The sequence below is a fragment of the Grampus griseus genome (genome assembly GCF_964374135.1).
Source record: "Grampus griseus genome assembly, chromosome: X".
Classification (NCBI taxonomy): Eukaryota; Metazoa; Chordata; class Mammalia; order Artiodactyla; family Delphinidae; genus Grampus; species Grampus griseus.
Window position 1 is genome coordinate 99,212,679 of NC_138999.1, and position 144,179 is coordinate 99,356,857.

Consider the following 144,179-nt stretch of genomic DNA (forward strand, 5'->3'; position numbering starts at 1 on the left):
AGCAAATATTTAGCTTCCATGAAGCATCAAAGCATTATAATTAATTTAATGGCTTTTAATAGGAATAACTGAAAACAGAAATTAGCTCTGAGCATGGCACTTTCATTTTAAAATTTTAAGTAATTGAAAAAAAACCTACTAATGGTTATATATTTTTTGGATTTCGATAATACTTTATCCTTTCATACACAGTTTTGTAATTTATATATCAATTTCCCTTTTAGAAACAGAATTTTTTAAACATCTTTATTGGAGTATAATTGCTTTACAATGTTATGTTAGTTTCTGCTGTATAACAAAGTGAATCAGCTATATGTATACATATATCCTCATATCCCCTCCCTCTTGAGCCTCCCTCCCACCCTCCCTATCCCACCCCTCTAGGTGGTCACAAAGCACCGTACTTCTAATTATTTATAAAGCTCTATGAGGAACTTCCCTGGTGGCACAGTGGTTAAGAATCTGCCTGCCAATACAGGGGACACGGGTCTGATTCCTGGTCCGGAAAGTCCGGAAGATCCCACATGCCACGGAGCAACTAAGCCCGCGAGCCACAACTACTGAGCCCGCGTGCCACAACTACGGAAACCCGCACGCCTAGAGCCTGTGGTCCGCAACAAGAGAAGCCACCGCAATGAGAAGCCCACACACTGCAACAAAGAGTAGCCCCCTTCGCCACAACTAGAGGAAGCCCGCACACAGCAACAAAGACCCAATGCAGACATAAATAAATAAATAAATATATTAAAAAAAAACCCAAAACTCTATGAGACATTTGGAAAAAATTATACTACTACCGATAAGCATTCAATTAGTCCACTTTTCTGGCCTGAACTTTGGAGGCTGAGCTGTTCCAAACCTTCAGAGGATTTTCTTTCCTCCACAAAAAAAAAAAAAAAAAAAATACTAATGGAAGTATTGGTTCATTTTTGAGAAATTTATATTTACTTCAAAACGGAAAGTAAGATTGAGAAAAGACCTTAATGTTCTGAATCATTTCTGGTAAAAAGAATGATATCTATTACTATTTTAAATATTTCAAGTTAAATTTTAAAGACGAAAGACTCCCGAACGACTGCTTCTAGTCTGGCACATCCATCCGTTCTGTGCATCTGGGGAGCTCTAACGCATAATCATATGTCACTGGGAGGTAGGAGAGGCTGGTATTCATATCTGGGTTTAAAGGAAGTACTGCCAACCCTTTGCAATCTGTTAACCTATGCCTCTCTCCTTGGTGGGTTTTCTGCTCTTGAAATTTACACTGATCCAGAATGATTAAGTCATGTACTTGACTGAGAAGTACCTGCTTCAGACAAGGTAACAAAGAAACTGGAAAGGATAAATAAGCCTAGAATCTGTTTCTCAGATTTGAAGAGAAAGGGCTTGCCCTCCTTTAACAGAAGAGAAGGACTTTTGTATACTCAACAATAAGGAAAGGGGGAAATGAGAATTAAAGAGGCAAACTAGGTGAAGTCTTTCCATTGTGGCGCAGAATGACCTGTCAAGTGACCTCTTTGCAGACATTGAATTGTTCCTCCTGTTGTGAATAATTTACTCCAGCGTCCCCAGGAATAATGTACTGACTTTCATGCCTCTTAGAATCAGACTAATTAATTAGAGAGCCGACTTAAAAAAGTAGTCGGAACAAGGGATCTTTGCATCGTGTGACCTGTAGGGGGCACTGTCTCAAAACCAGCAAATCATCTCTATGCTGAGCTGCTATTCAGGTTTTCCTTGTCTTCACTTGCCTCCCCTTGCCTCCTTGTCAAGCCCTCATCTTGGACTGGGTCCTTAAAACTTGGATTTTGCATTTCTTTTGGTTGACAGGGTTCCTGATCTTGGTCAGTCCCGGCCCTACTTTTGCTCTGTAAGTGCAAGGTTTTGGAGACCCACTTACACCCTACCTGCTATTTGGGTACCCTCAGGTAGTACCTTATTGTTGACTTCCCTTCTCCAGGAAACTGACAGCTGGAAGGGACTCTATCCTGCTACATGGCCTGAGTTAAGGCAGGGTCACTGGAATACATCATTATCTAGCATATTTGCAAATCCACACTTAAAATTGAATTACATAGAAAGAAGATTATAATCCTGAAAATGCCATCTGGTAAGGTAACTATAAAAGGACTTTGAAAGAACCAAAAGATTACGGCAAGTCATTTTGCTCCTGTGGGCCTCTGTTTTACTAATCAGTAAAGTGAGGGAGATGGTCTATAATGTTCCTTCTAACACAAAAATTCTATGATTTTCATTCTCAAATTATTTTATTTTTTTGAATTTTATTTATTTTTTTATACAGCAAGTTCTTATTAGTTATCCATTTTATACATATTAGTGTATATATGTCAATCCCAATCTCTATTTTAGTTTTTAAATGTGATGCTTCAGGAGACCCTATATTAAACAAATTAAAGAAAATGTCGGCCATATGCTATGGGTGTTTTGTTATCAACACATTTATGTTGAAATATATTTCATTTGTTTAAAACTACCTCCCTCCGACACACGATTTATGTGACTCGTAATTCAGGGTTCATCAGGTAGGACAAGTTGGGCTATAATAGTATATTTTCTGGAAAATTTGATAAATTAGGCCTCTGTCTATATCCTGCCTAGAGGATAAACTGAATATCTGTTGTTTTCTGTTTGTAACAAATAACTGGTTTGACTAAGCTATCCTATATTTTAATATCCTGTAGAATATAGCCTGAAAATAAACTCTCTTTATTTCCAGTCTTCAGAGTCCTAAAATATCTATGTTATTAATCCTGGACATCACCTAAAATATTGCTTAAGAGGAAGACAGAATTATATTTTTCCTGCTGCCATTGGCATGAATTTCTATTTCACGGATCCACTGACTTACTCTTCAAAGGTGACAGTGTCATTTGGTGGAAAGAAAGCACGATGTGTAGAATTATAAAAATAAATACATGCTACTATACACCATCAACATTAGATTAGGCATAAGTGTAATAAACATGCCTGCTTATCAATGAGATTTACCACTAGTGGGCTAACCAATTTTCCATGGAATTGAGAAGAAAGGTAAAATCATCAGCTGCATTCCCATGCTTTATTTATTTATTTATTTATTTATTTATTTGCGGTACGTGGGTCTCTCACTGTTGTGGCCTCTCCCGTTGCGGAGCACAGGCTCCGGACGCCCAGGCTCAGCGGCCATGGCTCACGGGCCTAGCCACTCCGCGGCATGTGGGATCTTCCCAGACCAGGCCAAGAACCCGCATCCCCTGCATCGGCAGGCGGACGCTCAACCACTGCACCACCAGGGAAGCCCCCATGCTTTATTTTTTGGGATAAAGTACAGTGAACGTTTCCTGTAATATCCTATGGTTCTATTCACAGGCTGTAGAGTCAGATATGAGATGGAATATCTCCTCCCCACTCCTGTACCTTCCAGCTTCTACATTACAATCCAAATGATCTTGGGCAAAAGTTACTAATTAATTCTATAAGCCTTATTTTCTCATTTGAATATGGGGATAATAACACTTCCATTCATGGAATAGTTATTAGCCTTAAATGAGATAATATACATAAAGTTCCTAGTACAAGTCCTGCCACATAGCAGGAGCTCAATAAGAGGTAGCTGTAGTTGTCATTCCCCCCACCCCCGTGGAATTCCGCAATTGTGATTACATTCAAATTTGAATAGTGATAAAGAAATGAGAGTAGAATACAGCTATCCATCAGTTGCTTGGTATTAAAGATTGTAAAGACCTAAGATTGTAATGTGCAAAGGAGCTAATTTCTATCTTAATCTGTTTCATATCTTCAGTCATGAACCAATTCTAACGTAAATATACCCCTTTAAGAACACAACTCCACCCGGATACCAAGTCAAAATTGGGGCAAGCACAGGAACCCAGATGGAGTCAGCAAACTAAGCTGCTCCAGGCCCAACCTGTTGCTGCTTGTTTTTGTAAATAAAGCTTTATTGGCACATCACCAAGGCCATTTGTTTACTTATTGTCTGTGGCTGCTTCTGTACTCTTGACAGCCAAGTTGAGTAGTTGTACCAGAGACTATATGGCCTGTGTGCCAAAGATATTTACTATCTGGCCCTTTGTAGACAATGTTTTTGACTCCTGACTTAGAATATTCCTACGAGTCTGATCTCATTTCACATGGTGTACTTTCCTGAAGACTCCCAAATATTTTTAAAAAATTCAAAGTTTACTTAAGCTTAGTTACTTCTAGGCCTACTCCATTCCATCCACTAGATGAGATGTATCTTACTATAATGGTGCCAGTGTGTGAAAGGGAATCCTCTCTGAATGGACAGGTTTACACTCTATTTACACACTTGTTCAGGTGACCCTATGACATTGACGAAGAAACAAACCAGTGGATGCATTCTTGGTTCTGAATTATCAAAGAGATGTTTGTTGGTTCAAAATGAAACTTCTTGTCCTCAGCCCTTCTGTGACATTTTATAAGGAAACTCTTGGTTATTTAGACCAAATGTCCAATTATCTTTCTGACTGCAATTAGTTATGAAAACATTGGCATGATATAATCCCTAAACCAGTATAGTCACATGATTACTTAAACCTTTCTAAAAGTATCAGAGAAGAAATATATCTTTTTTTTTTTTTTTTTTTTTTTTGCTATCCAGCTTCTGTTTCTGGCTTATTTGATTTGTTGAAATCAAATGTTTTTGCAGTGTTGAAATCTCTTTTGTGGTAAATTGAAGCACTTTGTCCTTCTTGCAATGACAGTGGCAAACAAGGGATCATGCTGAACAAGAGGTAGATGACTTTATCTCCCAAGGCCCTTTTGATTTCTGAGTTTAGTTTGTCTCTTGCAATACCGATCCTTTCTATACTTGTTTCCTGCCGTCACATGCCATATCTTCACTAGTGTGGTTTTCCTGTGCTTAAGCAGCCTAATTGTGTCAGTCTCTTTTTTAATACCAGCTTTATTGAGATATAATTCACAACACCATACAATTCACCTGCTTAAATGGTACAATTCAATGGTTTTTAGTGTATTTACAGAGTTGTGCAACCATCAGTTTATTTTAGAACATTTTCATGGCCCCAAAAGGGAACCCCATCAGCAGTAACTCCCCATTTTCCTTCACATCCACCCCTCCCCACCCCAGCTCCCAGCAACAATGAATCTACTTTCTGTCTCTATGGATATTCCCTTTTTGTACATTTCAGATAAATAGAATCATACAATATGTGGTCTTTTGTAACTGGCTCCTTTCACTTAGCATAATATTTTCAAAGTTCATCTATGTTATAACTCTGTCAATCTCTTTTTAAAGTCACATTTTGTTTGTTTAGTAGACACAGACTCATATATTTATGGTATTTAACCAATGACCTATGTGGTGAAAGCTCCTTTTTCAGTCTCTTGATCCATCCATCTGCCTTCAAATACTAATATCATTTAAAAATCATATTATATTCTCTCTCTCTCTCTCTCTCTCTCTCTCACACACACACACACACACACACACATGCTCTTATGCACACAGACACTTTTAAATTCACTAATATCTGGCCTAAAATATTTGAGAATCAAACAATCAAGAATAATAGGCTAACTATTATTCAACATAGTTTTGGAAGTTTTAGCCACAGCAATCAGAGAAGAAAAAGAAATAAAAGGAATCCAAATCAGAAAAGAAGAAGTAAAACTGTCACCGTTTGCAGATGACATGATACTATACATAGAGAATTCTAAAGATGCTACCAGAAAACTTCTAGAGCTAATCAATGAATTTGGTAGAGTAACAGGACACAAAATTAATGCACAGAAATCTCTTGCATTCCTATACACTAATGATAAAAAATCTGAAAGAGAAATTAAGGAAACACTCCCATTTACCATTGCAATTAAAGAATAAAATACCTAGGAATAAACCTACCTAAGGAGACAAAAGACCTGTATGCAGAAAACTATAAGACACTGATGAAAGAAATTAAAGATACAAACAGATGGAGAGATATACCATGTTCTTGGATGGGAAGAATCAACATTGTGAAAATGACTAGCTGTACTACCCAAAGCAATCTATAGATTCAATGCAATCCCTATCAAACTACCACTGGCATTTTTCACAGAACTAGAACAAAAAATTGCACAGTTTGTATGGAAACATAAAAGACCCCAAATAGCCAAAACAATCTTGAGAAAGAAAAACGGAGCTGGAGTAATCAGGCTCCTGGACTTCAGACTATACTACAAAGCTACAGTAATCAAAACAATATGGTACTGGCACAAAAACAGAAATATAGATCAATGGAACAGGGTAGAAAGCCCAGAGATAAACCCACACACATATGGTCACCTTATCTTTGATAAAGGAGGCAAGAATATACAATGGAGAAAAGACAGCCTCTTCAATAAGTGGTGTTGGGAAAACTGGACAGCTACATGTAAAAGAATGAAATTAGAACACTCCCTAACACCATACACAAAAATAAACTCAAAATAGATTAAAGACCTAAATGTAAGGCCAGACACTATAAAACTCTTAGAGGAAAACCTAGGCAGAGCACTCTATGACATAAATCACAGCAAGATCCTTTTTGACCCACCTCCTAGAGAAATGGAAATAAAAATAAACAAATGGGACTTAATGAAACTTAAAAGCTTTTGCATAGCAAAGGAAACCATAAAAAAGATGAAAGGACAACCCTCAGAATGGGAGAAAATATTTGCAAATGAAGCAACTGGCAAAGGATTAATCTCCAAAATATACAAGCAGCTCATGCAGCTCAATATCAAAAAAACAAACAACCCAATCCAAAAATGAGCAGAGGACCTAAATAGACATTTCTCCAAAGAAGATATACAGATTGCCAACAAACACATGAAAGAATGCTCAACATCACTAATCATTAGAGAAATGCAAATCAAAACTACAGTGAGGTATCACCTCACACCAGTCAGAATGGCCATCATCAAAAAATCTAGATACAATAAATGCTGGAGAGGGTGTGGAGAAAAGGGAACCCTCTTGCACTGTTGATGGGAATGTAAATTGATACAGCCACTATGGAAAACAATATGGAGGTGCCTCAAAAAGCTAAAAATAGAACTAACATACAATCCAGCAATTCCACTTCTGGGTATTTATCCAAAGAAAACAAAAATACTAATTTGAAAAGACATATGCATTCCTATGTTTACTGCAGCATTATTTACAATAGCCAAGATATGGAAGCAACCCAAGTACCCATTAATAGAGGGATGGATAAAGAAGATGTGATGTACGTACATACAGTGGAATATTACTCAGCCATAAAGAAGAGTGAAATCTTGCCATCTGTGGCAACATGGATGGACCTGGAGGGTATTATGCTAAGAGAAATAAGCCAGATAGAGAAAAACAAATACCGTATGACTTCACTTATATGTGGAATCTAAAAAGCAGAACAAACGAACAAACAAAACAAAACAGAAACAGACTCAGAGATACAGAGAACAAACTGGTAGTTGCCAGAATGGAGGAGGCATGGGGGAATGAGTGAAATAGGTGAAGGGGAATAAAAGGTACAAACTTCCAGCTATAAAATAAATGTCACAGGAATGTAATGTACACGTACAGAATATAGTCAATAATATTATAACAACTTGTATAGTGGTTGATGGTAAGTGGACTTATTGTGATGATTATCTCATATAAAAGTATCAAATCAACATGTACACGTGAAACTAATATAATATTGTATGTTAATTATAACTCAGTTTTTAAAAGATGAATTAGGCCCTACGATCTGCCTTTGAGCTTCTGAAAGGAACCCTGAAGACCAGATGTGCAAGCCTCTTTTTTTTTTTAATATTTATTTATTTATTTTAGCTGCGCTGGGTCTTAGTTGAGGCACGCGGGATCTTTTAGTTCTGGCATACAGGATCTTTTAGTTGCTGCATGCAGCCTTCTTAGTTGCAGCATGTAAACTCCTAGCTGTGGCATACATGCAGGATCCAGTTCCCCTACCAGGGATCAAACCGGGTCCCCTGCGTTGGGAGCGCAGAGTCCTACCCACTGGACCACCAGGGAAGTCCCTGCAAGCCTCTTTATATAGATAGGAAAACTACCAACTTTGGGTTACTTTGTGAATGATCCTATATGGCTTAAATTGATGGTGTGATAGATCAGAAAGAAATGCAGTTTGAATAGAGCTTTGAGTCTGAGGCTCCTTTCTTAGAGCAAAATGTTAGCCTCTGAAAAGGACTTTTAGATTTTGCGTAACACGAAAGTAGCTTAGTTACATCAAGATGGCTATCATAGCAGTATTCATTAAAATGGAGTTCTACTTTGTTGAGCTTGTTAAACAGGAATCTCAACCAGCATCCAAATAGGGCAAGTTTTATCTGTTGGAAACTACCGAGGCACTGAGACACAGTGCCATTACCTGGGCACCCTGTGGCTTTGAAACTGTGACCACTGTACTTCCATTAAAGTGACATTTCTTGACCACAAACTCTTACTGAATTCTGACATCAGTGTTAGTAAATAAAGTAAAGCTTCTATGTAAGCTTTTTTGAAAAGAAAAAAACAGGAAAGTGTAAATAGCATATGCATAGGATTCTTACTATTTTGACTTATTCTAAATTCTAACACTTGAAAAATAAACTAAAATAGAATACTAAGTTAAGTAATTGAGACAAATATATCCATACTCAAAAATTTAGCTTGCACAGTCCCTTCATACAGACATTCTAAGTCTGTAAATTTAAGTTTTAAAGCAGGTGGAAGCTCTTCAGTGGCGACTTAACAGACGCCATAAAATGTAGAAAACTGAAGTACTGTATTAGTGTATCTAGAAATTTTGTGTAAAGAATTCCAGAAACCATACCAAACCTTGGGCCAATTACTGAAAGCCAGAAATCTCACTGTGGATCCTCTCGTAAATGTGTGTGGCGGTACACTTCACAGTCCACACAACACGAACATGTTGAAATCAGTATTTTTGTGCTGACCCAAACCTGACCCAATACAAAATCTCTCATACCAGAAATTTAATATTTCCGATAGCCAGATTGCTCTCATTTCTTTTTCACCTTTCTGTGCCTTTCATATGTTCTTCCAGTTGGTTAATCATTAATTAATATTTAATGAGCCTTTTTCCCAGTGCCAATTCCTTCTCTGCTAGTGTAGCCTTTAGGCAGTATATGAACTCCCCTCTTCTGCCCATTCAAGAAGCGCCAGCACTCACTATAGGTTAATTTCTCTAAGGAAATTCATAATAGCAGATGAAGTGAGGGTTCCTTGACAAGATCATTCGATTTTCAGGCCACTCTTTTTTTTTGGCCGCGCCCTGAGGCATGCGGGATCTTAGTTCCCTGACCAGGAATGGAACACATACCTCCTGCATTGGAAGTCTTAACCACTGGACTGCCAGGGAAGTCCCAGGCCACTCTTAATTTAGCAATTTTCGTAGTGAATATAAAATGAGAAGTAAGTGAACCAATTTTTAATTCTTAAAAAACTTTCCAAGCACACATTTCCTGAACAAAATGGTTGTGACTGAAACAGGAAAGGGCTTAGCCTTTCTCTCCTACAGCTGTGCCACAAGCTCTTGACCTGACCCTGGAGAATCCGTCAAACTCTGGTCCTTGGAGCTGATTTTGGACCTGGAGTGAGCCAAAGGATTGGAATGCACAATAAGGAGGGGAAACCTCCACGTGTATTAATGAAAGAGGTCAATTATGACACAGAGGCCAAGAAGAAGAAAGGGTCCTCTGGGAACCAGGAGCATGTCTCCAAGTTTTCTCTGGTGAAAGGAGACTGATGAAAATCGACATCCATTTCCAGTCAAACGAGTGGGAACCACGTTATTTCCACCTTCCCTTCCCACCTCCACCTCTCATTCCTTTCCGCATGGACAAACAGACCAGACAGGTGATTTGGGTCAACAATTTACTTGGGCACGAAGCCAAAAACATGAGAGCCTCGTCCTGTCCATATATCTGCTCCCTAGACCTCGCTGGAAAGGGAAGATTGCTGAGGTTTTCCCTCTGCGTTGTTCCGCACGCAGGCTGATTGGAGCAGAAGAAACTAAGTACTAGTATTACTAGTCCCTTCCCATGCCGAGATTCTCTTTACGATTCTGTGTTGAAACTGTACTCTCCAGAGACTTAAATAGGGGCTTGGTGACGTTCAAACTCTCGCTCCAACATTCTCATCTCTTCGTTTATTCCATACGATTTTTTGGAACGTGGTCCCCGAGCCAGGCTCTGAGGACTTCTAATCTCTTCATAGCCAGGGAGGGGAAGTAACAAGAGCGGAGGACCAATCTCCGCTCCCAGCCGCAGAGTTAGTCCCCATCCCTCCAGGGCGCCCATCCCGGTGCCTATTCTCCCAACTCCCCACCCAGTTGATGTGACAGGCTCGTGGCCCAATCCCCTTCCTGGTTCCCAGCTGACTGCTAGCACCACCGGAGCCAATGGCGGCGGCCGAGGGGCGGAGGGGGCTGGCAGGAGGGGAGGGAGCGCTGGCTTTAGAACCACAGCCGCAAAAATTCCGAGCGGCAGAAGTTGTCTGAGTGCGTCGGTTGGAGGCTGTCTGGCCAGATCCGGTACTCTGCGACTTTATGTAAGTGCTCTGCAGGCGCGGGAGGGCACTAGGGGAGCGGGATCCCTGGGCGTGGGCATAAGTGGGTCCAGGAGAGAGCATCTCCGGGAACCTCGGCAGGAACGTGCCTGGCACGGGAGGCGGGGGACTGAGAGGGAGGCTGCAGAAATTTCTGTCCTAGACCTTGGACGCCAAAGCGGTCGTTCGCATCAAGAACGGGTGGGAGTGACCGAGTGTTCCCCACGACCACCGCCCGCCGCAAACACGTTTTCTGCTTTTCACTGGAGAGATGGTGCTTTCTCACTAGTTGCTCTTAACTTGTTGCCAAACTTGGGCTGGAGTCCTTGACGCCAGCCCTTGCCCTTCTCCCCTTCCGTGGCGGCGGCCCCGAAGTGGAAACCAAGCGCCTAACTTCCCTCTGTCGTCCTTCTTCAGCTACTGCCACCCTCCTCCCCCGCTCCTCCGCCGGCTCCGGACTCAGGAAATCCCGGAGCCGGTCGCCGGCGACGCCTCCAGCCCCCGCTCGCCCTCCTCGGGTGACCTCACGGGCTCACCCCGGCCCCCGGGCTCCACGGGGTGCGGTGGCCCAGGGAAGGAACGAGGCTCCGGTTGCCTGCCTGCCGCCTGCTTCCCTTACCATTAGCGAGCGAATCGCTATCGCACCGCGTCTCCCTATGAGTAAGCACTTTTTTCCTTTCTGTAGCAGGACATCTCCGGGCCATTAGGGCAGTACCTTTCCGTTCTCCTCTCCTCAGATCCCGAGCCGCCCGTCTGCTCCCTTCTCAGCTCCTTTGGCTCTGCAGCCTCGAGCGCGTGGTCGGGGCAGCGGCCGCCCGGCACCTCCCGGGGCTCCTCTGGAGGCAGAGCCGAAGGGGCGGGGGGCGAGGGCAACATCCCCTCCTCCCACAGAGCTGCACTTGCCGGTGTTTACATTTCCCGACTCGCAGTACTTAGCGGTCTAATGAGAGGCCGGGGGACGCCGACCACCCCCGCCCGGGCTTCTCGCCAGTCCCAGAGTTGCCGCCGCCGCTGCTGCTACTTGCTCTAATGTGCTGGCGGCTCCGACGGCCAGGCTCCAGGGCAGAAGATCCCAACCTGGGAGGTGGAGTGGGCTTAATGCTTTCTGACGTTTCCTGTACGCGACGCAAATTCTTGCTCCACACCCTATCTGCACAACATGCCGGGTGGTACTCAAGGTTGAGTTTAGAACTAACTGGGTTGGAGAGCCTCGCCGTTTAGGATCAGATAGACGGGATGCTCGGGGTGCCCGACCTGTTACCAGGGATGGGGGGTGGGGAAGAGAGCCTGGCTGACTGCACAGTAGGTAGAAAACCTAGGTGAAATTAAAAACTACTGAGACGTAAGCGCACACTCCACTTTACAGGATGTCACAGTGTATTTGGGAGCTGAAACTTGATCCTGAAGATCCAATTTACAGTGAATTCCAACATAGTGGCCGAAGCCCCACATATGTCAATTGGCATCACGTGCCCCAAGTCTCTGATGCCCCTAGGGTAATGGTCACATGACTTCTTTTGACTTTAAAACTGGAATGTAATGGCTGAAGTTCATTTTCCCAAAACTACCGTGACAAAAAAGGGGAGGGGGCGGTGTGAACTAGCCTCTACTCAAGGGAGTTCTACTTGGATTTGGATGAGGGGAACAGAAAGGGAAATTGGATGCTCAGATTTTATCCAAAATAAAAAACGGAAGCTGTTTTTAAAATAAGTGCTTGAAATATGTTTGTGCTGGGATATATATCTCCCCTGTGGCCCTTCAATCTAGTTATGGCTTTTCTAAATTTTAAAAATATCTTACTGATTATTTTCTAGAAAAATCGTCCATTTATTCATGCCCTATTTCATTCCTAAATGATAGATTTGAAGCCATATCCCATAAGATAGTGTTTTTTAAAAAATTAGGCTTTGTCCATGTCCCTGGGTCTGGCCTATATTCCAGTTGAACTGTTCTCTATATTAGGCATCTGCTTGAAGGTGGTGGATAATCTCTTGGCTAAAATTAACCATCAGTTATTGTGGTTTGGAATTAATTGGATCAGAAATCAGGCAGGGAAACAGTGGACACTAAATTTAAGAAATCGAGCTAGTTGGGTTTTTACCTGTCAGTACTTTAGTAGAATAATGAGAGGCCACAGAAACAACTCCCATAATGACCAATACCCACCCAAGTAGCCCAAGTTAAGGTTGCTGTTGGAAAAACATGGCAGTTTTTGCTATTCAGATTATATATTGCAGAGTGTAGAAATGGGCAGAGGAATCTCTGAGGTTGAGAGTTTAAAAGCTTTACTTATTTACAAAAATGGATCCAGTTGATACGTATTCAGTCTGAAAACAACTAGGGCAGCTAAAAATGAAACTGGGAATATATAAGAGATTTTGGCTTTGTATGCTTCAGCCAAAAATCCTTGTCTCCTTACTGCAGCAACCTCTGAATGACTTGAGCACTACATTTTCATGCTGTGCATGGGTTTCTGAGCCTAAAAACTAGAACAACTTTAAAGCACATAGTTCTGACCACAAGGCTAGCCTTGCGGCACAGATTAGCTGGAAGTGGACTCAAACTGCACCTGAGTTAATTGGAGTTAACTACACTGGGAGATAGACCCCCCTAGTGGAAGAGAGGTGATAATATAATTTTAGATGGAACTCCTAACAAATATTTAACCTTAAAAAAAGAAGAGCACAACTATCCAACTAGGTTAAAGTGGTAGGGAGATAAGTTCTTTTTAAAATAGTATTAACTCATGTCAAAACAGGATCCTCTCTAGGCTCTCCAACCAGTCTTTCATTGTCTCGGTGTGTCCACTCATTTACAACTACTGACTTCATTTTTTAGTCATATGGTCTAATGAACCCAGGCTTTCATTAAAATTAGAGGATTATGAGTCTAATTCTTAGTTTCTACAATTAGATCTAGAAAGTTATCAGACTCTTTACCTGGGGTGGGAGAGCCAAATAAATTATGCTCTGCCTTGATTTAACACAGACAATCAACACTGAGGTCCAAGGTCTCTAGTCTAGTCTGATGCCATCATTTAGAATCAATTGCTAAAAATGTCTAGGCTCAATGCATTTTGGGTAGAAGGATTAATTATAACTAGTGAGTAATATTTGGGTTGAGATTAAGTCTCTTCTACCAATGGTTACAAGCACATTAGACTTGACTGTGACTGTTTATACTGGCAGAATGTCAATATCCAGGGCACTATTAGGAACCCCATGAAATTTTGCTCCTAGGCAAACAGCGTGACTGTTACAGAAAAGAAGGGGGTAGTAACTTGGTAGTGGTGCCTGAGCACTAAGGAGATTCTGTATGGTGAAACTGATGACAAAAGGAAGAAAATTCACTTGCCATTTTTCCATATTCTGTTTTAAGCATTTCTACTTGCCTTTCCAAGAAATTTACTGACATAATATTCTTAGCACATAAGATAAATTCATGAATTTGCTATTGCTATAATCTAGGTGGAATGAATATGCCAAACTGTTTGTTTTTGCTGTTTAGTACAGATTCCAAAAGTAGCTGGTATAAAATTGAAAATGAACATCTATCAATACATGAAAACTTGGGTAACTGTTTTTGGAATCATTTTGTACTTGCTCATGCTCTTTTGGTGAAAAGTAATCCAGAGGGGGAAAGTTTAATCTGTGAAAATAATAAAACTCAGTTTAGAAGAAAACAGCTAGATCATGTTTTGAGTCTGTAATTATTCTAGAGAGTGACACACCATATGATGTATGTTCATTGTGTTGGAGGTTTCAAAAGTTTTTTGGATACATTATTCTGTTGGAAGGTCTTTTAGATACCAGTGGTCACGACTAGCTGTTTTTAGTGATGAGAGCTTTGGTTAAAATTATGGCCTAGAAATATAAAAAACTGTCTGATCATGAAATGTCAGTCTCAGGAGAAGATCTGATAATACTTGGGCCAATGGTAGTTATGGAGGTGAGACAGTTTCCAAAAATTCAATATGCTTAATAACATTGAATTTGCTCTATTCTTAGCACTTGAAAGATAAATATTGGTGAGTATAAACTGTTTTAGGGATGAAAAAGCATTGCTGTTAAATGAAAATTACAATGCTAAGGGGGACGTATGTTGGACTTGCTTCAGAAGAACTAGATTCTAGACATGGCTCTGCCACTGACTCATAGTTTGACCTTGAGAAAGTCACTTAAGATTGTTATATTGATAATTAACATTGAGTACATACGTGTGCCAGACACCATGCATTTTCTCAATTATAAAATGAGGGCATGGCTCAAGGATTTTGGTTTGCTGGGATTTTTTTTTCTTTTATAAGATATATCTTTTATATAGATATAGTCTGGCTTATTTCAGTTATATTTATCAGTTGATTTTTTTCCCAATTTTAATGCAATTATATTGAACCAAGCTAAATACCTTGTAGGCAAATTGGTGACTCTCCGGTCACCAGTGGCTTATTCCGTGACTAATGTTATTTCTTTAAAATATAGAGGTACCATTTATATCATTCCTTATCAAGGATTTTTGGCACATTAAACTTACTGATTTTATATTATGACAAAGCTTAATTTCTCTTAACGGTCTAGAAATTTGTTTGATGATAAGGAGGTAGTGTTGTTTATTGGAAAAGGCATTGAGTGTGGACTCCAGGATCTTTTAGGCTACTACAGTTTGCACAGACAGGCCATCTTCAGTAAATCATGGAAGTTCTCTGTTTTCATATCTGGATTTTACTTTATTTGTAAGCCATCTGTTTTCAATCTGTGTATTTCACAGGCATGCTGAAAGGATAAATGAGCTATGTAAGTCTTGGTTCTTCAGCAGACAGGTGCTATATAAATTCAAAGTACTGTAGTAGTATATCATAGAAACACTAAAGCTTTAATAAGAGTTTACAGAAATGGTAGAATTCTCATCACTTAAGCCTTGCCACATTTTTACTTGTCTGTAAATGTTCTCCAGCCATCCACTTTTACAAGCTAAGAAGAAATAAAGCCAGACATAATGTAATGAAAAATAAGAGAAATGGTTGATAACAAGAGAATAAAAACCTATATGTGTAATACTTTCTTATAATTTTTTTCCCTCAAATATTGTGCCAAATAGCCTGTAAAAGCCATTAATGTGGTGGTGTTTTTTTTTTTTAACCTTTCCCAAGTAACTACTGAGCAGTATTTTGGCGTTCATTGGTAATGGTTACAAAATACTTTGGCTTATCATACTTCATTCTTAGTTTTGTGATTGCCCGTAATAGGAGGTTTTGTGTAAAATTACGCATGAAAAATCAAATGTTTCTCCTTATAACTGCACTCTAAATTGCACATGCAGGTATGGAAAAGTGCATAATGGAGGAGATAAACTTATGTTTAAGTGGTGTGCCATCATTAACACAGAAAAGGTGAGAAGTTAATGCAGGTCTTCATTTGAAAAACAAACATGTTGGGCTAGATGGGGTCTTTGTTGCTGTGCGTGGACTTTCTCCAGTTGCTGCGAGCAGGGGTTACTCTTTGTTGCAGTGCAGGCTTCAGTAGTTGTGGCACGCAGGCTCAGTAGTGGTGGCTCACAGGCTGTAGAGTGCAGGCTCAGTAGTTGTGGCACACGGGCTCAGTTGCTCCGTGGCATGTGGGATCTTCCCGGACCAGGGCTCAAACCTGTGTCCCCTGCATTGGCAGGCGGATTCTTAACCACTGCGCCACCAGGGAAGCCCCTTAGGGGTTATTTTCAACCCCCACCCTCAAAACTATTAACTTGGAATTAATTTTCACTGTGTATTGTCATCTTGCCGATTACATGATAGTTCTTTAACTCTGTCATTCTTTGTGTTATTATGCATTTTTATTTTGTTAAAATTATGTTTGCTAACATTTGTTAAAATAGCACTTGTGAAGTGATAGCACTTCATGAAAATGGAATAAGCAGAAAGCCTTGAGTTAAAGGACTTTTGAAATAACCTGATATCCTATGACTAGTTCTGAAGAGAAGTTTCTCTTTGTTAAAAGAAATCATTTTCTTTTATAAAATCTGACCTCTTATTTCTACCATCTCTGTTTTAAAAGATTAAATAGGAAATCTTTTTTTTGTAATCTTGTAACCCATATATTGAAAATACAACTCTGATTCTCTTAAGCTGTTTTAAATTTATATGCATACAGAATACTTGTTTACATAAAAAGTATATATATAAAATTTTTACTTTCTATAAAATAGAATTTGAGAGGGCAGCATAATAGCTTTGAATATTCATATTATTGCATTCTACATTATATGCTCTAATTACATAGTGTTGCTCTCAGATTGACATTCTGCTATTGACACTGAATAATACATTGTCCTTTATAGACGAATGTAATTTTTAAGCTTTTTTTCCTGTATTTCTTTACTTGCCTGCATATTCCCATTTTTGCCATTTCTTATTGTTGTTTTTGACATCTTGGTGCTTGTATATCAGGTGGGGGAGAATTACCATTTAAGATTGTTTTCTCAGAGGTGAAAATGATGAGACATGATTCCTAGGGTATATCCTATTGCTATTATAGTCAATAGGTATATTTAGTTAATCTGCTGGAAAAGTGTCTTAAGTAGTGTGTACTTAGGATATTTTTTAATCAGTTTACTTTGGATTAAAAAAATACAAGACCACTTTAAAAATATGAGAAGACTCCAGCCATCGCCGCCGCCGCCGCCGGGGGGAGGAGAGCCATGATTCAAAGGAACCAGAACAGTTGAGAAAACTGTTTCTTGGTGGTCTGAGTTTTGAACCTACAGATGATAGCTTAAGAGAACATTTTGAGAAATGGGGCACACTTACAGTTTGTGTGGTGATGAGAGACCCCCAAATAAAACGTTCCAGGGGCTTTGGTTTTGTGACTTACTCTTGTGTTGAAGAGGTGGATGCAGCAATGTGTGCTCGACCACACAAGGTTGATGGGAGTGTAGTGGAACCAAAGAGAGCTGTTTCTAGAGAGGATTCTGTAAAGCCTGGTGCCCATCTAACAGTGAAGAAAATTTTTGTTGGTGGTATTAAAGAAGATACAGAAGAATATAATTTGAGAGACTACTTTGAAAAGTATGGCAAGATTGAAACCATAGAGGTTATGGAAGACAGGCAGAGTGGAAAAAAGAGAGGATTTGCTTTTGTAACTTTTGATGATCATGATACGTTGATAAAATTGTTGTTCAAAAATACCACACTCTTAATGGGCATAAGTGTAAAGTGAAAAAGGCCCTTTCTAAACAAGAAATGCAATCTGCTGGATCACAAAGAGGTCGTGGAGGTGTATCTGGCAACTTTATGGGTCGTGGAGGAAACTTTGGAGGTGGTGGAGGTAACTTGGGCCGTGGTGGAAACTTTGGTGGAAGAGGAGGCTATGGTGGGGGAGGTGGTGGCAGCAGAGGTAGTTATGGAGGAGGTGATGGTGGATATAATGGATTTGGAGGCAACGGTGGTAACTATGGCGGTGGTCCTGGTTACAGTAGTAGAGGAGGCTATGGTGGTGGTGGACCAGGATATGGAAACCAAGGTGGTGGATATGGTGGCGGTGGTGGAGGATATGATGGTTACAATGAAGGAGGAAATTTTGGAGGTAACTATGGTGGTGGTGGGAGCTATAATGATTTTGGAAATTATAGTGGACAACAGCAATCAAATTATGGACCCATGAAGGGGGGCAGTTTTGGTGGAAGAAGCTCGGGAAGTCCCTATGGTGGTGGTTATGGATCTGGTGGTGGAAGTGGTGGATATGGTAGCAGAAGGTTCTAAAAACTCAGAAGAAAAGGGCTACAGTTCTTAGCAGGGGAGAGAGTGAGGAGTTGTCAGGAAAGCTGCAGGTTACTTTGAGACAGTCGTCCCAAATGCATTAGAGGAACCGTAAAAATCTGCCACAGAAGGAACGATGATCCATAGTCAGAAAAGTTACTGCAGCTTAAATAGGAAACCCTTCTTGTTCAGGACTGTCATAGCCACAGTTTGCAAAAAGTGCAGCTATTGATTAATGCAATGTAGTGTCAATTACATGTACATTCCTGAGGTCTTTTATCTGTTGTAGCTTTGTCTTTTTCTTTTTATTACATCAGGTATATTGCCCTGTAAATTGTGGTAGTGGTACCAGGAATAAAAAATTAAGGAACTTTAAACTTTTCAAAAAAAATATATGAGAAGAAAACAAAAGGGTTTATAAAGAAGAAAAATAAAAATTACTCATAATTGTACCACCTGTTCATATTTTTCATCTGTTTCCTGTGTAGAACATTAGATATTTTAAAAATTGGGATCATACTGTATATACTGTCTGTATCCAATTCTTTTAACTTGTATTATAAATATGTTTTCATGTAATCAGATATTTTTGAAAATATTTAAAATTACTGCATGATATTCTATATAATGGATATTTCATAATTTATTTCGCTAATTCCAGGTTGTTGGAAGTTTTTGTTCTTTCCATATCTTATAGATAATGCTTCAGCGAACACCCTGGGGCAAAAACCATTTCATGACTGATTATTTCTTTGAGATAAATATCTCTTTGAGATAAAGAGAAATTGCAAAGATTTTTGTTTTAAAGATGAATTCCTTTGACAATCTCTGAAATTTAAACATTGGTGTAAGCAAAAAGAGCCTTGATTTCAAACAGCGGCTCTCAAAAAAAAAAAGCCATTCTTTATATAGTGTTTCGTATGGAGCTGGTTTAGGTAAAGTATATGTCTTGGAAATATTTTGGTTTCCTCTGATCTAGTTAGCAGGTGCAAAGGAGGATGAAGTAGAATCCTGTGGGGTGTACAATCATAGGAAGTTCTATTTTTTGAACCAGAACTGTTAATTGGGGAAGGGAGACAGGTTTGTATTTAATTAGCCTTTAGATTTCAGATTGCTGTAAAACTCAGTTCAAGTACAGAAAGCTTACTTGTGACCATAAACTTTCAGTATCATGAAGAGACTTTTAATCCTGAAGTTGGTTAAATGGCTGTATATATATAAAGATATATATTTATATATTCTTTTTCAGCTTCTTTGCCATTATAGGTTATTACAAGATATTGAGTGTAGTTCCCTGTGCTATACAGTAGGTCCTTGTTGGTTATCTATTTTATATATAGAGTGTATATATGTTAATCCCAAGCTTCTAATTTAACCCCCCCTTCCCCTTTGGTAACCATAAGTTTGTTTTCTATATCTGTGGAGTTACCATATTAGCCAGCAATCCCACTCCTGGGCATATAGCCGGAAAAGACGAAAACCCTAATTTGAAAAGATACATGTACCCCAATGTTCATAGCAGCTCTATATACAATAGCCAAGGCATGGAAGCTACCTAAATGTCCATCGACAGATGAATGGATAAAGAAGATGTGGTACATATACACAAGGGAATATTACTCAGCCATAAAAAGGAATGAAATAATGCCATTTGCAGCAATATGGATGGACCTAGAGGTTATCATACTGAGTGAAGTAAGTCAGACAAAGACAAATATCATATATCACTTATATGTGCAATCTAAAAAAATGATACGAATGAATTTATTTACAAAACAGAAGTAGACTCACAGACATAGAAATGGCTGTGTTTGTTGATAGGCTTCTTTATCTCAGGCTGTCAGCCTCTTGAAGTACAGCCACTCCTCAGAGATACTTCAGTTGGTTCCAGACTATCGCAATAGAGTCACATCAATTTTTTTGGCTTCCCAGTGCATATAAAAGTTATGTTTACACTATACTGTAGTCTATTAAGTGTGTGATAGCATTACAGCTAAAAAAATGTACATAATTTTAAATACTTTATTGTTTAAAAAATGCCAATTTTCATCTGAGGCTTCAGTGTGTCCTAGTAACGTCGAAGATCACTGATCACCAATCATTATAACAAATATAATGATAATGAAAAAGTTTCAAATGTGGTGAGAATTACCAGAATGTGACACAGACACAAAGTGAGAAAATGCTATTGGAGAATGGTGCCAATAGACTCACTTGATGCAGCGTTAGCACGAACCTTCAATTTGTAGAAAGTGCAATATCTGGAAAGTGCAATAAAATGATGTGTACCTATACGTTGACAATGCTCAATAAACTCAAAGTTTTATGTTTCATTCGGGTTGCTTAAATAACTAAACGGAGATCCAATAGTGGTAAAACTGGCGCCACCAGTTAATTTGTGCCTAGTTTCAGTATATGGTGAATCCCCAAATTACAACACTTGACTTAACAAATATTTTGTGTATTTAAATGGCTCATTGTACACTGCATATCTCTCCCTAAACTTATCCCATGCTGCTTCACAGACCCTTCCTGGATGTCTGTCTCCTTACCCCAGTTCACTGGTGGCACTAAGGACCATGTTGGTCCAGGCATCCCATGATGACCCGGAAGTGATGTGGAAAGTTTTGTCTGACTGGACAACTCGTTCTTACCACCTCCTTTTTTTGTTCTCAGAGGGATCATGTACATGCTATATTTCATAGTCAGAATGGATTTTAGCATAAAATATGGGTTCCCATGGTTTTGCTATTTTATATCTCTGTGACATTGGGGAAGTTCCTTAATTCCTCTAAACCTCAATTTCACTATCTATAAAATGGGGATAATATCACTTGTTTTCAGTCTTGTCTTTAAAATTAAAGGAGAACATTTATAAAGAAACTGGCATATATTAGGTGCTCAATCAGTGTTCCCATTTACAGGTCAATTAATGTTGCCTTAGGTGATCTTTATCAGGTCTCTGTAGCTACCTCTTCATTTTCCTCTAATTTAAACGTTTTTTTCCTTAAGTATCACCATTGAAGATAAATAAGATAGTTTATTTTTTCTGTTTTATTTAATGGTATTGTGAAAATATGACTTTCCAATGCTTTTCATTACAAATGTGGAGAATTTTAACAATGTTCCAGGTTGAAGAAGCCTCTTGGCTTATCTAAGAAACCCCTTTACCATTAATTTATCCTTTTATGAGGGTATGCCATCCAGTCTAAATTCACCCTCAAAGGAAAATTGGAAACGTGACTCCTTTAATACATTACGGACACCATTATAAAGTCACTGCCACTAACAAATTTAGCTTAGAGCAGGGTGAAAGGTAATAGGTAATGTTGATGCCTGTTTTGGGGGGGAGGGGAAAAAAGCTTCAAGTTCTTCAGTGTTTCTACAATAGTAGAAATAGTATAAACATGAATGTTTAGAAGTTTACCTTTGAAAAAATAGGAGAAAAGAGAAAATAAGTTAGTGAAAACTTAAAATGCTGGGGAAGGCAGAGTTATAAATTAAATCAGTATCTTTCCAAGATGACATGTAGCCTTTAGACATGGGTGAATCCAAAACATTAATTTAAAATTTACGATGCCCATTATTTCCTCTAGTGGAAGTTTTCAAAAGCAAAAATCAGGAAATGATGAAGGACATTGACACATTCAACAAATATTTTGAGCAGTTTGTGGGTCTCCAGTTTAAAGCTGCAGTTGAATCAGTTTTGCAAGTGGTTATGAATAATTAAAATTTTATATTTTGTCTTATGATAATTAAAAAACAAATATAGCCAAATTACCATGCAGTATAGATAACCAAAAAGTAATACTGATAGATTTACATGTTTAAAGGTATAAGCCAACCCATACATTTGGTATCTTATCCTAAATCAAAGTTTTCCAGCATTAGTTGGGCCCCCAGCCCCGCGAAAAATAAAAGCAAACTAGAATATATTGATAGGTGCAAGCAGAAGGTGGCAAACTTCCCTAACCAGAGAAGGTTTGTGTAAAGATGAAGGGAGGATTGATTGCTGTGTCAAGTACCTTGAAATGTGTAAAGATTATATAAAAGGCAGCCTATAAGGCATTTATAAAGAGATGTAACCCTCAGGAAAACTTTAAAATGTGCCCAGAGTTCTCAAGTATATATTGAGATAGTACAAACTATAGATGGAGTAATAGCCAAAGATAGTAACATAGACAATGCCTTAATTAGTCTATTTGTGGAATGGCTTCATCATTCAACTAAAGTAAGTTTAGTGAAGACTGTTAGGTGCTAGGGCTACAAAGATGGTAAGATACTCCTGCAGTCTGGAAGAAAAAAACGTAATATTGGATTTCATGAAACCTAAAAATATTCTTACATGTAGAAAAGGAACTTAAATATGGCCCTTTTTCTCAACATAAAATAATTTCTAAATTTAAACCTTGTGTGAACAAAGACATTCATGTATAACCCAATATAATCAAATCTAAACTAAGAACAAATCAAATTTAAACATTGTTATTTCTTTGCAATAATTATTGCATCCTAAAAAAAGTGCCGACCATGAGTTAATTTTACTTAAATAGAACATTGCTCAGCCTATAAATGAAGGTCAGCAGACACCAGTGTCTTGGAATAAAATAGCCCTTTGGCAAGAAAATGAGCCACACCCCATTTAGTTTTTACAAAAATAAAATTCTTTCCAGCTTTACTAAATTGTAGATGTTGTGCACAGCGTGTACTTCTGCAGTAGTTGGTTCTGCAGCTGTGGAAATACCCATGCATGTAGAAGCCCTAAAAAACATTGATTCGCCATTACTTGCACATGCAGCTCTCATACTTTCTGTAGTACAGCATTCTGTTAAGTTTTATCTGACTCAAGGATAATAGCGAGTAACTACAGGTATAGCTGACACCTTAATTTTCTGCCTTGAACTTCTTGATGGTCCCAGACTTTAAAATGAGCTGGAAAACCCAGGATTCCAAATCTGGTCATCATTTCATTTGGTGGGAGGGGATCAAATGAATGCAGTATATCTGGATGTACTGTCTGCTGTACATGGTTTTCTTCAAAGACGGTACTAAATTCCTGCCATGTACCATGGAAAACACTGTTCTTCTAGGGAGAAAAGAAAATAAACCCATTCTCCTGGTTCTTTCACAGTACACCTGGCACACAGCAGGTCTCCATAAATATAATACATTTGAAAGAGCGTATAAATGGCCATGGATGGCCCTTGCTGATAAAGATTAAATTGTGAAAACCTAATCAGCAAGTGGGTAACTTATGAATCATATTGAATAAAATACATATTGATGTGAACCTGTCAGAAAACTAAGCAAATGGCTTGCTTGGTTTTCTTCCTCCTTTACTTGTCTTAAGTGAATGGTCAGGAGTGAATGTTACACATGGATGGCACTTTCATTGTGAGAACTGCTTAACTTTAGAATCAACGAGGATATTGGGACATATTAATATTTTTTCACTTTTTAAAGCAGTGTTATTGAGAGAGAATTCACATTGTGTACCAACCATGTAAATTGTACAGTTCAACGGATTTTAGTATATTCACAGATACGCACAACCATCAGCAAGTTTTGAATATTTTCATCGTCTTGGAAGGATGAAGGAGGCTTAAAACTCCAGAGTTTTAAGCTATGCCTCTCCCCAGCCCACCACCTCCCCATCCCTAAGCAATCACTAATCTACTTTCTGTCTCTATAGATTTCCCAGTTCTGGACTTTTATGTATAAATGGAACATACGGTCTTTTGTAACTGACTTCTTTCACTTAAGCATATTGTTTTCAAGGTTCATTCACATTATAGCATGTATCAGTACTTCATTCCTGTTTATGGCTGAATAATAGTCCATTGTATGGATATGCCACATTTTGTTTATCCATTCATCCATTGATAGACATTTGGGTTGTTTCCACATTTTGGCTGTTATGAATAATGGGATATGTTAATATTAAATGTCTAACCATGGGTCAGCTAATGAGTTAGAAATGGTACTGACAAGATAACATTTCATTTATCACTGGTCTGCTGTTAATGTAGATACTTGCTTTGACTCTGAACAATATTGATTTCTACATCTAAGTGTAGCTGATTTTTTCCTGATTCTTTCTTTTTTAATTAATTTATTTTTTAAAATTTCACTTATTATTATTATTATTAATTTTTGGCTGTGTTGGGTCTCTGTTGCTGTGCGTGGGCTTTCTCTAGTTGCGGCGAGCAGGGGCTACTCATTATTACGGTGCACAGGCTTCTCATTGCGGTGGCTTCTCTTGTTGTGGGCCACAGGCTCTGGGCATGCGGGCTTCAGTAGTTGCAGCACGCGGGCTCAGTAGTTGCAGCTTGCGGGCTCTAGAGTGCAGGCTCAGTAGTTGTGGCTCACGGGCTTAGTTGCTCCGTGGCATGTGGGATCTTCCCGGACCAGGGCTCGAACCTGTGTCCCCTGCATTGGCAGGCGGATTCTTAACAACTGCACCACCAGGGAAGCCCCGTTTCCTGTTTCTTGATGCTCAGTAGCTTATTATCATCAACTTGTTCCCAACACTACCTTATTCCTTAGTAATATTTCTGCTTGAATAATGGAAAGCCTGTAAAAGTTCTATAATCACCTTTTTAAAAACTTGTATAACAGATTTATACAAAATTCCTTGTTTATACACATTTATTGAATACCTAGTATAAGGAACAAAAGTAAGCAGTATTAAGTATTGCAGAAGTAAATGACAAATGCTTTGAAACACAATGGTTTTCAGTCAACCTAAAGCATTATTGAGCACATCTAATATTTAATTTTTAAATTTACGCTTCAAGGGCCTTCCCTGGTGGCGCAGTGGTTGAGAGTCCGCCTGCCGATGCAGGGGACGTGGGTTCATGCCCTGGTCTGGGAAGATCCCACATGCCATGGAGCGGCTGGGCCCGTGAGCCATGGCCACTGAGCCTGCGCGTCCGGAGCCTGTGCTCCGCAACGGGAGAGGCCACAACAGTGGGAGGCCCACGTACCGCAAAAACAAACAAACAAACAAAAATTTACGCTTCAAATATGAAATACATACACAGAAAAAAATTCAAAAGCTATAAAGGGACATAAAGAAAATAAACCTCCTGCCCCTGACTCCGATCCCCCATTTCCCTTCCCAGGATGTGACCATTAGTACTGGTTGCTTGTCTATCCATCCAGAAATAATATTGAGTACATTTGACACTTGACATTTTCAGAAGAGCTTTGTGTTTTACATTTAGAAAGTTCAGCAGTAAGTTTGAGGGAGTCTTTACCTTTTGACTCTTCAGGAATGAACATGAGAAGGAGGGATTATCCGAGGATGGTAACAAGAATCAGTTACAGAGCAGAGTTTTTCTTTCAAGAACCCTTCAGGTCAATATAGCTAATGACACCTAGAACCGATCTCTGCCATTGTCTTCTGTATTCAACCCACAGAGAAGTTTCTGGACCTAGTTGCCTTATTCTGGGCAGGCCAACTAGGAAAGGCTAGGCCTCCCTGAGAGAGGAGGGCTGCAGTTCAGTCAAGAAAAGATACAATTTCCCGGAGACCCATTTAGAACTTCCTATTTAATTACTTAATTCATTTAACAGGCCTTTATTAATCATCAACAGTGTGCTAGACACTGTTATCACTAAGATAAATAACATAATGTGCCATCGTTTGAAGACCTCAGAGTCTAATCCAGCCACTGATTTTTGCAGATGAGGCGACAGAGGTCTAATGCAGTGTTGGACAGTGGGGGCATGGGGTCTCCTGATACCTAATCCATCACTATTCTTGCCATAAATTTAAATACCACATCCAGAGTCCAGCGTGGTTCACTAGGAATGCCTCTTCCACCCTGAATCAGTTTATACAATCTGGAGTTTTCTTTCAGATGTTAACAAAATGGCAAATGCCATGTCTTTAAAGTTGACATAAACTCTCTGAAACTCACTTCACCTATAACTTAAGCAACATTATTTAACTCGACCAACTCTTCCATAGCTAATGAAAATTCATTAGTAATAGCTTTGAAGTGGTAAATTATTTTCTAGGTTGTATCTTCAACCAAAGTACTCTTATGCTTACAAAGCTGCAGTCCTAATCATTGATCTTAAAGAGTTTCCTACATTGTATTGCATCCAAAGGATTTTTTTTTTTTCAGTACGCGGGCCTCTCACTGTTGTGGCCTCTCCCATTGCGGAGCACAGGCTCCGGACGCGCAGGCTCAGCGGCCATGGCTCACGGGCCCAGCCGCTCCGCGGCATGTGGGATCTTCCCGGACAAGGGCACGAACCCGCGTCCCCTGCATGGCAGGCGGACACCCAACCACTGCGCCACCAGGGAAGCCCCCATCCAAAGGATTTTGAAAACTCTAATGCCAATATATTGGATATACATTGTAGGATTTATCACTCTTTTTTTTTTTTTTTTTTTTGCCATACCGCGTGGCTTGCAGGATCTTAGTTCCCCGACCAGGGATTGAACCCGTGCCCCCTGCAATGGAAGTGCAGAGTCCTAACCACTGGACCTCCAGAGAATTCCTGGATTTATCACTCTTGGTTTCTTCCAAACTGGATTTTCTCTCTCAGAGAGCATTTCCCCTTTTGTACACTCCTCACCAAGAAAAAAAATTCCATTTTATTCATTGATTCATTCACTTATTCAGATATTTACTGAGTGCCTCTATAGGTCAAGTTATTTTCTAGGCACTGGGGATTATACCTGTGACTGAAACAAATGAAAATTACCATCCTTATGAAGCTTACATCCTACTAGGGGAAGATACAAAATGAACAACGATATAGTATATTCGATGGTAATGTATTATGGAGAAAATTAAAGTTGAGGGTATAGGGTGTGGGAAGAGTGCATTGCCATTTCAAATCATGTGGTCACAGGAGGCCTCACTGAAAGGAAGATATTTGATGCAAGACATGAAGGAGATCAAGGAGTGACTATCTGGGGAGAAGTGTCACTTAAGTAAATATTTCTAATAACAGATACCAAAATTGTCATGCATTGGTGGGTTCTTGCCCTGAAATTCTCCTTTATATCAGCTTGTTATTTTGGTATTGAACAGAAAAAATATCGTTTACCCAGATCAAATACTCTAGTGGAGTCATGAATTGACCATATATGCTAAGACTATAGTGTCAGTAGTTATGTCTATAGTATTTTGGAAAAATTCGTGGCAATAATGTTTAAAATAGGATATGAAATTATTGCATATAAGTTTTCTTCCCTTTTCCTATCCACTATATACTATATACTGTGTATATAGTATATATATATATATATATATATAATATATACTATATTCTGTGTTTAATTCTGAGTTGGATTTTTTAATTGAACTTTTTACTTTGCAGAAATTGTAGACATGTACTTGTAAGAAATAACAAAGAGATCCTGTGTGCCCTTTACTCAGTTTCCCCCAGTAGTAACCTCTTCAAGACCATAGTACAATATACCCAAGCCAAGATGTTGACATTAATACAGTCAAGATGCCGAACAGTTCCGTCACCACTAGAATCCCTTTTGTTACCCTTTTGTAACAGCATGCACTTCCTTCCACCCTCCCCTGCACCTGCCCCATCTCTACCCCTGAAAACCACTAGTCTGTTTCCCATTTCTATAATTTTGTCATTTCAAAAATATTATGTAAATGAAATCAGAGTATGCAATCTTTTGGCTTTTTTCATTCAGCATAATTCTCTAGCGATTCATCCAAGTTGTGTATATCAATACCTTCCTCCTTTTTGTTGCTGAGTAGTATTCCATGGTGTAAATGTACCATAGTGTTTTTAACCATTCACACATTGAAGGACATCTGGGCCATTTCTAGTATTGGCTGCTACAAATATTTGTGTACAGGCTTTTCTGTGATTGTAAATTTTCATTTCTCTGGGATTAATTCCCAAAGAATGCAATCTCTGGGTCATATGAGAGCTGCATGTTTAATTTTATAAGAAACTATCAAAATGTTTTTCTGTAGTGACTTGTACCATTTAATCTCCTACCAGCAATGTATGAGTGACTCAGTTTTTCTACATCCTTGCTAGCACTTAGTATTGTCACATTTTTATTTTAGCTATTCTGATAGGTGTGTAGTGATATCCCATTTTTGTTTCATTTTGCATTTCCCAGTGGTTAATGATGCTGAGCATCTTTTTATGTGTTTGTTTCCCATCTGTATATCCTCTTTGGTGAAATATCTGTTCGTGTCTTTTGCCTATTTTCCAATTGGATTGTTTTTTAATGTTGAGTTTTGAGAAGTCTTTATATATTCTAGATAACAATCCTTTGTCAGATATGTGGTATACAGCTATTTTCTCCTAGTCTGTAGCTTGTCTTTCCATCCTCCAAGCAAGGTCTTTCACAGAACAAAAGTATTATTTTGACAAGGCCAAGTTGATCAATGTTTCCTTTTATGGATTGTCTTTTTGATGTTATGTCCAAGCCCTCTTCACCAAACATGGTTCCTGATGAATTTTTCAAAAAATTTTTTCTAAAGTTTTATGGTGTTATGTTTCACATTTAAGTCTGTGGCCCATTTTGAGTTAATTTTGGTGTAAATCTTTACACAATATTACACAAAATGAGGTCTAGGTCAGAGTTCTTATTTTTTTCCCCTATGGTTGTCCAGTTGCTGTAGCACCATTCCTCCACTGATGAGCTTTTGCACCCTTGTCAAAAATCAGTTGAGCTTATTCGTGTGGGTCTATTTCAGAGTTCTCTGGCCTGTTCCATTGTTCTGCATGTGTTGCTCTGTAACCACACTATCTTGATTGCTGTAGCTACAAGGAATGACTTAACACCAGGCAGAGTGAGTCCACCCAGTCTATTTTTCAATAAAGTTTACCTGTTCTAAGACCTGTTTATTTTCCACATAAATTTTTAGAATAAGCTGGTCTATGACCACAAAAAACTGTGCTGTCAATAGGAGTTACATTAATAAATTAGAATTTTGAGATTGCATATGTAATGTTAATTAAGTTAAAAATGGTAATTCCATTAAGGAAGACAATTTAATTTCTTCTATAGTCTCATGCTAGGTCTTATTTTCTAAAGTGGTGCCTACTTTTATGATTTTTAAATCACTGAACAAATATTAATTGGTCATTTCTCTTCAGATATAACTTGGATATCTTTTTTTTTAATTGCCAATATTGAAACTTTTTCAAAGGAATGACACATTCTTGATTTAGGTATATAACTTTCAAGTTCTAAATCACTGATATGTTTTTGAATTTTAAAATTATTTGAAGAGTTCTTTCCAGAATTTTTAAAGACTCCTGCCCCCACCTTAGATTTCTCTTTGCAAGACTCCTAAACCTACTGCCTTAAGTATGGTTTACCTCTTCTTTTGTTTCAAACAAATGCATTAACCACATAGCAAAACAGAATATGCCACTAAATCATTGGGATTTAGGGTATTGGAGTTTAGGATGTGTTTGTTAGTCATGAATAGTAAATCAAAACATTTTAAATGAAAACTTTTGTGCATACTCATGCTTTGATCTTTGATTCTGAAAAATAAAATCTTAAAAATTACAAAAAGAGGGCTTCCCTGGTGGCGCAGTGGTTGAGAGTCCGCCTGCAGATGCAGGGGACACGGGTTCGTGCCCCGGTCCAGGAAGATCCCACATGCCGCGGAGCGGCTGGGCCCGTGAGCCATGGTCACTGAGCCTGCGCGTCCGGAGCCTGTGCTCCACAAGGGGAGAGGCCACAACAGTGAGAGGCCCGCGTACCGCAAAAAAAAAAAGGGCACTTGGAAACTTACTATTAGGGATTAAAAAAAGAGGACTGTTAAACTGATTAGGGCTGAAGAAGAAAGGAACAGAAAATGTCACCTTGTTTGGGTGCGGGAAAAGTGAATGAGATCATGCTTTCATTTCTGTCTTGCTTTCTCAAGATAAAGCTTTTCCACCCTTCTTTCTGCTTCATGATTCAGGGTGGAAGCACCAAAAAAACTTGGCTCTCTTTCCCATCCTGTTTTAAATTGGCTTTTATTGTTTTAATAAATATGTCACTGGCAGCCTATAACATTATGAATATGGCATTAAGTGGTTATACTCAGAAAGCAGGAATTTGAAAATCACAGTCCAGATATACTACCTTAAACACAATTAACAGAATTACTTCTCAATAAGGAAAACTTACCTAAGTTATAGCATGTGGCTCATATAGTTTTAGTATAATTATTACAGTGAAATTTACTACCACTAAGCATTGTGTACAGAGTTCTGAAAGGACAAAAATGCGATCCAAGAATAGTAAGCCAAGATGTCATTCAAAAATAAAGGTACTAGGCAGTTCCCATGAATATAAAAGAACTCGTAGAAAAGAGAAATACTCGAAAGTGAAATTCAGCCAATTAAAAAATAGGGCAAAATTAAGATTTTAAGAATAGAGGAGTTTTGGTAAAAGGATGTATGATGATCATTTAAATACAGAATTAATACTGAAAAAAAATTTACTACCACTAATATCAGTGATTTGTTTCTTCCCCATCTACTCCTAACTTTGTTTAGGTTAATAGTCACAGCTACAGCAAAACCTATCCTGTGATGGAAAAAAAGTGTAATTTAAGGAAGAATGCAGTATAATGGTACTCATCAAACAGATATTCCAACTTCTTTCTTCACATATCGCTTATCTGCATTTTTGTATTTGGTCTAATGAGAGACCTTTAAAAGCTCATTCTCTAAAGCAGCGAATTCTCAGAGCCAGCGAGCCTACCATAGTCTACCCCATCAAAAGAACCCTGCTAATGGCTTAGCCAATTTCTGAGGTAAGAGTACCAGGGAGAGGGATAAACTGGGAGAAGGAAGAAGTTGCTCTTGCATGGATGACTTTTTGCTAACAATATGATTTTTAGCAAGCAAAGGCCACAAAAGTTGTTTGATTTGTGGCAGAATTAATTATGAGACTTTTTAGCTGTACCAGGTTAACAGATTGCCAAATAAAATACTGAGCAAGCAAAACTGGTCAGTTATAATTCAGTGTCTAGAAATCTGAGCCAGCATTAGTGTTATGTTTATGGATTCAACTCCATCCTCAAAGAAATGCAGTCGGGGTATCAGCAAAAATAAAATAAGAGTTATGGGGTATCTCCCAGACATTTGAATAGAAAGGGCACATAACACTGTGTGAGACCACAGTATTTTTGCAGCCAATCTTAAGGATAAATCTACATTGTATTCAGGATGCTGTGTTGGGCCAAAACTTAACAATGACCATTATGTGTAGAAAATAGCAACCATTGTTGTTGCCTTAAACTCTCTCTGGAGATTAAAAAACATTTTTAATTAACCTAATAAAACCCCAATGGCAACATAACCAAAGAAATTAACATAACAAGAGAAGAATGTGTAGAAGCAGAAAACCTAGTGCAATTGTTGAGTTACCCTGGCAAAGGAACCCTGAACTATGTGAAGCTAGTGACTGTTTACTGTTTTGTCTAAAAAAGCAACTCCAAAAGTATACACATACACACAAACACACACACATTTGGATTTTTCAGCTAGATCTTTAAGCGGGCTGTTTCATGACAAGCTCCCAAAGAAATGGAATTAATTTGTGGTGTGTTTTTGTTTTGTTTAATTTATTTATTTATTTTTGGCTGCGTTGGGTCTTCGTTGCTGCACATGGGCTTTCTCTAGTTGCGGCGAGCGGGGGCTACTCTTTGTCGTGGTGCACGGGCTTCTCATTGTGGTGGCTTCTCTTGTTGGGGAGCATGGGCTGTAGGCGCGTGGGCTTCAGTAGTTGTGGCTGGCGGGCTCAGTAGTTGTGGCTCGCGGGCTCTAGAGCGAGGGCTCAGTAGTTGTGGCGCACGGGCTTAGTTGCTCTGTGGCAGGTAGGATCTTCCCGGACGAGGGCTCGAACCCGTGTCCCCTGCATTGGCAGGCAGATTCTTAACCCCTCGCCACCAGGGAAGTCCCTGTGGTGTGTTTTTAAAGTGTTTATATATATATGTGCTTGCAAGAATTACACGGAGGAATTAGACCGACAGAGTACTTGGTGATTCTTGATGTGAATATTGGCAACCTTAAAGATGTTTTATTAGGCAACAAGGCAACAGTTTTCCTCTGTCTTCACAATAATAGCAGAAGTCAGAAAATATTCCACATGCAAATATATCTGAACCTCTTCATGAATGCATTTAACACTTTGAAGTGATGGCAACATCTGGTAACAAGTAGAAACCAGCGTCTTATAAACTGTGGTTTCATGTTACCACTTCATCTGAATTAGTCATTTAAAGGAGTTTTATAAGTCTTCCTAAAAACTGACAAGGTTAATCTTGGACTAGGGCAGACAGGCAGGAAATGCTGAAGCGGCTGTTTCTTTTGAAGGTTTTGTGATTCCTTGTGAGGTCAAAAAGTAGTCGTTTTAAAGTTAAGAAAGCTAAAGCATTGAGATCTTGACAGCTTAAGTGCGATTTTTCTTTTTTGTGTGTGTGGCAATTTTGAAGGAAAACTTGATAAAATTCAGAGTTCTTTATGCCTTCCATTCCACTTTTCTCTGAAATGCCTTTATTTTCGAAAAGTGGAGAATTAGAAAATCATTCAGCTGCCAAATATGATCATGGATTCGGTGCCACTAGAAAGATGTAACCTACCGTTTCTTTGGCTGGATTACTTCTTAGGAATCACCCTGTTTTGTAGGGTTACCCAATGGGACAAGAGTAGATGTCTTTTATGTTTATTTATGTGATTTGCATTAAAAGTGCTAAAAGTTTATTCTTTATTATGTAATACACCACTATAGCACATGACAGTGAGTTTAATTCCTTTAGCATGCAATGTTATTATCACAAATTTATTTAACAGATACTTTTTTTCATTTGAAAGTAAATATTTGTTCCTGAATTTTTTTCTTCATTTTGTTGAGACATAATTGACGTACAGCCTTAAGGTGTACAGTATAATGATTTGACTTACATACATCATGAAATGATTATCACAGTAAGTTTAGTGAATATCTATCATCTCATATAGATACAAAATAAAAGAGAAAGAAAAAATTTTTCTTCCTTGTGATGAGGACTCTTAGGATTTGCTCTCTTAACTTTCATATATAACATACAGCAGTGTTAATTTCTCATATTGTACATTACATCCCTAGTACTTATTTATCTTACAGCTGGAAGTTTGTACCTTTTGATTGCTTTCATCCAATCCCCCCACCCCCACCCTCCTTAACAGATACTTATTGCGTGCCTACTGTGTGCCAGGCACTGTTCTAGATGCTTGAGATAGATTGGTGAAAAGACAAATCACTGCCCTCATTGAGCTTAATAAATATTAAAGATGAAAACAGTGGAGCAATTTTAAATCCTTTAATCTATCACTCAGCTTTTAAAGACCTACATTGAATGAGTTTTGAGAACTCTTGCACATTTTACCTGAAGTTTGAATAGGGAAAAATTGATAATTTGTTTGGAATATATGGCAATAAGCTGGAAGATGATAGTTAAAGTAAATGTTTGATTTTTTTGATTCTCACTTTTATTTTTCATTTATCAGTGTTAAAATTAGACCCCTTGAGTAACTGAGGAATGTTATTGATTTAACTTGTGGATTTATTCTTTAGGATGGTCTTAATTTATACGGGGGGGCGGGCGGTGTGAATGGACATAGTAGCCCTGAAAATTAAAATATGGAATCTGTAACTGCTGTCTTCTTTCATTGGAAGAATTATAGAATACTTAATGTATTTAATGTTCACCATGGGAAGTGAATGTATTGCTCAGTTATTTTTGCCTATGTGAGTAGTACAAGAGCTGACTCAAAGGAGATGACATGATGGTTCCTGTCCTGAAGTAAAATAAGATGATGGGGTTGTGGTGGAAAAATGATGTGGTCATGCCCATATTTGCTCACATCTCTTGTTGGTTTCCTTTTATAGAGGAAAACCAAAGAGAGTCTCATTTCTTATTTTTTAAGTTTCCTTTTTGTATTTTCTTTTCATGCCAGTTTCCTTTTTTTTCCCTTAAAATTGCATTATCCTGATTTGCAGTTCAGTTGGCTCAAGCTGTGCTTTGTAATAGTATAAGTACCCCTTAGAATGGTCATAGTGGAGGCATTATACCCATTTTAGGGAATCAATTACATATATGGACACAGACACTCTGAGCTCCTTGAATGTAAAAGGCATATTTCATAAATCTTTCTATTTCCTGATGCCATCTAAGTACAGTGCCTTTTACAGAGTGGATGTTCATTCAGTGTTCGTGGTAACGAATGAATATGAGTCAGGAATTTTATTTTTGCTTTCCAAAATACAAAATACTTTTTTATAAGCTCATGGAATTTTTAAAAGCTTACTTTTATGGAAAATTTCAAACATACAAAGTAAAATAGCATAAGGAACCCCCCCACAGTTTCAACAGTTTATCAATATTTGATGTTCTTATATTTCATCTTTTCTCTCCCCTTTTTTGTTGTTTGGGATTTGCTTTCAAATAACCTGCATATTATTTTACACATAAATACTATAGTTCACTTCATTTTTAATATTTTAAAAGTTATAATTCTGCATTTCATACAGAGTCTAACTTTCAAAGCCTTTCTTTTCTAGTATCAGAGAAAGAAACTGTTACTGATTATCAGAAGAAAAATCTGATTTGCTACATATGAACTGGATATTTTTAAGTAGTTTTATAACATATTGTCTTTCTTAATCTTTTAAAAAATGTATTAAAAGTTTCTAAAAACTACACTATCGTGATAAATTCCCATCTCATGGACATGAACCTGATTCTGCAAAATATTCTTTGGAGTAAATAAGCTATAGATTGGTCCCCTCAGAATTGATATTAATCAATGAATTCTTCTTTTCACAGTTCAACAGAACAGAACTCGCGTTAAAACCTATTCTGGTAATTGCATTCTCAGTTTTGAAATTTCTTGTTAAAAACCTATGGACCTTATGTTTTTTGTCTCTAAAATTAGATGACTCCATCATAAATATTACCAAATAAAGCACCAGTTCTCAATAGAAAAGTATGCCACAGAGTCCCTTGGAGATCAAAATTACTTGTATAATAACACTAAGATGTTCTTTGCTTTTTCACTATACTGACAGAAGCAATGGTGGGTAAAACTGCTAGTGCCTTAGCCCCACACTGTATGAGTAGTCTTTGTATTCAACACCATACCCTTCCTGTTAGAAACATACCTATAACATGCAGTTCATTAATGAATGTCCTTGATTAAGCAGGAAAAATTAATTTTATTAAATCTCAACTCTTGGGTATACATCTTTTCAATATTCTGTGTGATGAAATGGGAAGTACATAAAAACATTTCTGCTGCATATGGATTTACAATGATTGTCTTGAGGAAAAGCACTTGTGCAGTTTTTTGATTTGCAAGCTAAACTAGCTGCACTTTTAGAAAACAGAAAACCATTTTTACTCGAAAGAGCGAATGACGCATTAACTGATAATTCAGACCTGAATATTTGGCAGATATGTTATCAAAAGTGAATCAAGTGTGCTAGTCACTGCAAGGAAAACGGCTGGGAGTATTTGTTGCCAATGATAAAGTTAGAGATTTCAAGCAAAAATTCAAATTCTTGAAAACTTGCGTCAGCCACCATACATCAATACTTAAGACTTTTCTAATGAGGTTGGTGGTGTTTTTAATGGAAGTGATTTGTTAGATATTGTAAAATGAAGTGTGACAACACATCTGTACTAGTCAAACAGTATTGTTCCATATGATCAGTGCATGATGTTCTGAAATCAAGCATGGGTAAAAGGTCCATTTAAAGTGCAAGATAGGGGCACGGGTTCGTGCCCCGTTCCAGGAAGATCCCACATGCCGCAGAGCAGCTGGGCCCATGAGCCATGGCCGCTGAGCCTGCGCGTCCGGAGCCTGTGCTCCGCAACGGAGAGGCCACAACAGTGAGAGGCCCGCGTACCGCAAAAAAAAAAAAAAAGTACAGAAAAATAAAGTGCAAGATAGACCAATGGATTTTAACGTTAACAGAGTATGATAACGTCATTGATCTGATATCAGATTCCACACTGCAACAACTATTTAAGAAACTAGCACTTACCCAGTTTTGGCGTGGTATTATAAAGAAGAATATCCATAATTATCCGAAAAGGCTCCTAAAATACTTCCTTTTTCCAAACAACGTATCTGTGGGAGGCCCTGTTTTCTTCATATACTTGAATCAAAACAACATATTGCAACAGACAATGCAGAAGCAGATATGAAAATCCAGCTGTCACTGTATTTAGTTAAACAAAGATGTAAACAATATACTCTTCTATTTTTTTTTCCTGCAAAAACCTTTGTTTCCATTTGGCCCACGGCTTAGGTGAGGGCCCCAGGGTGGTCAAAAAGCTGCCTAGGGCTGCAGAGAGGGGCTTAGGCAGAAGCCCTGACACCAGAGGGATGCAGAGGGGCCCCTCAAAGACCGTTGGGCTGCAGAGGCCCCTGTCGTACTTGAGGGTGAGCCTTTGGAAGGGCTACTGGCTCAGCACCACCCCCCCCCCGCACTCCAACCCCGGCGGCAGCCTGCGCTAGTGGGAGGTGAGGTTAGTCAGGTGGTCGCCATCTGCTTGATGAGTTTCAGCTGCTCCTCCAGGCAGCGGCTCTCCAGGAAGTCACGGGTGGGTGTCTGCGCGGCCAGAGCCCAGGGGTGCAGGTCCACAAGGGCCTGGCTCAGGTTCTTCTCCAGGGCTGTGGCAGCTTCCTTATTGTCCAGAGTTTTACCCCATTCATTTTGGGACGGCTTCTGCGCTCCTGGAAGAGGGCACAGCCACTGTGCTGGTTTTGCATCTTCAAGAGATGCTGGGCGCCCTTGCCCTTCTCAATGGTGGACTCAGCAAAGAACTGGCCCACGTCCTCCAGAGCCACATCATCGCGGTAGAAATAGAAGCCCAGAGAGAGGTAGGTGTAGGAGGACCCAGATGCAGGTTGACCCCTGTGGTTGACGGCTGCTTCCACCTGGGTGGAATAATTCTGACAAATCTGGGAGCTCATGGTTGATCAACAGTAAGGAGCTAAGCTCCAAAAAAAACGGTGCTGGCTGGTTCCGGAGGCTGAGGACGGCATAGTGGTTGGTTCCTAAGGGTGTGACTGGAAAAGAGGTTCCAGGGTGATTGGAGGCTGGAAAAGGGGGCGTCCCTGGGTCTGTTCCATTCAAACAGTGTTGAAGCAAGAGACATCCGCAGGAGCGAGGCATGCCCTGCCTCTTCCCACTACATTTTTTAAAAATATAGTTTTCATTTTAAAATGTTATTTATATTAGCATGAGGTGGGTTTAATTTTTTTAAATAAATATCTTTAAACTTTCTTAGTTGTAACTTCTAATATGATAAAGACACTGATCTAACCCATATATCAAAAAGCTCTTTGGGGTCCTCAGGTCCTGAGGCCAAAAAGTTTAGGAGCTGCTCGGTTAGTTGGGTTTTTTTGTTTCTTTTCCTTCCCTATCCTTTTTTTGAATGAGAGACTCTCAGGATAGGAAGGTGTAGAGCATATGAGTTATTTCTTTGTATGATTTTATTAGCTATGAACAGAACACAATGTCCCCCCCAGTTTCATTGAAATATAATTGACATATAACATTGTATTAGTTTAAGGTGTACAACGAAATGATTTAATATATGTATATATTGTGAAATGATTACTACAATGAGTCTAGTTAACATCCACCACCCCACAGTTACTTTTTTATTCTTGTGATGAGAACTTTTAAGATTTACTCTCTTAGCAACTTTGAAATATGCAGTTCAGTGTTGTTAACTGTATATAGTCACCACAGATGTCTTCCAAATCACTTCCTTATCCCATGTGTAGTTCAACTGATAATTTTTGGAGGACCCATGCTTTAAATTCTTCTATTTATTTCAGCCTTTTTTTTTGCGGTACGCGGGCCTCTCACTGTTGTGGCCTCTCCCGTTGCGGAGCACAGGCTCCGGACGCGCAGGCTCAGCGGCCATGGATCACGAGTCCAGCCGCTCCGCGGCATGTGGGATCTTCCTGGACCGGAGCACGAACCCGCGTCCCCTGCATCGGCAGGCGGACTCTCAACCATTGCGCCACCAGGGAAGCCCTATTTCAGCCTTTTGTTTTAGGGCATTAGGGCAAGGTATATAATTTAATATATAATAAGACATCCTGTTTTAAAAGGTTGATTACTTTGTTATGCAAAAACAGAGCTCACAAATATTTACTGTTGGGGAGACAGCCCTTGGAATATTGAAATTAAGATGTTCTTGTGGCTTATTTAAGCCCCGCCCAATCATCACGTAAACCAGATCTACCTGATTGTTAAAACTGACACAGCCACACAACAGGAAGTTTGTGTACCTAATACTGTTCCTGGCATAAATTTCCTAAACTTTCCAATATGGCCCAAAATTACAGTAGCAATATCCTCCGTGTTAATTTGGTACCTGTTTTACGTTAGATCCCTTTGCTTTGATGTTTCACTCACTGTGAGTGTTATTTGTTTGTTTACTTTATAAGTCATGAAGATGGGTAAAATCCTGTTCCATTAAAGGACGATAGATCACTGTTACTGAAGTGTGGCATTAAGCACAGTGGGAGAGGCCTCCATTGTACGTGTCACACATGGAAAGAATATAACCCGTACTGGGTGTGGTGGGGAGAGGATGATGTTTGAATGAAAGTTGGAAGAGACTTTAAAAATACTGTGTCTAGGTCTTGTGTCCTAACTGCAGATTACACTGATACGTCTATGAAATGCTCATGCAGCTTTGGGTGTGCCTCTTTCCTTCCTTTCCACCCTGAAGGGTGTATGTGTCCATAGGTGCATGTGTGAACTTTTAACTTTATGGATTTGTTTGTAACATTTGAGAGAGAGTGAGAGCTTGTGCACTTTACATGTACAGATAAAACATAGGTTGGTTTCTGTTGACTTTCCCCAGCATTCATCATGATGAATTTGGAAATGTAAAAGTTGTTTTCATTCTGTGGCCTGCTTATAAAAATGTGCAATGGATTACATAACCCTTGCCACCATCTTCTGTTCCCAGAGCAATTTTCATTACCCATAGTAAAAACAGAGATGCTGTTCACACACATACTCACACACATACACAAACGCCAATACCCCCCCCTTTGCCCCGCACACCTGCACGTACGTCATATGATGAGACATTTAGAAGGTTACAGCATGGGCTGCAGGCCAAAACTGGCTGAACTACTGATGTGATACAGCAGTCTTTCAGGAAATGTCCTGGTATTTACTAAGTAGAAGATGTCCATTTTTAAAGGGAGTATCCATTCCTAGAACTTTCACCACAATATTTTGCAGTTGAAGTGAATTCTATCATGTTATGGTGAATAGACTTTAAAATCAACAACTGGGTGTTGACAGATTTCACTGTGATCAAAGATTAGCCTTAGAGTTCAGAAAGCTAGAAAGCATATACATTCCAGATGACCAAGAAAGGGAAAGACAAGGAAGCTGTTTCTGGGTAGCGTGATCATTGAGGAAGTTATTTTTTTTTAATTTTTGGCTGCATTGGGTCTTCATTGCGGCGAGCGGGGGCTACCCTTTGTTGCGGTGTATGGGCTTCTCATTGCCGTGGCTTCTCTTGTTGCGGAGCACAGGCTCTAGGCACGCAGGCTTCAGTAGTTGTGGCACACGGGCTCAGTAGTTGTGGCTCGTGGGCTCTAGAGTGCAGGCTCATAGTTGTGGCACACGGGCTTAGTTGCTCCATGGCATGTGAGAACTTCCCGGAGCAGGGCTCAAACCCGTGTCCCCTGCATTGGCAGGTGGATTCTTAACCACTGCGCCACCAGGGAAGCCCGAGGAAGTTAATTTAATAGCACTTGGGACAGACCCATATAAGTGTTGTGAAGTGACAAGTGTGGCTAAAGAAAAGTAAGGCTGGGGAAACCCAACATTGCTGGCCTGTCACTGATGCTGTCTTCTTACCGGAGGCAATTGCCTGTGCCCCAGTTTTCCCTGGAAATGCATGATAATACATACACGTATACCCTTTCTTCCAGTTAGCTCAAGGTGCTTGAGCATTCCTTACTACCCCACATATTCCCTGACTGGCTACAGGCAGCTAGTGCTATGCTTGTTTCAAAGATGGTGAAACTGAGACTCAGGAAAGTTGAAGAGACTTCATATAGTGAGTCAGCAATGAAAACAGGTGGAAAAACACGTCCTCTGACTCCTGACGCTCTATTCCTTCTGTTCGGGATTGTGTTGCCTTTTGATAGTTCATGCAGTTTTTGTGATTGATGAAATAAAGTGCTTCCATTAAGGAGACAAAATGTAATCCAGTGTCTGCTAATGGTGGTTAGTGATGAGGACAGGAGAACACTCTGCCTCCTGATGTGGGCTGTCCTGATGCTTTTTACAAGTGACTGCAATGTGAGTCGCCTCCTTATTCTGAGATTTCAATGTTAGCATAAAACGCTTCACTTTGTTTTATATTATTTATAAAGGACTGAAGGATCTATTATCTCACTTTCATACTTATTAGGTAGGTAGAGCAGATTAGGTAGGTAGAGCAGATGGTACCATGCATATTATATCCCAGACAGATTATAACGATGGCCGCCACTTACTGAGCACCTTGCTGGAGCCAGACCCCCTTATGCATTTATCTCACTTAATCATCATCGCAACCCTCTGAAGTTCATGGAATTAGTTCCATTTTTATAGATAGGAACCTGGGGCTCAGAGAAGCTAAGTGATGTGTTCATGGTCACACAGAGTTGAAGTCAGTCTGATTCCTAAGGCCCTGATGCTCCCATTGCACTCCATTTCCTTTCAAATGATTGACTTGCCCTATGTCAGTATTAGAAATGGTCTCCTGAACCTAGCACAGTACTCCTATTGATTTATTGTTCTCTCCCATAAAGGGTGAGAACTCATAGCTAACCAGTTGCTTCATTTAACAATTAACTGATTAGAATTGCTAGACCAGTTAAAAAAACAAATTGCAATAATAAGAATATAGCAGTTATCACATACCTAGTGCTTACAATTTACCAGGCTATGATCTAAAATTTGAACGCACATTAAATCATTTGAGCATCACAACAATGTACAAAACAGTTATCATTATGTGATGTAGTTACTATTATCATCCCTGGATGAGAAAACAGGCACAAGAGCTTAAGCAGTTTGTCCAAAGACAACCTAGAAAATTGTGGAGACAGGATCTGAACCCAGTCTGGCTCCAGAACTCTAAACTACTCAGCAGTACTGCCTCTCAATAGAAAATTCAGTTCGTCAAGTATTGGTTTCGTTCCTGTATGCTAGGCTGGTAGAAAATATAGTTCCTACACTTAACAGCTTATGTATTCAACAGAAAACAAGATATAGATACTCGCAGTTAATGCTCTGACACCTAGCATATGGAGTGTAAGTGTTGTATAAAGACGTAAGTATGGATTGAGATGAATAATAGAACGAAAGTGGTCTGGGACAGTTCATTTGCCTTTCTAAGTAATGCACTTTCCTATGGACGAGTGACTTGGCCTCTGGGGAGAAGCTGGTTCCATGTGTTCTAAAATAAGCAGGTTACTTGGCTAATGTTCAAACTTTAAATAGGTATGTGGGTTGTAGCTATTCGACCTGAACCAACTTTAAATTCCCTTGTGTTCTTGCATGATTTCAGTGGAGCTGCAATGAAAAAATTCACTTTTCTCTAAATGTTGTGAAGTTCCAATTTGTTAATACTTGGCAAAATACTGTGAGGCTGACAGGAAGGGGATTCGTAAGTATTGTATCATAGCTTTGTCAGGGTGCTCTCTCTCTCTAGCAGGAAGTGTTATGACTTGCTCTCTAAAGTTGCAATTGTGAGAAGAATGTTGGGTTTCCAGATTGGCGTTCTGGGCGTGGGAGGTTCCTTCTGTTTAGTGCTGCGAGAAAGAAACAACAGGTTTGCTCTCATCCCGGAAGGGTAACAATTTTAATATTATTTCGTTAGGCTCTAACTTTTATATTATGGAATATTTAAGCAGAAATTTACTTTAAACATCTCGAAATCCTTATTATGTGTTTGGGTAGTTACACATTTGGAGACGCTTTCTAAATCTTATGTATTCAAGTAGAAGCAAATTTGTTTTAAGAGAAAAATTTGAAGTTTAGAATCTGACTTGTTCTCTCTCTATATATTGTCTTTTCTTTATTTGGGGAATATTTTAGGGACTTTGTACTTTTTAAAAATTGGTTTTGTAATCCTAATTATATAGCTGTATCTATCAAGTCAGATGCCAAAGGTTTAAATGACAGAAACTCTTACTTTATATCTTGGGGGTGGGGCGAAGGGGAATGGAATTTCAAATACTTTTGATCACTGTTAAATGGTTTTTCAAAATTCTGTGAAATAGAAGTTGAGGGTAGCTGTCATGACAGAATATGGCAAACAGATTGATATTCTACTCTTACAAAATAACTTATGACAAACAGTTGTACTGGTGTTTATTCATACTTGCCAAAATACATGAAAATCATTGGTGATGAGATTTTGGTGGTGTTACTATAATATGGTAGTGATAGTGATTTCTGATGCTCACAAACTCACCAGAGTTTTCTATCACATAGTGATCATATGTTTTATTTCTCCTATTTCAATATAGCTGGTTGTATAAATCTCGACTCCGAATCAAGGGTAACCTCTCAAATTAGTTGTACTTAACTACACCCGTATGAGGTAAAAAGTGAAGTATGAAACAAAAGAGTCTAGTTTTCTCAATTAACAAGTACCATATTTGAGAACATATAAGCAGGGTATGTTACACTGCAAGAGGCCATTTTAGTGACTAATAGATAAACTTCCAGCTTAGCTCAAAGTCTAAGCTGAAATTTTATCTCTAGTGATTTCTGAGTTGTACATCATAATATTTTGTCTTGAGTTAACTGGTCTGATCTTGCCTTGTGAGAGGTATATACCTGAAGGTTGCCCTTGGCTTCCGTGTTATTTTTCACAGGAAAGGAGAATGGAACTACTCCTCAAGTGTGATGGTTAATTAATTTCATTAGCAGCAGATATGTTTTTTTCATAAATTATTCAGATATTTTTGGAAAATGTCAGAGTTTACTTAGGAAATAAAGGGATTGGACCTTTTAAAAGAAGAATGTGCTATTTCAATCCAAGGAGTTAATACTTCTTAGCTTTGTAAAGATGGGGAAGTAGAGGTATAACTTTGTTGTGTCTTTGGGTTTGATATAGTATTCTTCATAATAGGAAAGGGGGCTTTTAGAATACGGTTAAGATGTATATTAAATATCTACAAAACTCTTGTCTAGCAAGAATTTAAAGAATGTCTTCAATCTGACTTAATTGATGTGAATGTTTCTATGGGAAAAATTATTAACTTATTTTAAAATAGCCATTGCTTAAAGATCTTATCTTTATTAAGACAAAAAGAGGAAAGTAAACTTTTACTTAAAATGGAAGTAGTTGATATTCCTCCAGGAAATGACACAGGATTGGGCACCCTTTGGGGTTTAAGTGACTCACAGATATTGGTACTTGAAAAAAAGATCAATTAGAATCTAGCTTATGCTAGATCCTAGAACAGAATAGAGGTGTTTCCAGGAAATGAACTCATTTAATAGCTAAGTAGGGTGAAATCACTCATGGGATGTCTGGGGTTTGCTTTACAGTAATTCAGGAGGTGGGGGAGAGAGAGAGGGTAGGGGAGGGGGAGATAGGGAAGGGGGGTCGAGAAGGGAGGGAGGGAGGAAGCAAGGGAAAAGAAGAGGACAGGAAGAGAGAATCTGTGGAAATCCTGATAAATCTGATAAATGTAGAATCTGGATGATGGGATTATGGGTGTTTGCTGTACATTTTCTCTTTTGTATACATTGAAAATTTTCATAATAAAATTTTTAAGTACAGCTTTAGTTTGCAGCAATTTACATTTATTTCTAAATGATACATTTATCTATAAATTGCACGTTTGTCAAAACATGATGTGTGCGTGATGTATATTATTGTAAAGGTGAAATGTGCTGCTTGATTGCCAAAATTGTTGCCAAGTAAAAACTGTTTCTGAAAGAAAAAAAAACCTTTGTTTGACTTTCAGCTAAATTCAAAGAACAGGTTGCAAACATCTTGAAGAGTTTTGTAGTATCTTGAAGTATTAAAGACCAGTAGATAGTTAAAGCATGCTAACAGGCCAAGTGCCTGTGAAGAATGTGGGAACATTATTATGTCTTGACTATTTTGTTCCCAGCTTTCTCTATAGAGTATGCATGTTGAAAACCACGCGTGACAACTACTTAGCCTGCAGTATGTTTAAGTCTGTTCACTTTCCCTACTTTCGAACATCAGTTCATTCAACAAACATTTAGTAGGGGCTTATTGTGAGCCAAGATACAAAGTCAAATGAGGTACCAGCCCTGCTTTCAGGGAGCTCACAGCCTAGCGGAGGAGATAGAGAAGTAGATGGTGGGACACGCTGGGGGGTGGGGAGCTCCTGTAATTGGGGAAGGGGTGTCACTGGTTAGCAACCAGAACCCTATGCTGCATCTCCTTTAAAACAACACAGACAGAACATTTGAGGTGTCTTAATTGGTTGTAGGTATTAGGGAAGTAGGAAGAGGGCTAGTTTAACTCTGTGCGCATTACTTGGCAAGTAACAGCCGCCTCTGCTCCCTTGCCCTTCTTAATAAACCTTCACCCTCTCTCATGCATCCATGGGCATTGTTGGAGCAGCATACACGCAGGAGATAGCAATCCCTTCTTCACATTAAATATAGTGAGCTAATGTTTCAGTCTCCTTAATGTTTTTGGGTACATCCAAAGCAAAATTGCACTTATAGGCAGGCAGCTACTTGAGGTTGGATAAAAGGGAGAGTTAGCCTTCAGTCCCTGATAGAACCTTCCAGAGTTCATTGCTCAATTGATTTGGAATTTGAAACGTATTTTGTCATGTAAATAGTAAGTAAGGCTTTTTAGGTCATTTCACAAATGTCCCTGAAATAGTGTGCTATGTTACCAAAATGATATGTTTTTGTGTTCCTATTATTTTAATCTAAATGAATTGTAGAAGCATAGTTGCTAAATGTATCCAGATGTGTGTTCCATCAGCCAGCTGCTTTATTCTCTAGTCCCGAATCCTGTACAGCCTAACAGCATATATAACAGTGCCTCATGGGAAAATACTGTCTGTTCTATTGGGGGTTATCTATCAATGTCCTCTGTGTAGTTTTACCAATTTGCAGCTGAAATGTCAAGTAGAATTACCAGAGGGTCTAAGCCTGAAAAACAACCTCGTTAAGTAAAGTGTGTTCTACATGTTGAATGTTGCTTTCATCACAGAAGTCTGCTCTCCACGTTGACTATAACGAACAATTTTTAATAATGCTGAGGTGCTGGAATAATAAACAGTAAAATCCTTCACCACTTCTTCTGTCTGCTTTTACCTTTCCTAAAGTTTCAGGACTAGAAACCTGTGACACAGGTGAGACCAGTTAGAGTTTGACTCACTTGTGACTTTCAGAGCAACAGATCATTAAATTGAGAAAGAGGCATATAACCTCTTAAATTATTACAGTTGCTCCTTTACCAAGATTCCATTAAAGTTTTCTAAAAGTAAGCAAACAAAACTCCAAGCCGCTTGCCGCTGGAGAAAAATCAGCGGTAAGGTAAAAAACTAATCACTAAAAAAACTAGGAGTACCACAGTGATGGCTTATGTATGAAAAAAGAAATCCTAAACTCAAAATCAAATCGTCACATTGATACTTGAGTGTTTGCTTACATTTGTACTAAGTTATTAGCACTGATACAATGGGAATGGTTGTTTACAGTAGTTAGCATGTAAGTGGCTGAAATTAAGGGATATTAAATACAGGGAAGCAGAAACATGTCATATATAGGAATGAATGTGCCACAAGAGAAGGTCAGCATTCATGTCCTTCTTTTTAAAAAGTATGGCCTGTTTATTGTTTATTTAACACCAGTATTTTGAAGAAAGAAATTTTAGAACTCTATAATATATAGTATCTACTGAACCCGTTGCCAATATTCTATATATTTTACACAGTTACAGTTTTGGTGATTTCAGTTCAAGGATTAAGTGAATCCCTCCTTCAAGTAATAAAAACGAATTAGCTGAAAGGAACTGCATTTTCTGGCAACCGTTCATATTTCTTAATATGATGGTCACATTTGTTAGGAGGTTTTTTTGTTTTTGTTTTGTTTTTTGGCCGTGCCATGCAGCATGGGGGATCTTAGTTCCCTGATTAGGGATCCAACCGGTGCCCCCTGCAGTGGAAGCACAGAGTCCTAACCACTGGACTGCCAGGGAATTCCTGGTTAGGAGTTTTTAAATTATCTTCCATAGGGTATAATAGGCATGAGCCTTCTTTCCACAAAGCAGTGTGTAGCCTCTTTGTTTTTATTTTTACGGTACGAGTAGTTAATTACCTTCTCTCTCACATACTCTTTTTTTTTTAAATTTTACATTTGCTGCACAGCTCTGTGTCTTGGGCAAAGTCACTCAACTACCCTAGGCTCTTGTTTCTTCCCTAATATAATTTCAGTAATCATTGAATATTGGGCATGTTGCAGACTAGCACCACCCTCAAAACATTGCAGTCAACTGGAATCGTTTTTGAGCCATACCTCTGTACCCAGCATCCAGCAGTGGATTATCATTGTGGGAGTATCCGAGAGGAAGATGAAGTTTAGACTCTGTTCTTGAGAAACAAACAATCTTGAAATAAGACTTGCAGAGCAAGTAATTAGACAAGTATTTGTGTGCTCTTGGTGAAAGAATGGTTGTCTTTGATTGGGGAAGACTATTCTCTTGGACCAAGTTTGAGGATCAGTGTGGAGGAGGCAGATGAACTGAATCTAGTAGGATGATGGATGTCCCAGCCAGACTGTACTCACATCCACTTATATAACTATAGGAGGAAGTCTATAATTAAACTGCTAAATTTTGTGGCAAGATTCTAGATCCTGTGGGAGTTGAAGAGAAAGGTCAGCAGGGGTGTGGAGTCACTGGGAAATGTGGTTTGGGAGCGGATGAGGCTTCTGCCGAGACTTGAAGGATGAGTAGGATTTGGATAAGAAGATAAGAGGAATAAAGAGGAGGGCATTATAAGTGTGAAAGGTAGATACAGAGAGAGGGAGTTCTTACTAGCAGGGAGGGCAGGAGGTAGTGGCGGCAGGATAAAAGATGCTGATGTAAGAGTTAATAGGACGGGTATCGTTCAGGAGGATGGTTGTGATCAAAAAGCTAATTTTGAGTGTTGTTGAAAGGTTAAACTGGTTAGATGTGACTCGTAGGAGCACTAGAGGACCAGGAATACCAGGCAAAGTTTAGACCAGCTGTTTAGGCATAAGAAATTATAGCTTCCTGAAATGGGACTGACATGATCAAAATTGTTGTGGGTACTAGATGTGGACCTTTTTTGATTCAAGATATTTACTGATAATGCATTGTGTCTCTGCGTAGAGTGCTGTGGTGAATACAGAGATGAGTAAGCTGTGTTTCTACTTTAATAAGTTTATAGTCTGTGGGGAGATAAATTCATTCACTAAGCCGTGGTTGAGGAAGCTATGCAGTACAGCATAATGATTGAGAATGCTGACTTTGGTGTCGGGTGGAGTTGGGTTTGAGACCTGGCTCTGCCTCTCTCTAGCCATGTGACTTTGGGCAAGTTACTCAACTTCTCTAATCCTGTTTGCTTTTCCGTAAAATGGAAATAACAATATTACGTGGTTCATAGAGTTTTGCTGAGAAATAACTTACATAATATATATAAAGCATTTAACACAGTCCATATAAACAATTAGTCCTCCAAGAATGTTAGCTGCTATAGTATAAACTTACAATGATATGTTATTATATTAATTATTTATATTACCTACTCTGTAGGCACAGTGAGAGGGGCTGGGAATATGAAGATGAATGGGAAACGGTCCCTTCCATCCCATCAGAGAGCTTATGTATAGTAGTATTAAATGCTATCCTTGTGGTGACTATATTTTCCCATTCAAAAATTAGTACATATGGTCTGACAGTAAGATATTTAAAATTGGAGCTGTCTGGAAGGATCCAGCACTGGCTGTAACAGAAGAAAGCATGCAGTTCTGTGAGAGTCCTGGGAACAGAGAATTTTTCTCTCAGGTGGGGACACTCCAAAGAGACTTTCTCAAAGATGCTTTTGAAAAGTACATAGGAGACAGGTGAACAGCATTCCACTAGAGAGAAGCACAGAGGAGAAGGAACAGAGGTGGGAAAATACATGGCCTGTTTGGGGAATAGGGTGTGAAGAGAGTGTGATTCCAGGGTGTGCAGTGTGTGTAATCGGAAGAAACATTGGAAAGATAGAAAGGTATCAATACAGAAGAGTGTAGGGCTTAGGATGTTGTGCTTAAAAGTTGGGACTTGGGCTTCCCTGGTGGCGCAGTGGTTGAGAGTCCACCTGCCGATGCAGGGGACACGGGTTCGTGCCCTCGTCCGGGAAGATCCCACATGCCGCGGAGCGGCTGGGCCCGTGAGCCATGGCCGCTGAGCCTGCGCGTCCGGAGCCTGTGCTCTGCAACGGGAGAGGCCACAACAGTGAGAGGCCCACATACCGCAAAAAGAAAAAAAAAAAAAAGTTAGGACTTGCTTTTGTAGGAAACATACCTTAGATCTGCTCTTCAGGAAGTTAGCAGCGTAGAGATTACATTGGAGGGAGACAGGACCATAGATAGATCAGCTAAAAGGCCTTTGGAAAAGGCCAGACATGAGGTGATAAAGGGGTATGATGGAAGAATCCAGAGAGCTTAGTGATTTACTTCAATCTCCAGTGGTTTCTTGTGGCCAAGCTTCTCAAATTTGTAAACCTGGAGACTGAGGAAAGCAGGGAAGTTGAAAAGGAGACCTGATTTGACAGGAGAGATATTTGAAAAGGGGAGAAATAATGTGGCAGTAAGTTCAAATGTAGACACTTAGACTCTCCTGACTGGAATTTTCCTCACTGACCTTGCTTCTCCCTTGACCAGAGGGTCAAGTCCAGATTTTAAGTGTGGCCTTTCTAAATTAGACCCTGACCTTCTGCTCCAATTGTGTCTCTCTCAAACCCTAGGCACAGTGCTCCAACCACACTATCTTTCTACAGCTCTAGAATATCATCTTCTCTCTGCCTGGAATGCCTTTACCAGTGATATCTGTCTGAGGAAGCCCTACTTATGTTTTAAGATAAAGTTCAAAAGTCACCTTCTCTGGAAAACTTTTCCTGAAGCCCACCACTGTCACCCCACCACTCAGTGAATAGGATGATGGCATTAATATTATGTCTTTGTTTTTCCATCTTTCTCCCCGCTGGACAGTAAGGTCTTTGAGAGGAGGCTTTGGGTCCTAAATCTCTATATCTGCAGCACCCAACACAGTGCCTGGTACATATTAAGCCTTCAATTAAGGCTTGAATATAAATGAATAAGTGGGTGAATATGATAGACATTCAAGTTGAAATCTTCTCAAGTCATTTGGAAACGCGGCACTAGAGCTTGAGTAATCATAGTGAGAGTGGGTGAGCTTTAGCTGAGAGTGTTGCACGCCCATCTGACCTGGAGACTAGTGCTGTTGACTTACCTACTAGTGAGGAGGCAGGGTGGCGGTTTCTGTTGGTACAGGTAGGTATGTGAAGTGTGGCTGCTCCAAAGTGCTGCCTGTTTTGGACAGAGGAAGGTGACAGATACACAACTACAAATAATGTATTCTTCCATGTTTTGTCCACCCTCTCTTCTTCATGATTCGAGCTTACCAGCTTAAGTGTGTGTGGCCAAATCTCTGATTTTAAGTCATCAGCCTCACTTTACCAATTCTGTTTACCTGGCATACAAGTGGCTGGATAATGTCTATGGTGAATATGCCCTGCTTTTATCTTGTAGTTCCTCTCAACTTCAAGAAAAAAATATAAAATTCGTAATCAACTCTTGATTATCTATGGTTAAGTTTCCCATTGTGTGCCCTGCTTCCTGACCCGAGTGGTTCTGAATGACACAGATTAGTAAATAGATTATTTAGTCAGCAGCATTCCTAACGTGAATCACCTTAGGGGATGAAAACAGGCACCACCCCCCCTTTCCTCATCTCCATCAAATACCTTTTAGAATTTGAGTAATAGTTTCAGGTAGGTAGTTGTAGGTACACCTTTCTCAGCAAAGATTTGTGTTGAGGGTTTAAGTATAGTTAAAGGAGCCAGTGGAGTGGTTTCATAATTGCTGTATTGTTAGTCAAACTCTGTAATTAGGGATGACTTCATAGGCATAAGATTCCTCTATGGGTGACGCCCTGAATTCAGACCCAGTTGTACACCATATCCTTTTATGACAAAACAAACAAACAAGGTTTTGTTTGCTTTCCTTTCATTCCCTTATTTGAAAATCTGTTTTCCTGTGTCTCAGATGTTTAGGGAGAGGGTTTGCTTTTCTCCTGATGCTTTCCCTTTATAGCGAAGGCAGGCATAGGAGCTAGGGAGGAAACAGAATTGGGGACAGATCAAAGTGCTCTGCAGATGAGAGAATTCAGAAAAATGCAGAGACCCTGGAAGCTTTTACTTTTGATGGTATTTCATTTGGCTAAATTTAAATGGAGGGAAAATATATTTCTTTTCTTTTCTTTCTTTCTTTCTTTCTTTCTTTCTTTCTTTCTTTCTTTCTTTCTTTCTTTCTTTCTTTCTTTAATATCGGCGCCTGCTCTCTCCATGTAAATAAAGTTCACTTTTGTGGGAAGACGGACTGGGGAAAAGGACACATTTCAACATATTTCAAAAGTCAGACTTTCTTTTTACTTACCAATCACATACTGTGAAATTGAGGTTAAACTTTTATTCAGCAATAATATTTACTTTTTACCTCTTCACCTTTTATTTTGCATTGCTTATGAAAAAAATGTGCAATGTAGGAGGAATGTGACAATATTGACAAGCTGTTAGCTGTTTTTTTAAGTGGTCCTGATATAAAGTAAAAATTGTATTTAAAAAAAAAATCTCCTGGCCGTTCTTCAAGTTGTGTTTAGAAACTGGTCTTATGCAGGAGCCAAACTGAGTCATGGGTAAAAAATGGCTGACAGATTTTTGTTAGTCCCATCCTTCTTAAATTACTTCGACTTAAAGGCTTATAATTTTTATATATGAAGGAGATCTATTATACTCTGTAGTCAATAATTATAGGGCAAATGACATAACTTTTCGTACATTCCATTTAAAAGGTTCTTAGTAGAACTCATGCCTTATATTTATATAGCCTCTTACAATTACTTAGGCGTTGATTTGTTCACCGTTTTCTTTCATTAAGGATTTGAAGTTGCTGTATAATACTTTATAGTTTACAGTGTGCTTTCACATGCCATCTTTAATCTTCACAAGGACCCTGGGGAAGTAGTTATTATCGCTGTTTTCAAAAGAGGAAACTGAGCCTTAGCAGGATTAAATAAACTCGCTCATAGACACACTGCTAGGAAGTAGCAGAGCCGGGGCATTAATTGATGTCTTCTGATTCCACATCTCACAATCTTCCTATCATAACATACTGCATTCTTGGGTGGGGAACAACAGTTTGCCGCAAGTGTTCAGGATTGAATCAACGTGTCTAGAGGGCAATAATGATATCATCATCTATTTTGCTTCCTAAACCCCAGTCTGGGATGTTTTACTTGCTTTGAGAGAAAAAATTCAATGAATGCCCAATGAAGAGGGATAGAGCTTTCAGTAAATTCGCAAGGTTTTCTAAAAATCTGATGTTCCTGTCTTCCCTGAATTATTTAAATGTGATATTTTCTCCCAAGATAGTATTTCATTGCTTGATTTCCTTAAAGATTCCATCAAGTACCTTTGAGTAGTCTTAAGGACAAACTTTTTTTATTCATAGTGGGAAAAAAAAGTCTGCATTAAGTAGCTAATTTAAATATTGTGATTTTTGTCAACTGAAGTGTATATTGTAAGCCTTTTAAACTTTATGTTGGATTTCTTAGTTTTAGCTCAGGTGCTTCAGGGTAGCATTTATTTATTTACTTTCAAATAATTATAAATAAATGAAATTGAATTTATTCAAGTGAGAGACTCCTAAATTAAGCTATTTTGTTATCCTGGATCAAACAAATGTTGTTTTGGGAATATATGTGTATTGCAGTTCTTTTTACTCTTACTCAGTTGTGCCTCTTCATGTCTTCTGTAGATGAAAAATCTGAGTTATAGGTGTAAAAGGGGACACTTTAAGCTTTCATTATGATAATTAGACAGGAATAAGAAATTAGAAAACTTTAAACTATATTTTGGGGACTTCCCTAGTGGTCCAGTGGTTAAGACTCCACGCTCCCAATGCAGGGGGCCCAGGTTTGATCCCTGGTCGGGGAACTAGAGCCCATGTGCCACAACTAAGACCCAGTGCAGCCATATAAAGAAAGAAAGAACAGAAAGTATATTTTGGGTTTTTTAAATGCTGCATTGTGTTAATATTTTTTTAAGTAAACAAGTGCCTCGAAATCATTTCTGTGAGATCTATGTATTTCCTAATTTTGCACAAAGAACAAAAGTACTACTTTCTTGGCCTGCCTGAGATGGAATTAATAATCCTTAAGGTCTCCAGAGTCTTTCTCCTTCTCTACCTTTTATTACAACCACTAATTCACTTTGTGTCAAATTATAATTATCTACATTTTTTTGTCTTCCCCAGATTGTAGATTCCTTGAGGGCAGGAACTAGGCATATAACAGACGCCTTGGTAAATTGTGTGAGGGTAGAGGTGTGTGTTGGGGGAGGTGTATAAAAAGAGGAAAGAGATTTCTACCCTGTTCAGACCCTCTGCTTGCAAAGGGGAGAAGTGGGAGGAAAGGATTGAGTCAGAACCCACTGTTCAGCAGGGATAAAGGGTGAGGTGGGGCGGGGGGTATGTCCAGAACCATCTTTGTCTAATTTTCTCTTTTATAGAAGTGATATAGTAGTATGAGAATAAAATCGTCTTTAAAAAAAAAAAAAGACTAACTACTTTAGATTATTATTGACTCACGAATTGCCCAAACTAGAAAGGACCTTTAGAAGTAAAGGAGAGGGGCTTCCCTGGTGGTGCAGTGGTTAAGAATCTGCCTGCTAATGCAGGAGACACGGGTTCGAGACCTGGTCTGGGAAGATCCCATATGCCGCGGAGCAACTAAAGCCGTGCGCCACAACTACTGAGCCTGCACTCTAGAGCCTTCGAGCCTCAGCTACTGAATCTCGCGAGCCTAGAGCCCGTGCTCTGCAACAAGAGAAGCCACTGCAATAAGAGAAGTTACCGCAATGAGAAGCCCGTGCACTACAACAAAGAGTGGCCCCCGATCTCCGCAATGAGAGGAAGTCCGCACACAGCAACGAAGACCCAACGCAGCCAAAAATAAATAAATAAATAAATTTATTTTTTAAAGAAAAGAAGTAAAGGAGAGGCCACATGTTTTGGATTTTCTGAGACAGTCTCACTTTCAAACTTTCTGTGCCATTGTTCTGAGATGGGCAATAATTTTATATTGAAAACATCATTACTTAAAATATACATGAAGAAAATTGGAGTAAATCCTATATAGTATTTTTGTAATGAGAGGTGTTGAACACCATGTGAATAAAATATAGAATATTTTTTTTGGGCCACGCCACGGGGCATGTGGGATCTTAGTTCCCCAACCAGGGATCAAACCTGCAGCCCCTGCCGTGGAAGCGCAGAGTCTTAACCACTGGACCTCCAGGGAAGTCCCTACAATACTTTTTAAAAGTACTGTTATCACTTTGCAGCTTAACGTATGCAAAATCACTTTTTACTCTTAATCTTTAAAATGTCTGCCTTCGTGTCCAACTGAAGGTCTTCACCTTATAGATCCCGAGACTGCTCTGAAAGGTGTATTTACCCAACTTTCTACTGAGAAGTTGTCCCTCTTTAGTGACATTTTAACACCATAGGTAAGAAAAGTTTATGAACTGGCAAGTTCTGTTTTATGTTTTTTAAAAGTCTGTTTTTATTTAATTTTTTAAATAAATGAGTCATTATAAATGTGTTACATTATGGTGGAAACTTAGCTAAAACTTCCCAGGGATTTGAGAAACCTGAGTTTGAATTCCAGGTCCATGGTCTCTCTGAGCCTAGGTTATCTCTAATAAGAAAAAAGGGAGTAGGAATATTTACCTCAAAAGGCTGTTATGAGCATTCAGGGAATTAGTAGGAATATGAATTTGTCTAATGTAGGCCTTGACGCAAGTTGTTGAATGGATGAATTTATGAAAATACGATTTTATTGAGTGCCTTACTACCTGCCTGGGACTGTGATAAGTTCTAGAAGTGACAGCTATGGGTGTGCAAAAGACAGATGTGGCCCAGCTCTCTCTTGAGCGTCTCTGTACTAAGTATTAGTCATCATGGCAAAAAAGATGAGTTGGCGAGTAATTTTTTAACTCTTAATAAAGATGTCTAAAAGGGGGAATTCCTTGGTGGTCCAGTGGTTAGGGCTCCATGCTTCCACTGCAGGGGGCATGGGTTCAATTCTTGGTCTGGAAACTAGGATCCCACATGCCGCGGTGCGGCCATAAGTAAATAAATAAATCCCACAAATACATATGAAAGGCTATTCAAAAATTATTTTTGAAATGTCTAAAAGGGGTAAATATAAGATCTCAAATTGGCATTTCACAGTTTGTGAAATTTTACACAGACTACTTTTCTGAAAAGGCAACACATTTAGAACAGTGAAGCTATTCTGTGTGATACTATAATGGTGTCAAAATGTGTAATATGTATTACAATGCCAAGAGTGAGCCTAATGTAAACGATGGACTTTAGATGACAATGCTGTATCAAAGAAGGTTCATCAGTTGTAACAAATGTACCCCTCTGATGGAAGATGTTCATAATGAGGGAGGTCGTGTGAGTGTGAGGGCAGGGGGTATATGGGAACTGAATTCTCTGTGCTTTTTGCTCAATTTTGCCATGAACTGTTCTAAAGAGTAAGGTTCTTTAAAAAGATTAAAAAGACAGAAAACAACAAAGCCAAAACAAAAAAGGACAACACATAATCATTTTCATTTCCTTCTGTCTAAAAATTGTTAATAGGTTGGTATGTGGGAATTTTCCAGTGTGGTACAGACCTCCTTTCTCTGTTGCAGGGCTCAGTCAAGTTTTTCTGTAAAGGTCCACATCATGTATATTGTACGCCAAGAGGCAAAATAAGAATATTATATTATTAATATCAAGGGTTTAAATATTATTTCCACAGATTTTTACTGACAAAAGTCAAAATATAATAAATATTTGAGTACCTTTTTTGGTAATACAACTCAACTGATGAGAAGAATGGAATTTTTTTCGCCCCCTGGGGTAACATTTCACTTAACTGAGGTTCAAACATTTGACTTAACTGAACTGAGGTTCAAACATTTGACAGCAAATGTTTATCTGTAAAAACCATACTTAGCTTGGGGACCATACAGAAATAAGCAATGGGCCAGATTTGGCCCACAGGCCATAGTTTGCCAAGCCCTGACTATTGGTTAAATAGGTAAAATAGGGCCAAATCAGAAAGAGTATAAACTCAAATAATATTAATAAGTTGTGTACACAAAGATGTGTTAATTAGCCTGCTCTTGTGTGTGTTTCTGTATCAAAGCCAAAAATAATTTGTTTTAGTTGACTTCTCCTTTTTTTTTTTTTTTTTTTGCGGTACGCAGTCCTCTCACTGTTGTGGCCTCTCCCGTTGCGGAGCACAGGCTCCGGATGCGCAGGCTCAGCGGCCATAGCCCACGGGCCCAGCCGCTCCGCGGCATGCGGGATCCTCCCAGACCGGGGCACGAACTCGTGTCCCCTGCATCGGCAGGCAGACGCTCAACCACTGCGCCACCAGGGAAGCCCAGTTGACTCCTCCTTTAATGGGAATGATTGATAGCTGTTTTTATACTACCTGAAAATCAGTTTTTTCACAGTGAAAGATTTTTAAATGGCTTAATGGAAAAAAAACGGTGATATATGGAAATGGTGATATATAAATGGAAAAAATGGTGATAACTATGTGAGGTGATAGATGTGTTAACTTTTATTGTGGTAATCATTTTGCAATATATATGTATATCAAATCATTATGATATACACCTTAAACTCACACAGTATCATATGTCACATATCTCAATAAAGATGGGAAAAATGGAAATAGCCAGTAAGATAGATAGATATGTAAATGCTAAATGAAAACGTTATTTTTTTTAACACTTATTCATTCATTTATTTATTTATTGGCCATGCCACATGGCATTCGGGATATTAGTTCCCCAGTCAGGGATCGAACCCGTGCCACCCGAAGTGGAAGCTTGGAGTCCTAACTACTGGACCGCCAGGGAAGTCCCAAAAAAGTTATATTTTACACGAATCTTTGGTCACATAATTTTGACTTAGTTTTGGCACATGTAACCAAGAATTTCTGTCATTACTTGGTACCTTCCCCTTCCTTACATTCTTTGAACGTAACGTAAGATTTTGTCCTTGAAAGGAAGATTCACAAGTATTTTTTTCTGAATAACTTTTGGTAAATGATAACTTCTCATTTGTTTGTTTTCTTTATTATGGCTGTAGCTAGAAATATGAGGACCTATTCAGATGGTTTTAGTAGTTTGCATTTCTAGAAAGTCTAAATTATCCCTAAAATGAGAGTTTGCAGGAGCGCTTATAATCATCACAAAATTTTTTTAAGTCTTAAAAAATTTTTTTCTTCCGGTTTCATTGAGATATAATTGACATACAGCACTGTATAAGTTTAAGGTGAACAGCAAAATGATTTGATTTCTATACATCATGAAATAATTATCATAATAAATTTAGTAAGCATGCATTATCTCATATAGATACAAAATAAAAGAAATAGAAAAAAATTGTTTTCCTTGTGATGAGAACTCAGGATTTCCTCTTTTAACAACTTTCATATATAACACACAGCAGTTTTAATTATATTTATCGTGTTGTACATTACATCCCTAGTGCTTATTTATCTTATTGCTGGAAGTTTGTACATTTTGATCACCTTCATCCAATTCCCCCTCCCCTTACCTCTGCCTCTGGTAACCGCAAATCTGATCTCTTTTTCTGTGAGTTTGTTTTTGAAGTATAATTGACCCACAACACTGTTAGTTCCTGTTACTCAACATAGTGATTCGATATTTCTGTACATTTCAAACTGATCACCATGATAAGTCTAGTTGTTATGTGTCACCACACAAAGATATTACATAGTTATTAACTGTGTTCCCCACACTGTACATTTCATACCTGTGACTTATTTATTTTCCAATTTATAATTGGAAGTTTGTACCTCTTAAGCTCCCTCACGTTTCTTTCCTCCCCCTCCACCCTCCCCTCTGGCAACTACCTGTTTGTTCTCTGTATCTATGACTCTGTTTCTGTTTAAAGTCTTAAACCCTTCTGGTTTCTCTTTAGATCTTTAAATGGATGAGATGGCTACCACTCAGATTTCCAAAGATGAGCTTGATGAACTCAAAGAGGCCTTTGCAAAAGTCGGTAAGTGTTTTTTGTAGAGTAACTATAGTAAAGCAAACTTTATTTGGTACTAATCAAAGTTATTTCTCTGAAAAATTATATGAATGGTTAATCATGAAACTTAGGGCAAGATGGTTAGAACCAATGGAATAAAGTTTTAGAAGCTACACTTTAAACTGTGTTATTGCTAATTATATCTAGTGTCTAATATGGTCAAAGGTTTTTAGTCCAGGATCCCAGTCTTTAACTGGGGGCTGCTGTGGCTCCTGAAAGTTTTAGACAAATTTTGTGTTGTTATTGTATTTTGTTTATCATATTTTTCTGAGGAGAGGATTTGGAACTTTCACCATATTCTTAAAGGGCCAGGTGACCCCTGAAGATGTTAAGAACCATTAGATGATGTTTTACCTTTCCCTAATCAGCGTGGCTTTCCTGCCTTTTTCATGGATCTTATGTGCCTTTGGAGAATGCACACTGTTCGACCTTCTTAAATTGAATTAGCATCAGTATAAGATGGGAAGGATTAGCCTGCCACTTGGTTTATCCTTAAACATCATATAACATGTCTTCGAATTCAGCAGCTGAATTGGAAGCAATTTATAGTATTTACATTCCAAATTTCAGTGCTCAGTTCAAGTCGGTGGAGATAATGAGAAAACAGGGTAAGACCTGATCATTGATGTGTGTGCTCACATGAGTCAACATGTGCTTTGCGAGGAAGACTAATACTATTTGGTATCTCCTTGATTAAAGGGTATGAAGTTAAATCAAAATGATTTGTTATTTAAATCAGAATCTACTCTTTGACCTGTGTTGGGAACCCCATCAGTGAAAAGTGAGGAAATACACATCCCTATTCCCATACATTTATGAGCAACATTTTCTGTGAAGTCATTTAGTAATAACAACATGCCTTGGGAAAAATAATGACTCCCCCAGCCAGCGTGACTATTCATAATCCCATCAGAATTCTAACTAGGAAAAAATAAGTCCTGGATCTAACACTTTTGTGTGTGTGTGTGTATGAAAAAGAGGCAGTCAATTAACTTGCCATAGATACCACTTACTGGAAGAAGTGTACTACTCAGTTTAATATAGATTGATTATGAAAAACAGCAGGTGAATTCTTGGCTGCAAGACTTTTTAAATCGCATTATTCTGTAGAAATTGTTCTTATCATAATTGTTTCCTTCAAACCTTCTGTTTTATTTATATTCATCTTTCAGTGTTTGGGACAGCCTGATTTGTTTTTTTTACGAATAGGATTTGGGGGTGGGGACCTTATTGCTATTGCTTAATCTTCAAGGCCTCACCTCCTCAAATCAATGTTTATTGTTGAATACAAGCCTTGTTCTCATGTGCAGCATCTTGGCAATATTTGTGTGCAATATTTTTTAAAAATTAAAGCTAATTTGAATATGGTTTACCTGATGGCACTGGGATACTTTTATCAGTAAAAGAGCTTAATTGCTCTTTTAAAGCTTAATGATATAAAGAGGGTTGACCAGTTATCTCCAAGGAGGAAACAGGGCTAAATTGGTCTGAGAGATCAATTAGAGCTTGGACTGCAAGAAAGGGTCATTGTGGAACTACTGCCTTACTTTAAATCATACATCTTGGAGGGTTTAGGGTAGGCAAACACCTTCCCAAAGGCGGGAGATTGAGCCGTGTGTCTTATTGAAGCCCTACCAGGCATGTACTTCTATGATATGTAGACTCTTATTACTCTATATGCTGTAAATAGGAATTCTGGAGTCCAAAATTTCTGCCTGTTCCACATATTATTATTTTGTATTCCCCCTCAGTATCTAGCTCACTGTTGCACATGTTAGGTTTTCAATACATAAATAGTTAATTGATTGAATTCCAAGGAATTATAGGTAGTCTTTTCATGTACTGGGACTTTGTCATTATCACAAGCGGTCTTTGTTATGAAGATTTTCATCATGGCGGAATTTATTCTGAAGGCTTTGTCCGTTACAATGTAACACATAAAATTTATATTTTTCAGCATATTTTTAATATGCTTGTGTATAGTCTGTCTTTTAGAAAAGTGTTTAAAGACCCAGCTGAATCTTTTGATTTTCCCTTAAAATATTTGTAGTTTTTAGTTATTCTTATTTGCAGAGCCCTTAGGCAACTGTCAAAGGTGTTATGGAAATCCTTTTTTTTTTTCATTCAGGGAAACTTGATTTTAAAAACAAGCTCTATAACCTATTTTCCTGACAATTCTTTCTTATGGGGAGGGGAGGGGAGGGAAGACTACTTTGTCTCAGTTCAATTGTGACACAATATGGAAATCATTATATGATTTTTCCCATCTATTAAAAATAATAGCCTTGATTATCTCTTTAGAAATTCAGCAAAATAATAGTGTGTGGAGAAAATCTCTGTAATTACCACTAATCATGGGTTTTGTTCAATCAATTAATAGTGCTTTGAAACTCTCTTTACTAGCAATAAAAATCGAGTATTAAGATTTACATTCTCCTTTCACTCACTTTCTGCACCTGCTTAGTGTTAAGTTCCAAGCAGTATATTTTCATTTAATTATTTTCGTTTTCTCAACATTTGTTTCTAGTATTTTCCACTGGGATAGCAGAATCCTTGGCTCTCATTTTTTCCTACTTCATAATGTTTCTGTTTTAATTTAAAATGCTGCAATGCTGTATAAGTTCATTCTAAAGAAGAATAAATAAAACTTTTCAGAACACATAGGAAGTAAATATTTTACCAAGGAGAAAATGTCTTTTACACTCTGGGACTTTAATCTTGTTATAGAAGCTAAAGGTCATTTGAATGATGCCTTGTCATAAAGATAAATTCATGTATTGTAGATCTTCTCAGATTGGCTTTAATCCTGCAAACGCTTTTTTCTCTCCTAAGCAATAGCCGCTCAGGTTTTTTTTCCAAACAGGAATTCAACACTTCTGAAATAAAATAATGGGGTTTCATAAATGACTAGGAAGAATGTGGGTTTATTCCTTTGAGGCTGCCCACCAAACTAAGACAACAATTTTTGGTTATGGTGATTGTAGCTGTACCAGATTTTCTCATCTCAGGAAGTTGAGTTATTTCAAATTACTTGATATTCTCTAGTATATAAAAACCACATCAGGATGATGCCGCAAAAAGCATGGTGGTTTCTTTTAATTTACTTTTAGTATTCAATAAGATGACACCAGTGCATATTTGTTTAATTATGGCTTAAAAAATTAAAACTACAGCCCAACCAAAATAAATAAATAAACCAGTGCTCTTTCACTGTGCCATCTGGTTAATTATTGATGGAATATTAGAAATGAAGGTCTCAGGATAGTCTGAAAACCATGTTTTGACTGTGTGGAAGATAGGAACACAGATTGGGGGTGTGCGAGAATGAGCTCGTGTGTGTGTGTATTTTTTAAGTGGGAAAGTGGCAGCAGGTGGAAAATGATAGCCAAACTGCTGGAAATTTTGAGTTGGAAAACAGTTGATAGACAGCATTTTTGATTGCCTGGTCTCAGCCCTCTAACCTTGTCCAGCCTTCAGCTGTAATTGACCTCCACCTTTGGGGATCCACTATTAGGATGAACTCTTTGGTAGCGACCTCTATTCTATCCTTAGCTGGGACTCATTAAACTGCCTCTTATATGTATTCGCTGGAATGAGCTACCTCAAAAGGTATAAGCTGTGAAAGGCAAAACCCGTGTTTAAGCATCTGGAGATGTTTAGCAGCTGCCTTTTCTAAAGTTTTAATGCCTAATGAAAGCTCGACTTTATTGCTTAGATCTGAGGGTGGAATATAATCTAAATTCTTCTGCACAAGTCTTTTGGCTGAGTCTTTTAAATTAATATTTTGTGTGCTTTCATAGGCAATCAGGATCGTGTGTGTGTGTGTTTAAATCCATTATTGTTAGATATATAGATTCCTTTTGTCATTTTTTTAGTGCAAAAAATTTGTGGAATATATTGGTTAAACTAAATGGAACTTTTAAACACAGCTTTTCTGAAAGGATGTGCATCTGCACTTGATTGGTTTTCTTCTTTCAGTCCTAATGAGTACTGTCCGTAGTGGGTTTGTAAAGAGGTTGCATATGTATTGCAGATGAGGACACACATACGTGACCTGTTTATAAAGAAAGACACTAGATTTAACAGATTCAAGGATGAATAAAGCAACACACAGATACACACAAAACCCAGGGGTCAAGGGAAATCCCGTTCTCTCACTATCAGATTTATAAGACAAAGTAGCACCCCAAAAGATGCATTTGAAGTGATAGATTGTACCACATACCACCTGGACATGGGCAGTGTAAAACAGAGGTAAAATCAAAACTACTTGAATTCTGGCTCAGCTTTCGCCAGACAAGTACTTAAAATAGCTTAAATAACAGGATGCAAGGGGAGGGAAAACATTTCCTTTTAAGGATATGCATTCTTGGTGTGATTCAAACTTCTGCAGGAACATGGCTGTATAATAAGTTTATTTACTTTAAGGTTACTTGGGGGGAGGGTTTTGGGAGAGTTAACTGGCATCTAAAATAATACTTGGTAAGAGAGCATAATGAGGTTTCTTTCAAAACAATGCAGATGTGAATCTACACGTGTCATCATAGAGACAGACAGACAGACAGAGAGGATCTATTGTTAAAAACATTTGGTTCCTCTCTGATGAATTCAGCAGCCAGTTTGAAAGATACTGAGACACTGGCCTCTCTGGTACAGCACTGGGAGTGTCTTAGTGATTTTTTTTTTCAAGTCTAGCGATCTTTCTTTAAAAATAGAACACTTGATCCATTTCTTGAAGTTCAGCTCTGGACTCCATGCGGGAACTTTGTTCATTGAGTAGGTGGAGTTTCTTCTTTTTCCCTGCAGCCCGTCAGTGTCTGCCCACACTGGCCATATTTTCTGAACCGAACAGTTGAGACCTGTGTTTGCAGAAACATTGAGAACACTGTAGATAATACAGGCTGTATGATAATATCTACTTTATCGGGTGGTCGAAAATATGATGCTGGAACGGAAGAGTCTTCGAAATGCAGAACCTGTTCCACCCCACACCAATCTGTAGTTAATGAGGAAGGGGCAAATGAGCCAGAAAGGGCCTTCAGAATATTGGCAGCTTTAATGAGTAAATAAAGGACTGCCATCCTGCCAGGAGGTTGTGATTTCCAGTTGTTAAAACTGCTTTCAGTCTAGAGCTGTGTTTTGGGGTCCATTTGTTATTAAATTCTCATGTTTATGGCAAAACTCAGAATACGAAAAGTTCACCATCAAACATAGTCTCGAGCTCCTGGTTAATAACGTCACTGAAGAGGGAGAAGCTCTCTAAAATGCCTTTGTGCTGTCCCATATTCTAGCCTTCCAAAGTGACGCACATTAGATCTCTGATATTGTTTAAGGGTGTGTGTGTGTGTGTGTATGTGTGTTTTGGCTGGGGATTGGAAATAAAATTAGCATAAAACTCTTTTAAAATAATTGCACCCTGTTTTGTCTTTCAAGTACTTTAGCAGCTGGGAGATTTTCCAAAATTAATTGCAAGCTGCCTTTTTAGGCTCCCTCTGCCTTATTGAAATTAAAATTGTTTTCTTCAAAAGGTATGATTTGGGGACTCTAAGAAAACCTTGCAGTAATTTACTAGTACTAACACTAAAATGCCTTTGATCTCAGGAGGTAGTACAAGCCAGATCTGCTGTTAAAATATGGAGAAACAGAGTAGATAAAACTTTACAAATATGTAAAAGTAGATGACACATGGTCAGTGATTCTTTTCCCATATCAGGAAGGATACAGGAAAGAGATTCAAAGTGACTCCAAATTTTTATAAGTATTTTGAAGCCACAGTTTCAAGAAAGAGCCACAGATTCTGTCTGATTAATTCTGTATCTTTGGTGTCTAGCGCTGTGCCTGCCACAGAGTAGGTACTCAGTTTGCTCTGGAGGTTGACTCCTGCTATACAAATGCACAGGTATTTCTTAATAAAGTCAAAGCAGGTTTCTACATTTAGAATGAGAGAGAGGTCCTGACCTGACAGCCATCACTGGTAGTCTACTTGGAGACTCCTTGGTGGGTGTGTTCAGTTAGAAAACCAAATTACAGATCTGAAGGCTGCTGGGTGGGGACAGAATTAGAACAAAGGGAATGAGATTGAATGTTATTTAAGGGATATTTCTGTCCTCAGGGTTTCCTGATGAATTGCCATTCAGTTTTTCAGTGCTATTTCTGCATTTTTTGGTCATTGTTGTTTGCTTAGTTCTGTTTTTTAAATGCTCATTAGATTAGAGCATTCTTTTCCTGGTTTAATACTTGAGGATCCTAATAAGAACCTATGGCACAGGGAACTCTTCTCAATACTCTGTAATGAGTACTGGGACCTACATGGGAACAGAATCTATAAAAGGGTGGATATATGTATATGTATAACTGATTCACTTTGCTGTACAGCAGAAACTAACAACATTGTAAAGCAACTGTACTCCAATAAAAATTAACTAAAAAATACTTGAGGATCAATGATTCCACAAAAATTACTTTTCCCTCTGCTTATTCTATGCAAGGTACTGTGCTACATATTGGGGTGGGAGATAAAAAGGTTTAGAAGAATCTTCATCAAGAGATTTACAGTCTCATAAGATTGTCAGGTAATGACAAATTCTTATTCCTCCAACCGCCCTTTAAAACGTTCCTGTCCATTACTAAAAGCATCTGTTATTACTACACTTACTTCAAAATGGTATTTCCACATGTGGCTATTTTATGTTAGTTATATTTTAGGGTGGCTACTTCCTGGCATCTTTTAATCACATCAGTGAGCTTCTAATTAATGCTCAAGAGAGGTTATTTCAGAGAGGGTGCACACAAGTGGTAGTTCCCCCATTGCCTGCACCTCTCTTCTACCTAAAGCGAAGAAACTGCCAGATAGACTAGACTCTCAGGGCCTTTGTCAGTTTCATGTAGCCCTGAATTCATTATAGTTCTCCAGTATTTATTTTTAAACATCTCTGCCTTCCACTGCTGTTGTATCCCTAAGAACACAAAAAGAACAACACTCTAGCTCTAAACTGGATTAAATAACATGCTTAAATTTTGCTCAGATATGTCATTTCAGAAGTCAGAGAAAAGTAGAATACATTTAAAAATATCGTTCTATCAGAAATTGCTAGCGGGGAAACAGGTTTTTTTTATATTTAATTTTCTTCTTGGTAACTCATTTTTTTAAACATCTTTATTGGAGTATAATTGCTTTACAAATGGTGCGTTGTTTCTGCTTTATAACAAAGTGAATCAGCTATACATATACATATATCCCCATATCTCCTACTTCTTGCATTTCCCTTCCCCCTCCCGATGCCACCCCTCTAGATGGTCGCAAAGCACTGAGCTGATCTCCCTGTGCTATGCGGCTGCTTCCCGCTAGCTATCTGTTTTACATTTGGTACTATATATAAGTCCGTGCCACTCTCTAACTTCATCCCGGATTACCATTCACCCTCCCCGTGTCCTCAAGTCCATTCTCTATGTCTGTGTCTTTATTCCTGTCCTGCCCCTAGGTTCTTCAGAACCTTTTTTTTTTTTTTAGATTCCATATATATGTGTTAGCATATAGTACTTGTTTTTCTCTTTCTGACGTACTTCACTCAGTATGACAGTCTCTACGTCCATCCACCTCACTGCAAATAACTCAATTTCGTTTCTTTTTATGGCTGAGTAATATTCCATTGTATATATATGCCACATCTTCTTTATCCATTCACCTGTCGATGGACACTTAGGTTGTTTCCATCTCCTGGCTATTGTAAATAGAGCTGCAATGAACATTTTGGTACATGACTCTTTTTGAATTATGGTTTTCTCAGGTTATATGCCCAGTAGTGGGATTGCTGGGTCATATGGTAGTTCTATTTGTAGTTTTTTAAGGAACCTCCATACTGTTCTCCATAGTGACTGTACCAATTCACATTCCCACCAGCAGTGCAAGAGTGTTCCCTTTTCTCCACACCCTCTCCAGCATTTATTGTTTCTAGATTTTTTGATGATGGCCATTCTGACTGGTGTGAGATGATATCTCATTGTAGTTTTGATTTGCATTTCTCTAATGATTAATGATGTTGAGCATTCTTTCATGTGTTTGTTGGCAGTCTGTATATCTTCTTTGGAGAAATGTCTATTTAGGTCTTCTGCCCATTTTTGGATTGGGTTGTTTGTTTTTTTGTTACTGAGCTGCATGAGCTGCTTGTAAATTTTGGAGATTAATCCTTTGTCAGTTGCTTCATTTGCAAATATTTTCTCCCATTCTGAGGGTTGTCTTTTGGTCTGGTTTATGGTTTCCTTTGCTGTGCAAAAGCTTTGAAGTTTCATTAGGTCCCGTTGGTTTATTTTTGTTTTTATTTCCATTTCTCTAGGAGGTGGGTCAAAAAGGATCTTGCTGTGATTTACGTCATAGAGTGTTCTGCCTATATTTTCCTCTAAGAGTTTGATAGTGTCTGGCCTTACATTTAGGTCTTTAATCCATTTTGAGTTTATTTTTGTGTGTGGTGTTAGGGAGTGTTCTAATTTCATTCTTTTACAAGTAGCTGTCCAGTTTTCCCAGCACCACTTATTGAAGAGGCTGTCTTTTCTCCATTGTATATTCTTGCCTCCTTTATCAAAGATAAGATGACCATCTGTGCATGGGTTTATCTCTGGGCTTTCTACCCTGTTCCATTGATCTACATTTCTGTTTTTGTGCCAGTACCATACTGTCTTGATTACTGTAGCTTTGTAGTATAGTCTGAAGTCCGGAAGCCTGATTCCTCCAGCTCCGTTTTTCTTTCTCAAGATTGCTTTGTCTATTTGGGCTCTTTTGTGTTTCCATACAAATTGTGTGATTTTTTTCTTCTAGTTCTGTGAAAAATGCCATTGGTAGTTTGATAGGGATTGCATAGAATCTGTAGATTGCTTTGGGTAGTATAGTCATTTTCGCAATGTTGATTCTTCCAATCCAAGAACATGGTGTATCTCTCCATCTGTTTGTATCATCTTTAATTTCTTTCATCAGTGTCTTATAGTTTTCTGCATACAGGTCTTTTGTCTCCTTAGGTAGGTTTATTCCTAGGTATTTTATTCTTTTTGTTGCAGTGGTAAATGGCAGTGTTTCCTTAATTTCTCTTTCAGATTTTTCATCATTAGGGTATAGGAATGCAAGAGATTTCTCTGCCTTAATTTTGTATCCTGCTACTTTACCAAATTCATTGATTTGCTCTAGTAGTTTTCTGGTAGCATCTTTAGGATTCTCTATGTATACTATCATGTCATCTGCAAACAGTGACAGCTTTACTTCTTCTTTTCTGATTTGGATTCCCTTTATTTCTTCTTCTTCTCTGATTGCTGTGGCTAAAACTTCCAAAACTATGTTGAATAATAGTGGTGAGAGTGGGCAACCTTGTCTTGTTCCTGATCTTAGTGGAAATGCTTTCAGTTTTTCACCATTGAGGGTGATGTTGGCTGTGGGTTTGTCATATATGGCCTTTATTATGTTGAGGAAAGTTCCTCTATGCCTACTTTCTGGAGGGTTTTTATCATAAATGGGTGTTGAATTTTGTCAAAAGCTTTTTCTGCATCTATTGAGATGATCATGGCTTTTTATCCTTCAATTTATTAATATGGTGTATCACATTGATCGATTTGTGTATATTGAAGAATCCTTGCATTCCTGGGATAAACCCCACTTGATCATGGTGTATGATCCTTTTAATATGCTGTTGGATTCTGTTTGCTAGTATTTTGTTGAGGATTTTTGCATCTGTGTTCAACAGTGATATTGGCCTGTAGTTTTCTTTCTTTGTGACATCTTTGTCTGGTTTTGGTATCAGACTGATGGTGGCCTCGTAGAATGAGTTTGGGAGTGTTCCTCCCTCTGCTATATTTTGGGCGAGTTTGAGAAGGATAGGTGTTAGCTCTTCTCTAAATGTTTGATAGAATTCACCTGTTGTGGCCTCTCCCGCTGCTGAGCACAGGCTCCGGACGTGCAGGCTCAGCGACCATTGCTCACGGGCCCAGCCGCTCCACGGCATGTGGGATCCTCCCGGACCGGGGCATGAACCCGTGTCCCCTGCATCTGCAGGCGTACTCTCAATCACTGCACCACCAGGGAAGCCCTTTTGGAAGATTTTTAATCACAGTCTCAATTTCAGTTCTTGTGATTGGTCTGTTCATACTTTCTATTTCTTTCTGATTCAGTCTCAGAAGGTTGTGCTTTTCTAAGAATTTGTCCATTTCTTCCAGGTTGTCCATTTTATTGGCATAGAGTTGCTTTTAGTAATCTCTCATGATCCTTTGTATTTCTGCAGTGTCAGTTGTTACTTCTTTTTCATTTCTAATTCTGTTGATTTGAGTCTTCTCCCTTTTTTTCTTGATGAGTCTGGCTAATGGTTTATCAGTTTTGTTTATCTTCTCAAAGAACTGGCTTTAGTTTTATTGATCTTTGCTATTGTTTCCTTCATTTCTTTTTCATTTATCTGATCTGATCTTTATGATTTCGTTCCTTCTGCTAAGTTTCGTATTTTTTTGTTCTTCTTTCTCTAATTGCTTTAGTTATAAGGTTAGGTTGTTTATTTGAGATGTTTCTTGTTTCGAAGTAGGATTGTATTGCTATAACCTTCCCTCTTAGAATTGCTTTTGCTGCATCCCATAGGTTTTGGGCCGTCGTGTTTTCATTGTCATTTGTTTCTAGGTATTTCTTGATTTCCTCCTTGATTTCTTCAGTGATCTCTTGGTTATTAAGAGGTGTATTGTTTAGCTTCCATGTGTTTGTATTTTTTACAGATTTTTTCCTGCAATTGATATCTAGTCTCATAGCATTGTGGTTGGAAATGATGCTTGATACGATTTCAGTTTTCTTAAATTTACCAAGACTTGATTTGTGACCCAAGGTATGATCTATCCTGGTGAATGTTTCCTGAGCACTTGAGAAGAAAGTGTATTCTGTTGTTTTTGGATGGAATGTCCTATAAATATCAGTTAAGTCCATCTTGTTTAATGTACCATTTAAAGCTTGTGTTTCCTTATTTATTTTCATTTTGGATGATCTGTCCATGGGTGAAAGTGGGGTGTTAAAAGTCCCCCACTATGATTGTGTTACTGTCGATTTCCCCTTTTATGGCTGTTAGTATTTGCCTTATGTATTGAGATGCTCCTATGTTGGGTGCATAAATATTTACAATTGTTATATCTTCTTTTTGGATCAATCCCTTGATCATTATGTAGTGTCCTTCTTTGTCTCTTGTAATAGTCTTTATTTTAAAGTCTATTTTGTCTGATATGAAAATTGCTACTCCAGCTTCCTTTTGATTTCCATTTGCATGGAATATCTTTTTCCATCCACTCACTTTCAGTCTGTATGTGTCCCTAGGTTTGAAGTGGGTCTCTTGTAGACAGCATATATATGGGTCTTGTTTTTGTATCCATTCAGCCAGTCTATGTCTTTTGGTTGGAGCATTTAATCCATTTACATTTAAGGTAATTATCAATACATATGTTCCTATTTACCATTTTCTTAATTGTTTTGGGTTTGTTACTGTAGGTCTTTTCCTTCTCTTGTGTTTCCTGCCTAGAGAAATTCCTTTAGCATTTGTTGTAAAGCTGGTTTGGTGGTGCTGAATTCTCTTAGTTTTTGCTTATCTGTAAAGGTTTTAATTTCTCCATCGAATCTGAATGAGATCCTTTCTGGGTAGAGTAATCTTGGTTGTAGGTTTTTCCCTTTCATCACTTTAAATATGTCCTGCCACTCCTTTCTGGCTTGCAGAGTTTCTGCTGAAAGATCAGCTGTTAACCTTATGGGGATCCCCTTGTATGTTATTTGTTGTTTTTCCCTTGCTACTTTGAATATTTTTTCTTTGTATTGAATTTTTTGTAGTTTAATTAATGTGTCTTGGCGTGTTTTTCCTTGGATTTATCCTGTATGGGACTCTCTGCTCTTCCTGGACTTGATTAACTATTTCCTTTCCCATATTAGGGAAGTTTTCAATATAATCTCTTCAAATATTTTCTCAGTCCCTTTCTTTTTCTCTTCTTCTTCTGGGACCCCTATAATTCGAATGTTGGTGCGTTTAATGTTGTCCCAGAGGTCTCTGAGACTGTCCTCAGTTCTTTTCATTTTTTTTTGCTTTATTCTTCTCTGCAGTAGTTATTTCCACTATTTTATCTTCCAGGTCACTTACCCATTCTTCTGCCTCAGTTATTCTGCCATTGATCCCTTCTAGAGTATTTTTAATTTCATTTATTGTGTTGTTCATCATTGCTTGTTTCCTCTTTAGTTCTTCTAGTTCCTTGTTAAATGTTTCTTATATTTTGTCTATTCTATTTCCAGGATTTTGGATCATCTTTACTATCATTACTCTGACTTCTTTTTCAGGTAGACTGCCTACTTCCTCTTCATTAGTTTGGTCTGGTGGGTTTTTACCTTGCTCCTTGCTTCTTCATCTGCTGTGTGTTTCTCTGTCTTCTCATTTTGCTTAACTTACTGTTTGGGGTCTCCTTTTCGCAGACTGCAGGTTTGTAGTTCCCATTGTTTTTGGTGTCTGTCCCCAGTGGCTAAGGTTGGTTCAGTGGGTTGTGGTGTAGGCTTCCTTGTGGAGGGGACTAGTGCCTGTGTTCTGGTGGATGAGGCTGGATCTTGTGTTTCTGGTGGGCAGGACCGCGTTTGCTGGTGTGTTTTGGGGTGTCTGTGACCTTATTATGATTTTAGGCAGCCTCTCTGCTAATGGGTGAGGTTGTGTTCCTGTCTTGTTAGTTGTTTGGCATAGGGTGTCCAGCACTGTAGCTTACTGGTTGTCGAGTGGAGCTGGGTCTTAGCATTGAGATGGAGATCCCTGGGAGAAGTTTTGCTGATTCGTATTACGTGGAGCCAGGAGGTCTCTGGTGGACCCATGGCCTGAACTTGGCTCTCCCACCTCAGAGGCACAGGCCTGACACCTGGTTGGAGCACCAAGACCCTGTCAGCCACACGGCTCAGAAAAAAAGAAAGAAAAAAAGAAAGAAAGAGAAAAATAAAGTTATTAAAATAAAAAAAAATTAAGAAATTTAAAAGTAATAAAAAAAGGAATAAAACGAAAGAAAGAAGAGAGCAACCAAACCAAAAAACAAATCCACCAATGATAACAAGTGCTAAAAACTATACTTAAATAAAAAACAAAACGGACATACAGTACCCTAGGACAAATGGTAAAAGCAAAGCTATACAGACAAAGTCACACAAAGAAGCATACACATACACACTCACAAAAAGAGAAAATATAAATATACACATATATATATGTAAAGGAAGAGAGCAACCAAATCAATAAAGAAATATATATATTTCATTGTTCCCAAAGTCTACCGCCTCAATTTTGGGATGATTCGTTGTCTATTCAGGTATGCCACAGATGCAGGTACATCAGGTTGATTGTGGAGATTTAATCCGCTGCTCCTGAGGCTGCTGGGAGAGATCTCCCTTTTTCTTCTTTGTTTGCTCCTGAGATTCAGCTTTGGATTTGGCCCTGCCTCTGCATGTAGGTCGCCTGAGGGCATCTGTTCTCCATTCAGACAGGACGGGGTTAAAGTAGCAGCTGATTAGGGGGCTCTGGCTCACTCAGGCCTAGGGAAGGGAGGTGTACGGAATGCGGGGAGAGCCTGCGGGGGCAGAGGCCAGCGTGACATTGCAACAGCCTGAAGCATGCGGTTTGTTCTCCCGGGGGAGTTGTCCCTGGATCCCGGGACCCTGGCAGTGGCGGGCTGCACAGGCTCCCCGGAGTAGATGTTGAGACAGTGACCTGTGCTCGCACACAGGCTTCTTGGTGGCGGCAGCAGCAGCCTTAGCGTCTCATGCCCGCCTCTGGGGTCCAAGCTGATAGCCGTGGCTCGCACCCATCTCTGCAGCTCATTTTGGTGGCACTATGAATCCCCTCTCCTCGCGCATCCCAACACAGTGGTCTCTTGCCTCTTAGGCAGGTCCAGACTTTTTCCCGGACTCCCTCCCGGCTAGCTGTGGCGCACTAGCACCCTTCAGGCTGTGTTCACGCAGCCAACCCCAGTCTGCTCCCTGGGATCTGACCTCCAAAACCCGAACCTCAGCTCCCAGCCCCGCCCGCCCCGGCAGGTGAGCAGACAAGCCTCTCGGGCTGGTGAGTGCTGGTGGGCACCGATATTCTGTGCAGGAATCTCTCCGCTTTGCCCTCCGCCCCCCTGTTGCTGTGCTCCGTGGCTCCGAAGCTTCCCCCCTCCGCCACCCGCAGTCTCCGCCCGCGAAGGGCCTTCCTAGTGTGTGGAAACCTTTCCTCCTTCACAGCTCCCTCCCACTGGTACAGGTCCCGTCCCTATTCTTTTGTCTCTGTTTTTTCTTTTGCCCTACCCAGGTATGTGGGGAGTTTCTTGCTTTTGGGAGGTCTGAGGGCTTCTTCCAGCATTCAGTAGGTGTTCTGTAGGCGTTGTTCCACATGTAGGTGTATTTCTGATGTATTTGTGGGGAGGAAGGTGATCTCCATGGCTTACTCTTCTGCCATCTTGAAGGTCTCTTGGAAAGAGTTTTGATAGTTGCAAGGAATAAGCTATCTCCTTCTCTAAAGATATCGTAAAATGAAGGAATATAGTATTTAGATACTGAGGTATAGTAGTGATCAGAATGTTATTACTCTATATTTGTTTTTCCTGTGTATGATGGTTTTTATCTCCAGTTGGTTTTTTTTTTTTTTTTTTTTTTTGGCCATACGCGGGCCTCTCACTGTTGTGGCCTCTCCCATTGCGGAGCACAGGCTCCGGACGCACAGGCTCAGCGGCCATGGCTCACGGGCCCAGCCGTTCTGCGGCATGTGGGATCTTCCCGGACCAGGGCACAAACCCGTGTCCCCTGCTTCGGCAGGTGGACTCTCAACCACTGCGCCACCAGGGAAGCCCTATCTCCAGTTTTTTGAGCTAAAAGGGGACGTTAGAGATCATTTGATCTAAAGTCCTCCTTTTACAGATGAGAAAACTAAGATCTGGAGAGATGACTTGGGCAAATTAGTAGCCAAGATGAAATTAGATCCGGTGTCCTATTACTCTCTCTTGTTGTGTCCCTTCATCTATGCTGTGTTTCTTTCACTTTGTCACACTTAACTCTCTAGTACTGAGCTCTCATTTAACTTTTTAAAGAAAATGGGAGAAATAGACTGGTATATGCATAGGAGAAGGTGTATTGAAACCCACGAATTTCACTCATCAAAAATTGCTAAAATCCTGCCACAGTGCCACGTGGATTACTTTGTTCCTTTTAGCAGCTGCAGATGTTGTTGCTGGATTGATTTCTGCATATAAACACTTTACTAATCAAGTGTTTGATGTATGGCCTTTTATAAGTTCAAAGCAAAAAAACTTGAAGATGTGCCCTAGGGGAATCAAGTGCTTTACCTCAAAGGAAATGTTAGTGGTTTTCAGAAGTGTTGGGTAGTTTGGTGATGATGCTTTAAAAGTATAGATATTTTAATTGATAGATTAAAAATATGGTAATCTATGTTTAAGAATATTTGACTCTAAAATCATATACTTCATTAAAAGTAAACATAACAATATCATCAGCTTTCAATGTATTGGTTTCATACAGGGGATTTAATATTTTAATAAGAGCTTTTATGATCAGTTCCCTGACCTCATCTCTCATTTTCTCCTTTGCTCACTCTGCTGAAGTCATACTGGATCTTTGCTGTCCCCAAAACACACCAGACACTCTTCCACATCAGAGACTTGGCATTTGCTATTTCCTCTATCTAAAATTCCCCCCCCCCGATAGCCATATGATGTGCTTTCTTTCCTCACATAAGTCTTCGTTCAAATATAACCTCATCAAAGTGGCTGTCCTTGAACCTTCTATCTAAATAGCACCCCCCCCACCACCCACATCCCCACCTGTCACTATAACGCAGGGTTCCTCAACTTCAACGTTGACATATTGGGCCACACAGTTCTGTGGAAGGAGGGTCATATGCATTGTGGGATATTTAGCAGCATCCCTGGCATCTATGTACTGGATGCGGGGAGCGTCTTCCCCACCCCCAGCTGTGTGTGCTAATCAAAAACGTCTCCAGACATTTCTGAATATTCCCTGGGGGGCAAAATAGCCCCTAGTCTAACCCCTAACCCCTCTTTATTTTTCTTCATAGCACTTACGCCATATTACATTATGTTTATAATCATCCCTTATGTTATATGTTATTTGCTTATTAGTTGTCATTAGAACGTGAGCTTTTGTACAGCAAGACTTTCTTTCATTGATTGCAGTATCCCGGATCCCAGGAACAGTATCTGGTACAGTTTTTAAGCAGTAATATATCAAATAGATTAACTTCATAGTACATTTTCTTGAATGGTGTTGTGTTCATCTTGAGTCATTTCTCTATTCAGATTGCTTCCCTTTATTATAATTAAATTTATATATGAAAATCAGTGGAGGACCTAAGGAATAAAAAGCATTTTTGAACAATAAGTATTTGAAATTGCTGTTGAAAGTCCAATTGTCTTTACTAAAAAAATATACCCAAGTGATTATAACCCTCAGGACATTAGCCCTCTTTTCCGATAAATTAACTTTTTGTCATTGATCAGTTTTTTTCCCCCATTTTTAACAGTTTCAGAATAAAGCTCATTAGCACTTAGATACAGTGTTAAGTTATGAAAGCACAAAAATTTAAAAGTTATTTATACATTTGCATTACTCATGACTGCATTTATTTTTATGAACTCTATATTTGTTTTGGCTAAACGTTTATTTACATTAATTCTTGAAAAAATTGGCACTGAAGATGGTATTGTAATTTCAGACGTACTATGTAATATAATCAGCATTAATTCATAAACTGTTCTATTAGACTAAGGGGAGAATAACGGGCATAAAGCTTCTAAATAGCTACAGTAGAAATTGTTTTATACCATGGCAGTGTTTTATTGGTGTATAATATATTAATTGTTTAATTTTTAAAGTCCTGTCAGCTTTATGATTTAATAATAATTTTATTCAGCAGCTATGCTTTCTTAAAATTAGGGATGCTATTTTTAAGTAAAGCTACTTATACACTGTTTAAAACATTAAAAACATGATGTAAACCATGCCCTTTCAGTTAAAATTTGCATTTCCCTTTCAAACAGCCTTAGGTACCAAACAATAAGAAAGAAAAACATTGTATTTAGGCGAGCTTATGAACTGAGCCTAAAATGAAGAAAAATACTCTAATAGGTTAATTTGTTTCCGTTTTTGCTTGGTCTCCCTTTTTACAAAGATCTCAACAGCAATGGATTCATCTGTGACTATGAACTTCATGAGCTTTTCAAGGAAGCTAATATGCCATTACCGGGATATAAAGTGAGAGAAATTATTCAAAAACTCATGCTGGATGGTGACAGGAATAAAGATGGGAAGATAAGTTTTGATGAATTTGTTTATGTAAGTATGTGAAAACCTACCATTATTAGAAGTGATGATTGCTCCTTTGTCTTGTGGGGTCTTTTAGTAGTAAGTCCTATTAAGTTCCTAAATATATCATAGTAGTACTGTTATAACTAATAAAATTTCTCTCATCCCACCCACTACATTTAGTTCATTCTTTTAGCCATTAGAATATCTTAACAAAAGAATCAAGAAAAGAACACTTACAGAATCAAAGATATAATGCTCTGCTCACTGTGTAAGGTGAACAGTCTCCTTTGGGGGCATCATTAAAGGGCATTTTTCAAGGTGTGAAATGACATCCTCCAAGTGCTTTTTCTATCGGGAACAGTGTACTCCCAAATTTTAACGATACACCCTGACTCACAGTCTTGGATGCTTCCTGAGTTGAACTTTCTGATTAAAAAGATGTTTGCTACTCTTGTGGTAGTAGTATTTAACTGTACCGTTTTCCCTAGGATGATGATTTTGATAATTAAAAGTTAGAAGCACATCTTTTCGGTCCATTGGAAGAGGCACTTAAAATTCTTGTTTTCTTCTCTAGTATCATCAAATACTCTTCAAGGTTAGGGGCTGATTTCTTAATTCCTCTACCCCCAAGCACCTAGTGTTCCATACTCAGTGCGTAGAGAGTGTATGTGTGGTACTCACTATTGAAGCCTAATGCTTTTAGCTGCTAACTAGCAGGGTCAAGGTTTTTCTAGACATACGGCATTTTCCATCCATATTCATTAACAAGGTATTTGAGATATACATTAAAGAATAGCTGTTGCCTCTCCCCTCAGTTAAGGACACTTAAGATTTTATTGTTTTTATTTATTATTCATTTAAGGCTGAGTTTGACTAGATCGAATTTGGCATTCCTTATATATATTGCAAATAGGTAATTAGTGCCTAATACTTATCACAAACTTTCTAGCCCTCCTATCCTTTTCCACGTTTGTTTTTGCCCCAAGACACCTGAAATGATAGCATATACTCCCATCAGTAACCATAGCTCAGTAAAGGAGGTGCAATTCTGATATGTTTTTTCCAACTAGAATTAACCCCTTTAGAACACCTTGAGAGTTCCAGAAGCAAATTGACTAAGTAGTGGTGTCTACTCAACTGATAGCATTTGCCTGGGGGTGGGGCAGGGCAGGGCGTGGCTGGGAGGAGGGGAGTGTTACTTTTTTTAAAAATGCAGACATATTTCATAACTACAATGCTATAGTTCTTGCCATCTCCTTTTGAAATACTGATCTCCTCCCCACCATTTTTTGTCTCCAGTTATTGCCAAAGCCTTTTGTTTCGAATCCTATGTTCAATAGTAAGTTGCAATTGACTTGCAATATGAGCGCTTGCATGTCCTCTGATGTATAACTTGCCTCCCTTGTAACTGCATGTTTAATTGTGAGTTTAAAGCAGCTTAGAGCAGTAGATAACTATGATCACTTATTTTTGATATAATTTTCTGCTCAGAATTTTTTAATCTACTAAAAAGAACAGACTTAAATAATCAAGATTTGCAGTGTGCCAGTATTTTGAAGGACACAGTTATGAAATTGTCTTTGAGAAAAATCATCTTAGGGAAATATTTAATTTTGTATATTTTGAAACGTTGCTGATTCCACACAGCTGTTTGTGGCTCTTAAGTGAAGGCTGTGATTACCCTAGTATTTTCTTAAAAAGTGAATAACAGGCATAATAATTTTGGCATCACCAGGGATTTTTTTAAAAAATAAAATACTAATGAGGACCTTGTTGGTTAAAATGTATATTTTAGAATTGGAAGAAATCAATATGTTTATACGCCTTCATTTTTCAAATTAAAAAAACCTGGGTGCCTGAAAAAGGAGGTGACTTGCCCAACATTACACAGGGGACTACTGGCTTTTTCCGGTTACCTCCCTTCTATTCAAGAAATTTGAAATCTGAAGGACAGTAAAATAACCCACATGAAGTTTCAGAATGATACCACCGTGACTGTACTGAAAGAAAGATGGGTATGTAACCAACCGAATGTCTGTCCACTCCCATCTGCCTTGTCATCAATGAAACATCTTACAAATTGTCAGACAAAGTATGGGTAGATCCTAGTTACCTGAGCAAGAGGAAGCACATTATTCCTGTCAGGGATTAACATAAGGAAATAGAAGTAAACATGTTCTTGCATGTTAGATTTTTGGTTTTTATTTTAAATTGCTACCTAAGAGGTGTTAATTGCAAACCAGGTTACAAACAACATGTTTATATTAATTTTGGAGAAGAATATATATATATATGGCAGGAAAGAGCCCCCAAATCATATGTAAACTTCACGTGTTAAAATTAAATATATTAACTGATCTTATTTCTTCTAAGTATTTCAAAACTAAATTACTGGATTTTTATACTTCCGAGGTAATAGTGGGGTTTTTGTTTGTTTGTTTGTTTTGTTTTGTTTTTTGCGGTACGCGGGCCTCTCACTGTTGCGGCCTCTCCCCTTGCGGAGCACAGGCTCTGGACGCGCAGGCTCAGCGCCCATGGCTCATGGGCCCAGCCGCTCCGCGGCACGTGGGATCCTCCCGGACCGGGGCACGAACCCACGTCCCCCGCATCGGCAGGCGGACTCCCAACCACTGCGCCACCAGGGAATCCCAATAGTGGGGTTTTTTACTTCATCTGTAAAAAGATTGGTATGGCGATAAGGTCTTTCAGCAGAGAAATCTGCATTAAACTCTTATTTTCACAGTGAGAACCTTGCTCTTACATAATGGTAATAAGTTATTGACCTGTTTTAGAACTTTCACTAATATTACCGACCTCATAGGATTAAGTAGCTTCATATAAGTAAAGTGCTTAGAACCATACCCAGTATATAGCAAATGCTATACAGGTGTTAGTTGTTGGTAGTTATTTCTATTTATTAAAAAGGCAGTGTTCTTTCCCTATTATTACTAAGTTTAGGCCTACAACAGATTCCCCGAAAAGTAAAAATTCAAACCTGCTGCGTTGGAAACAAGCCTCAAACACTGGAAGCCAGTCAGTATTTTTTTGCAATTCATTCTAAAATCTTTCCTTCTTAAGTCCTGTGCCTCTGCATTGCTTTGGTTTGGCCACTAGTGCTGATCTAGGAAGGTGATGACACTTTTGAAAGGAATAAGAAACATATACGTTTCATAAAAGAGACTGGAAAAGATATATAGAACCAGAGTGAGCAGTGTACACCAGGAGTTTGTTCACACATGATAAAGCAAGTCCCTCCTCATGGAGGGAAAACAGCATGAAACAGTGAGCTCATTAGTATCACCACGGGCAGCTTTGAAAAGATTCATTGACAACTCTCCAGCACAGTAGTTGGCCTGGTGCTGTCTCTGATTTCAGAGATTCTTGTAAAGCCAAGGCTTATACTCAAATTGCTTTATCATCCACTCGACTGATTCCTTTACTAAAGTAGAAAATAAAACGCAAATTCTCACGTAGTGAATCAATTTAACAGATACATAAATCTTCAACTATCACTTATCTTTTAACATTTTTTTAAACCTAAAGAACAGAGGAAAATACTATGAAACTGAAAATTTGAGCCCGGCTAGAAGAATTTATTTTAAAATATTTAGAGAAGGAAGGTCATGTAACTTTTGTAAGACAATTGAAAATTAACTCATTTAATTGCAACTTTGTATTCAACATGTTGTTCCCAAGCATCAAGGGTTTAAGTAGAGCTATGTAAGTAATTGCGTTAGAATATTGTACAGTAGACATTCTTCTTTAAAAGTTATTATTATTTGTATTGTTCCTCTTTTCCATGATGTTTACAAAGTTTTTCAGCTGAAATAGTGATCATGGAAACAACCTAATTTTTAGAAGCTAATGATCCTTAAGGCAAAAATAGTCGTGATAAGAAAAATAACTTTTCATATGTCATTCTGAGGGGAGTAGCTTCGAGGCAATCACATTTTGGAGATTTTTGTCGTTCCAGTGATTTATGGTATCTCAGGAGAAGCACACATTTTATATTTTAATTTACTACACAGTGTTATACTAAATGAAGTAAAGTTCAGAATGAGGTAGAATAGTAAATATTGTTTTTCCACTGAGCAGATACGTATAGTTATCAAAGAGGGAGCTGTGGGAACAGAATGCATCACAGTTAAGATTGCTACATTCCCAAGTAACCATTTTGTTGTCTAATCTTGGCTTGGAAGGTAAGGTAAATTAAATGAAATTACAGGTGGAATCAGTGTGAGTAAAAATAATTTTAATAATTTGAAATTACCCAGAGTACATGAGTCAGTTCCACATTATGGATACTTAACAGGAGTCAGTATAATGGCCAGAGAGGAGGAAGAGTGATTTCATTGGCTGTGTGTAATATTTAGAGTAGTCAGTGTGTGTGTGTCTATATACATATACAGACATAGACGCGCGCGCACACATTCTGAGTCTACCTCTGAAATTACAGGTATAGCACAAAATCACAGCTATGGAAATTGAGTAAGCTTGATTTTGTAAAACTTACTGCTTACTAACTATTTTCCTAAATAAAATTGGGTTTATAAGTCCAAGGAAGGCCAGGATTTCAGGACGGTAACAGGAAAAGATGACTTTGTGATGGGGCTACAGCAACTTTCCTACCAATTAGAAAGAGTCTGTCTCAGTTGATTAATTACAAAAAGATGCTCTCCTGGAGAGACTAAATGTAAAAAGGCACTCCTCTTTCTGCCTGCCACAGTCTTGCACTAGACACCAGGCCTGCTTAGGGGAGCATGGGCTGGATTTCAGCTTCTACTCATGCCTGCTCTCATAGACACAGCCTGAACTGCTAAATACGGTGACCCTGTTCTATGACCTTCAAACATAGGCTACCCCTCCTGAGGTGTGTTTGTGAGTATGTACTTGTCAGTAATGTTAAAGGCCTTTGGGTTATCTTCTGTTTGCTCAGCAACTTTTCCATTAGGGCCGTAAGTTTCTTTCGATAAGTCTATTGTGTTCTAAACATGTTTTAAAGAAGTTTTTATGAAAATGCTACATCTTGCTCCTGTTTTTCTGGCAGTGGCTAATTTAGCCATGCACATTGGTAGCTCAGGAACAAATTGGAGATTAGGTAAGTTCCAGTATTTCAGACATGTATAGGCAGACCTTTGGAATGTCCGGTCATTCAGTCAAGCGGTTAGAGTAGGGTATGAAATTTGTTTCGTTACAGCCTGCTTTTGTACAATTAGAATGTGCAGGTTAATTTCATTAGCCATGTGCCTTATTGTGAAGAGAAGCTTGATCACTGAAAAGCCTCTTTTCTGGGTTTATTCTTTTTTTTTTTTTTTTTTTTTTTTTGTCTGCATTGGGTCTTAGTTGCTGCGCACAGGCTTTCTCTAGATGCAGCGAGCAGGGGCTACTCTTCGTTGCAGTGCGCAGGCTTCTCATTGCAGTGGCTTCTCTCGTTGCGACCCATGGGCTCTGGGCACACAGGCTTCAGTAGTTGTGGCTCTCGGGCTCAGTAGTTGTGGCTTGTGGGCTCTAGGGCGCAGGCTCAGTCGTTGTGGCACACGGGCTTAGTTGCTCTGCGGCATGTGGGATCTTCCCAGAGCAGGGCTCAAGCCTGTGTCCCCTGCACTGGCAGGCGGATTCTTAACCACTGCGCCACCAGGGAAGTCCCAAAATTTTCATCTTTCTTTGCACTATGAATCGTGCTTAAAGAAGGGGGAATCCTTCAGTCTTTTCTCTTCAGGAAAGGAACAAAGCCTTCCTTGTTCTAGAAAATTAACAGATTTACCTGTGCCTTTGAACAACACTAGTCTTTGGCTTAAAACGGATTCAGCGCATGTGGCACTTGATGTTTTTGACAGGTGTGTGCAGTTGACCTCTGGCACTTCATTTTTGGTAGCAGTATTGAAGTACTTGTTTAGCATCTTAAAACTCAAGCCTAGTTTGCCTTATCTTTTAACACTCATCACCTATGGGGGAAAATGTAGGTTACCACAGTATAAAAGAAGATAAATATGCTTACGGTTGTACCTAATTGAAAATTGTGAATCAACAACATATTTTCGTTACTAGATTTTCCAAGAGGTAAAAAGCAGCGATATTGCCAAAACCTTCCGCAAAGCAATCAATAGGAAAGAAGGGATCTGTGCTCTGGGAGGAACTTCAGAGCTGTCCAGTGAAGGAACGCAGCATTCTTACTCAGGTAAATAGTTTCACATGTGTTAGGTGAACACAGTGAACTAAGTAGGTTGCCTGCTATAATATCAAGGAGGGGCTCTAGAAATACATTGCCTCCTAATTAAGAATACAGTCGAAGTCGTTGTGACCTATATTTGGACTTGGGACTAATACTTCCCATAAAGGCATTACAGGTATTTATTGTACGGCTTCGTTAGCTTGTAAGAGCCATGATACAATACGTGCACAGATAGGCTTTATTACAGCAGAGCCCTACAGTAATATAAATAGAATTTCTAAAGAATTTTGTAACTAACTTCTAAGGATCAGTTAACCCTGCTCTATTCTTTTTGTTTATTTTATAACTCCTAATAGCCACTGTGTTGCATTCACTTGTCTGGGTTTCCAAAGAGGATAACAACAGGCTTGTGATACATTAACGTACAGCTCTCCTGAACAACTATTTCTGGCTTTAGAGTCAAATAGTTAACCTAGAGTATGAACTAATGTCTTCTTATTCCACATAATTTTAGAGGAAGAAAAATATGCTTTCGTTAACTGGATAAACAAAGCTTTGGAAAATGATCCAGATTGCCGACATGTCATACCAATGAACCCAAATACCGATGACCTGTTCAAAGCTGTTGGTGATGGAATTGTGCTTTGGTAAGATTTCCAAAAATAGTCTTCCATGTAATTGACATAGTTGTTTCTGGATGCTTGACGGATTCATCTCGGGGAATAGCCAGAATTGAAATTTGTCTAGGTTCTGCCCATTTCATCTCTAGGCCTGTCCGTGAAAGTACCACCAAAGGTGAATCTAAAACTCAGTCATTTAGACCAGAGACCTCTTCCTAGAGAAGCTCTCAGCTTCCAATTTCTTCTCACCACTGAGTAAGCTAAACAATACAACTTAGTTGAACTTTTTATGTCAGCATCTCTTTATTCTCAAGTACCATAGGTTCCAAAAGAGAAAAACAGGCCACTCGTCACTTTTCACCCTCCAATTACTTATTTCTGAAAAATGCATTTGTCACTCCTGCTGCCCCAGACCCAGCAGTGTCTTGGCAGAAATGATATAAGATTATCAACAGTTTGTCAGTGAACGCAACTCTTTTTTGAGGCAATGGCGTACAGTGGTTAAGAGCATGCTCCATAATCAGTCTGCCCGGTTCCTATTCAGGCTCTGCCACTCAGTAGCTGTTTATCAATAGCTGCAATCAAGATACTGACCCCTTTGAACCTTCTTACACTGTTGGTGGGAATGTAAATTGGTGCAGCCACTATGGAAAATACTATGGAGGTTCCTTAAAAAACTAAAAATAGAGTTGCCATATGATCCAGCAGTCCCACTCCTGGGCATATGTTTGGAGAAAACAGTAAGTCAAAAAGATACATGCACCTCAATGTTCACAGCAGCACTATTTACAATAGCCAAGACATGGAAGCAACTTAAATGTCCATCGACAGAGGAATGGATACAGAAGATGTGGTACATATACACAATGGAGTACTACTCAGCCATAAAAAAGAATGAAATTATGCCATTTGCAGCAACATGGATGGACCTAGAGATTGTCCTACTGAGTGAAGTAAGTCAGACAGAGAAAGTAAAATACCACATGATATCACTTATATGTGGAATCTTAAAAAAAATGATACAAATGAACTTATGTACAAAATAGAAACAGACTCACAGACATAGAAAATAAACTTATGGTTACCAAAGGGGAAAGGGGGAGAAAGAGATAAATTAGGAGTTTTGCATTAGCAGATACACACTATATATAAAATAGATAAACAATAAGGTCCTACCATATAGCACAGGGAACTATATTTAATATCCTGTAATAAACCATAATAGGGAAGAATTTTTTTAATAAATAAAAGGTACTTGATCACTTTGCATTTCAGGATCCATCCATTATGGTCCCCATATTATTGTACTTGCCTCACAGGGCTGTTGTGAGCTTTAAGTGACTATATATAGAGCACTTAGAACAGTGCAATGGGTATGTTTCTGATGACAGTGTACAATATATAAAATTCTTTTTTCTTTCAGTAAGGTCATTTTGGTTGTTTGAAAAGCTGATTTTAAAAATGTGAAATATCCCCTTACTTGCCACTTATCGGCTGTAAAGAGATATTCCCGATATGTTTTAATATAGAGACTCATATGGTACTATTTATTTAATATTTAAATTTTGCATGGAAAGAAGCATGGTTTTCCCTATGCAGAATAACTTGTTTTAGGGCAGTATTATAAACATCTAAGATGTTAGAGTCTAACTCCAAATTTTACCAAATGAGATTCTTCCTAAGTCAGATTCTAACCTAATTAAGATAACTTTTCTTTCTCTCTGTATTATCACTGTATTTCCAGCACCAAATATAGTACCTGGTACATCATCTAGGCACTCAATAAGTATTTGGTGAATGAAAGAATCTCATGCTCAACTAATTTTACCTCTTTGTAGATAAATGGTCGTTTTAATTGTGCATTGTGTAATCTAGAAGAGAGATTCAGTTTCAATGTGCGATATTATCTGTTTTTAATATTTATTCAATAAAGTTTTTTTAAATATCCGAGTAATTCATTCTTCTAAAAGAATGTGGAAGTTACAAAAAATTAAATAAGACAGTATACCCTAATGCCCAACTTAGAAATACTCAACTACTGTAAATACTTTGGTCTTTTTTATTTGCATTTTTATATGTATAGTTTTTTTGAGATCAACATGTTAAAAGTCATATGTTGCATTTTTTTTCAGATTATATGAGAGACATGTTATAATAAGCCTTACAGTATTTGTGTATATTAAAGATTATTTTAAAATAAGTCAACTCATTTCAAAATTTGTTTCAGTAAAATGATCAACCTTTCAGTTCCTGATACAATTGATGAGAGAGCAATCAACAAGAAGAAACTTACACCCTTCATCATTCAGGTATGCACCATTCTCCCCTCCTTCCATGAAACTACTGTTTGAGGACCTGTTCTACAGACCATAGGCTCTGCACTTTTCATCGTCTCATTTAATTCTTATAACAAGTCTGAGTTGAGGCTTGTTTTCCAGATTTCATAGAAAAGAGAAACTGAGACTCAGAAAGGCTTCTGAGCTGTACTGACGTTGCTGCTGGAAGTAAAGTTCAAATCCAGGTCTAACTGCGAAGCAGTTCTGTGTTCTTTTCATTGCATTTTGTGTTCAAACATACAGAAATAAGCTCTTAATTAATTAGCATGCTTAAAGAACGAAGGGCTTTTATTTTCCATTTAGTGAGTATTAGACTGTTAGATAGCAAAATTCCCTCAGGCAAGAGCATCTCCGGATGTGGAGATTGAGAACTTCTAGAACTCTCAGGTGTATTCAATAGACCTCTCATTTAGGCATTTTTAGAAATACGACACTTAACCCATATGGATATCCTTACTCTAGTAACTCAGCCTTTCCCTTTACTGTCAGTGTCCTTAAGAAGGGACCAAATAAAAATACCGAGTTAACTTCACTTGTAAATCTGAAAAAGACAATAACAATGAGGCTAGATTTGTTTTAGCTATGCTTTTTTTTTTAATATTTATTTATTTAGGCGGCACCAGGTCTTAGTTGCGGCACGTTGGAACTTCATTGAGGCATGTTTAGTTGTGGCACGTGGGTTTCTTAGTTGTGGCATGCAGACTCGTAGTTGTGGCATGCATGTGGGATCTAGTTCCCCAACCAGGGATCAAACCCGGGCCCCCTACATTGGGAGCGCAGAGTCTTACCCACTGGACCACCAGGGAAGACCCTAGCTATGCTTTTAACACCAAAGCCTGGATATTGCTTTCTGTGGATCACGTATGGGTAAAATTAAGACATAATTTCCTTGCTGAGTGTTATTTTCAGTGAAGGGAGAAATAGACTGCAAAAACGCAGAAAGGTTAAGAAGCAAGTGTTGTAAATTGGCTGTCTTGCAGGAAAACTTGAACTTGGCACTGAACTCTGCTTCTGCCATTGGGTGTCACGTTGTGAATATTGGTGCAGAAGATTTGCGGGCTGGGAAACCTCATCTGGTTTTGGGACTGCTTTGGCAGATCATTAAGATCGGTTTGTTTGCTGACATTGAATTAAGCAGGAATGAAGGTAATGGAACACAGTCCTAATTTTGAAAGTCGTTTATTGGTTATTTTTTTCTAGTCATGCAGACTGTCATGCTTTCACTTAATTGAGGTGATTAGATGATAACTAGAATTAAACATAAGGTAATGTTATAGTGTTATTCAGGAAAATAGCCTAATTATAACTTTCTTCTTTAGTAGTAATTAACATTTGTCTGGCACTTTAGAATTCATTGTACAATAAAGGCACGAAAGCACAGAGAGTTTAAGGAACTTGCCCAAAGTCCCCAAACTTAATATGTATTCTTTTCTGCTCTGACCACACAGTCCCCACCCCATCACCACCCTCAGCTCCACTGCTGCACACCATCTCCTATTATTTTCCATACCTTTTCTATTCTATCATAGATTTAGGCCTCTTCAAAACTATTCTAAATTGCCCCTGGTGGTCTCATGTTTCCTGAATTAGCAGAAGCATCATTCTTATAGGATAGGTTTTGATATCACATCATAGACTTCTAGGATATATAAGCATATGCAATACAATTGTCCTGGGGTGCTCGGAAGTACTACATTATCTTCTCCTTTTGAAGTTTAAAATATTAAGCATCACTCCAAATATTCACATTTTCTTCTGGAAATCACCATATCAATCCTCAGTTACTTTGGGGGAAGAATATATACTGGGGGTTCTCAGTATTTCAGGGTCTCACAATGCCTGTCAACAGTCTTATTTTGCACATTTATCCAAAACTTTATTACACTTACACTTTCAATCCACTCAAAGGGGCCTATATTTAAACAAATAAAATTTTTCTAATTGCTGGCCTCTTCTGAGCAGAGGCTTCTGCACAAGTAAGAATGTTACCTCTGCCCTTGCTTAAATCCCTCAGTGCCAGAGTGACATGGCATGAAGCAGAGTCCATGAAAGATGAAATTTGCCTGTTAGAGGTATCGCTTAGACCTCTTTGGAAGTCAGGCAGTTTCAGTCTTGTTCAATGTAAATCTCCTTTTATCTTATGGGAGGTAGTTATTGCATAAGGACTACACAACTTCTTCATAAAACAGTGCTTGAATTTAGACAGTGCTCTGTACAGACACCCAAGCTTCTACCTCTTACCTCTGGGAATATTTATCAAAAAACCCTTGGCTTCTTCTAGGCATTCAATTCAACAACAAAAAATTGTTGAGCAGCCTTTACATGTTAGATGCTATAGAAAATGTAAAATTGAATTCTATTCCTTTAAAAGTAGGTTTAACACTTCAAGAGTTAATTAGTTATACTTAAATATAAATACCTTAGGGTTTGTATACTCGTTTAATCAAAAGGTTAAGTAAAGGGCTCCAAAATTTTAAACATACTCCCCCAAGTCTCTGATTTTAATATTATTTAAGAACAATTTATGTAAATATATGACATAATGTGAAAATGTTCAACTTAAAAGCTAGAACATTTGGTATTTGGAATGTGAAGAATAATAAAGAATATGTTATAATATATATTTGCTGTGTATTCTCATAATACAATGTTTCTATCTGTATCATAATTATCTACTTTTATTTATCTTTGTTATTAGACTGTGAGTACCTGAAAACCAGGCACTAGGTCACAGTACTTTTAGTACCTCTCTTACTTACTTAATAGAGTGTCAAAAGACTCAATAAACTTGTAATAACTGTTACATGGAATATATTGGTTGTGGGTTTTTTCCTTATAGCCTTGGCTGCTTTACTTCGAGACGGTGAGACCTTGGAGGAGCTTATGAAATTATCTCCAGAAGAGCTTCTGCTTAGATGGGCAAACTTTCATTTGGAAAACTCAGGCTGGCAGAAAATCAACAATTTTAGTGCTGACATCAAGGTAACTGTGCAGTTATCGACACTTTGGGGGAATATAATGACTCGGGAGATTTCATGCCAGCTTAAAGGAGGGGGTCATTCCTATGAGTTTATCACCCAGCCTTGTTGCCTCTTGGCCCTGACGGTAGATTTCAGTAGAGAGATGGAGCCAAGTAAGGAGCACTAGCGCCAAGTCTAGCTTTCATTTTGCGGAAAGGGGTAAAAAGTATTATATTATAGTCCTAACATTTTCTATTCTACCTACTGTTCAACATGGAGTACGAAAGGACAGGCAGTCATGACTCTTCTGTTGCTAACTGCCTTTTCCAGGCCTCAGTGTACCTTTTAGTAAAGACCTGGAAGAGAGAGGGCCTCAGGATTCCGTCTCCTTCTGTCATGTGCTCCCTCCTTCAGGCACTGAGTTCTTGAGGGTAGTTACATACTTTTATTTATGTCTGTGTCTCCTACCTCAGCGTCCGCCCTTGCATTACCGCCCTCCTACTAAAGCCCACCTCTAACACAACACCTGGCACATAAAAGACCCACAAAGATTTCTTGCGTTGAGTTGAATTTTGGCACTCACTGCTCACCACGAGCACTAGGGAAAACTCGCAAGGGCGGGAGACATCGGTAGCATTCATTTACCACACGTTGCCTCTGGCATCTCGGGGAGACAGGGCCAAAATCACCAGGGCAGATATCTTGGCATTCTCATTAACCAACTCGACTCTCCAAAATCTGGATGTTGGAACACAGGGAACAAACTCAAGGATCTTCACCAGATGTCACTGGCCAATAGGGCTGTGAAAATAGTCTGTTACCACATCAGTTTATTCAGTGGTGAGAGAAAGTAATGGGATATATTTGCATTACTGATTTCATCAGTGAAAATTAAGGATGGCCCCAAAATTATAAAACCAACTGACCCCACCTCTTCTTTTAATTTATGCAACATGCTTAGCCAGCTATATTTTGCTTTACACATTAGATACGTTCCCAAAAACCATTCATAAATGTATTTTATGTTCGGAGCACATAATTTAAATGTATAAAAGGGTATCTTATATACAAATGAATATTTTTTTTAAAAATATTCTGCTTTGAATATTTTTAAAAAGCAGAGGATTGTTAGGTAATGTATGTTCAAGTTCAGATTTTCACCTGTACAGCCCCTTTTCAGGGTAGTAAGTACAGACTCTGTGGGGTCTGCTCTTTACCTGTCTTTCTCAAGTACATAGGGTTAGATTACAAATTGTTTCTGCACCTTTAGTAGGTAATTGTAAGCGAAAGCACTTTCACAACTGTAATGCACTACTCCTTGGAAGGAGATAACCCCTATGCCCACTAATGGTATGATCTGGGTTTGCATTCCATGAATTGCTCTGAAGTGGCTTTCACTCACCTGATTCTCCCCGATCTTAGAATCGTTTCTGGCGAGTGTATCAAACTTATTGGGGTGGCTCATTTAAGATGCAGCTCTCCGGGCAGCTCCCAGAGATCTGTGCTTGGTAGGTCTGAGGTGGGATCCAGCAATCTCCATATTGAACAACTTCTCCAGGGGATTAGGATGCACATAATCCGTAGGGTTTACCACAAGAAACATTCCTTTATAATCTGTCTGGACTGTCAAGGCCTAGTAATAGAAAACTGTCATAGCTGGGAAGGTGATCTTCAAATATAACATGATTAAGGAATCTTCACTCCAGTTCCTGTCCTCTGGTACAATTTGACATGTGTGTTGAAGACCCTTCTAAGTGTTCGCGCTTGGTACAGTGGTTTTCACGTTTTGTTCTGTGCAGTGTCCACACAGCCTGCATTCACCCAGCGCACACCCCGTATGAGCAGTGCCATTTTGTTTTAGGTATTGGGATTCCAAGTGAAAGTGTTCAAGTGGTGAAAGAGTTCAGGGGCTTAAAACAAAGAGAAGCTTGTTTGGGTAAATATATTCAGATAATTAAGGGTTTAATGTTATTTCACCACCTCAAGTGTTACTCGTTTTAAAATTTTTGTCATTTAAATACATCTTTAACACAGCTAATCTCTTCTCCATACCTTATGGTATATACATATTGTGCTTTGTAATGATGTAACCTGTTTATTTTTTCTTTCCCTATGCTTCCTGGATTTCTCCTGTCCTACTTTTTTCTCTTGCTTGTTTTATCTATCAAGCTTATTGACTTCAGTAACTCAGTGAAGGTACAGAACTAGTTACGTGTTTACTAGCATTATTGTATTGATGACTTCAATAAATTGTAAAGTCATGACAAAATCCAGTTCATCCATATTCAAGGCAGACCTAAGGCCAGAAAAGTGGACTTTTCTGGGGAAAGGAGCTGTTAAATTAGAAGATAGAGATTTGTGTCGTACATTCTCACAAAGTCCGATGCAAGTATCCTTCCAAACATGGGACAATAGGATACATTCATTCTTTATAAATGTGATCTCACTGACATTTTCAATTCATTTGTAGGATTCCAAAGCCTATTTTCATCTTCTCAATCAAATTGCACCAAAAGGACAAAAGGAAGGTGAACCACGGATAGATATTAACATGTCAGGTTTCAATGTAAGTATAGGTGTTCTTTTGAATTCTACAAGCTTACAAAGTTGTTGTCAATTTCTTATAAATAACAAGAATTTTTATAATTGCATGTTGTGGTGTTGACAATTTTAAGCATTATTTTAAAATTTATTACTGTAGGTGTAATTCAGAGGCAGAAAGACGCTTTGATTTATGTTAACAGTTTATTCGTGAGTTCTGTAATTATGGTGGCATTGGTTCATATGGATGGCATAAAATGTTCAAAGCAAGTGTGGGGAAATAAGCACTAGAGACTAACGTTTTCCAAGTATTTGGATTACAATCACAGTGATAGATTTAATGACTACATATTCATATATGCATCTGTAATATTCCTGTGTTGAGAGTAATGTGAATATGTTTACAAACTGCTGCTCCCTGAAATCCAGTTTGGGGAATTACTGTCACGGAACATGTTCCCTGATTACATCACTTATTTGTTCAATGACCTTGGACAAGCTCCTTCCCGAAATTGGATTTCACTTTGTTCATACATGAAGTAAAGAGTTGGCCTAGACTATTTAGTCCCAACTTTCTAGGATCCTGTTGTTGCTAGTACTCATTAGATGTGGAATGTATTCTACTGGTTTTTAAAAATCCACATTTCTAGCATATTTCACAGTAGGATTGAGTGGATTACACTGGCTAAACCATTTATGCTGCCCTTATCAGAACTGAATTTGTAAATGACTTTGTAGTGCTTATATTTCTGTCTGTTTTTAACTGTGAAATTCTTCAGTTCAGGTCACTCTTGGCACGAACAAGGGGCCCTCTTGTGCACTAAGGGAGCTGTCTCTATCACTCCTCCCTAGTTGATCTTAAAGCACTCCCTTCATTGTCTCTTACCTCCTCAGAATCCTTCAAGGTTTCCCCGTTGACTCTAGAGTTCAATCCGAAATGTTCTGCTGATCATGTAAGGCCCTGCTATACCAGTGCAATTTCCCACTACTCTGTACCCACCACACACACACTCATTTTACCTCTGAGCCTTTCCTCTTGCTTTTCCCCTTGTTTCTCAGTGTCCTTCATCTTTTTCAGTCTTATATCTTCTTCAGGGGTATATATATATATATATATATATATATATATACCCATCCATCACCACATCAAGTTTCCTCATGATCCTTTGTAATTCCTCCCTGCCCCCATACTCCTCCATCCCAGGCAACCACTGATTTACTTTCTTTCAGTTTAGTTTGAATTTTTGAGAATTTTATGGAATCATACAGTATGTATTCTTATTTTATCTAGCTTCTTTCACTCAGCATAATTATTTTGAGATTCATCCATGTTGTTGCATGTATCATAAATTCATTCCTATTTTATTGCTGAATAATAGCCCAGTGAATGGATATACTATAATTTGTTACCCATTCACCTGTTGATGAACATTTGAATTGTTTCCAGTTTGGGGCTATTACAAATACAGCTGCTCTGAACATTCACATACAAGTCTTTGTATGCATATACGTATTCATTTATCTTGGGTAAATACCTAGGAGTGGAATGGCTGGGTAGCGTGGTATGTGTGTGTTTAACTTTTTTAAGGAGCTGCCAAGTTGTTTTCCAAAGTAGTTGTACCTTTGCACATTGCCGCCAGCAGGACGTGAAAGTACCAGTACGTCCACATGCTCACTGACACCTTAGTGTGGTTAAACATGAATCATTTTAACAGGTGTAGAGGTGTCTCATTGTGATTTTAATTTGCATTTCCCTAATGACAAGTGATGTTGAACATCTTTTCACGTAGTTATTTGCCATCCATATATCTTTGTTTAAACACTTTACCCATTTTAATTGCATTGTTTGTTTTCTTCTTGTCAAGTTTTGAGTGTCTTATATATTTTGAATACAAGTCCTTTATTGGATATGTGATTTGCAAATATTTAGTCCCGGTGTTTTTCAAAGAACAGACGTTGTTAATTTTGACAAGTCAGATTTAGTTATTTTTTTCTCTTACGAATCATGCTTTTGGTGTTGTATCTAAAAACTTTTAGCCTAACACAAGGTCACAAGCATTTCTCCTTATGTTTTCTCCTAGAGGTTTTATAGTTTGGGGTTTTACATTTAGTTTTACATTTGGGTTTTAGATTTATGTGTTGGGTTTATACATTTGTGTGTGTGTGTGTGTGTGTGTGTGTGTGTGTTTGGGGTTAATTTTGAATATGATGTGAGGTATGGGCTGAAGTTCTTTTTTGCATATGTATATTTTTTATTTGATTATTTTTTGTTTCACTATTCTACAATGTATTTAACTATTTGAATTTTTTAAATTTTGGGCTATTTTAAAGCTTCCTTCTATTCCAATATTATCAATGCTTTTTGTTTAGGAATGCCAAGATGATCAATGAATAAGGGATTTTAAAATAAAGATGGTAAATAGCATAAACCAGAGGCATTAAAGTAACAACTGATAGGTTACAAGAAATAAAATAGGCTCTGTGAGAGGAAGTCACTAGGCTCACAGAGAGTCCTGAAGAAAGGCTGAATCCCACTCAATTGCCCATCTGCTCGTGGTTACTGATTGCTCTGCAGATGGTAACAGAGAAGGGTAACACAATAAATACACATTGTTCTGGAGTCCCAGACAGTCAAGGCACCTCACTGGAGATTAAAAAACTAAAGATACCACCACCCATTAAAGACAGAGTTAAGACTCTCAAACTATACAATCTGCATGCACCGTGTTGGTTTAGAAGTAACATTCCTCAAGTTCCCTTTCTCTCTTTTTTCCTCCCAGTTATAAAATCCCTTTTCTTTTCACATGACACTGTTTTCCAGAAGAGCTACTTTTGCCCTGGGGTAGACTGGGGTGGAGATGTCTGTTGTAGCTGCCAAGAACAGTCTGGAGGGCAGGTCACTAGAAAGGAATAATCCAAAAGCAACTGTTTCTCCTGCAGCTCCAGGAGGAGGAACTTTTATTGGTGGGAGGTGGGAATGGTGAGCACCTGGGAAACTATTTTTACATTGGTCTGAAATCATCAGATCTATAACTTAAAAATCTTCACCAAACCATACGTTAGTCAAGAGATCAGCATGCATCTTTCCAGAAGAAAAAAAAGGCAAAATGGAGAAGAAGAAAAGTTAGGAGTCCTAGGAATTAGTTGAAAGTAAGTATTTTTTTTTAAAGAAATGGACAACTTTGCTTCCCGGGTGGAAAAGTAAAATAAAACAAACAAAAAATAGTTGAAGAGAAAAACAACGATTTAAAATATGCAATTTAAACTTGAAATAAAATTATCGGAACCTGGTATCCCTGATTATTATTTTTAAAATATTTTCTCATAATTCCATCATCTTTTTCAGCCTTACACCTTCTTTAGGGCTTAATTTAAAAATCTGAACAGGTTTTGCTTTTTTCTTGATGAATTTTGCCATGAGAGATGTAATCTCTATTGAGTTCAATGTATTCTGTCCTTAGATATACGATCTGGTGCCATCTAGGGTATTTTCAAGGTACTGCATATCCAGCACAGCCAACTTTTTTTTTTTTTTTTTTTGCATTCAAAACAATAAGTACCATATATTGACTAAGAGAAAACAGAATTGTATACCCAGCCTACCATTGTAGGAAAACATTTCTATATTTTTAGTATGGTCTTTTAAAAAATGTCTTCTTATTTTACTTCAACAGGAAACAGATGATTTGAAGAGAGCCGAGAGCATGCTTCAACAAGCAGACAAATTAGGTTGCAGACAGTTTGTTACCCCTGCTGATGTCGTCAGTGGAAACCCCAAACTGAACTTAGCCTTTGTGGCTAACCTGTTTAATAAATACCCGGCACTAACTAAGCCAGAGAACCAGGATATTGACTGGACTCTATTAGAAGGTAACTAAAGGTTTCTTAAATTATGTTTGGGACTACAGAGTAGAAATACATAGGCCACAGTGATTTCATAATCTTGACTTTAATAAGTTTCCTTATCCCCTTTAGCAACCGTCTGCTAGAAGTAGTCCCAAGGGCTGAGTAAAAAGTGGCAGCTGATAGAAAGGAATGATACAAGGGAACTTTTAAAGTAAGCTAGCCTAGGGTCACTTAGTTTAAGGCCACTTAGTAAACCAATGTTTTATTTTAATATTTTAGAATTAGGTCACTTTTTAAACCTCTCACCAGAAAAATGCCTATATGCATAAAATTTACACACATTTGCACAAAATTTATAAATTTACAATATTTATGTTTCATTCTTCCAGTCAGACTAACTGAAACTGGCCCCAGTTCCTTTCACACTTAACCTACTCAAAAAATAATAATAATGCATGGTAATTATTCGTTTAAGTTCAGGAAAGGCAGAGTTTACCTTTGCCAGATTATATATGCATGAAGTATAGTACTTAAAAATTAACAAATGTAAATAGTAGTTCATTGCATGTCTACTATCATTACTATAAAATCTTTAAATTTTATGCTTTTGAAGTTTCAAATAATTTGTTGCTCTAATATAGGCACGTAAAAGGAGTACATATATATAGTTTAGTATTTGTTAAATGGGTAGAGGGAAGATGTAGATTAATATGAGTATAGAGGTTTATATGATATGACCCTAGCAAATTTTTAAAATAAAAACTAAACTGATAACATCAGTTACTTTAGAGGTATGGGGATTTGGGGAGATACTGGAGAAGGATTAGACAGAGGAGGAGATTTTAAAAACTTCATACACCTCTAAATTGCTTAACTGGTTATTAATAAGGTTGTATTCTTTACTTTTAAAATAAATTCATCCAGTTTAAAAAAGAAGCATGTATCTAGAGAGAATGTATTTAGAGAGGCTGCTTAGAGACTCACAATGGAGAAAAAGCTCTAGATCTGTAAAGAAGAAATAAAATAATCTTATATGTGGGTTGATGTTATATGCACATATACAAGGTATTTAATGAATATATAAACATTGTGAATATTTTTAATAGGAGAAACTCGTGAAGAAAGAACCTTCCGTAACTGGATGAACTCTCTTGGTGTTAATCCCCATGTAAACCATCTCTATGCGTAAGCCTTCCTACTGCTATTGTAAACAGTTATGAACATCATGAATGGACGCTACACAAATAATTACAGCTCTAAACCTTTCCTAAATGTTAGTTTGTAGCATATTACTTATATTGGAAAATGTTGAGTGGTGACTCCCATTTTCATTTCCAAATACACAAAAGCCCAGATTATTTCTTTACATGATCATTAACATTAAGTGAAAGAATGTATAAATGTCTTTCTAACACCGTAGGGAACAGATATTTATATTTTGAAACAGAGACCAGAGGGTGCCTTAAGCAGACCATCCATGATGCCTTGAAGGCTTTGTACTCACTGTTCTCTCAGCCCGGAATGTTCTTTTCCACATCTAATGCGTTATTCCCTTGCTATATTCAAGCCACTGATTCAGATCTTGACCACCACCTACCACTACCTAACCCCTAACCTCGTTCTTTTTTTTTTCATAGCAATTAAATACACCCCAAATCATATTATCCATATACTTGTTTCTTCCCTCTCTCTGTCCCTCTCTCTCTCTCTCTCTCGCTCTCTCGCTCTCTCTCTCTCTCGCTCTCTCTCTCTCTCTCTCTCTCTCTCTGATTTAAAGGCCAGGGATTTTTGTCCTATGTGCCCAGCTTCTAGAACAGTACTTTTCAAACGATAAGCTCTCAATAAATATTTTTAAGAGAATTGGATGGTGTTAGCTCTACTTTCAGCACAGATTGATTAAAAAATAGGAGTCTTGGGTATTGTCTATGGTTTTATATATCTTGTTTGACAGTGTAGTGTTATTGTTTTTAAGGAAACATAGGCCCAGCTGTCTGAAAGCATTGATCAAATTCTTTTTAAATCATTAGTGACCTGCAAGATGCCCTGGTAATCTTACAGTTATACGAACGAATTAAAGTTCCTGTTGACTGGAGTAAGGTGAATAAACCTCCATACCCGAAACTTGGAGCCAACATGAAAAAGGTAGATAATTAGGTTGCTGCACGTATTTCTTACAGACTTTTAATTCACAATTTGTTTCTTTTGTTTGGGAAACTCGTTGGCTCTGAGCTTCTTAAGGAAAGGAACTGTGTCTTAGTTTTGTGCACACGTCCATATACAGATTAAACAAATGAAAAATCTTTTAAGCATTTGCTTTTGTGTGTTTGCAGCTAGAAAACTGCAACTATGCTGTTGAATTAGGGAAGCATCCTGCCAAATTCTCCCTGGTTGGCATTGGAGGGCAAGACCTGAATGATGGGAACCAAACCCTGACTTTAGCTCTAGTCTGGCAGCTGATGAGAAGGTATGGTACACAATTTTAGCTGTTTAAGCTTCACTATAATACAAGTCTGTGATCTAGTCCTTATTATTTTTAAGCAAATGTATCGATGACTACATCTTTGAAATTTCTGTGTTTAGACTCTGAAGTGAGCTTAAGTAATGAATATATGTTGGATGGCCAATGAGAGATGGCTTCTTGAAAGTGAGGCAGCAGAACTGTGACTATTTCCCTTTTTGCATAGGAAGCCTGACAGACAGACTTGAGCCTCATTTAGTGTCAGTGACTAAAAATAGCAAAAATTATGCATACCCCATGTATACATTTGAGAAAGATCTCTTAACTGTAATGCTGAAAAGCATTCATTATAACTGGGTACTAGCCAAAGCACAGCTTATTTTAAGTCCTTACCATGGTTGGACTAGTACAAAATGAGACTGCAGTAGACTGTTGGGCTTACTCATTAAAGCACTGAGAATCTTCCCCCCACCAGTGCAAAAGGCAGCTCAATGGCAGGCCACTACTACTTGAAATGTTGGTTGTTTTTTTTTCATACAGTGCAACTCTCTTTCCATGAAATCTAAACCTAAAGAGAAGAAATTAAAGATAAAGCATCTTTCTAATTGAATTTTTTCTCATGAAGTAGATCAGGACCTTTTCTTCTGCTTCTTTTAGATATACCCTCAATGTCCTGGAAGATCTTGGAGACGGTCAGAAAGCTAATGATGACATCATTGTAAGCTGGGTGAACAGAACATTGAGTGAAGCTGGAAAATCAACTTCCATTCAGAGTTTTAAGGTAAGAATTCCATGTTTGACTATTAAACACTGTTTGCTCTAGAAAGTATCTATAATTTGGAAGGCTAGCTTTTGGTTTCTTTGTGAGTGAGAATCATTGTTGGGCCAATGGCGTGATTCTTTTTTAATTCACTGGACTTTGTTTCTGGCAGCTTTATATAGGTAATCCATGTTAATTTGTACACATTGAAATTCTCAGATGTATTGTCCTTTTACTCTAGGACAAGACGATCAGCTCCAGTTTGGCAGTTGTGGATTTAATTGATGCCATCCAGCCAGGCTGCATAAACTATGACCTTGTTAAGAGCGGCAATCTAACGGAAGATGACAAGCACAATAATGCCAAGTAAGGGATGCTGCATAATATCCTGGCAAGAGCACAGGCGTTATAGTCAGGCAGACCTGCATTCTCATTCAGGTTCTGCCACTTGAGAATGATGTCACCTGGGGGAAACCTCTTCTAGCCTCAGATTCCTCATCAGTAAAATGGGCTCGATCATACTTACCTTGGAGGGCTTCCCTGGTGGCGCAGTGGTTGAGAGTCCACCTGCCGATGCAGGGGACGCGGGTTCTTGCCCTGGTCTGGGAAGATCCCACATGCCGCGGAGTGGCTAGGCCCGTGAGCCATGGCCGCTGAGCCTGCGCGTCCGGAGCCTGTGCTCCGCAACGGGAGAGGCCGCAACAGTGAGAGGCCCGCGTACCGCAAATAATAATAATAATAATAATAATAATAATAATAATAATACTTACCTTGGAGATTTTGAAATGTATAAAATCTGTAAGAGCCTAGCGTTGCACCTGACCTAGTAGGTAGGTGCTCAGTCAGTCGTTGCTTTAGTAGATTACAGAAATAATGTATGTTTTAATGCAACTTAGCTGCAAACTCACAAGTGAAAGATGAGCTAAGAATAACCATGCCTTTGATAAGAGTATTCTTCTGTCACACTCTTTTAACACACATTATCTAGTGATGTCTCTCTTACTTGCATAGACCAATTTACTATGTATGTTGAGTTTATTATCTTGGTCCCTTAAGTGGGTAGGATGCTAAACCCTCAGGTGGAACTGTGCCTTGAAAGTTTCCTGTGTTTCAACAGTACTGAGGTCTTTTCCACCTGTCTCTTCCCTTCTCCAAAGACCTAGACTGTGATCTGGTTTCACGGGTAACCCATGAAAACTTTCCCAGTACACACTGAAAATCAGCCCCCAGCTGGGCTTCACAGGATAGCTAAGAAACATTACTGCAAAACTTCGTGGTTAAGCACGTCATTTCTGCCCTCCTTAAAAAAATATTTGTAGCGTAATATGATAAAGATTTAATATCCATAATTTATAGAGAACTCCTGAGGCTTCTTTTTCCAGATGCTTGATCATCTTTAAAGATTCCTGTTACGGAACACCTAGAAATGCCTTGTGTATTAATTGAGGGAAGCTCCTGCAGATTTCCCCAGCTGGACATGTCATGTTCTTTTCTCCCTTCCTTTCTCTACACTTTGCATTCCTTGCTTCGGCCACTCTGGCCATGTACCATGTAGGCTCTCTCCCCTCCTTTGAATATTTGGAAGTATTCACTGCATCTACCAACTTGTATTTTGCGTCTGGCATAATTTTTTCCACCCCAAATCTCTAAGATCTCATGAGAGTTACTATTATCTTATTACATGCTCAACGAGAATATCAATCTGGGTAATTATATATTCTAGAAAACTATTTTTTTCATATCAAATCAGTGCTCCAAAATTATTTCTCATTTTATATTGTAGAAAAAGAGTGAATAAATATTATCAGCCCAAAATAGTAGAGCTTAAAAATCTGGTGTCACTTATAAGTGACCTCGCAAACAAAATAAAACAGAAAACAAAATAACGAAAAATGAAATCATTCCGATTTGAACTTTCACTATAGAAGTTTTGCGTCCTAGACAAATGATTATATAAGAGGAAATAGATGTCTCATGTTGTGCCCTTGACTGACCAGAATTTCACCTTAATTATTGTTTCCTCCAAAAATAGGTACGCAGTGTCAATGGCTAGAAGAATTGGAGCCAGGGTGTACGCTCTCCCGGAAGACCTTGTGGAAGTAAAGCCCAAGATGGTCATGACTGTGTTTGCATGCTTGATGGGCAGGGGAATGAAGAGAGTGTAAAATAACCAATTTGAATAAAAACAACCTTGCTCCCAAGTGCATGATTAGCAGGTCAGCAATTTCCAGGTGAAGTGCTCATGGCTTAAGGAACCATTGGTTATTTAAAGGACTTTTAACAAGACTAAGCTCATCATGGGAGCCCTCAGGGGAAAGAGTTTTAATAACAACTCCTCTTTCCCGTAGTCAAGGTGGATTTGTCATGCCCACCTGAAATGTGCTCATAGCCAAATCATTTACTCGCTCCTCCTAGATCGCTGCCCTTGACGTTTCCCATTGCTGTACGTATTTCTCTCTGTTTCTGTTTCCCTCTTAGAATGTCCACCTCCTGGGACTTGCTTAGATGATTGGATATGAATATTATTAGACAATAATTCTGCTTTTCATCCAGTATGCTAGTTCTTATTCAAGAACTGTGGTCAGAGGGTATTTGGATATGAGTATCCTTCGCTTATCTCTCTAGTACTGAAAATTTACAGAAGTAACTGGCTGTGTAGAATGTAATAGAAGCTTTTCATATTCGTTTATTCTTAAAAATCAGTATCTTTTTACAGTATTCTTTCTACATGATCCTTTTTTGTACATTTAAGAATATTTTGATTACATTAAATAAGACTGCTGATTTTGCTACTTTTTTTAAGGGGTCTTCAAGTAAGTAAAAAACATACATTATAGGTAGAAGAAAAATGTACCTTGAATTTCCATCTTCCCTCTCACACCGAAGCTGTAAACAATTGACATATTTTGTCTTAAAACACTTGGTTCAATATATGCTTATTTGTTTTAAAACCTGTATCATCAAACTCTCTCTTTAGATTTAAAGTGCTGTTGAATATGACACTTTTGAGGAGAGAGTGGGCTCAGAATTTAGGCAGGATACGGTAGGCCAAGTATGCTAAGTGTATAATAAATTTTCTAATTTTACACCTAAGACAAGGAGATGTGGTCACTAAAAAATAAACATATATGTAGGACTTAATGTACTCTTGCTTTGTCAAGCTGTTTGCTATAGTTTTCAAGATCACAATGTTACTCTAACTCTGAAAAGTGATGTAATCTGGTAGCAATGTATTAGTTCAAATAAAGGCATTTACATAATAATTAGTCTCTTCATGCTTCTGTCCCTTAGTAGTATGCCAGTAATGTTTGCCAGGTTTTTTCCTCCAATATTCTAACTCTTTTTCTGGTGTACTTTATAATGATGTTTGTTAAATTTAAGCTTTTGCAGCTGAATTACAGGGGCTGACTGAGTTAAGGATACGATCAGTGGGGTGAGATGGTTTTCTCCAACTTACCAAAATTTCCTTATCCAATTTCTCCCTTTTTCTTTCTCTTCCATCTCATTCACTCTTTTCAATGTTTGATTTTATACAGAAGATCGAAACAGTGGGTATCAGAACAACCAGGGAAGAGAGATGGTTTACGTTAGGTTTTCTCAACCTCATCACCATATGGACATTTTGAGCTGGATAATGCTTTGTTGGAGGTGGGAGGGAGCTGTCCTGTGCATTGCAGGGGTTTAGCTCTATCCCTGGCCTCTACCCACAGATGTCAGTAGCACACCCCCAGTGTGTAGATAAAATATGTCTCCAGACCTGGCCAAATGTTCCATGGTGGGAGCAAAATCATCCCTAGTTGACAACCTGTTGTTCATGGTACCATTTCAAGGTTTTGTGTGAATGAGTAATATGAAATGTAGTCCTTTGAGGAAGTGCATGGTGATACTATAAAATAGTTTGTATTTATAGTCTTAAGAATAAGAAAGACCTCTCTTAGTATGATACAAACCCCAGAGACATAAAATGAAAGAATGATAAATGTGACAATTCTGCTTTTGCAATAAATAAATAAATATAATAAAGTAAAATATAGATGACCAAGGAAAAAAGTTTAGTCCCATATGTTAGTCCATTCATAGACTGGGTGACATAAATAACAGAAATTTATTTCTCACAGTTAGGCAGTCTGGAAGTCCAAGATCAAGGCACTGGCAGATTCACTGTCTGCTGAAGGCCCACTTCCTAGTTCGTAGATGGCTGTCTTTTAGCTGTAGCCTCACATGGTGGCAGAGGCAAGGAAGCTCTCTGGAGGCTCTTTAATAAGGGCACTAATCCCATTCATGACTTCACCCTTATAATTTAAGGCCCCACCTCCTAATACCATCACACTGGGAGATTAGGTTTCAATATATGAATTTTGGAGGAGACCCAAACATTTGGTCTATGGTGCCCATATCATGGATTTTCTTAATATAAGGACACCTTTTACGAATAAATAAAAGACAAGTCTTCTGCAAACATATGCCAGGGTAACTGATGAGATGGGATGACTGTATCTTACGACCTGTCTTCTACCTTATATTTCCAATGCTTATCTACATTGTTTCCTTCCAAGTACAAAAGTTCTTCTCTGTAGGTAACTACGTCCCAAATGCCTTGAAATGCCTTTGAAGCAAGAGAAAAGGCTTACTCCATCTTGTCCTTTATTCAAAAAAAGAGCTGGTTTCTTGGGTGGTTCACTGTACAAGGCCCACAGTCTGTAGGAATGCACCTTTGGTCTGTTAAGTGTTCACATAAAGCAATTGGCCTGAACACACCATTTCTTCTTTCCTCCAAATAAAGGGCTAAAATCACTAATATATTCAAAGCACTAACAAATCTATGAAAGAGAAAGTTCCTTTAGAAAAATGGGCAAAGGAGGTAAATATCCAACTTAAAACCTATAATTAACCAATGAACATAAAAAGCAAATGCTGATTCTCAAAAAGTAATGAAACCAACAAAGAATTGCCTTTTTTAGTAGACTTTCTTTTTTTTTTTTTTTTTTTTTGCCACACCACACAGCTTGTGGGATTTTAGTTCCCTGACCAGGGATTGAACCCATGCCCTCAGCAGTGAGAACGTGGAGTCCTAACTACTGGACAGCCAGGGAATTCCTGTAGACTTTATTTTTAGAGCAATTTTAGGTTCATAGCGTGAGTTTATTTCTGGGCTTTCTGTCTTGTTCTGTTAATCTATATTTCTGCTTTTGTGCCAGTACCATACTGTTTTGATTACTGTAGCTTTGTAGTATAGTCTGAAGTCAGGGAGTGTGAATCCTCCAGCTCTGTTCTTTCTCAAGATTGTTTTGGCTACTCAAGGTCTTTTTTGTTTCCATACAAAATTTTAAAAATTTTATGTTCCAGTTCTGTGAAAAATGCTGTTGGTAATTTCATAGGGATTGCATTGAATCTATAGACTGCCTTGGGTAGTATAGTCATTTTAACAATATTGATTCTTCTAGTCCAAGAACACAGTATATCTTTCCATCTGTTTGTGTGGTCTTCGGTTTCTTTCGTCAGCATCTTATATTGTTCAGACTACAGGTCTTTTGCCACCTTAGGTAGGTTTATTCCTAGGTATTTTATTCTTTTTGATATGATGGTAAATGGGATTGTTTCCTTAATTTCTCTTTCTGATCTTTCATTGTTAGTGTATAGGAATGCAAGAGATTTCTGTGTATTAATTTTGTATCCTGCAACTTTACCGAATTAATTGATGAGCTCTAGTAGTTTTCTGGTAGCATCTTTAGGATTTTCTTTGGTATAGTATCATGTCATCTGCAAACAGTGACAGTTTTACTTCTTCTTTTCCAATTTGGATTCCCTTTATTTCTTTTTCTTCTCTGATTGCCGTGGCTAGGACTTCCAAAGCTATGTTGAATAAAAGTGGTGACAATGGAATCCTTGCCTTGTTCCTTAGAGGGAATGCTTTCAGCTTTTGACCACTGAGAATGATGATACCTGTGGGTTTGTTATATGCAAAAGTATCTTTAAAGATGTTCTTTTTAATCCAGGATACAATAAAAATTTACACATTGCATTTGATTGTCAAGTCCCTGTTCTGCCTTTAAAATGTAAGACACAGGAACAATCTGTTGCTCTTTTCGTCTTTTGTGCCATTGACATTTGTTAAGAGTTTAGACCAGTTTTGTAGTAGGATGACCCACATCTGAATTTGATTGTGAAAAGAAGGAAAAAAAATTATTTGCCATTTAGACAAAATAATATTTACAAAACCTGGTATAAATGAGCTTATGATGAGTTTGTAGCATTTGTTTTAGGTGGGTACAATTGAATAAGTGACATGGCTTTTTGGGGGGAGGGGGTCACTTAAAATTTTTATTTTGAAATGATTATAAGTTAAGAGGAAGTGTCAAAAAGTGAACAAGTGGTCCCATGCACCCTTCGTCCAGTTTCACCAGTAATAATGTCCTATATAGCAATAAAGCCATACCTTGGAGAGATTGTGGGTTCAGTTCCAGACCACCGCAATAAAGTGAACTTTTTGGTTTCCCAGTATGTATAAAAGTTATGTTTACACTATACTGTAGTCAGTTAAGTTTGCAGCAGCATTATGTCTAAAAAAAACTGTACATACCTTAATTAAAAAATACTTTATTGCCAAAAAATGCTAACCATCATCTGAGCCTTCAGCAAGTCACGATAGTGACATCATTGATCAGATAGCATAACAAATATAATAATAATGAAAAAGTTTGAAATATTATGAGAACTACCAAAATGTGACACACAGACCTGAAGTGAGTAAATGCTGTTGGACAAATGGTGCTGATAGACTTGCTTGATGCAGGGTTGCCACAAACCCTCAATTTGTAAAAAAATGCACTATCTGCGAATTGCAATAAAATGAGGTGTATATGTATATAGTACAATATCAAACACCAGGTGGATGAAATGGGTAAAGGGGGTCAAAAGGTACAAACTTCCAGTTACAAAATAAACATGTCCTGGGAATGTAATGTACAGCACAGTGACTATAGTTAATAACACTGTATTGTATATTTGAAAATTGCTGAGAGAGTAAATCCTAAAAGTTCTCATCACAGGAAAAAGATTTGTAACTACGTGTGGTGACAAATGTTAATTAGATTTATTGTGGTGATTATTTTGTAATATATACGAATACTGAATCATTAGGCTGTACACCTAAAACAAACACAATGTTATATGTCAGTTATTACTGCAATTTAAAGAATAAAAAACAGGAACTGGAAAAGAGTAAAAAAAAAAAAACCCAGGAAATTGGCATTGATACAATCCATAGAGCTTATTCATATTTCACCAGTTTTACATGCACTCATTTGTATGTGTATGTGTATATATATATAACTCTGTGCAATTGTATCTTGTAGAGTCATGGAACAACCACCACAATCAATGCTCCTTAGTGCTACCCCTTTAATAGCCACACCCACCAGCCTTCATCCTTAACCCTGGGGTCTATCTGGGAGTTCTCTATTAATTTCCACTGATCTATGTATATAGCCCTTTGCCAATAAATACCACACCGTCTTTATGACTATAGCTGCATAATAAGCCTTAACATCAAGTCTAGTGATTTTTTATTTTTCAAAATTGTTTTAGCCATCCTAGGTCCTTTGCTTTTCCACACACATTTTATTTTTTTTTTAATCTCTATTTATTTATTTGACTATGCCGGGTCCTAGTTGCAGCACACGGGATCTTTAGTTGCGGCATGCGAACTCTTAGTTGCAGCATGTGAGATATAGTTCCCTGACTGGAGATTGAACCCAGGCCCCCTGCATTGGGAGTGCAGGGTCTTAGCCACTGGATCGCCAGGGAAGTACTTCCACACACATTTTAGAATAAGCTTTTCTATGTCTACCAAAAATTTTTTTGGCTGGAATTTTGCTGGGAATTGTGTGAAATCTATAGATCAATTTGGGGGAGAACTGACATCTTTATTATAACTCTTCCAATCCATGAGTATCGCGTATCTCTTCATTTATTTAGGTCTTCTCTGATTTCTTTAATCAGCATTTAAAATTTCTTTGTATACAGAATCTGTACAGTTTTTGAAGTTTATATGTAAGTATTTCATTCTATTTTGAGTTTTTGGGTAAGTTCTTTGGGATTTTCTACATATACAATCGTGTCATCTTCAAAAATTTGTTAAGAGGGTAGATCCCCTGTTAAATGTTCTTAAAGATAAAAACAAATCATTTCGAATTTAATGGGAAGTGGTCCTCTGTCCTTCATATACCTTCCCAGAAACACTTCATGGGAAGGTGTATTTTAAGGATCAACAAGATGGGAGATGACAACGACTTACTGGGAAACAAATAGTATTGGTGAAAGGTTTTTAAACAAAACCATTGGGGCTTCCCTGCTGGCGCAGTGGCTGAGAGTCCGCCTGCCAATGCAGGGGACACAGGTTCTATCCCTGGTCCGGGAGGATCCCACATGCCATGGAGCAACTAGGCCCGTGCGCCACAACTACTGAGCCTGCGCTCTAGAGCCCACGAGCCACAACTACTGAGCCCGCGAGCCACAATTACTGAAGCCTGCGCGCCTGGAGCCTGTGCTCCGCAGCAAGACAAGCCACCTGCAATGAGAAGCCCATGCATGGCAACGAAGAGTAGACCCCACTCGCCACAACTGGAGAGAGCCTGCGCGCAGCAACGAAGACCCAATGCAGCCAAAAATAAATAAATAATTTTTTTAAAAAAATTAGAAACCAGGTAAAGGAACTTGGCAGCGACTCCTGAGGAATTGATCAGATTTTGTCCACTTTGTGAAATGTCCCCAGGGAAGAACTTCGGACTTCAGTCTTCCTCTTTTGTTGCTTTTTACTCAACATACTTCCTGTGGATAGAGAAGTTTTCAAAATTACATTTTATGTTGAGTCTTCTGTTCAAATGTTTTTCATTAATAATTCACTAATCGATTAAACAATATTGAGCACCTGCTTAATTTCAGGCTTTTGTCCAAGGCCTGAATAAGATGAATGAGAGACGTTGTTTTGCTTGAGCTGTATAGTTGCGGATCTGGGACGTAAACACTTATCACTAAGTAAAATGTCTATGAAAGTTTGTATCAGGAGCACAAAGTCCAAAGTGGTAAATTTGGATGGGAGTAAACAAAATGTGTGTGGGTTGGGGTCGTGGTGGTCAGCAAAATCCCCAATGCAAACTGATGCTTTAGCTGCTGATTTATTTCTTACAAATTTGACTGGAGATAAAGGGGCCCAGATGAGTTTTTAAAGACCCTGCAGGCTTCTTCTTGAGGTCCAGATTTGACCCATACTTACTCCCGGGTTTCAAAATCTTATTTCAAAACTGCTACACTCAGATTTCATGGAAGGGGCTCCTTGTGAGGCTTGACAGCTGACACTTAAAATATAGATAAGACAGTCCTCTCAGAGTCTATGTCACTGATGAGAAAGAGGAAAACAGCCCCTGGCATATGGAAGCTGGCCTGGCACTCAAGGCTCAGCCTGTTCTCCTGTGAGCATAGAGAAATTCACACACCACCGTCTGACAAGGCCCCTTTGATGGTAACGAAGTGAGACAAAACCAAGACCACTGTGTAATCATGTCTGAACACAGACAAAATATGAATGTCATCCAAATCTCAGAAATGAACAAACATCCTCCTCTACTGGCTTATATGAGGCCCTGCTGCTGTCTTTTTTCCCCCAATACAGCTTTAGCCTTGGTATAATCTAGTGTAGTTTTACAGTGTTGATTATAAATATTTCTTGTCTTTGGATACTTATGACTTACACCTTATCTCCTCTGACAGCTAGCCTTGATTTCGCCTCTCCCAAATCTAGGCTCCAAATTCAGAATAATAAAATTATTAAAATGTCTTTTATGCCTAAACTATCTTTGGGTTTCCTGAAATGGCCACTAGGGAATATGAAGATTTGCTTCTCAATTCTATACAAGAAAGAACAATAAGAATAAATTTTTCTACCTTTTAATTAAGTTCAAACTGTAAAAATAATGGTGATAAACTTAACAAATTAAGAGTTTATCTTCCTATGTTAGTTATGCATAATTAAATATGGTAATTATATCTTTCAATGATTGAATACATTTCAAGTTAAAAGAAACATACATTTAAGCACAAAGACTGATGCAATGACTCTCTTCCAAACATTTTTCCAGGATTCTGGATTCACAAACCATTTTTCTTTTTTGTTCAAAATATTTGTGGACAGGCACTTGAGGTACTGACTCAGTTACGTAGGACTCATGAAAGTCCTATTGCTTAGATCCAATAACCAAAACATATCCACTTTGCAAGCTGTAAGTCACACTCCTTCCTTCACCTGAAACAGAAAACCCCCATGGTTGCTTATGCCTTTTAGGAGATTATCTATGCCCTGGACAGACCTTCTAGAGACTCTTAAATAACTATGATTTAGTTGTATCTGTTAATGGTTCAAACAGGAAAAGTAAAACTAAAAAATTGCTAAATAGGGTATGATATTATGGACTTAAATGTCCCCTTGAAATATAAGCTTCTCATAGAAATTAAATCAGTTCTGATAGCTAACTTAATTGCCCTTGCTCAGACTAACTGACAAAATATAAAGGAGGATATTTCATACTGATAGTAAATATGTGATTTTAGGTTAATTCCATGAGGTCCTCATGGTTTAGAAGAAGATTTCCTGACCTCTCTAGGAACCTCTATAAAATAAATGGTGACTTAAAAGACCTTGAGATGCTTTGCCATTATCTAAGATAACCATGATAAAAACAGATTTTAGCAAAAACACTTCATGGTATCACCCTTAATAGCAGAGATGGTTTGGCCACAGCACTGAACCAACAGTAGTGGGGAAATGGTAAGAGGTATTGCTGAGGCATGTCCTACCTGTAATCTCACAAATCCTGAAAGTCTGTAAAGGTAGGAAATAGGAACCAGAGCCTCGAGGTCCCCTTAAACATCTCCAAATGGGCAATGAGTGTGTTCTGGTTATTGTTGTGTATTCTTAGGGTGGGTTGAGGCCTCTGCTTGCTGGAGAGCTGAGTGAAATGGTTTCCCACTCCTGATATGGGAAATCCCAAGGTATCTCTCCAGTAACAGGGACACACATTTTGCTGGTATTGCCATTTTAAAATCCTTTAAAATCTTACATTTTACTCAGAAATTCCTCTGTACATACCATATTCAAACTCAGAAAAAAATAAAGAAAATTAACAGAATTCTAAAATTTTAATTATTAAAGCTCTCAAAAACCCTCAGACTTCCCAGGCCCAAAGTACTGCCATTAGCCCGATGATGATAAACCACTCAAGGATCCACAAGTTTCCTCCTTATATGTTAATAAAAAACTGCCTCATGCATTTGGGAATTTCACTTCCAATCCCAGGTTCTACTCTATTACAAGCTAATGTGACTGAATATTCCAGGAGATTCATAAAATATCTCCAACTTTATGACCACATCCTCCGTGTGATCTGCCACCTGGAGGTTTGGTCTTCTGAAATAGGCAACAGAAATAAAACTTCCATTGACCCCTAGTGAAAACTTTCTTGTTGGTACTATTAACAACTGATATATCAGTAAAACTCCAAGGTATTGATACTTAGATTTTTTTTCAGTATATAAAATGTTTAACTTAAAAGATATACATCACTTCCTCCCACACTACTGGACATCTATTTCATCAGAAGACCTTAGACTAAGGATTGTTAGGAATCTTCCAGAAGCTGCTAACAGCGGAAGTGGGCAACTTCTCCCTGAGACAACAAAAGCTGCTGTTTTCGGAAGGGGATAGGTTCCACCCAAGACGACAGAGTGAGATTAATTTTCTCATTTTTCAACATTCTTTTTCTGTCCCTTTGCCCTTCTACTAATATTACCTATTAAGACACTTTTACACCCTCCAGAACGCTATGTGATCTCCCTTATCTTCATCCTATTATTTTTGAACCCCTATTGCCCTCTTCTGCCACTTCAGGGAAAACTCTCCTATATGTTTTTCCCAGTCATAGGTGCTGCTCTGAATTTAACTGATTGCTGGATCTAGTATCCTCCACCAGACCCTGCTGACACTGATATAATATCACTTCCTTTAAACATCTCGGAAGACAGATTCCCTTTTATAGGTCCCTTCTGGCACTTAAGCTTCCCTCATATCATTAATCCCAACCTTCAGCCTTATAAAAATGGACCTTGACCTCACATTATCAGAAGGCTTTTGCTAAGGTTATTATAATACCATCAGCGAGACCTGCCAATCAGGAGTAGGCAACATTATTGAGGCTTTCTTGACCACGACAGTCAGTTCGTCCTCTTCAGAAAACACCCTGCTTTGCTGAACTATGTAGTTCCACTCAAAAATTTGTCTGCCTCGAAGGACACCAAACTGGCTTACCCCTGTTGTGATAAATGATACTTATACGTCCAGTACAGTTTACTTCCAACTAGAGTACTCCATTTTATGTGGATAGGCTTACACCGATCTGCCACACACTGATTTATCCTGTGTATTCAGGATAATTGTGAGACACTTTTACATATTTAGAGGTACCATCCCTCCTGTGGATCCTGTTTCTCTGGAAAAAATACGACCCAGAAACCTTCAAAATGCAGTACACCCAAGCTTATTAAAAAACAAAACAGGGGGCTTCCCTGGTGGCACAGTGGTTGAGAGTCCGCCTGCCGATGCAGGGGACACAGGTTCGCGCCCAGATCCGGGAAGATCCCACATGCCGCGGAGCGGCTGGGCCCATGAGCCATGGCCGCTGAGCCTGTGCGTCCGGAGCCTGTGCTCTGCAACGGGAGAGGCCACAACAGTGAGAGGCTCGAGTACTGCAAAAAAAACAAACAAAATACAAAACAAAACAAAACTCCCAGAAGGTATAAGTAACTCTGTTTTCATGCATACTATGTAACTGGCAATTCCCCCATTAGGGATAATATCACTGACAAACACGGCTCAAAACTTGCCTTAGACCCTAACAAAAATCATAAGTAACACAAATTCAGCTTCGAAAGACAAACTAGTCTAAACCCATTAGTTAGGATTGTTATGGACAATCATGCAGTCCTTAATTCCCTCTTAACCAGCCAAAGGGGAAGTTATGCTACAGCAAACACTATTGCTGTACCTATTGATAAAGGTGATTCAGATATCAGGACCCATATAGTGAAGCCCACCCGGGTGGCCAGGCCCACATCACAAACCTAAACCTAAATCAGCCAGCACTTATAGGAAACACCTGTCAAGGAATTTTATCATACACCAATCACTATCCTCCAGCTCAGCTTTAGCAATTTACCTTAGAAAACAGGACTTGCTAGCCTTATAAGGAAATCCCCGACCTCGTAGCCAATCATGCCCTGTTTTGGCACTGCCTCTTTCAACTCTATAAAACTCGATCTTGCCAAAATCCCTCAGGAAGAGCGCTTCACTACTTGTGAGGCATTGTACTCCCCCAATCCATGGACTGTTTTCCCGTAAATAAAGGACATCAAGCTCATTACTAAGTTGTTTTGTTTTGTCAACTGACGGTTTTGGCAATGAGTTGGGACCTGAAGACAGCTACTGAAGATCCCATGAACCGCTTCAAAACACAGGTGAAGTTACCCACAGAGCCCTTTTAGTTTGCGGCCTCTTCAGCCACTCTCCAGGATCTCTGGTAAGCTTCTCTTGGGTTTATCCCTGCTTATTTTGTGTTCTGAGCTCTTTAAGTTTGTTTGTCCTCATCCTTCTGAGTGGAAAATTAGGATATGAAAGACTCCAGATTGTTCTGGGTGAGACTTACTGCACCACAACATTTGAGTTTGTTGCCAGCTTCATCTACAAGGTAAGCTGCCTTCAGGAAGTCCTCATAGGTCTCAAGAACTGGGCACAGGCAGCCAGAAACAGTAAGTCTCATTGAATTAGGGAGGATTATTTCGACAGGGGAAAATAATGGGTACTCTTCAATCTAAGAAAGCAAGATGGCAGCCGTTAGGGGAGTCACAAAGCCTCAAGGTAAGTCCACAGCATAAGCCAGAGTGGGACTTGGGGGAACAAATTAAGACAAGAAATTCGACTGTTTTGACCAATGGCACATCAAAATCTAAGTAGGTACAAGTCAGACTATTAAAAACCATTAGGATGTCTGCCACTGTAAAGAAATCTTCTCATGAAAGGAATAATAGATCTATTGCTAACAGGAATCTCAGAAGCCATAGCCACAAAATTGGTGGGTACAGGTCAAGCACTTAAAAGCCGTTAGAGTGCTTGCCACCTAACTCTAACCTTACCCGCCAACCTCAAGAAGAGTTCTAGGGCTTCCCTGGTGGTGCAGTGGTTGAGAGTCCGCCTGCCGATGCAGGGGACACGGGTTCGTGCCCCGGTCTGGGAAGACCCCACATGCCGCGGAGCGGCTGGGCCCGTGAGCCATGGCCGCTGAGCCTGCGCGTCCGGAGCCTGTGCTCCGCAACGGGAGAGGCCACAACAGTGAGAGGCCCGCGTACCGCAAAAAAACAAAAAAAAAACAAAGAAGAGTTCTATGCAAACAGGCATGCTGTAAAACACCACAAAATCCCCAACCCACTGGCACATTCCTCTTAGGTATTAATTTCGCTCTGAGATACCCAAGACTTAGCTAAAGAAATGGGATTCTCAAGTTTCAAAGAATTAAGCACACCACCTTGTGGCACACCTGCTAATTCTGTGTCTAAGAACTGTGGTCCCAGAAGCTGTCAATATCTACAAAAATGGCAAAATCTTACTAAGACCATCTAGAATCACAGTGGTCATTATGTGGTACATTCCAATTAGACAAGATCATTCATTTAAGAAGTGTACTTGAGGGATTTCCCCGGTGGCACAATGGTTAAGAATCCGCCTGCTAATGCAGGGGACACGGGTTCGAGCCCTGGTCCGAAGATCCCTCATGCCATGTAGCAACGAAGCCCGTGTGCCACAGCTACTGAGCCTGCTCTCTGGAGCCTGCGAGCCACGACTACTGAGCCCACGTGCTATAACTACTAGAGCCCGTGCTCCGCAACAAGAGAAGCCCCCACAACGAGAAGCCCGAGCACCGCAACGAAGACCCGATGCAGCCAATAAATAAATAAATAAAATTTATTTTAAAAAAAAGTCTTCTTCACAAATATTGAGTACTAGTAAAAAGCTTTAGCCATCTGAGCAGGTAAACTTATTCCATCTGCAGGAAACACAATTTCAATCCAACTGTTCTTTCATGAACTAGTGAATTTTATATGATCATACATTTCTCATGGCTAAACATTTTTAAACAAAAGCTCTAAGATCTCTGCTTGCATCTGTCTGTATGTGTATGTATGTCTATGTATTGTGTATGTATGTGTATGTATTGTAAAACAAAGAATGTTTCCCCACATCCAATTCTACAAGGATCAAGTCATTAGCTGCTGCAGACCCTGACATTCAGCATACCCTGAAAGGAATTCAGGATGAAAAACAGGATGAAGTATCTGTGTTTTGGATATATGGGCCCCTAGATAGTTCAGATGCATATCTCAGGAAGAATTTTAATGACCCCAGATTCTTGCATCTTCCCATACATAGATTAGCACCAAAATCATTAACTTGAGAGATCTGTTTTTGTGATTAGTGGTAATCTTTTACCAAGATGTATACTTGACTACATGTATTCCCCAGCACCTGAAATTCATATATATCCTGGTGGCCCCCCTACCGCTTCACAGCAGTTCCTAAGAGCTATCTGAAAGGCTGTCTCCTGGGCTCTAGTCCTCAGTAAATGCCTGAATAAAATTGAAACTCACAGCTTTCATGTTCTGCATTTTTTTATTTCAGTTGACAGTTTTGGTGACCACGAGAGAACCCAGAGCAGACATCTCTCCTTTGCCTGAATTCTAGGAGGATCTGGAGCCTTGGTACCAGCAAGGGCACCTTGTGTCCGTCCTCCTCCCCAGCAAGTCCACACAAATTTGGGTGACTCTCTCTTGGTCTTGGATCACCCATCTTGGTTGATGATCCTGAGTTTTATTTGGTGGTGCATTAAAAAGGAACCAGATCTGTCAGTTGAAAGATACTAAAATTTTGCTCAGTTGAAAGATACTTAGGGATTCTCCGGTTGAAAGACACTGGGAAGATTTTGCTCAATTGGAAGACACTGAGTGCCCATGGTGGTTTTAGGCTGCTGGGGAGAGAAACTGAGACATGTGAAAGAGCTGAAACGACTCCGGCGTGACACCTAGAAGAGTTAATCTTACCTACAGCCCATCTACCCATCACACAGTTTTCAACAGTGATTTTATCCCAGCAAAAGAACAACTTTAAATTGAGTACTATACTAGAGTCTCCCAAACAGAAGTAAAAGGAGCACCAGATAACCTCTGACTAATACCCCAGCCGGGTTTAGGTACACACAAAATGTATACTTGCAAGTACTTACTTAATTGGTTTCCATTTGCGTGGAATAACTTTTTCTATCCCCTCATTTTCAGAATGTATGTGTCTCTAGATCTGAAGTGAGTCTCTCATAGGCAGCATATATACGGGTCTTGTTTTTAATATCCAGTCAGCCAGTCTTTGGTCGGCGTTTACATGTAAGGTAATTATCAATATGTATGTTCCTATTGCCATTTTGTTAATTATTTTGGATTTGTTTTTATAGGTCTTTTTTCCCCCTTTCTTCTTTTGTTCTCTGGTGATCTGATAACTATCTTTAGTATTACGTTTGGATTCATTTTTCTTTTTTGCATGTACGTCTATTATAGATTTTTGGTTTACAATTACCATGAGGTTTTTCTATAGCAGTCTATAAATACATATTAATATTATTGTTTTAAGCTGCTGAGCTCTTGATTTCAAATGCATTTTAGATACCCTGCATTTGTACTCTCCTCCCCTCATGATGACTGTTTTTGACATCATATTTTAGACACCTAATTGTATGTAAAATACAATACAATCATACATCTAATTGTTTTGTGTATCCCTTAACTGCTTATTGTGGATACAGATGATTTTACTACTTTTGTCTTTTATCCTCCATACTAGGTTTTTGTGTGCATGATTTCCTACCTTTACTGTATGTTTGCCTTTACCAGTGAACTTTTCCATTTTGTAATTTTCTTGTTTCTAGTTATGGCCTTTTCTTTTTCACCTAGACAATTCCTTTAACATTTACTGTAAAGCTGGTTTGGTGGTGCTGAATCTTTTAGCTTTTGCTTATCTGTAAAGCTTTTGATTTCTTCATCAAATCTGAATGAGAGCCTTGCTGGATGAGTATTCTTGGTCGTAGGTTTTTCCCTTTCATCACTTTAAATATATCATGACACTCCCTTCTGGCCTGCTGAGTTCCTGCTGAAAAATCAGCTGACAGCCTTATGGGAGTTCCCTTTTATGTTATTTGTTGCTTTTCCATTGCTGCTTTTAATATTCTCACTTTTTTTAATCCTTATATCTGGCATAAATTTTTAATAATTTAATATTTAAAAATTGAAGTATAGTTGATTTACAATGATTCAGGTATACAGCAAGTGATTCAGTAATACACACACACACACACATATATTCTTTTTCAGATAATTTTCCAATATATGTTGTTACAAGATATTGGCTATAGTTCCATGTGCTATACAGTAGGTCCTTATTGTTTACCTATTTTATATATAATAGTGTGTATCTGTTAATCCCAAATTCCCAATTTATCCCTCTTGCCCTTTCCCCTTTGGTAACCATAAATTTGTTGTCTTTGAATCTATTTCTGTTTTGTAAATAAGTTCATTTGTATCATTCTTTTAGATTCCACATACAAGTGATATCATATAATGTTTATCTTTCTCTGACTTACTTAGTCTGATAATCTCCAGGTCCATCCATGTTGCTGCAAAAGGCATTATTTCATTCTTTTTAATGGCTGAGTAATATTCCACTGTATATATGTACCACATCTTCTTTATCCATCCATCTGTCAATGGACATTTAGGTTGCTTCCATGTCTTGGCTATTGTAAATAGTGCTGCAATGAACATTGGGGTGCATGTATCTATTTGAATTATAGTTTTGTCCATATATATGCCCAGGATTAGGATTGCTGGATCAGAAGGTAACTCTATTTTAGCTTTTTAGGAACCTCCATACTGTTCTCCACAGTGGCTGCACCAATCTACATTCCCACCAACAGTGTAGGAGGGTTCCCCTTTCTCCACACCCTCTCCAGCATTTATTATTTGTAGACTTTTTTTTTTTTTTTTTTTTGCGGTACACGGGCCTCTCACTGTTGTGGCCTCTCCCGTTGCGGAGCACAGGCTCCGGACGCGCAGACCCAGAGGCCATGGCTCACGGGCCCAGCCGCTCCGCGGCATGTGGTATCTTCCCAGACTGGGGCACAAACCCACGTCCCCTGCATCAGCAGGCAGACTCTCAACCACTGCGCCACCAGGGAAGCCCTATTTGTAGACTTTTTGATGATGGCCATTCTGACTGTAGTGAGGTGATATCTCATTGTAGTTTTGATTTGCATTTCTCTAATAATTAGTGATGTTGAGCATCTTTTCATATGCCTGTTGACCATCTGTATGTCATCTTTGGAGAAGTGTCTACTTAGATCTTCTGCCCATTTTTTGATAGGGTTGTTTGTTTTATTGCTGTTGAGCTGTAGGAGTGATTTGTATATTTTGGAAATTAAGCCCTTGTCAGTTGCATTGTTTGCAAATATTTTCTCCCAGTACATAGATTTTCTTTTTGTTTTATTTATGGTTTCCTTTGCTGTACAAAAGCTTTTAAGTTTCATTAGACCCCATTTGTTCATTTTTGATTTTGTTTCCATTACTCTAGGAAATGGATCAAAAAAATATTGCTGTGATTTATGTCAAAGACTGTTCTGCCTATGCTTTGCTCTAGGAATTTTATAGTATCTGGTCTTACATTTAGGTCTTTAATCCATTTTGAGTTTATTTTAGTATGTGGTATTAGAGAATGTTCTAATTTCATTTTTTACATGTAGCTGTCCAGTTTTCCCAGCACGACTTATTGCAGAGATATTCTTTTCGCCATTGTATATTCCTGCCTCCTTTGCAGTAGATTAATTGACCATAAGTGTGTGAGTTTGTTTCTGGGATTTCTGTTCTGTTCCATTGATCTATAGTTCTATTTTTGTGCCAGTACCATACTGTTTTGTTTTGTTTTGTTTTTGCGGTATGCGGGCCTCTCACTGTTGTGGCCTCTCCTGTTGCGGAGCACAAGCTCCCGACGTGCAGGCTCAGCAGCCATGGCTCATGGGCCCAGCCACTCCGTGGCATGTGGGATCTTCCCGGACCGGGGCACGAACCCATGTCCCCTGCATCGGCAGGCGGACTCTCAACCACTGCGCCACCAGGGACGCCCCAGTACTGTACTGTTTTGATTACTGTAGCTTTGTAGTATAGTCTGAAGTCAGGGAGCATGATTTCTCCAGCTCTGTTCTTTCTCAAGATTGTTTTGGCTATTTGTGGTCTTTTGTGGTTCCATAAAAAATTTTAAAAATTCTTTTGTTCCAGTTCTGTGAAAAATGTTGTCATTGGTAATTTGATAGGGATTGCTTTGAATCTATAGATTGCCTTGGGTGGTATAGTCATTTTAACAATATTGATTCTTCCAATCCAAAAACACAGTATACCTTTTCATCTGTTTGTGTGGCCTTTTATCAGCACCTTATATTTTTCAGAGTACAGGTCTTTTGCCTCCTTAGGTAGGTTTATTCCTAGGTATTTTATTTTTTTGGATGCGATGGTAAATGCGATTGTTTCATTAGTTTCTCTTTCTGATAGTTTGTTGTTAGTGTATAGAAATGCTGCAGATTTCTGTATATTAATTTTGTATCCTGCAACTTTTCCAGTTTCATTGATGAGCTCTAGTACTTGTCTGGTAGCATCTTTAGGATTTTCTATGTGTAGTATCATGTCATCTGCAAACAGTGACAGTTTTACTACTTTCTTTCCAATTTTGATTCCTTTTGTTTCTTTTTTCTTCTCTGATTGCTGTGGCTAGGACTTCCAAAACTATGTTGATTAAAAGTGGAGAGAGTGGGAATTCTTGTCTTGTTTCTGATCTTAGAGGGAATGCTTTCAGCTTTTCTCCCTTGAGTATGATATTAGCTGTGGGTATGTCATATATGGCCTTTATTATGTTGAGGTATGTTCCCTCTATGCCCACTTTCTGGAGAGTTTTATTTGTTTTGTTTTGTTTTTTACCATAAATGGATGTTGAAGTTTATCAAAAGATTTTACTGCGTCTATTGAGATGATCATGTTTTTTATTCTTCAATTTGTTAATGTGGTGTATCACATTAATTGATTTGTGGTTATTAAAAAATCCTTGCATCCCTGGGAAAAATTCCACTTGATCATTGTGTGTGATCCTTTTAAGGTATTGTTGGATTCAGTTTGCTAGTATTTTGTTGAGGAGTTTTGCATCTATATTCACCAGTAATATTGGCCTGTAATTTTCTTTTTTTGTGGTATCTTTGTCTGGTTTTGGTATCAGGGTGATGGTGCCCTCATAGAATGAGTTTGAAAGTGTTCCCTTCTCTGAAATTTTTTGGAATAGTTTCAGAAGAATAGGTGTTAACCCTTCTCTAAGTGTTTGATAGAATTCACCTGTGAAGCCATCTGGTCCTAGACTTTTGTTTGTTGGAAGTTCTTAAATTACTGATTTCAGTATTGGTAATTGGTCTGTTCATATTTTCTATTTCTTCCTGGTTCAGTCTTGGGAGATTGTACCTTTCTAAGAATTTGTCCATTTCTTCTAGGTTGTCCATTTTATTGGCATATAGTTGCTCATAGTAGTCTCTTATGATCCTTTGTATTTCTGTGGTGTCGGTTGTAACTCCTCCATTTTCATTTCTGATTTTGATTTGGCCCTTTCCCTTTTTTTCTTGATGAGTGTAGCTTAAGGTTTATCAATTTTGTTTATCTTTTGAAAGAACCAGGTTTTAGTTTCCTTGTTCTTTTCTATTATTTTTTTAGTGTCTATCATTTATTTCTTCTCTGCTCTTTATGATTTCTTTCCTTCTACTAACTTTAGGTTTTGTTTGTTTTTCTTTCTCTAGCTCCTTCACATGCAAGGTTAGGTTGTTTATTTGAAATTTTTCTTGTTTCCTGAGGTAATCTTGCATAGCTATAAACTTCTCTCTTAGCACTGCTTTTGCTGCATCCTATAGGTTTTGGATTGTTGTGTTTTCATTTGTCTCTAGGTATTTTTTATTTCCATTTGTCTCTAGACATTTTTAAATTTCCTCTTTGATTTCTTCAGTGATCCACTGTTGTTTAGTACCATATTGTTTAGCCTCCACGTGTTTGTGTTTTTTGCAGTTTTTTTCTTGTAGTTGATTTCTAGTCTCATAGTGTTGTGGTCTGAAAAGATGCTTGATATGAATTCAATTTTCTTAAATTTACTGAGGCTTGCTTTGTGGCCCAGCATGTGATCTATCCTGGAGAATGTTCCATGTGCACTTGAGAAGAATGTGTTTTCTGCTTTCAGGTGGAATGCTCTATAAATATCAATTAAATCTATTTGTTCTAATGTGTTATTTAAGTCCTGTGTTTCCTCATTGATTTTCTGTCTGGATGATCTGTCCATTGATGTAAGTGTGGTGTTAAAGTCCCCCACTATTATTGTGTTACTGTTGATTTCTCCTTTTATGTCTGTTAATATTTGCCTTGTATGTTGTGGTGCTCCTATGTTGGGTGCATATATATTTACAGTTACTAGTTAATATTCTCTCTTTATCTTTAATTTTGTCATTTTGATTACAATGTATCTTGGCGTGTTCCTCTTTGGGTTAATCCTGTATGGGACTCTCTGTGCTTCCTGGACTTGTGGGACTGTTCTCCTTCCCAGGTTAAGGAAGTTTTCAGCTATTATCTATTCAAATATTTTCTCAGGCCCTTTCTCTCTTCTCCTTCTTGGACCTGCATAATGTGAATATTATGCTTGAGGTTGTCCCAGAGGTCTCTTAAACTATCCTCATTTCTTTTCTTTCTTTTTTGTGTTCAGTGGCAGTGATTTCAACTACTGTCTTCCAGCTCACTGATCCATTCTTCTGTATCTTTTATTCCACTATTTGATTACTTGTAGTGTGTTTTTTATTTCAGTTATTGTGTTCTTCATCTCTGATTGTTCTTTAACTCTTTGTTAAAAACTTCTAACTTCTCACTCTGTGTATCCATTCTCCTCCCGATTTCTTGGATCATCTTTATGAGCACTACTCTGAACTCTTTCTTGGGTAGACTGCCTATCTCCACTTCACTTAGTTGTTCTGGGGTTTTGTTCCTTCGTCTGGAACATATTCCTCTGCTGCCTCATTTTTTCTAAGTTGCTATTTGTACTTTTATGTATGTGGTAGGTTAGTTACATTTCTTGACCTTGGAGAAGTGACCCTCTGTAGGAGATGTCCTGTGCATTCCAGCAGTACACTCCCTCTCGTCACCCAAGACATATGCCCTAGGGACTCCCCCAAGAGGGCTGCGTGGGCTCTTCTCTTGTGGCTGGCTGACCATGTGGATGGTCTGGTAGGCTTGGTTGGCCCCTAGTCCGGTTGGTTGCCAGGCTCTGCCTCGTGCAGATGCTGCTGGCTGTATAGTGGGGCCTCGTCTGGAGGTGGCTGATTGCAGAACCCTAGGGGACCCCAGGGTTAGAGCTGCCTCACTGGTGGTCAGGTTCAGGGTCCTGAAGACTCTGGGGCTGTTGCCCACCCACTAGCAGGTAAAGCCAGATCCTGGGGTTAGTGCTGGATAACTGGCAGGCAGAGCTGATTCCTGGAGTCTGGCTGCAGGGCCCAGAGATCCCAGAGCTTGTTTCAGATTGTTGGGGTGGGGGCCGGTTCCTTACACAATTGATTATGGGGCATGGGGTGTCCCAAAAATTGCGTTGGCCTGCTAGTGGGCAGGACCAGGTCCCAGCTGGTCCTAGGGTAGGGTCTAACCTGCTGTTAGCAGACTCATTCCACAGTCTGTGGGGTTATAGTTTTCTTGCTTCTGGTATCTGCCCCCTGGTAGGTGAGGCTGGTTTAGAGGCTTATACAGGCTTCATGGTGGGAAAGGCCGGTGCCTGCCCACTGGTGGGTGGACCTGGGTCTTGGCCCTCTGGTGGGCAGGGCCATGTCTTGGGGCATGTCTAGAGGTGGCTGTGGGCTCAGGAAGTCTTTAGGAAGCCTGTCTGCTGATGGGTGGGGCCATGTCCTCTCCCAGTTAGTTGTTTGGCCTGAGGCGTCCCAGTACTAGAGCCTTCAGACTGTTGGGTGGGGCCACGTCTTGGTGCTAATGAGCCAAGATGGCAGCAACCAGGAGTGTTCATGCAGTTGAATGTTCCCAAATATGTCTGACACTCATGTCTATGTCCCCATTGTGAGCCACAGCCACCACCACCACCACCACCACCTCTGCCTCTCCAAGAGAGTCTCCAAGACCAGCAGAGAGGTCTGCCCCAGGCTCCTATCAAATTACTGCTTTTGCCCTGGGACCCGGTGCACATGAGGTTTTATGTATGCCCTTTAGGAGTGAAGTCTCTATTTCCCCCAGTCCTGTGGGGCTCCTGCAATTAAGTCCCACTAGCCTTCAAAGCCGAATGCTCTGGGGGCTCCTCTTCCCCGTGCTGGACCCACAGGCTGGGGAGCCTGATGTGGGGCTCAGAACTCTCACTCCTGTGGGAGAACCTCTGCAATATAATTATTCTCCAGTTTGTGGGTCCCCACACAGTGGGTATGGGATTTGATTACATCGTGAGTCCACCCCTCCTACCCATCTTACTGTGATTCCTTCTCTATGTCTTTAGTTGTAGAAGCTCTTTTCCTGTAGGGTCCAGTCTTTTTCATTGATGGTTGTTCTGCAGATAGTTGTGATTTTGGTGTGCTCGTGAGAGGAGGTGAGCGCAGGTTCTTTACTCAACCATCTTGGCCACCCTCCACAAGTATATACTTAGTTGGGAACTAAGGAAATTCTGCCCTGAAATGGCCAAGATGAGGCTCTTTTTTGACATTCCAAAACTGGTTTTTGCTTATGCAATTAGAGAAAGCCAGCTTGATAAAACATCTTTTCCAAATTCTGACCCTAAAGGAACAAAACTCTTCTAGGAGGAGCTCAAATTTCTCTCCCTGTGCCTTTGAGATGTAAATGTTCTACCAAGGCTCTCAGGAACTCTTATCTTACTCTTATCTAGACCATCTCTAATTCCTGAGACTGAGGGGAAAAAAAGGGAGAAACTTTAAACTCAAGCAAGTAAACTTAACTTATTTCAACTGTTATTTATAAACTAGTGAGTTTTATATTGTAATATCTGATTTATGACTAAGTTTCAAAACAAAGCTATGAGGTCTCTAGTTGTGCCTGTCTATATGTCTGTGTGTACATTATAGATATGATGTGTCTCTATCCCCAAATGGTATTGACAAAATTAATTTGTAAATGAGCTCTATTTAATTGGCTTAAAGGAAATTAAGTGCTTAAGTAAGTTCTCAGAAATATAAAAGAAACTAACCCAAATGAATTTCAGGTTCACGTGATCTTGGAAATATTTAGTATTAAAGTAATATTTGGTATTAAATTTAGTTAAAGTTTGTTGGTTTAATTAATACAGACATGTCTTTTTTTTTTTTTTTTTTTTTTTGCGGTATGTGGGCCTCTCACCGCTGCGGCCTCTCCCGTTGCGGAGCACAGGCTCCGGACACGCAGGCTCAGCGGCCATGGCTCACAGGCCCAGCCGCTCCACAGCATGTGGGATCCTCGCGGACCGGGGCACGAACCCGTGTCCCCTGCATCGGCAGGCAGACTCTCAACCACTGCGCCACCAGGGAAGCCCCAGACATGTCTTTAGAGTCATCAACATTAAATACAATACTTTTATTATACCTAGGTTTAATAGAAGTCAAATAAGATATTATTTCTATTATGTAATTTGTCAGCAAGAAAAATAACTTGGTATGATATTTTCATAAGTAAATTAAATGTAAATGAGATAAGAGTTTTTAGGTGAACTCTTTAAGAATAATTATGTTTTTGGTATGTCTATTTAAAAATAGTTTCTCCAGATATTTTAGTAACTTGAAACTTTAGAGTTTTGCTAAATTAAGTTAAATGATGGAAGTTTATTGAATAGATCATTCCAGAATAAAATAAGATACTGAAACATTGAATACTGAACATAGGCTTCCTTTTACAGAGAAAGTAAAGATATTTAGGACTCTTGATAAATATGTTGCATGCCACATTACATTTTTTATAAGAAAGCACACACGTTTTAGAAATTGTAAATAGTATTTATAAGTTTGTCAATCTACAGAATGCTAATGTAAAAGACTGCCCCTAATTCAGACACCAGTCACGAGTCCCAGGTTGCCACTTGTACTTTTGACCAATTGGCTATAAATCAGGGGTTCCCATGACCCCCTCCTCAGGTTTGATGATTTACTAGAACAGGTCACAGAACTCTGTGAAATGCTTATACTTACCAGTTTAGTATAAAGGATACAACTCAGGAATAGCCAAATGGAAGACATGCATTTGTGGGGAGAGAGGTGCAAATCTTCCATGACCTCTCCAGGCGTGCCACCCTCCCAGCATCCTGATGTGTTCACCAACCCAGAAGCTCTCTGAACCCCATTGTTGAGGGATTTTTATGAAGATTTTATTATGTAGGCACAATTGATTAAGTCATTGGTCATTGGTGATTATATTACTCAGGGTTCTCCAGAGAAACAGAACCAATGGGAAATATATATATGTATATATATTATGATGAATTGGTCGTAGCTTATGTGATTATGGAGACCAAGAAATCTCACTAATTACCATCTGCAGGCTGGAGACCCAGGAAAGCCAGTGGTGGTACAATTCAGTCGAAGTCTGAAGGCCTGAGGACCAGGGGAGACAATAGTGTAACTCCTAGTCCAAAGGCCTAAGAAACCAGGGTGGGGGTTGATACCGAAAATCATGCTCTGCACACTGGCACCAAACTGAATCTTGGAGACAGAATGTGGGTGCAGAAAAGAATAGCTTTATTGCTTTGCCAGGCAAAGGGGGCCACAGTGGGCTAATGCCTTCAAAACTGTGTTCCAACCTGGGGTGGGGGCTGGGGGGGTCGTGAGGAGTCTTATAGTCAAGGGATTGGGTTGCTGATAAGGGTCAGGGTGCATGCAGGGCCTGCATTTCTTCAATCCAGAGATCATCTGGTATCAGATGGTCTCGTGATGGGCTTCTGTGGTTATCGAGGTTATTGAACTGTGACCTTCTCTCTGGAATAAAGAATGCTTCATCAAGTAGTTAACATCTTCCATTTGGTGGGGATTTTTAGTTCTGCAGAAGAGCTCAGGGATATTGTTATGTGTATCCCTTGAGGAGGAACCAGGACCCTGCCCCAAGGCTGCACTGTTGTTTCTTGCCTGCTCCTCCCTTGTTTCTGCATCCCCCTTCCTTCCCTGATTTGAACCTGCCCTTTGGAACTCAGGGAAGGTCATGGAGGCTGAATGAAGCCTATTTCCTACAAACAAGAAATGGAGGACACAGAAAGATTTTTGTGCCCGGGACCCCACAGGGTCCTGCTCGGTTTCAGTGTGAGAGGTGGTTTACTGGTGTAAGTCCTGGAGTCCAAAGGCCCAAGAACCAGGAGCTCTGATGTCTGACGGTAGGATTAGATGGATGTCCTACCTCAAGAAGAGAGAGAATTCACCATTTCTCTTCCTTTTTTGTTCTATTTGGGCCCTCAACAGATTGGATGATGCCAGCTTACACTGGAGGATGACTGAACTCAATCTCCAGTCCCTTTCCCCTCCCTGAAGGTCAGAGGATGGGGCTGAAAGTTTAACCCTTTAATCATGCCTTGGTCCTTCTGGGAGCAGCCCTAAGGCACCAGTCATCTAATTAGCATACAAAACACACTCTTATTATCTGGGAGATTCCAAGGGTTTTAGAATCTGTGTGCCAGCAACCAGGGACAAAGACTAAATATTTATTTCTTATTATATCACAGCATCCAATCTAGACCAAAGCACTGATTCTTTAAACCCTCTCTAAAACCACCTAATACAAATTAAAACCCCAAGTTAAGTACTTTCTTCAAACTTTTATGGAGACAATCCATGGTTCATTCAATAAGCCATAAATCTCACTTGTTTCACTCCAGGGATGGATGGTTCTAGTGTTTTTTAATGCTGGAAACAACAGCCTCCATCTTCAGGTTGTTTGCAAGGAGAGTGAGAAAATATATTCAAGTTTCACCTCTACTCACATGCCCAGAACTGGTCTCCTTGCCTCCAGTTTTCCTTCAGCCCACTCTCTCGTCTCCTCTGGCTTTATTTTCTAAAAAAGAGGAAAATAATTTTGCAACACACCTACTTCACCCTTGGAAAGAGCTCAAAGGACTTAGCATGAAACTAATTTTAAAGATCTGTGAATAATTGAGTGAAATTTGGATCAGTTTTTCTGTGTTTGAAAGGATCTGTGCTCAGCAAGCTTGCTGAGGATTCCTAGGGACTTCCTCTGAAATACATTTTCAACAAAAGTGGAGCCTCTGTGTGTGCCCTGTATTTCCATAAAAAGTCTCAGATTTTCTTTCCTGATTAAAGTGGTTTTCCTTAAAAGAGTTCCTAAATGTGGAGAGAGGATGTAAAGAGGAGAGATTTATCAATGTGGAAACAAAGTAGGTGATCAAAATTATACTTGCTAACATCATTATCAAGATAAAGATACGCTTGGAAAGAGCTTCTTTCACCAAAACCTAGTAAATTCCTCTTGCTTTGTCTGGGGCTCCCCCTTGTGACCACCTGGAGATGTTCTGAGCAGTTAGTGTTACACTCAGGTTGAAGAGGTCCTGCCATCTAGTGGCTAAATTGCATAATGCAACTTGCTTACTTAAAATTGAACTGAAGGCAAGGAACGCTTTAAACTTTGGGGAAATGGTCTGCCTTTAGTAGGAAAATAAAAGTCTTCATCTGGGAAGGATTTTGACTTGTTATTGAAGCTGAGGTTCCCTTTAATCCCAACTACATATGACCATGTGTGTGGGTATTTGTCTTAAAATCGTGATGGGATACATTTCAGGCAGCAGGATTCTGAGAGCAGAATTGGTGAGCACGTAGATTTCAGGAACAGTATTTGTCAGCCTAGGCCTCCCCTGCCTCCTACAAGGGTGCAGCAAAGCATGAAGGGGCCAGGATTTGTATCCCAGTGATTTCGGGGAGACAGCAATGAGCAGCAACTTGGAGTGAGACCTTAGTTCCCTGACCAGAGATAGAACTCTAGTTGCGACGGTGAGAGTGCCGAATCCTAATCACTAGACCACCAGGGCCAGGGGCTAGGGTCTGTGCCCCAGTTCTTGTCTGACTTGAAAAAAATTTTTACAAAGAGACAGAAGGTAGAGAGGAAAGTAAGGTATTTATTACAAAAGCAGAGTACATGCTGACAGACACACAGGTGAGCTCAGAGAAAGTCACGCCTTTGGGAAGTTTAAATCGTTTATGAGGGGGCAGTCTTCCAGGTCTTTGTTTTCCTCTGGCCATTCGTCTTGTTTTGACCCAATAGCTGATTTGTCTCAGGGCCCTCCCTTATGTGCACGTGCATCCTTTAGCCAAGGTGGATTTCAGCGCGAGGACCTTTGGGAAGTTAGCAAAACTTATTATTGATCTGGTGTCCCCTCCCCTTTTTGATCCCTGAGGAGCCTTTCTGTGCATGCGCAGTCAAGGTCTCCCTAACCCCAAGGATGAGAAGTATGTGACCTTTTGCCCAAGCAGGGTTTAGCCCCTCTCTGCCCCTGCCATTACTGTTATCTTAAAGTGTCCACAGGAGACACAGTCTAGCTAATTTACCCTGTTCCTGTTGTTATTTCTATCTCGAAGTATAAACAGGAGGCTTATTATAAATGTCTAACCTGAAGCCCATCTCTCTCCTGCCTTACCAGAAGGCCAGAGAGAATTGTGGAGTTCCAGGAGATGTAGGGGCCAAGGGAGTGAGCTTGATGCACTCAGTATTTGATCTCGGGTGGCCTCAGCCTGCAGCAGCTTGAAGCGGGGTTTTGGTTCCCAGCCAGAGATTGAGGTTGGGCCGCGGCAGACAGCGCTGAATCCTAGCCGCTAGACCAGTGGCCAGTGACAAGGCCCTGGCCCTTCGGCTTTGCCGAAAAGAATTCCCACAAAGATGGGAAGTAGTGAAACAAAGTGTTTAATAGGAGGAAAAAGAGTACTGTACATGTGGATAGACACACGGGTGGACTCAGAAAGAGAGAATCGTGCCCTCGTGGTAGTTTAAATCACTTATGTGGGGTATTTCTTCCGGGTTTCCTTTGGCCAATCATTTTGATTTGTCTGGTTCTGAGTCCATATTTGGTATATCTCAGGATCCTCCCGTGTGTGCATGCATCTCTTAGCCAAGATGGATTCCAGCGAAGAGGCCTATGGGTAGCTTGACATCACTCCCCTTTTGACCTCCAAGGAGCTTCATAGTCAGGAAGGTCTCCTCGACTTTGAGAATGAGAAATACGTGGTCTTTTATCTCTTATCTGGGCTCAGCCTCTCCTCATCTTGGAGTATCAGTCCACAGGGAACGAATTCCAGCTGCTCACCCTGGGGCCCATCTATCTCCTGCCTCATATTGAGCTTGTAAATCAAAATCCATCCACAGGCAGGGGTGGAGACACTGAATGGAAGTAATCTTCAACACCTTTCCTTCCTCATCAGGTACATGCAATTTGCATATCCTATTATCTGCTTATTAACCAGAGTGTCTTGTAACAATGGCAGATTGTGAAATAGGCACACACGGGCAGTGGAACCCAAGCTCTGAGGGGTTCATCCTGCGATTACATCCCTGTAATGAAGAGGCAAAAGGTGAGGATGCGACAATGGGATATTCGGTAACGTAATAAAATCAGGATGTGATCTAATGCAACATGACTTGCTCACAGCACAGGTAGAATATCAAATGATCCATGTGAAATTCAATCCTTGTATAATTTTCTTATTATATCCATTGTTCTATTAATCTGAATGCCATACAGAACAGTATGTAAATTAGGTTTTCATTAACTTGGTGCTTCCTTTTATCTTCAAAAAAAAGAAAAAAAAGAACCTGAACCAAGGCAAAACTGGAGAGAACAGAAGCAAGTCAGAAAGCAGGTCGTGATGGTCCTGGCCTGTGGCTGAGAAAGGAATTAGAGTATACTGAGCTCACCTTCATTGGCATTGAAACTGGCCCAGCCCGAGAAGGGTAGTTGGAGCTGGAGCTGAGGCTGGGAGTCTAGAAGCATCAAGTGTTATGAAGGTTTGCAGGTCAAGTTGGTCTCAGCTCTGTAGGGGAACAAAATTTGTCACCCCAAAATGTCTCTTTGGCATGCAGATTATCTCGAGCTGAAAATATTCAAGACGAAAAGACTCAGGAAGAAGCTTTGACCTTCCCTAAAGAATGTGGATAGAGGACCTATTCAAGGAAGGGAGCTATCCCCATAGATAACTATAATATGAACTAGGTGTGTAGACAGGGAGGAACCTAGCAAAGTCTGTTACAATTCCTCTCTGTCTCCCACTGTCTGTGCCTGGCCCAGCATACATTTGTTTACCAAACATTTGCTTTTCCATCTCCATGTGAATTGCCTTCCTCCCCTTTGAAGTTCCAAACCACTACCCCTAACACCCTCTTTTGTCTTTAGCTGAAGATGGTACTAAAGGTGAGTGTTTCAGCTATTTTTGTGAATTACTCAGTTTTCCTGGGTCCCTCCCATGAATACGTTATTAAACTTTGTTTGATTTTCTCCTATTAATCTGTCTCATGCCAATTTAATTCTTAGACCAGGCAGAAGAACCTAGAAGAGTAGGAGAAAATGTCTTCCTCCCCGACAACCCTAAGATGAAATCAGAAAGTCCATGTATAGCAAGGAGAGAGCAATGGATTTGTAGCATGAGAGCCCCGTGTGTGTGAATTTGTCATGTGAAACCCTGGCTCATAACGGCAAAAGCAATTAGCCTCTTTGGACCTTGGTTTCCTGGCACACTTGCTTATATCACCTTTCACACTGTCCACTGCTGTCCCTTTCATCAAGGAAGTCTTTCTTCTGATGCAGGGCAACTCCTCGTTCATTACCTTGTCTCTTGGTTTGTTTCTACTCTCAACGGGCCACATTCATTGCCCCCTTTCTGTTTCGACACATACTGACCAGCATGTACAGGCCAATGGCTACATGAAGTTCCAGATGAATACTTTTTGCTGTTTTGGGGTTCCTATATTTGAGCATTGCCTTATCACCAAGCCTATATCCTTTGGTAGACTCTCGAAACAAAGGCAGCTGTCTTTTGTTGGTACAACATTTGATCTTGGATATGGTCTTTCCACTGTCTATTTGGAACCTTATTGACCATAAGTGATTTCTCTATCTCTGGCTTCATATCCAAATATTTACTTGTAGTCTGGTTTCATTTTATTGATTACTAGTTTAGAAGGTCCATGTGGCTGTTTGATTAATTGTATCCTCTAGAAGTTGACGCTTTTTTAAAATTATTTTATTTATTTTTGGCTGCGGTGGGTCTTCATCGCTGCGCGCAGGCTTTCTCTAGTTGCGGTGAGCAGGGGCTACTCTTCGTTGCAGTGCGCAGGCTTCTCATTGCAGCGGCTTCTCTTGTTGTGGAGCACGGGCTCTAGGTGTGCGGGTTTCAGTAGTTGCAGCATGCAGGCTCAGTAGTTGTGGCTCAGGGGCTTCTAGAGCACAGGCTCAGTAGTTGTGGCGTACGGGCTCAGTTGCTCTGCAGCATGTGGGATCTTCCTGGACCAGGGCTCGAACCTGTGTCCCCTGCATTGGCAGGTGGATTCTTAACCACTGCGCCACCAGGGAAGTCCCGTAGAAGTTGACTTTTAAGTTGGGTTGTTAGTGTTATGGCTCAGAGCCAGATGATATCCAGTCTTCATGTAGCACTTAGATCTGGGCTTGAATAAGTACTTATGCTAAGTGAAATAAGCCAGACAAAAAGGACAAACATTATTAAATATTATATGCTTCCACTTATATGAGGTACTTAGAATAGGCAAATTCATAGAGACAGAAAGTGGTTACCAGGGGCTGGAGGGGAGGAGTAAATGGGGAGTTACTGTTTAATGAGTAAAGAGTTTCTGTTCAGGATGATGAACATGTTCAGAAAATGGATAGTGGTGATGGTTGCACAATATTGTGAAAGTATTCTATGCCACTGAATTGTACACTTAAAAACTGGTTAAAATGGTAAATTTTGTTATATTATTTGATGATGATTAAGTAAAATAATATTCAGCAGAAAGATAGTTTCAATTACCATATCTAAAAGCAATTAGGGGGCTTCCCTGGTGGCGCAGTGGTTAGGAATCCACCTGCCAATGCAGGCGACAGGGGTTCGATCCCTGGCCCGAGAAGATCCCACATGCCACGGAGCAACTAAGCCCGAGCGCCACAATTACTGAGCCTGTGCTCTACAGCCCGCAAGCCACAACTATTGAGCCCGCATACCTAGACTCGCATTAGGACTCGAACTGAAACATTGGCTCTTCCTAGGTCTCAAGAGTGCTGGCCTTCCAACTATAAACCATTGGCTTTCATGGTTCTCAGGACTTTGGATTCAGACTAGAACTACACCGAAGGCTCTCCTGTGTCCCCAGCTTGCCAACTCACCCTGCAGATCTTGGGACTTGCCTGCCACCATAATCATGTGAGCCAATTCATATATATATATATATATATATATATATATATGTATATGTATAAATCCTATTGGTTCTGTTTCTATGGAGAACTGAAAGTAATACAAAAAGGGACGCAAGTTTTCAAATTAAAATGAAAATTTCCTCTCAAAAACAGTTTTGCTTGTATAATACATTCTGTCACAAAATATTTAGGCAAATTAAAAAAAACTAATGCTTGAGTCTTTCCACACATGGAAATGATCTGTCTTAGGAAATCAGATTTGTAAAGTTATTTAAACTAAAATGTTGATATACAAGAAAGTCTGTTACTGGTCATGTTTTCCTTCCATTTAAAAGGTAATTTTCTATCACATCTTGACATGATAGAATATATATCTAGTTTCATTACCTGGGTTCAGCTTGCTGGAATTCCGTTCCAAGCTCTTTGATCTTTTCTTCCTTTTTTGGCACCTTATTTTGAGCTTAGGTTCAGGCTCTGAATTCTTCATTTATCTGCAACGATCATCACCATAAACACACACTTGATAACATATAATTTCCTGAAAGCATTAAACAATAGTACGTATAAAGTAAATGGAACATTCTTTGCTTCTTTAATTCCCAGCCTTTCACTCATGATTATTTTCATGAAAATTTAAAACCACTGTGTGGGGACGGGGCTAGTGCTGGTGGTGGTAGTGGTAGAAATGCAGAAATATGCCCTCAACCCAAGGCAAACAACACCATTTTCAGCGCTGGAAAAGAAAAATTATAAAACATTTTTAAATGGGTGGGCCACGTTTTTCTTCAAGTATCATGGACATTTTTATTGTTTACTGATGAAGATTAGATCTTAATAATTTATGCTGTTTTTTCATGTTATATACCATGTATTTAAGTTTAATCAATTGGAAAATGAAGGCTAAGGATAAGCTGTCAGTTCGACTTCTTAAATATATTTAACCTTGAAAAGAGATCACACTTCTAGAACATTCAAATCGATGCACATTAACACAAATTATAATCATTCTTTTTCATTCTTAATTTTCTAGCTTCCTAAAAGATGTGCACCACGAAATCAGACAGTAGAATGATATTTGCCGTAACGGCATTCTCCTTGAGATGGCAAATCAAAACACTTGTCTAAAATGTTATGAGATGGAATGTGAGAGGTTAAAATCCAGTGTTAAGCCAAAGACATCAGCTGAATGGTGGACATTCTTCTGCAGTGCCCTACCAAAACTCCTATCTCATTCAAGCCTCTAAGGAAGTCCAAACAAGCCTGCATACTTAGCATGAACACTTCTTAAGTGCAGCTAAGGAAAGACATCTTATTTCACCTTTGCTGCAAGGTCACCTCAAGTCATTTTAGAAAGCTGGAGGCATATCCCAATAATGCTACTTCTATTTCTAAGAGTGATAGATCATGTGGAACAATAAAAATTACATTAACTGTTAGTAAATATTCATTCTTAGAGTATGTTTGAACTTCAGAAATTATAAAAGGCATTCAGATCCAAGTCTGAAGAAAGAGTGGGTGAGCAGTACGGGGTCAAACCTGAAATACTCCTTAATAATTGTTTTATCCATTCATACCCAAATCCCTGGAAAATGTGCCACAAGTGACCGATCCAAATCTTCTCTAGTTTCATTAAATTTCAAACCCTCCCCAGAGCTTTCATGATCAATCAGTGATCTGATTTCCTAGTTCACTGAGAAGTCAGCTTGTTCAACTTCACTACTCTCCGTGTCATGATTTCTCTGAATCCACATTCCCATCTCCCCTCCTGAAATTAGCTTCTCCTCGTGGGCTTTTTCAGCATAGTGCCTACACAAGCACACTGTCCACAACTTCCTAATATAAATGTTCCATTGCTACCTTTGCAGAGAGGCACACAATCTTTCTGCTTGTAATTTAAAATCAACCACACATAGAATCGGAATCACACAGGTCTGAAATATGTGAGTGGGAAGAGCCTTCGTAGAAGTCCACTAATCCTTAACCTCCACTTTTAACGATGAAGAAGCTAAAATGCAAGGATGTGACTTACTTAAAGCCACAGCCAGGTAGTAGCATTGCTGAGATAAGATCTTACTGCTTATCATTCTATAACTAATTTCTTTTCTTTTTTTTTCTGTTTAATGTTGAGACTTCTTTTAATTTATTTATTTTTATTTTTGGCTGTGTTGGGTCTTCGTTTTTGTGCGAGGGCTTTCTCTAGTTGTGGCAAGCGGGGGCCACTCTTCATCGCGGTGCGCGGGCCTCTCACTGTCGTGGCCTCTCTTGTTGCGGAGCACAGGCTCCAGATGCGCAGGCTCAGTAGTTGTGGCTCATGGGCCTAGTTGCTCTGCGGCATGTGGGATCTTCCCAGACCAGGGCTCGAACCCGTGCCCCCTGCATTAGCAGGCAGATTCTCAACCACTGCGCCACCAGGGAAGCCCCTCTTTTTTTTTTTTTTTTTTTTTTTTTTTTGCTTTATATTGCTTCTTTAAATGACAGAACAAGAGAGGAATACAAAGTCATTGGGAGAACATACATGGTTTCATTCTAAATGTTGGTGAAGAGAATAAAGCATCAAACAAACACTACAATGACTTTGTTATTATTTTTCAGTGCTCCTTTCCCCAAAATATATCCTTACAGAAAATTTTCGCAGATAGATTGTCACAATTTGCTCCAGTCCTGTGTGACTGGTCAAAGTGCCTAAAACTAAGTGGATTCTAAGATTCTCAAAGTGAGTGTTGAATGTGCTACTTAAAATAAGAACATTGGATATATAAAGGTCTATTAATCACAAAGCATGCATTTTTTTCACCAATCTAAATGAAAGCTTCATGCAAACATGTGATGCTCAAGTTGTTAGAATCTATTCTAGTGACAGAAAAAGCAAAGGCATGTCTTCAGAAACCCTTAAGTAACCTCTGTGTTGCTCTGTGATGCTGGAGTGATAGAGGAAAAGGGATAATTTAATCTCCATGAAAACACAGTTTTGAAGAAATATGAAAGCACTTTAGTTTCTTGTCAGACAGATGAAAACTGCAGTTTTGAGCTTCTGCTTCAATCCTTCTCCCTTCTACCAACAGGAAAGAAATACATCCTATGAATCTTTAGTATAGTAAAAAGAAAAGGCATGAAACTTTGGGTAGCACCTAGTATAACTGTAGCTGTGCTTTCATGAAACAAGCAAAAGACAATCTAGGTATTTACAAAGCTGGCAATGGGGCTTCCCTGGTGGCGCAGTGGTTAGGAATCCGCCTGCCAATGCAGGGGACACGGGTTCGATCCCTGGTTCAGGAAGATCCCACATGCTGCAGAGCAGCTAGGCCCGTGTGCCTCAACTACTGAGCCTGCACTCTAGAGCCGGTGCTCCGCGACGAGAGAGGCCACCGCAATGAGAGGTCCGCGCACGGCAATGAAGAGTAGCCCCCGCTCACCGCAACTAACAAAGAAACCCCTCGCGCATCCACGAAGACACAACGCAGCCAAAAATAAATTAATAAATTACTTAATTAAAAGAAAAAAGGCTGGCAATTGCTCAAAAGCATTTGTGTAAGACATTAACATTAAAAGACAACCTCAACTTTCACCAAATCTACATGAGTTAGCAATATCCTTTTTAAAATGTGAAGTAGACAATCCGAAGAAGCTGAATGAGCTCACTCTAAGCAGAGAGGGTGGGGGGACTTGGTGTTTGTTGCTATCAAGAGGCTGACTTTAGAGACCACAGAACGTAGAACTAGATAGCCATCTCACACATCTCCAAGGAACTACTCACTGTAAGGAACTGAAAGTTGAAGGAACCCAGTGCGGATGTATTGAGGTTGATTGCTTCTAATCATATCTAATCTAACTTCATTTCATTTGTCACTTTAATATAATATGGCTAGTGTTTTTCTTCAATATGTATTAAGGCTGAAGAGGAAGGAACAGTAGATTACACAGTAAGTTTATTTTATTAGGAAAAAGAAATTTCGGAGGTTATGCTTTGGGTCCAGAAGTATAAAGTAGTTTATAATTGAAACAGTATTTAAAAGGTTTTGCAAAAGAGAAAGGAGAGGATATGAGGTTAAATTAAAACTGTTTTGGGCTTCCCTGGTGGTGTAGTGGTTGAGAGTCCGCCTGTCGATGCAGGGGACACGGGCTCGTGCCCCGGTCCGGGAGGATCCCACATGCCGCGGAGCGGCTGGGCCCGTGAGCCATGGCCGCTGAGCCTGCATGTCCGGAGCCTGTGCTCCGCAACGGGAGAGGCCACAGCGGTGAGAGGCCCGCATACCACAAAAAAACCCCAAAAAACTGTTTTAATCGAACATTTAATGATCCTTATCATTTAAAAAATTCCAACTGCTGTTTTTATCTTCTTCCAATTTGACTAGTCCATACAAGAATTAGGAAAGGAGCCTCTTTATCTCCGAATTAGAAGGGACGCCAAGAAGAATCCAAACAAACAGGCCTTGCTAAATGACCCCCCATTCACTACAATTACCTTATTTTCCTTAATCTATCATATTCCTCCATGACTGTACACTCTTCATCACACCTAGCATAAGATACACAAGTCTAACCATTTGCTCATGAAGGATCCCATGTCACATAAAACTTATAAATTTGTACACCTTTCTTCTGTTAATCTGTTTTTATCAGTTTCATTTTCAGACCTAGACAGGGACCCTAGGAAGGATGAAAAAATACGTTTTCCTTTCTTACAATACCTAACATTGACCATTTTCTGGATAGAGTGGACTTGCTGATCATGTGGTCACTCTATGTTTAACTTTTGGTGGAAGTGTCGAACTGCTTTACACGGTGTCCGCACCATTTTACATTCCCACCAGCCAGTGTATGAGGGGTTCAGTTCCTGCACATCCTTATTACACTTCTTATTTTCCATTTTTAAAATTACAGCTGCCCTGGTAGACGTGAAGTGGTATCTCTTGTTATATTGATGTTGATTTCCCTAATGACTAATTACGCTGGACATCTTCTCTTGCCCTCAGTGGCCATTTGCATGGAGAGAGCAATGGATTTGCAGCATAAGACCCCCCCCATCCCCACCCCCCATCCCTCCGCCCCTCGTGTGTGTGAACCACTCCCGGTTCACAATGGCAAAGCCACGTAGCCTCTTTGGACCTCGATTTCCTGGCACAATGAGTAGTTATTGCATCTGTGTTCATCCAGGGAATGGAGACAGAAAAAAGACTTTGACTTGCATCTCTGCATGGAGAAACAGCCACTGCTCCCCAGAGTGAAGGAGAAGAAACTGACAGAGGAATCCAGAGGGCCAGCTGAGATCCAGAGCCCAGGGACTGGTCAGGTAATTCCGCGTGGGGAGGAGGTGGAAGCTCTCTTCAGTTTCCACCCTCAAGAAGGAGGGCAAGTTGCGGCAGAGCATGAAGCCCTCCCCTCACTCCCTAGGAGTTGAAGGCAGCTGCGCTTTGTGAGATTCCCTGTGTTGACCTGAAATGCAAAAAGGCAGCTGCCTGGCCAGAACTAGGCACCTCAGGGTCCTCACTGTCCTCCTCCCTTCTGCCCCGGAAATTCCCACCAGCTCTGCCCAAACAGCAGGGAATGGGTGAGAAGAGGGGCTGTGAGTCAGAGCCTGAGCCAAGGCTGGTACTAGCCGGACAGCAGGTTGTCTTGGGGGGCCTGGGCCCGTGCAGGTCCTCGGTGGGGGAGCAGAGTGGAGGCAGGAAATCCTGAGGAGTTAGGGGCAGTCAGCAGGCCAGTTGTGCTGCCCTGGGGTCGTTGCAGAGCCCATGGATTTCTTTTAAGTGTTTCTTGGAAGGGTGGTTACACTGGGGAGTAGATCTGGGCAGGGGTGACTTCAGTTCTCCCTTGAAAAACTTCTGTATTTCTGGAGATGTTTTTTCTTAAGAAATAACCAAGCAAGAATTACATTTGTCAATGGAAATAAAGAGTTAACAAAAACATCTTCACAGCCTCGACTGTTTTAGTTACCAAAAAGCTGCCGGTTACCCACGATCCTAGAGACAATTGTTTCTAAAGATCTTTCTTTGAATCTCTCTCCCGTGCTCTCTCTCCTCCGCTGCACCCCTCTGCAGGGAACAAGGTACTGGGTGGATACAAGCCCCAATTTAACACCCCTCATCTCTGAGTGGCGGCATCACCTGTCATCTTCCTCTTCCTCTCTATGCTACGTGTGTCTCCTTGATGTGAACGTTATTTCTCTAGAGGAGCGTGCTCCTTTTCTCAACAGGAAAAAATAAGTCAAGGCACCCGCCAGGCAGGAGAAGCCTGCGAGTCGCTGCGACTTCTTCGGACCCAGCACATCCCCACCCACCTAGGCGGTGTGGACACCACCTGCAGCAGCCCCGGAAAACCGCTTCAGAGGCGCTGGCTCCCTAGCAGGTCCTTGGCAAAGAGCGGGAGGTGACGGGGCGCAGGGCGTGCCTGCTCTTGGGACTCTGCCCCTCACCTGAGGAGGGAGCAATTCAAGTATTAATAACCTCAAGCATATGAAGGATACAAACTCGTCACGTCGTTTGCAAGTGTACTTAAACTTCTTTCCTCTAAATAGTTTTGCGACTGTTGAACGGTAAAATTTCCGTTTTACTGTTCCTTCGCATACATCGTTGGCGGCAGGGACCCTACAAGGGGGACAAGTTGGTTCTCCCGAGCAGAGAGCAAAACGCCTGCGGTTTCCTCTCAGACTTTCCCAAGCTCACCTCTCCCACCTCTCGCCACCTGGGACCAATTGAGGATGTCCCACCCCTCCCCTGGGCGGGGCCAACACCGAGGAACCCGGATTCCCACCCCTCCTCTCCCCCTCCCCTCCCGCCGCGCCCCACCCCCCGGGCTTCTCCTAGGAGACGCGGACGACAGGGGGCGGGGGTCGTCTACGCGGGGCCACGCAGGCGCCGCTTTACGGCAGGGGTGGGCGTGGGGCGCAGTCGAGTCCCGCCGGCCCCCGCGCGAAGTTCAGAGCTGACCGCGTTTTTCCCGCTGGAGCGTGGCCTCAGCCAGGTGGGTCCCCTCAGCCTCCTTCGTTTCCTTTCCCTGACGCGGGGCGACGCGGGGCCGGGGGCTGGGAACCGTCCGGCAGCCTTTCTGATCCCGGGGACCCTCCCCGTCCTCTAGCGTCTGGGCAGCCTATGCCTGGCGTGCGACGTCGGCCAATGGTGGCTGCGTCCTGGCCGGCTCTAGGGGAGGCGGGGACGGGCCGAGGGGGCGCCGCGTGGGCCCGGCCGGGGTCTGGAGTTTAGGCGAGGCTGGCTGAGCGTGGGCGCCGGGATTGTACCGCCGCTTGAGTTCTGTGCCCTGGCGCCAGTAGGGAGAGCGTCCAAGTAGAGCCCTTCGGGAAGCGGTTCTCTGTGGCCAGAGGGCGGGGCGGGCAGGAGGAGAGTGCGGGGCCGCCAACTCCTTCTCCCTTCCCTCCCCATTTACGTGGCCGCAGGAGGGTCGGCTTGGTTGGGTGGGATTGAGTGCACTGCCGACAGGGACTGGGCTCCCCGGAATGTATCCCTAGAGAAGTAACATTTCCTTTCATGAATTTTTGACCTAAAAAACTTCTAGCTCCATTTTCACGTGTGCATTTAACCACGTGGAAGAATAACCCCCCAAATTTTCAGGGTCTCTCTGCAAGTGATAGGAATACTGGTGCTTTATGTTTTTATTTATTTACAGTTCTGTGCAATAACAGGAGTCCTTTTATTAATGAAAGAAGCAATGAAGCTTTTTAAAGAAATAATTTCAGGTTATCAAAGATAAAAGTTCATGGTAATAATACAAAATATGAATAAGGTGAGCAAGCTGTATGTGGACAAAAAACTCCAAAAGGAAAAAAACCGCAGGTTTTTTTTATGACACCGTTAAGGGTGCGGGTTCGTGCAAATGCTTGTTTCTTGTTACTGATAATTGGCAGCAGGTTGGCCTTATTACCAAAATTTAAAAATTCGAAGAACTTCCGTAGAGATTTGATGGCATGAGAGGGCAATCGAAATTAAAGGGTCAGGGATTTTCATATAAAGGACTGTACTTTGTTTACAGTGCGATTATAACCATTTCATGGGTAAAGGGGATTTGAGACAAGTCAGACTCGAGAGGTGAGGAAATGGCAGGTAATAGAGGCCCCTCTGAAAGGGCAGGTCTTGGTTGGGAACTCATACTTTGTATGAAATTTATACAGTAGTGTAGTAGTTTTTGTTTGTATTTCCCTTTATATGTGCGGCTGGGGAATCTTTTTGTATATTTAAGGGCCTTTTGTGGCTCTTTTCCTGTGAACTAGTAATGTCTTTCTCTTGGTTGTTACTCTTAAACGATATCTAGAAGCTTGCTCTCTATGTTAGGAAGACTACTGATGTGAATTAAATATTTTTTCCCGTTTATCAATGCTTTTCTAACTTCGATTATGCTTTTTTCGTTAGCATGGTAAATTTTAGGTGTTCACATTTATCCTCTTTTTTTTTAATGGATTTTTGGGTCAGACGTACAAAAGGCTTTTCCTGCTCCCGAGCTATAAAGGAATCTTGCCTGTTATTTCTTCTAGTAGTTGTGTGCTTCTGTACATTGTACCTTTAATTCTTGGATCCCTGTACAGTTCATCGTGGTTTATTGTGAGAGGTGTGGAACTATGAGCCTATTCTAGATGGGTATCACTTTGTCCCAAGGCTGTCTATACTCATTGATTTGGGAGGCTGCCTCAGTGTATACTAAATTCTTGTATGTCTTCAGGTCTATTCTTGAACTTTGTGTTCTATATATTTTCACATGTGGTATGACTAGTTCTCTCACAACATGGCTATTCATTGTCATAACGCTCTTGGATATCTCTGCCTGTTTGTTTTCCCTTATTAACAGTGGAAAATAACGAAGTGTTCAAAAGCCTTTTGGATTTTCTTTGGGATTAGAATGGATTGCTTGATTAACTGATGAAGAATTGTTATGTTCTTGAGTCTAAGTCTGTTTATCCGAGAATGTAGTACATCTTTCATCTTGTTTAAGTCTACTTGTCTGTCCTACGGGAATTTTTAACTTTTCCTCCTGTAGATTTTCATGTGTGTATTAACATTACCCTAAGCATATAATCTTTCATCATTGATAATTTAAAATCCTGTAAACTTTGTTTCTAACTGGATATTTATTTATGGAATTGGCTTATAAAAAACATTCGTAAAGCACTTGATTGTCAGGACTTTTGTTAATTTTCTCGGTTTCAGTGAATGGTATATTTTCCATATTCTAATCAACCCTTCGAAAGGTTAGAACTTTGTGAAACGTAACCCTCCGAGTGTTGGATTTTTGAGCACTGGGTGGGTAAAGTCGGGGGAAAAGAAGTTAAAAATCAACATCTCTGAAATGTTTTCCCTCTTACGCGCACTGTTGCAGAGTCAAGTATCACTAATTTTTTAAAACACCTCGTTATAGGGATACCGAAACCCTTGATTTCCCTTTTTTTACACACTTCTAAGATTTCTAAACATTTTTCAAGTTAATGTTAAGTGGAAAGGATGCTGAGATCCTCCTGTTTATTAAGCCAGTGACTAGGCCCTGACCCACACAAACTCCCTACCCAAGGCTGTGAGCAAGGTGATATAACTGTGGCCTTTTTTTTTTTTTTTTTTGCGGTACGCGGGCCTCTCACTGCTGTGGCCTCTCCCGTTGCGGAGCACAGGCTCCAGACGCGCAGGCTCAGCGGCCATGGCCCACGGGCCCAGCCGCTCCGCGGCACGTGGGATCCTCCCGGACCGGGGCACGAACCCACGTCCCCTGCATCGGCAGGCGGACTCCCAACCACTGCGCCACCAGGGAAGCCCTAACTGTGCCCTTTTCACCAAAGTTAACACCTGGACATATAAAGAGGCCTGTCTGCTTGAGGTCCCAGGTGTCTTTCCAAACAGGAGGAACTTGAAATCAATTGGAAACAAGGAATTAGGGGCTCAGTTGATTATTATGGACAAGAAGTATTGAAAACAGACTTTGATCTGGTGATTCCAGAAGAGGATGAATATCTCAATAAATGTATAATGAAAGGGTAGAGACATCCTTCCCAATACATAACAAGATGGGCTTAAGAAACTCTGGAGATTAAGACCCAGACATTATTAAAAGGGTCAAAACAAAACAACCGTAATATATTTGCATTACCCTTCCTTTGCATTGCCTAGTAAAAGGAATAAACATCTTCTCTATTGAAACAAAAGGTTACCAAATACTGATGATTTTCTTCTGGAAAGACTTCTTCCACTGATATTATTTGTTCTTTTATGACGCAGAGACCCTACATTAGTGATTGGATGGGTGGGTGGTGGAAGCCATAAAATGTTTTTAAAAAGGAAATGCTAGACTTGGCATTACCTGAAGATAGGGCTTTTTATACACTGTTCTAGAGCAGTTTATATTTAATTCCTGGCATTGTGTTAAACAGTGGTAAACAGAGTGACCCTCCACCAACACTGGTTACTTTGGTGTCTCTGATATGGAATCTGCCTCCTCTAGACTGACCTGTGTGTAAAACCATCAGGCTGGCCTCTCTGTGACTCTAGACTGTACCTCAGCTAGCACTAGTAAGCAGGGGCTAGGACCACGTGTGGTGCACCTGCTGAGGTCTCTTGCCCTACTCCAGTGCTAAAGACACAGGAACGGATAGGGAATAGGTTCAGATCCACTGCTAGCTACCTGGATGAGGATCCTTTCCTTTTCTGGCCAGAAGGCGGGCTAAGAGGACCAAAGAGGGATGAGGCTCTGCTCATCCACATGTGGAAGTGCTACACAAATTTGGCCAAAATGGTGAGCCGCCATGTTGGAGGCAGGTTGGACAGGGGTTGGTGTATTTTCCCCCTCACAAAAGGCACAAGAACAGGTTAACCAGATGGGGGACTAGTGGTGAGGAAGGGCAGGATGGCATTTCTGGTGCAATACTGCCATCAAGAGGAACTCATTCCCAGATGCCAAGCACACTGCGCAGAGACGCCACAGAAACGGGGCCCCGCAGGATGGAGGGCCAGAGTTTGAGGCGCGCCCCTCTGAAGTGGCCGGGTTGATGAGCCATCCTGCCTTTGGCAGGTTGGGCAGAGGTTGGCATTTCGTTTTTCCCTCGGCAAAGGGCAGAGGGAGAGGGCCTGGGGGAGGGGAAGGGGCAGGGCAGGTTGGCATTCGTGGTGCAGTAGTGCCATCAAGAGGAACGGGTCCGCCGATCCCGCGAACCCTGTACCCGTCCCTTCCTGGGGAGGAGTGACGGAGGATCGAAGTCGGGAACCCTGGACAGTGGCCCCGGGAAGTCAAGGGCTCCGCCTGGGAAGGGGCGGGAAGCGTGGCCCAAGGCCCGGCGGTGCCGCGGACGCTCCAGAGACGGGCGGTGGCACAAGGCGCACAGCCCGGCCGCCTGGCGTGTGGGGCTACAGGAAGTGGAGTCTCGGTGGACCCTGGTGGCCGCCACGTCTGGGCGGGACTAGAGGAAGCTGCTCCGAAGGAGGCCGGGCCGCGGTTCTGCGGGCATTTGGCCGCGTGTCCCTTCCCCTCGGCGCCAGAGGAGGTTCGGCCTAGGCGGGCCCAGGGCCCCGGAAGCCTCTCTGGGCCGCGGTGCGGCCCAGCCAGAGACCACCGCGGGCAACGGCAGTTCCACCGCCCTTGGCGGCAGCGGCCGAGGCGGGCCCACCGACCTTCTTCTGTCCAGCTCAGAGACGACACGTGGAGCCTGGCTACCCAGTGCCGAGGGCGCCCGAGGCCCAGCGAGAGCTGGCAGTCCGAGTCCAGAAGGGGACGGCGCTCGCGGGACGCAGGAGCCACCGCAGGAGGAGGCCTTCACCTGAGCCGAAGAGTCCAGTCAGTCGGTGGCTGCGCTGCCGTCTCGCGCGGTCTCCGGGATGGTGGCCCAGGCCTGACCTGGCCTGTCCCGAGGGCTCCCGGACGGGGCTCCCGGAGAGGAGAGGGCAGGACACGAGAGGAGAGGAGAGGAGCTGAGCAGAGCCCCGCCGAGTGGACCCCCGGGCCGTGCATTTGCAGCAGGCTTCAGCTTTCTCCCCACGAGGCCCTGAGCCTCAGTTCAGCGATGAGAAGGAAAGGCCCCGGCTTGCATTCCGGCCTGGCCCTCCGGGTCTCGGCCCTGTGCTTGCACCTGCAGCCCAGCCAGGGAATCAAGGGGAAGGGGTCTGAAGAAGCTGCCTGAAGCTCACCTCTGATGGACTGAGAGGAACGCCTCCCCCCTCCCCCCCCGACCACCCTCTCCCCCATGACCACCACTCGTCCAGCTTGTCTGCCAAGGCCGGGAACGAGGTGCATACCCCTGGGCACGCGGCGGTGCCTTCGAGTCCCCGGCTGACCCGATAGGCCGCTTCTGGAGCAAGCTGTGCGGTGGCCCGTTCCTGCCCTTTTGCCCAGCTCTTATCTGCCGGGGCGGGGGTGCGTGGTGGGCTGGTGTGTGTGTGGGGGTCCGGTCCCGGGGCGGGGTGCGGTGTGGGGGAGGGCTTCCGACTGGGAGCAAGTCTCCAGGCTGGACCCCTCCCTCCCTCCACACGTACCCCTCCTGGAAGGGCGCTGAAACCCTCCCCGCGCCCCTCTCCTTTCGCGCCTGTGAGTCGCCCGACACGTTGTCAGGCCATCTTACGTGGGCAGAGCCTTTCCTTGGGGCCGGGTCCTGAGGTAGCTAGGCGCTCTGACTGGTGGCCCGCCGCAGGTGCCCTCAGCGTGCCCCTCTGGCCGGGGCCAGCGGCGGCACCTGCAGAACGTGGAGCCGCTTGTGAAAACTCCCAGGAGTCTTCCCCAAACGAGAGGACCCCCGGGTCGTCCACGGGGAGGGAGGCCGAGGAATAGGGCGTCCCCCGGCCGCAGAGTTCCTGTTCCCGAGGTGAGCTCGGGTGCGGAAAACGGACCTGGATCCCCTCGCTGCGGACGGTGCCGTCCCTCTCTGCGTACCGATCGATCGTGGCCCACTTGGCGTCCCATCGCCAGTGGGTCCTGGGTACCCTGTGTCCTGCGGCACAGGAAGGGCCTCACGGGATGCGGCGGGGCCTGGGATCGGGCCTCTGTATGGCGGGAGCAAGAAGTAAAGAAACCGAAACCCAGATCCAACTGTGAGAGGGTGGAACGTGCACAGCGCCCCTGCATTGCTCTTCCTCGTCTGCGCCTGGGAGCAAAGCACTAACGAGGACACGTTCTCCGGGCTGTCTGCAGGGTGCTGCCCCCGACAGGGGACCGGGCGGCCACCTCCTCCCCTTTCCCCGTGGTCCACGGTGGCTGGGCCCGGGGCCTCCGCCGGGGCACCGGCAGCGGGTCCTGGGTCCCCGGTGGCCCTGAGACCCCAGGGACCCCACTGGCCGGCCTCGCTCCTGCAGGGAGGGCCAGAATCCAGGGGCCAGATGCCCTGGGGTGGGAGCTTCAGCTCCCTGTTCCTGAACATGGCGGCTGCCGAGGCCACGGCCCCGAGGGTGGGGAGCGCGGCGGGCCTGGCAGCCAGGGGCTCCTCGGTGGGCGAGCCCGGCCCCGAACCCCCACCGCGTGTGGCTTCCACACCTACCGCGGAGGCGTGCCGGGCGGCCAGGTTCGGCCCGGGAATCCTCCCAGTGCTCCGAAGCCAGCCCTCCTCCCCGTCACGGGCCTTCCCCACGGTATGCACAGGCAGGGGCTGGAGGCCGTGCTGAAAAAGCTTCCGCTTGATGGCACTGTTGCTCCAGAAATGCCCAGCGCCTTCGCGAGCGTGGCCTCTCCCTCCGCCCTTTGCGGATCAAAAAAGGCCCAGGGAAAAAGGCCCAGGGAGGCCCAAGAGCCACCCAAGCCTTCCGAGTGGGCTGGGACCTACTGGGGGGTTGGGGGAGGCGGTGTCTCTTCCTTTTGGGGCTTCTCCTTGGCAGTAGGAGCGCACAGGTAAAGACCTCCCAAGGAATCCGTGCCTCGGTAGGTCCATCTCCACACCCCTCTGGGAGGGGTCTGGAGTCCACGTTGCCTGGCCCACAGGTCCTGGCGACCGGGACCCTGTCATGTCTGCACACCTGGGGACGGGCATCCACCTGGGTCGTGTCGGGCAGAACCCTGGCTCTCTCAGGACACTGATTCAGAGCCAGAGGTGGCACAGGGACCTGGGTTCCTCGTCTTCCTGCGTGGTTGCCTCTCTGCTGTTCTCATCCCGCTACGTGAACTGGCTTAAGGGCTCAGGAGCAGGCCCGAGAGGGTCTAGGCCACTGTGGCAGCGGGAGGCACTGACGGGGACCCAAGGGAGCTGGGGCACATGGCCCCTGCTCACCTCCAGGGGCGTCAGGCGGTCACTCTGCCACGGAGTGCCCGGGGTCGGGGGTGCAGGGAGGTGGTTTGGAGTTGCTGGGACAGGTGTACATCCCAGCGGCCCCCCTCCATCCGCACAGACAGATGACCCTGGGGAGGGCCATCAGTTCAGTAGACCCTTCTGGGGAGCTCTCCATGGGAGTGTGTCTGTACTCTCGCCTCAAACCCCCGGACTCGTTCGTCGGTTCATTCACTCGTTCCCTGCTCCACTCGTTCATTCGTAAGCACGCAGGTACACGAACGTGTGCGTGGGCGCGCGTGCGTATCACGTGTGCGTCGTGCGTAAGCTCGTGTACGTGCGCCTACAGAGCGTGTACAAAAGGTCCCTTCTCTTGTACCTTCTCCCTGTAACCGCCTCGGGGGTGCCGCTGTGGATAGAACTTTCTCCCGGTCAAAGCCAAAGCCCTCGCCGTTGCTCGATGGCCGCTCCCAAGTTGTCCCCGTCTGCGGAGGGAAGCACGCGTCATTTCTGCGTGCGTATGTGTGCTCCCGGGGTTGAATGCAGGTGGG

General features: G+C 40.1%; 2 protein-coding genes and 1 pseudogene across 6 annotated transcripts; 2 read left to right on the forward strand and 1 right to left on the reverse strand.

Moving 5' to 3' along the window:
• Positions 1–10,491: 10,491 nt before the first annotated feature.
• On the forward strand, positions 10,492–100,107 carry PLS3 (plastin 3). Of its 4 annotated transcripts, none has more exons than XM_082681694.1 (16): positions 10,492–10,579; positions 57,706–57,786; positions 75,015–75,178; positions 81,200–81,329; positions 81,838–81,970; positions 84,171–84,252; positions 85,260–85,425; positions 87,119–87,261; positions 89,710–89,805; positions 93,455–93,650; positions 94,733–94,811; positions 95,654–95,768; positions 95,957–96,090; positions 96,742–96,865; positions 97,086–97,210; positions 98,877–100,107. In XM_082681694.1, exons 2-16 carry the CDS (start codon positions 57,714–57,716, stop codon positions 99,007–99,009), a joined length of 1,893 nt encoding a protein of 630 aa, XP_082537820.1. In that variant the 5' UTR covers positions 10,492–10,579; positions 57,706–57,713; the 3' UTR covers positions 99,010–100,107. The 4 variants fall into 4 exon arrangements, with proteins under 4 accessions (XP_082537820.1, XP_082537823.1, XP_082537822.1 ...); XM_082681697.1 differs by lacking the exon at positions 10,492–10,579 and adding an exon at positions 11,223–11,236; XM_082681696.1 differs by lacking the exon at positions 10,492–10,579 and adding an exon at positions 42,121–42,196.
• On the forward strand, positions 17,335–18,427 carry LOC309839107 (heterogeneous nuclear ribonucleoprotein A3-like; annotated as a pseudogene). Its single transcript has one exon. The product of its transcript is annotated as a heterogeneous nuclear ribonucleoprotein A3-like (transcript).
• On the reverse strand, positions 36,859–37,301 carry LOC309817607 (ferritin light chain-like; the record flags this gene model as incomplete). The annotated part of the gene is made up of 2 exons (XM_082646886.1): positions 36,859–37,061; positions 37,124–37,301. 2 exons carry the CDS (start codon positions 37,299–37,301, stop codon positions 36,859–36,861), a joined length of 381 nt encoding a protein of 126 aa, XP_082503012.1.
• Positions 100,108–144,179: the final 44,072 nt, after the last annotated feature.

What these genes read in the sequence shown, in the direction of transcription:
- PLS3 (XM_082681694.1), top strand. Translation starts at nt 57,714, where the DNA reads ATGGATGAGATGGCTACCACTCAGATTTCCAAAGATGAGCTTGATGAA. An exon ending in AGAGGCCTTTGCAAAAGTCG is followed by an intron (nt 57,787 to 75,014) that starts GTAAGTGTTTTT and finishes CTTTTTACAAAG; the next exon opens with ATCTCAACAGCAATGGATTC. An exon ending in TTACACCCTTCATCATTCAG is followed by an intron (nt 84,253 to 85,259) that starts GTATGCACCATT and finishes GCTGTCTTGCAG; the next exon opens with GAAAACTTGAACTTGGCACT.